Below are 137,198 nucleotides of genomic sequence, written 5' to 3'. Positions count from 1 at the left end.
TGGCTGAAATTTAAGTGTGACCGCTGTGCCCAGACACAAGCACATCTCACACACATGTATTGGTCTTGTCCCCAGCTACAGCGATTCTGGTCACTTGTGTTTGTCACACTGTCAGACGTGCTAGAAATTTCACTATAACCCTGTCCATTGATCGCTATATTCGGCACACCGCCAAACCCCTTACAGTACACGAATCAGAAGTTAGAGATTATTGGCTTTGCAACACTGCTAGCTAGAAGAAGAATATTACTATCTTGGAAGTCGCCAAATCCACCCTCTCACTCAATCTGGCTCAATGATGTGATGTACTTCTTAAGCTTAGAAAAGATCTAATTCTCTCTCAGAGGAACCTCCGAAGGCTTCACTAAGGCATGGAGACCCTTTATAGAATACAATATTTGTACCTCCCTGGATTAGACTGCTCGGTGTGACCCAAATATAGCGGACTGTGGATTTCAGAATTAACAAACAGTGCTTCTCTCACAAGTGTACAATACTCTGACTGTGACCCATGATGTGACCTGTGTTTTTACTTTTATTTTTAATTTGTATTTGTATTTGCTTTTGTCCTTGTTTTCATTGGGGGGATGTACGTTGTTTGTCAGATGTACTGCTTGGCTGTCCCCAATAAGAAAACTATATATTCCCCATAACAAGGAGTGAAAATCACTTAAAGGTTTGAGGCCCTGGCAAGAGACCCTGCATTGGCATGTTAAATTTAGGTCAAAAAGATCATAAGAAAATGAAGAAAATAAATAATAAAACATTTGGGGGCCCCAAAACAAATACCTGCCCAGGGGCCCCCGTCCCTGACCAATCAATCAATCAATCAATCAATCAATCAATCCAATCAATCAATCAATCGCTCAAACTGTCAAGAAAGTATCACCGTTGCACTTCCTGTTGTCATTTGGTGTTGAATCATTGGTTTAGTTTGTATTTAGTTAGTTTCTGCTGCCATGTTTATGTTGCTCTAGCTTTGTCCTCACAAGCTCTGGCACAAAAACACAGAGAACCAGAAATAGTGCCCCTCAGGGCACAGGTCTCTACCAGGGCAGGTCAGGTTGTGGCCTCCTGGTGGCGCTATAATAGGCCAATGTGAAAAGGGTGCCATTTGTTCTTACATGATTTGAGGAATTTTGTTCCAAAATGTGTTTTGCAAAAATCCACCTGTTGGTGGCCAATGTGAAAATGGTGGGATATATTCCTCAGCCTAGTAGAAAAGTCTGTGAAATAATTCACGTTCTGCGTTCATGATTTGAGGCTTTTTGTTCCAAACGGGCCAATCCTGCTTTGAAAGCCAATGTTAGTCAATTAGGATGGAAGCTAGAAGGTACTGGGTTCGATTCCCGCTGGGGATGCTGGGGGCATGTTCCCTCCTCCGGGATTGGCAAAAGGGCCTCTGTGTGGAGTTTGCAGGTTCTCCCTGTGTCCCCTAGGGTAGGTAGTACCCTCACAAAAACATGCAGTAATCCTGGTCTCCAAACTACCTCCCCCTGGCCAGCCGGGGCGCTTGATGGAGGGAAAGAAACTGGTTGGAATAATGTGTTCCTTCCACGCGCTACGTCCGGCCGGTGAAATGCACCCCTGTCAGGTGAAAAGAAGCAGCTTGGACTCCTCATGCATAGAAGGAAGCATGAGGTCAGTCCGCTGCCCCCCTTATAATTTGATTTGACACCAGCTGAAAGCAGCTACTTGCTTGAATAGAAAAGTCCACTCGCAAAGGTGTCAGCTTCAGGTGGCTGTAGATTAGCCCCTGAAAGACCGGGGTCCCCCAGTTCCACTCCTTTTGTCCCCTCAAGAAATCTCTTCGGCAAAATTTGCCGATCACCAAGCTCTCACAAGCTTTTAGATGAGCTATGTTCACCGAATGTTCACCTGCAGAATAGGTACGCTAGGGTTCATGTGGTTAGTGGTTAGAGAGGCCACCTGGGAAACAGAAGACACCAGCTTTGATTCCCAGCCCCTGCTATCTGTCAAAGTGTCCCTGAGCAAGACACTTAGCCCTACTGCTTTGTTTGTTTGTTTGTTTGTTTCTATTTCTTTCTTTCTGTTTTTTTCTTCTTTTTTCTATAATTTTTATCCCACGATTTTGTAACCCATTTTACACCCCTGTGTCAATTATCTAATGTGATCCTGGGCTCTACACACCCTCCGCCAACCTGGGGAGAGCAACGGACTTGAACTCATGCTTCCTTCATGCATGAGTGTCCAAGTCGCTCCTTTACACCTGACAGGGGGAGTTTCCCTGGTTGGACGTAGCCAAGGAACACGTTATTCCAACCAGTTCCTTTCCTCTCCATCAGGCGCCCTGGCTGGCCAGGGGGAGGCAGTTTAGAGACCAGGATTACTGAATGTTTATGTGAGGGTACCTACTCAGGGGACACAGGGAGAACATGCAAACTCCACACAGAAAGGCCCTTTCGCCAACCCCACCTCGGGTATGGGCACTGATGACGTGGAGGAGAGGACACGCTTTATTTTGTTGATTAGCACTCAATCAATCATTTGTGGTTGTCCTCATATAGGAAATACAGTATAGCGGTATGAAATATGAATGGTATCTCTCAAATGTAACAGAGTGAATGCCATGACTTTCCAATAGGTTAAAAACACTCAATTAAAGTGCATATCCTAAAGTACAGTATTGAAATGTATAATTTGTCAGCTGCACACACAAATGTTGATGATCGCCTTCAACAGGTAATGGTGTATATATGGAATCATCAGTATGTATTTGTTATTTTCCACTGGTTTGTTTCTGTTCTTCTGGACATGTCCTCACAAGCTCTGGCAACAATATAGACACAAACAGACAGTAAACAACATAAAATGTAGTTAGTTGAGCCCATGTAATGGTCTATAAAATTTGTCTGGGTCATGAGAGAGAATTATTTTCAAAGTATGTTTATCAGAGAAATGCTTGAAAACACATTGTCACAGTTGTTTGATTTCAAACTTGGGTTGAATGCCACAAATAATTACGTCACGTAATCTGATTGGCTGGTTACTGACTGTCACGTGACTGTTTTTTCAATTTCACCGATAACCCACACCTTCAATCACTTTATATCATTCGCAGCTGATTCCGCAGCTCTGTAGCTGTACTGGGGAAGGGGGGCGCTTGATTGCCGTACAAACCCATGCCGTGCAGGCGTCTCGGCTCATATGACTGTGAATGTGTGGCTCCAGGCAGCCCCGTAAAGACATCAAGCACTATTCTACCGTCACATAGCCTGTGATGTGGCTCGTGATGTGGCTCGCTCTGGTGGCGCAAACTTAGAGTAAAGCGTAGCTACTTTTGTGAATTTAAAAGTTTTATTAGGTTAATATTGCTATATGTTTGTAACCATTTTAGAAAAGGTTGGATTTGGGTGTTCAAATTAGGATAAACACCTTGAGATGTACCATCTTGTTTACTGAATGTATTAGGTTGTCCCAACCTAAATACATCCAGTATCACAATGTAAACTACATGTAGCACGATACAAAAAACAAAAGTGTACAGACCACTAACCAATGAGAACCATCACAGTTTTAGTATGGCAGAAAGTCCATTAATAGATAAAGTCAGATGAGACTGGATCTTCTAGTATAAAGTGTTTAAAAGCACTACGTTCAATACATTGGGTTTAACAATAACAAGGGTTTCGATCCCTGGCCGGGTCACACCAAATACTGTAAAAATGGAACCCAATGCCTCCCTGCTTGACACTCAGCATCAATGGGTTGGATTGGGGGGTCAAATCAACTAATCAAATGATTCCCGAGCGCAGCACAGCACGGCTGCAGCTCACTGCTCCAAGAGATGGGTCAAATGCGGAGAACATATTGTGTGTGACAAATCGGATGACTTTGACTTCTTTGAGTCTGATTAGCACTTTTCTTTTTAAATGCAGTAAATGGTTTGCTGGCAGATTCAATTGGAAATTGTAATTGCTTCCTTAGATTCTGTTTCCTTGTCTGTATTTTCAGCACATGGTTCTGTGAGTTTCCACTGTATGTTTGAGATATGAGCTTCATGTTGTTTTCAGCACTTGTTTTTTGCTGCTGGCCAGGTGCCAGGGCTCCCCAGAAAAAATAGGTTTTGTAATCTCACTGTGACTCACTTGGTTAAATAGAAATGTAATAATAATAATTTAAATGATGAAATCTAGCGGCTAGATTGTATAATTTGGCCCAGCCTACATTATGCATGAATCACCCATTTCACTGTGTAACCAATAGGTTCATATACATAAATACATACATACGTACGTACGTATATGTGTGTGTGTGTGTGTGTGTGTACACTCTCATGGGTCATACACACAGAGAGGGATAGGGAGGCAACAAAATGCATGCGCGCGCACACACACACACACACACACACACACACACACACCTGCAACCATTCATTGAGCTGTGTAGGAGGATGAGTGTTGAGTGTTTACATGCTTGCAACATACACTGAATCAGGAGGCTGTAAACGGCACACGATCTGATGCACAGAGGCTACTAACCAGGGGTGAATACTTCTTATAACTGTCAACTGTACACACTTTCCCCATTTTCCCTTAAATAGTTTTATGTTTTGACACTTGCTTTGACAATGTAGGCCTAAATGAATGTTTCCTCATGTCAATGAATAGCTCCTTTGAATCACTGCATTCAGGTGAAAAGTCCGGTAACCCAATTTTTGCTCAGTAACTTGTGCTATAAATAGTGAACAATAATAAATTACTTTCATAATTGGCCAACAACAATTCCACAATTTTGCCCAATCGCCACCATGTGTCGATCAGTTAACACATATATTTCCCTGTCATGCATCAGCACTGCTTCCTCCAGGAATGAGATGCTGCTCATTGTGTTCCAGCCTTCCAAGCCAGCCTTCAGCCAGGCAATGACATCATTCCCCTTTCACCCACTTCTCTGCCGGCTGCACAGCGAGGTTACTCTCGGTCAAACCGAGTGTATCTCTGGATCCCATAGCCCGTAGAGACGATCCCCTCTGCGATTAGATTTTGACCAGTTCGGTTTTTCAAGATCCTTCGTCGTCATTTATCTTGCGAAAATAGTGCAGTGCAAATCAATATATGTACAATAAGACATAATACAATATAAGCGCAGTCCTAAATGTGACATATATTCATTTAACAAAACAGTTCCCTTCCAGGACATGGGATCTAGACTGCTAAGCAACCAAGAAGCAGTGTTGCCATGACTGCTTATTATAAGCTACTTTGGGCATGTTTCTCTTCAAACTTTTTGTAAATATTGGTAGTTGCTGGTTGCTGTTTTTGTGGCTTGTTCTTTTTTTTATTGTTGGGTTTGAGGTTCTCAAACATAATCATGTCAAGGACCCAAACATTATTATCCCCATATGAAAACATTTGTGCCAGGAACACCCGTATAGATTTGTTGTTGAATTAGTTTAAAAGATATTTCAAGATATTTCTGGCACGTGTCCCCCCCCACTGTAGTGTGTGCATGTGCACATCTTGTTACCGGGGCGGACCGTTTTTTTTCTCTCAAAATCACCGAAATCACTGAATGCTCCTTTAAAACAAGGCTCCAGACTTCCCAAAACAATCTGGTCAGGCTCCAACTTGGCCTCACCCCCCAAACCCACCTCACCCCTGCCCACTTTGACAGGCTGGAATGGCTTAGGGTCGACGACATTGTACAGGATCTTACAATGGGTCTGGTCCACAAGATTCAATACACCACCAAGATACCCATGTGTCCTGTCCAAATACTTCCTTAATGTTAACGAAGTCCAAACCCACAACACCAGAGGGAGTGCAACAAACCATGCGCAACCCAGATTCGGCACAAACAAGGGACTAAATTATTTTCGCTCCTATGCCACCAAAATGTGGAACGCCCTACCCTATGAGTGACTAACCGTCATTAAGACATGCAAATCCCTTGACTCCTTCAAAACCGCTCTCAAAGGGCACCTATGGACAGCTGCAATTCGAAACTGGCCCCCGTAAAATCTGAATTGCCACCCCACCCACCAACCCCTTTTTCCCCTCACTGTATATGTTTCTTTTCCCTTTTTACCTCCTTTATGATGAATTACTGTTCTGTTCTTTGGCTTTTATAGTGTATATTTGTACGTCTCTAATGCTTTGATCATGAATTGAACAAGGTGGACCCTCTTGTAAACAAGTGTAATGCTTTATTGGGTCGTCCACTCATTTAACAGTGTTTGTTTTGAGTTGTGCTGGAATTGTACTGTTAATTCATATTTCAATGAATCAAAGAAATCGCTTCTTTGGGGCTTGTTTTCCTAGACCTGGGTGCTTATTTCTCTCATAGAATCTGCATGGCAACACTTCTGAGAGAGCAGGAAAGAAGAAGGGGATGTCTGTGAAAGAGGAGAGAGACCTCTATGAGAGAGACCCGAATTGTGTGTCGTGAGAGCCGTTCTCCGTTTATGATCCTGTGGTTTTTAGACAGCTCAGTCTGGACTGGTTGCACTGCTTGCTTGTGTATTTGAAACAACACATAATCTTACACACAGGCTGCATTATTATAACCAAATTAACGCAATCATGGGGGTTTATTCAGAGAATCACAGCGCGCGGGCAGGGTTGCACGTTGCAGAGGTAGCTATAGGTCTGCGAGCATGGTCCCCAAAAATACTTAAGTATTTCTTTCACAGGTGTTTTGAGGGGGATAATTTGGCCGGAGGTGCACGACACAGATTTCTGGCATATTTTCTCTTTTGCGGTGCTATTTATAGGCACAGACACCCTCCCCCACCTTTTCGTGAGGTTACTATCGGACAGTCTGCCCCAGTCTCATCCAGGAATTAAGAGGCTGTATTCTATCCACCAAAGCACAGCACTTCTCCCTTTTGTTTCCATAGACACGCCTGCTAACGACACGCAGTCATACAATAATTAACAGCAGACATCACACTTTGATACAGGGGAAACTGATATCACACACCGACACACGTCAGGAATGGGATGCATGCAGCTTATAACACATGTAACGCCAGCGGTCCCCGAGGCTTATTATAACACAGTAGCCCAGTTCACAGCATGCCGCGGTTCAGACGGGGTTACTATCGGTCAAGTAAACTGGGAATGGGATTGTATTGATTTAACCTAACTACCAGTAGTGCTGTCCTCCCCTGTAGGAGTAGGCCTATATATACTGTAGCTTACAGTAATTCACAACTGCTTGCATGGCTATCATTTATCTCTGCCAAATTGTGTATATTCCCCCCTGACAGAATCTCTGTCTCTCACTCATTTAAATTTCAATTCAAAGGGCTTTATTGGTATATGTTTACATTGCCAAAGCAAAAAGTGGAACAATACAATCAAAACAAAATGTATACTGTAGGCCTACAATTGAAATTCAGAATCTCCAAAAATCACGTTCTATGTAACGACACAGTGATTAGTCTTTAGGGTGGCTGTGTTCCATTTGATATCCTCCTATCACTGCAGGTCACGAATACGTCTTTTGTCACTAGTCATATTTTCTGTGGGAAGTATGTGTCTCTGATGTCTTGGTACAGGTACAGTGACAGATATGGTTAGGAATTGTAACTCAGTTTCCACTTCATTCTGTGTGCAGTGGGTGCATAGTCTGTCTTCTCTAGGGAGATATAGGTCTGAGTATGACAACCTTTCTCGATCACAAGACTGTGCTCATTCAGTCTGTGCCTAATTATGATTGTCTTTGTTTTGGCTTGGTCACAGTGCTCAGGTATTCTGCTACAGTGTATTCTCTGTTTAGGGCCAGATGGCATTCTAGTTTACGTAACGAACTGCCTTTGTGTTGCTTCTTTCCAATGTGTCAGATAGCTTTCCCTTTGCTGTTTTATTCCAGAGTTCCAGGGTTCAGCTGACTGAAGGGGCATCTCTCTCTAGAGTTTCACTGTGTGAGTACCTTGTTATGGAGTGGGTCACTTCCTTTTAGGTGGTTGTAGAATTTAAGTTCTGTCTTTTCAATTTTGATTATGAGTGGGTCTCATCCTAATTCTGCCCTGCATGCATCATTTGGTGTTTTCCGCTGGATCCGGTAGGGTCTCGGTTCGGTGTAAAGCCCTAACCACACCAGAGGGTCGCCATGCAACTCCTTGCAACATGCAACTCCTTGCAACCATTATTCCCAATGGCATGTTATGATGTTGCCGCAGGAGTTGCATTGGTGTGATTTGTTTTGCTGCAAGTAGTTGCAAGGAGTTGCAGCGGTGTACACACACACACACACACACACACACACACACACACACACACACACACACAGGCTGTTTCATCCTGCCCATTGTGCACAACAGTAAGGGGTTGCACCACCTCACACTAATTTTAAACTTATAGCGTAGTTATAGATTAAATGGCTCGACTTAAAAGCCAGTTAAGAAAAAAAGAAAGAAAACTATAGGCTAAGTTTGAGCTGAGTGTGAGGTGGTGCAACCCCCCCACAGGTGTGTTGTCGCACCCGCTTAGAGCGTAGGACTACTTAGTTAGTTTAACTCGGGAGTCGGGAGTCAGGCCAGGTGTGACTGATCAAATCAGCCATCCCCCCACCTACACTGTGTGATTTTGGTCTACAACTAGATTCAACCAAGCCCCACCCTGCCTGCTATGTTCGATTGGCTGAATCCAAGAACGAGAAAACAAGGACACCGCCCCTAGAGGGAACGGTGGGGGCATTGTCACGTTCTAATACACCCAAAACCAATTAGAGTGCCTTGCTAGTCATTAGACTCTCGACTCCAACCTCCTGGTATCGAAACCTGCTTCTGCCACTATGTTATTTACTACAACTGTGGACAGTTTTTTTTTGTTTGTTTTTTACGGCGCTGTCTTACTCAAGCGAAGTTGAGCTACGTGAGGCACTGCCAAGCGAGTTAAAATGAGTGCGTCGCCGTGCCAAACGTTGCGAAGTTCGATTGAGCCGACAGCGCCGTTCGAGTTATGTACCGATCGACGTAAATCGTGTTTTGGGGTGAGTGTTTGCCCCAATTCCCCAACTGTCACTCAAAGTGGCTCAAAGTGACTACTGGCCAATCACAGCGGGTCTTTTCCAGGATTTGACAGAAAATGCATTGTTGAACACTATCACGCCCCTACCATGGTCAATTATATGGAAGTATTGTATTGAGTGGGAAACACATTCTTGACAGGCATAAACATTTGTCAGACATATGAATCATATTGCAGAGGGGTTGTTATGTTAATAAGGTAGATGGCTAAGTGTCGAATTCTATTGGATTGTTAGATTAGATTGTGAGAAATCACTTTCAAATAAACTTGAAGGCAGAATTAAACCTATTTCCCCTTTCTAATTTGGTTTGCTTATCTAGTCGTAGGATCCATTGACAGCAGTGAGCAGCTGCCTCCTCTGTGCTGAAATGACACAATTTAACTTTTAAAGTAGCCTAGAGAGAAAAGATACATACATACTATTTATTGGAGCAATGGTGAGGTGAGAGGCAACTGTAACATCTTAAATTGCACCAGTCAGAAACAACCATGGAACTCATTGTGGTGGGTTTGATCCCTCTCTGCCTGCCAAAGGACACACTGTCTGCCAATATAACATATTTTTCTGCCAAGGCTCATTTTTGAGGTTTGAAAGTAATTTGTTTTTCATCTACAGAATTTTACTCATACTGCCTTAACTTTTAATGTCTGAATTTTGTATTTTTCCACTACTGGCACACATTATTCTTAGGCAAAGGAATTACTTTATTATATTTAAAGACAACGTTTCGATCAACAGATCTTCATCTTCGTTCAATGAATCATTAATTGAATCCTAATAAAATACTACTGGGAGCGTAAGAACGGTGTGTGCGAACAGCCGAACATCCTACCTTCTTTCCAAATAACCATGACATGAGGTGTCTACATTTAACCCCTCCTAACTGCAACGGGTCCTATACGGGAATGGCACCTCGACACATTGCTGAGGTCTAGAATAGAACCCAGGACCTTCTGCTACGGCCACCCATTTTTGACTTCTATAGTGTTGCAATCAATTGCGACTCTTAACTGGATTTGGCATTCAGTACAGTTCGGACACACCTCCTCAGAAGGCTCAGATCTGAACCCATTTGATTTGGCGTTAGGAACCCATTGTGACCACAACCTTCTGTTTGAAAGGCATATGCTATAACCACTACACCAGGGTGCCCCCCGATTGTGACTCTTTACTGTTGACTGTTAAAAGTAGAACACAGATAACATGCATACGTAACAGGTTGTATCCAATTGATGTCATTACTCAAAACCTCTCGAACTATTCAATAGGTTTTTAAGTAATGACATAAAAACCAAGTTGTTACAAAAGCCTGTCTCTTAGAGTTTCTTTGTTTTGTATCTGAGTGAACTTATGGAGTGTGAAGTCCTTTCTCCCCACATGAGAGTAAAAATAAACAGGCTTGAGTTGCAAGTGTAGGCCTATTTCCCATGCAAATATGACCTTATATTCCAAAACCCTTACTTTTAAGGAAATGGGAACAAATAACCTGTGTTTCAATTAATCAAATGTAGAGCTCTTGTTAATACTTTTCATTGGTTCAATATTTATAAAACTATATATTTTTGTGTGAGACACATATATGTCAAAGTATGGCATTCATTTTAATAATTTACGGAAAAGCATAAAAGTTTAAATACAATATGGATATGAGGTTTCTGCCCGACCACGTTATGTGACATATGTGTGGCAAGCAGATCATGTTGGAAAGACGTTTGCTGAATGATGCAGAATCACTGTGAACACTTTCCAACGTTCAAAAGTGCCAAGAGGCCTCTTTCTGATGTGCCCTTTATGAGGTGCAGCCACCCGTCGAAGGTGTGGCTGGCCGCTTGTATTCGTGACCTTATTCTTTCGGTCATGACCCACACTTCATGACCATAGGTGAGAGTAGGAACACTTCATGACCATAGGTGAGAGTAGGAACACTTCATGACCATAGGTGAGAGTAGGAACGGAGATTGCTCGGTAGACAGAGAGCTTTGCCTTGACATTATTACTATTGTTACCTTGACACAGCATAATATCAGAAATGATACCAGAACATCTGCGTTTTGTTCAATCACCATGGATGGCGCCTTGATTCCAAGAAAACAGCCTTTTAAAATGGCCCCGAAACAGGAACTGGCCTCCTGTGTTTCCTTCTTCCGATTGGCTATTAGCTAGGCGGGAAATAGCTGTTTTCAATGCACGATAGTTCAGTTGGTGATAGAAGCATGAAATTTGGCACAGATGTCCTTCATATGTCCCTAATCGATAATCAACCTCGGGCCACGCAGAATTCAAAATTTTTCAAGGTGGCCCGCCAGTTTTAAAAATGGCTGCAACTGTAAATAGTACGTTTTGGACTATTAGCTAGGCGGGAATGGGGATGATAGTTCAGTTGGTGATGCAAGCATGAAATTTGGTACAGATGACCTTTATATGACCATAATCGATAATCAACCTCGGGCCACGCAAAATTCCTCCATTTTCCAAGATGGCCGCCAGAAATTGCATAAATGTACATCTGCTCATGGTTAATCCACAGTTGGTGATACAAGCATGAAATTTGGTACAGATGACCTTTATATGACCATAAGTGATAATCAACCTCGGGCCACGCAAAATTCCTCCATTTTCCAAGATGGCCGCCAGTTTGCAATTGGACAGCTAGGCGGGAATAGAGGTGATAGTTCAGTTGGTGATACAAGCATGAAATTTGGTACAGATGACCTTTATATGACCATAAGTGATAATCAACCTCGGGCCACGCAAAATTCCTCCATTTTCCAAGATGGCCGCCAGGTTGCAATTGGACAGCTAGGCGGGAATAGGGGTGATAGTTCAGTTGGTGATACAAGCATGACATTTGGTACAGATTACCTTTATATGACCATAAGTGATAATCAACCTCGGGCCACGCAAAATTCCTCCATTTTCCAAGATGGCCGCCAGTTTGCAATTGGACAGCTAGGCGGGAATAGAGGTGATAGTTCAGTTGGTGATACAAGCATGAAATTTGGTACAGATTACCTTTATATGACCATAAGTGATAATCAACCTCGGGCCACGCAAAATTCCTCCATTTTCCAAGATGGCCGCCAGTTTGCAATTGGACAGCTAGGCGGGAATAGAGGTGATAGTTCAGTTGGTGATACAAGCATGACATTTGGTACAGATTACCTTTATATGACCATAAGTGATAATCAACCTCGGGCCACGCAAAATTCCTCCATTTTCCAAGATGGCCGCCAGTTTGCAATTGGACAGCTAGGCGGGAATAGAGGTGATAGTTCAGTTGGTGATACAAGCATGACATTTGGTACAGATTACCTTTATATGACCATACGTGATAATCAACCTCGGGCCACGCAAAATTCCTCCATTTTACAAGATGGCCGCCAGTTTGCAATTGGACAGCTAGGCGGGAATAGAGGTGATAGTTCAGTTGGTGATACAAGCATGAAATTTGGTACAGATTACCTTTATATGACCATAAGTGATAATCAACCTCGGGCCACGCAAAATTCCTCCATTTTCCAAGATAGCCGCCAGAAATTGCATAAATGTACATCTGCTCATGGTTAATCCACAGTTGGCGTTACAAGCATGAATTTTATTTGCACACACCTCTGTGGTTGCAGTTGCTAGATTGCTAACAAAATATAAAATAAAAAAATAAAAAAATAAAAAAGCACTAAGCTTTATGGGATGCAAGTTTGTGTATGGTGATATAATAATATTAACATATGTCACCCTATTTGAACTTAGGTCATTCAAAAGCTACAAAATCACTTTAAAATGTAAAAAAAAAAATGGGCTGAATATACAGAAACCTCCCCGTGGTGCAGCCTGGGAAACACTGGTTGAATATACATCCAAGAGGACAGAATATGATACTGCCAGTAGGCCAATCTCTGTATACTTATTACTTACCTACCTACCTACTTTAAAAAAAAAATTATGCTTGTATCACAAACTGTGGATTAACCATGAGCAGATGTACATTTATGCAATTTCTCAGCAGCCATATTGAAAAATATGGCGCCATATTGGAACCTAATGTTATTGTTTTATCTCACTTGGTAGAAATACCTCCAGGACATATCTTATACCAAAATTAGGGGAAATTCTAAGTTTTATAGGCCCCGCACATTGGTGTAGTACAAAACGTATATGTCCAATTGCAAACTGGCGGCCATCTTGGAAAATGGAGGAATTTTGCGTGGCCCGAGGTTGATTATCACTTATGGTCATATAAAGGTCATCTGTACCAAATTTCATGCTTCTATCACCAACTGAACTATCACCTCTATTTCCCGCCATATGTCCAATTGCAAACTGGCGGCCATCTTGGAAAATGGAGGAATTTTGCGTGGCCCGAGGTTGATTATCACTTATGGTCATATAAAGGTCATCTGTACCAAATTTCATGCTTCTATCACCAACTGAACTATCACCTCTATTTCCCGCCATATGTCCAATTGCAAACTGGCGGCCATCTTGGAAAATGGAGGAATTTTGCGTGGCCCGAGGTTGATTATCACTTATGGTCATATAAAGGTCATCTGTACCAAATGAATTGCTTCTATCACCAACTGAACTATCACCTTTATTTCCCGCCATATGTCCAATTGCAAACTGGCGGCCATCTTGGAAAATGGAGGAATTTTGCGTGGCCCGAGGTTGATTATCGATTATGGTCATATAAAGGTCATCTGTACCAAATTTCATGCTTGTATCACCAACTGTGGATTAACCATGAGCAGATGTACATTTATGCAATTTCTCAGCAGCCATTTTGAAAAATATGCCGCCATATTGGAACGTAATGTTATTGTTTTATCTCACTTGGTAGAAATACCTCCAGGACATATCTTATAACAAAATTAGGGGAAATTCTAAGTTTTATAGGCCCTGCACATTGGTGTAGTCGAAAATGTATAGGTCAAAATTGCAAACTGGCGGCCATCTTGGAAAATGGAGGAATTTTGCGTGGCCCGAGGTTGATTATCGCTTATGGTCATATAAAGGTCATCTGTACCAAATTCCATGCTTCTATCACCAACTGAACTATCATCTCTATTTCCCGCCTAGCTATATGGCCAATCAAGCGCGTCGACGCAGTGCAAGGCATGTTGGGATACAGGTGCATTTATTTTTTTATTTTTTAAAGCTAGATGTGACTGCGCCGAAGGCGCGTTAACCTCCACTTCATCATAAGCAAGCAAAAAAAGCAAAAAGAAGGTCTATTTCAGTACAAGTGTGTCAAGTGTTTCAAATGTAGTAAAATGCATACATGTAATAACACATACATGCACGTAATGTTACAAAATATAAGATCATTTTCCAAAGACCGTATGATACTGATGGAGAAATTTACTTTACAACCACTCTCAACCTGTCATATTAAACTATTTAGGCATGTCATTATAGATACAATCTAACATCCAATCCGCAAGCTCAGAAAGGGTTGCATCTATTTGAGCTATTTTCATACAACATTGTTGTACGACAAAATATAAACTATAGGCCTAAGTGGTTAACAATAGAGGGGTAATTAGTCCAGTGGCCTCGTCAGCCCCTAATGTGTAAGCTGACCTCATGCTGGGCCAGCCATAACAACTAATTGTTCTCCATACAGTAGAAATATCTGCACCTGACATACTGTACCACATCACACAATAGAGTTGAATGAGAGGCAAACTGTGGAACCGTAAAAATACTGCTATGCAGTGAAATCCTTATTATTCAATTGATTCTGAAGCCAAATGCAGTCAAATGGACCTTTTAAATGGATAGTTCACCCCTAAAAAAAAATTCTATTGATTACTCACCCATATGGAGACTTGAATTTGTGGATATTCTTTTGTTTTTGTCACATTTCTAAGCCAATATTTTGATGACCAGCAGTGGTTCCCTATGGAGACACAAAGAGTCTCCTTTGGTTTGATTTGTACACTCTCTGCCTTAAATTTACACTGTGTACTGTATGTGCTCAGTCTGCTCACGATATTGCATGTTGCAATGTGGTACACCTTTTGGTTTATACAGTCATGTTACTGTATTTGTAAATACAGCCCAATCACTCAAAGCTGTCACATATGCCATGCAACATTTCCACGTTTGCCTACAGGGGCAATGAGCGGAGTAAAATCTTGTACTGAGACATGTATTGGGAGACAACCATGCATGTCTGCTTTTTTATTGAGTGTTCTTCTGTTTTTAATTGTATCCAGCCACATGTTCTTGCACACTCAGACTCTTTAATATGTTTTTTATTGCCTCACACTTTTCTTACCAACCAGATCTCAAAGGGTCTGTCTGGGTTCATGGAACTCTGACCAGTAAACTCTCATCTTCCACTGGATCCCCTCAAGTGCTTTCATTTTTATTTGGCAGGCAAACCAGTGGTTCAGGTATAGCAGTCACATGGGAATTGGAAGGTTCCCTGTTCGATCCCTGGGTTGGTGTTAAAGTGTCCCTGAGCAAGGCACTTAACCTCTAACAGTTACAGGTTAAGTGCCTTGCTCAGGGACTTAGAGTCTAACTGCTCCTGGCGAGCAGGTTGGTGACTTGTATTGCATCGGTTCCTCCACTGTGTGTGTGTGTGTGTGTGTGTGTGTGTGTGTGTGTGTGTGTGTGTGTGTGTGTGTGTGTGTGTGTGTGTGTGTGTGTGTGTGTGTGTGTGTGTGTGTGTGTGTGTGTGTGTGTGTGTGTGTGTGTGTGTGTGTGTGTGTGTGTGTGTGTGTGTGTGTGTGTGTGAATGTAATACACATTGGAGCTTTGGAGTCTTTATCCAAAGCGTGGGTGTGCATTTATTCATGTAAAATTGAATATATGGTAAACTATGCATTTATAAAGTACCTTTACGAGTTTACGGTAAATAAAATGTATGAATGCACAATTGACATACAAATGAGTGTCAGAGGCTGAGCAATGTTGCATCAAGATCGGGGTGTGAGTCATCTGCAGGGTGGGGAGCCCTATCATAGCCCAGTCCTTGATTAATTTGTTGTGACCAGTATTTCCTCCAAATATGTCTAAGACCAAAGAACTGTCAATGGTAGCGCAGCAGTATAATTGGGCACTGTCCTAGATGAGAAGCTTAACTTGGGTGCAAGTAGTTTTAATGTGGACATTATAACAAATATTTCATCACTTTTTGTGTCTGTTTCTTATTCTATGGGTTGTTGGTTTGGCAGTGTTAACTTAAGAGTAGACTCATACATACTCCAGTTGTAGGTGATAAGCTATCACCTCAAAAGGTGATAGCTTATCACCTAAAACTGTGATAATGAGTCGAGGCCATCATACTTGCGGTGATGTTCTTAAAGGAAATGTCCTTAAAGGACCTCACTAATTTTTGTCCTACTCAGTCTATATCATGTAAGTGCTGTGGGCAGTTCAGGAATCCGTCCACCAGTGACATAATCAATGGGGAATCCAAGCTAACGGCAGACTTTCTATTCCTGAAAAGTGAAAAAGTCTGGATGGGTTTTCCTCTGAGACACAGACTAAGTAGTAAATATTTTAGGCATTTTATCATGAACATTAGTGAGGACCAATTATATGAAGATAGATTAAAAAGGGTGAAGTGTCCCTTTAAGCATTGAGCCTCCCTCCCTCTGGTTCAGATGTGCAAACCCAGTGCCTGCAAAACCAAGGAGACTCCCACCCAACTTCTAGATCAATCAGTGAACAAGGTGATAGCCCAGAGTGAAAAGGGATATGTCGGTCAATAAAAACAGAGGGACGTGTCAGGGTGACCGCTCACCCATGATAAGCAATTCACTGTTGCGACTCGCGAGTGACGTAATGTAGTTCGAGTGACGTAATGTAGTTTGAGTGACGTAATGCAGTTTTCTAACTTTCGAAAACTACACCGCGGTGATAATCACCTCAAACTGGAGTATGAATAGACCTTTAAGCTCCTTCCACACTGGGGGCGTTTATTTTGTGTTTATTAATTTGAACTGTGTGTCATTATGATTAAGCTGTAGGCTATGCTTGTTGCATTGTTTATTCATCCTACCATCAGTGTGTGTAATGACCTGTAGTTGAGTCTTGAAAATAGGAACAAACCTGGAAATAATGGTCAAGATTACTGGTGCTACCCTTACCCACATAAATGTCATAGACTAACATTCCATGAAAATAGCTGACATATAAACAACGTTGCGTTGTGAGCTTGTAGATCGGTTATTTTCTGTGAAGATATTTGGTGTAGAAGGGGGGGGGGGGGAACGAGGGGGACCAAGTACAAACACCTGGCAGACCCCAGTCAACAAGTGTTTATTAACCTTCAGTGAAGGTTACTTTCAGCACCTGGTCATCTAAAAGGTCATCTAAAAGGCTCACACCATTATTACAGATGCACATTGTCTTTTGACCCAGCTGTTACTGATTTGTTATCGCATTCCTCTTTCTTTCCCACATGATTCAGTCTGGAACGTACAGTATGGATCTTGTTCTGTGTTTGTGTATGGACTTATTGTATGTAAAGCAAATTGCCCCTTGGAGACATTGCCCTCAACAACCAAGACACTTTAATGTGATTTACTGATAGATTAGGTAGCCTACTATATCAATGTTATTCTAATTCATCCCCCCAAATATCAAATATATTTCACTACTGAATTCAAATATCATAACGTGCAGTCACCGTAGAAGACAGCACCCTCATAGGTCTGTCATTTTTGAAAGCTCATTAATATTCATGTATCCTCCTGAGAGAAAACCCAAACAAATTGACACTGGCTGACATCTAAACATAGCCTGGCTGTGCACATTGCATGCAAAATGAATCGGAATTAGAGCAATTTTAGGACTATGACAGGTCTTGATCTTCGTGATTCATGGAATAACTAATCTGTCTGAATGAGGAGTCTGTTAAGGAGACCCCCCTCTGGGGAAAACTCATTGCTCCCCAGACGGTGCTGCTCCCACACGGGGGGGGGGGGGGGACGTTTCGCAGAATGTGCTGATTAACTGCATGTCCTGCATGGCCAGACCGTGTTAACACCTTGTTAGCCAGGTGCCAGTCAGCAGGGATTCATGAAGGCTGTGGGGTGTATGCCTTATTCTATCCTGAGCCAAGGAAGGATCCCAACTTTTTCTACAGTGCTGATTAATTGAAAATGGTGGACCCTATTGTAAACAAGTGTAAGGCTTTATGGTGTCGTCCACAGTTAACAGTTTTTGTATTTATTGAGTTGTGCTTGAAATGTACTGTAATTCTGCAAACTGTTTATAAATACTTCAATCAATCAATGCTCGCAAAACAAACAGAGTAACATTACATTTGTTACAAAAGCTGATTTAGATTCACCGGCACAGTATAATAATAATGTAGGTACTTTTGTGGCTTGCCAACAATGATTATGGTCCAGCGGTTTTGACCGGACACCCAGACACTCTGATGGACAGACCCTCTTATAAATGGCAAAAATCCACGGCGTAACAATGCATGACAGACATATGAATTGACCAACCGCATGACCTCCTGAGACCAGTCACAGACAGTCCAGTATTCCCACACTTTTCTCTGTCAACGCTCACTCGCTCAGACATGCTGCCTTGTGATAAGGACCCTCTCTCTGCATTGCAACTGATGACGTAAGACAATTGGGCTGAATAACGTGAGACCACTTCCTGCTCCTACAGTAACCACAGATGTTGGGGGGAAGGTCAGGAAGAAAGGATGACACATTAAGAAGAAACTGCTGACTCAGTGGAAGGGAATAGAACAGAGTGGAGGAGCAGAATGTAGGTCAGTAGTTCCCAAAATGTTTAGCTCGAGACCCAAAAGAGAAATGAGATCCAAACTAGTGAAAATAGCAGACCTACATAAGCCCAACAAGCCCACAACGAATCTACCTCTTAAACATTTGTTTTCACATTTATTTATAGAAATGAATATTTTGTTTAATTTTTTTCTTTCTTTTAGCCAGGTGCTTGAAAAGCGCCTGGACTTTTAATAATCTATATATTTTTTTATGTAGGATATTTACTCACAACCCATAAAACTTGGTCTGTGACCCAAACATGTGTCTCGACCTAGTGTTTGAGAACCAGTGATCTAGGTTATGTCTTCTCCTGGCCTGATTATCTAGGTCCCAGATAATCACCACCAGATGGTCATCCACCATGCTCTGGCCCAGACTCTGAGTCAGACAACTGTACCTTTTCATCCAAAAGATAATACAAAACCCAACCAAGAAACAAGCAATATTTGCCTACAAACTTAAACAGCAAAAGCAAAAAGTTGCAATCTTACAGATTTACAAGCTCACAACACATCGCCATGTGACACCTTATGAGCTTGTAGAGTATTTTTGCCACACAAGACAAGTATAAAATAGGGCTTATGTGGATATCAAAAGTCGTTAATATGGTAATAGCGTTAAAACCATTTTAGACAACGTATGACTGGAGTATTTTATTGGTCACAAATATGTTTATAATAAGCTTATAAGAGGACACAAGTCTGTTGTTAGATTACATTGCATGAAAGAGAAGGAGAGGGGTGGGGACAATGAATCCCTGACCCAGATGAGAGCTCATGAGGTCACAAGGGCAATGTATTACTTAAGGCAAGACAAGTTTACTTGTACAGCACATTTCAACAACAACAAGGCTATTCAAAAGGCATTACACCAGTGGTTCTCACACCTTTTTATTTCAAAGACCCCTCAATGAAGCCTAAGGGTCCCTGGCTGAGCCCCACTTGAGAACCACTGTTTTGCACAAAACCTTAACCACATGAATCCTAGCATCTCTTTTCTGGCATGTCACAATAGGTGAACATTCAGCAACAACAGCAGATAAACAAGCACACAACATAATACGAGTTATTAGTAGGGCTGCTCTTTTTCACTAAGATATTTGGTACTAGAGGGGGAAATAAAGAGACATTTGAATACATTAAAATTGTTATTAAAGAGTTAAGATAATAGGAAATAAGATGAAATTATACAGTTAGCAATATGAGTATAAAGTATTACATTGAAGCAGAATGAAGTAGTCAAATGTGTCAATGAATGGCAGGTCTTCAGCTTTGATTTAAAAGCACAGATAGTTCTAGACTCCACATTCTCTATAGTTGGAATTGAATGGAACAGTAAGGAGTTCTGACATTTCTCACAGCTGATATTTCATAACTCACTGTTATTCTTGACTGTATATCAATCCTGTGTTATGTTAGCAATGCCATGGCATCTTAATCATTATATGCATGATATAATACAGAAGGACCCATTTTCAACCTTATCTTCATATAATTGGTCTTCACAATAAGCCTCTCCGACCTACTTACTAAGTTGGCATCACGTCTGTCTAATCACTCTACACTACCAGACCTTGACCTTGAGGTTTGGTCATTTCAAACACATGTTTAACGTTTTAGATTTAATTTAGCAAACAATAGCTTCCATTTCAGCATGCTAACTTTCCAGGGAGATAAAGGCTGTAGTTTCTTTTAGCTTGGAATCACCATCGATGATGTCATTGGTAGCCATGTGTCTGAACTGTCAAAAATTGCGCCATATCTTATAATAAGCATTTCAGTATCGTCTGCAAGATGCCTGCCCCTTTCAGTGGCAACACAGATGCCTCATCCTTCCTCAAATAACCCCATCATGTGATCTTATGATAGCTAAGGATAAACATACTAAGCAGTGAAATAGACAGACAGGCATGTATGTGTGAGCATGTATGTGTGAGTTCATGATCTTCAATTGTTGTCAACATTATTGCATTAGTGACCTAGTGTACTTACAGTACATGGCCATGGAGTATTGGGCTATTGCAGGACAGTAGGCCAGGCCAGCCCAGTTAAGCCCAGTTAGCTTAACTGGGCTGGCCTGGCCTACTGTCCTGCAATAGTTCAATACTAGAGGCATAGAAGGGCTTCTGGGACACACACAAGAAAGGACAAGACAGATTACGCAATGCTTACCGTATGTGGTGTCAAGGATTATACAGGTGTCTATGTGCATTTTTTTCCCTCATGTGAATACACAAAGTCAAATCAGAAAAACATTGACCACATTCCAACTCTTGTCACAGGCATAGGTGTCTCTCTGCCTGTCAGATTGGCTGCACGTCCTTATGGCTGCTTGCCTCTCATTGAAAATGAATGACTATGTGGGTCAGTCGCTTTGTCCAGGGGGCACACTTTTTGTATATTCTTCTTTTCTATATCATGATTCATGTATATGTCTGTCTGTCTGTCTATCTCTATGGATATTTGTGTCTACCTTTTTATTGCACATTCTATATATCCAGCCACTAAATTACTCCATATTATACCATATTCTGCACACTCCGCATTGCTGCTATAAGGTTAAAATCCATATAACAGCAATGGGGAGTGTGTACTGTACCTGTCTTTAGTTTCTACACTGTATTATTGTCATCTTCATTAATGCCTGCGCTGCGTGGTGGACATCTCTCTGTCCATCTGTCCGTCTGTCTGTCCCAACCTTGTGACTGCATGGAATGCCTTGAGGCAATATCATGACAATATCATGACATTTGGCACAAACTTCCACTTGGGCTCAACAAGTATGATTTGAGTCCAATGAAGGACTGATTAGAAGGTGATAAACAGAAGATTGACTGTAGATATGGATATAAACTGTAACGTGTTGAGGCAAAGAACACCGCAATGCCGTATTTCTAGTTATATTTTTCTTTCTTTCTTTTTTATTAATATCCAGTATCATTATTGTTATCTTGTAGTTATGTTGCATTGTTATTGCTAGCACAGTCTGTGGAGAATGCCATACTAACATTCCACTGCTTGTACCTGTATGAGTGAGTGACAGTTTGTTTTGTTTTCATTATGTTGGCTGTTTTTATGTGTTTATTATAAGAGGATCACTTTAAAAATAAGCCTTAGGGCTTTCTACTGTTTTTTTTATCGTCTGAGATTTCTTTGTATAGGCCTACATGTTGTTGCACTATTGTGCTCTTTCTTTGATCATCACATAAAATCAATCAATCAATCAAGCAATCCGACAACTTAGCCCTCCGTGTGTGTGTGTGTGTGTGTGTGTGTGTGTGTGTGTGTGTGTGTGTGTGTGTGTGTGTGTGTGTGTGTGTGTGTGTGTGTGTGTGTGTGTGTGTGTGTGTGTGTGTGTGTGTGTGTGCGTGCGCATAACTTTGCCTAAAATAGGCACATTTTCTCTATATAATTTGTGGGATCAGCCATCATAACAGTGTCGACTAGGGTGAGTGCCGACTATGCGTTAGTTGCATTAACATTTTGAATCGAATTAATTCCATCAATAATTAACTTGGTTAACCCTAATAACCAGTAAGAGGGGGGGGGGGGGGGGGCTTTGACATTGGGAGTCAGATCAACATATGGAATGAATTCTGTACTGGCCATATATGGAGCGTGTCTTTATAGGGTTTGATGAGGTAAAATCATGGAATGTCAGAACAAGTCGGCTCCAGTGACGTAGACTCCATGGGGGCGGCGGGGCTCGAGCCCCCATGAGGAATTAGACTTGAATACATCATTACTCTATGGAATATATATATATTCGCCTCGGTCCGTCCCGTTTGTACCGCGCCAGGTCGCGCCGTGACCGTTCGCGCAATTATCGTCTTTGTATGTAATCGCGCCGCTCTAAGTCTGAACGCACCTTAACACCTCTTTTGTCCTGGCCAGGGGGCAGGGGGGTGGACCGCGTTTCCTGTCCACTTGTACACATGCAGATCAGGCATTCAAATGCTAATCAGATGGCTTGTTTTCACTTGCCAGGTAGGGTATGCATAGTCATGTACTCTGCAATAGGCAATCATGGCATTTAAACATGCTCTTCTGTTTATAATCTAAACACTGACACATTTAAAAAGTGTTGCAAATAAGTGTTAAGAACCTAAACCGCTTGGGTTTAGTGTGAGACGAAAGAAAACAACTTTTTTCGCCCCCATGATGATTATAAAAACATTTCGTCTCTGGTCAGCTCCATATATGGAGATCTAAGTGGGGGCAGTGTCTTGAGTGTACACTAGGGTTTGATGATGAGGTATAGGGCCGGGCCTTAATTTTCGGGCCTGTTGAGAACTCTAGTTTTCGCCGGCGCAGCTGCATTAATAACTTTATGACAGGTCCAGTTTAAATGGACATCAGGTATCAGTCAAAAGGGAGACATCGAAGATGAAGGATGGATGGGGAAGGATCAACATATGGAATGTCAGAACAGGTTAATCCATACATGGAGATCTACGGGTTTAAGGTCAGATGTAGAGTTGCTGGCCAATATTGATGACATCAGGGATCTCCAGGTCCATGGGCTTAATTGCGACAGCAGGTCACATTTACTATGACATCAGCGATCTCCATCCCTGATGATGTCAAGAGATACCTGGGCACCATGCATATATGGGGGCTTTCCCTGCATGTATGAGTGATTTTGAGTGATACACTGACGGACAAAAATGTACGATTTTAATATGTATGTATGTATTGTAACATTTAGCACCCTGAGCCGGAGTCGAACCCTGATCTCCAACTCAGTAGACCAGGCAAGCAACAAGCCTGCACGCCAAGAGAACTAGCTCCCTTGGAGGAGCAAGTTGTATAGCCCTGATGTCCCTTCCATATATGTATGCATCATGTAGGCTATGCATGTACGGTATATATGTGTCTAGCGCCTATACTGTGTCTGTATGTTTGTGATCATATACATAATACATGATGAAAACACAATATACAAAACACATAGGCTAAATAACATGTCATGTTATAACACTATGATATGATATGAATATGATAACATGATGATATGATATGATATGATACATACAGTGAGTGTGTGATGGTCCCCTCTTAATGTATGTTCTGACCGGGCACGTGCTTGCCTTATACGGCAGCAGTAATAAACACAGTCTCCTCCGTGTGACCGATAGTTACCTCCTCCTCTCTCCTCGGCTCTCCTCTCCTCTCTCAGCACTGGTATAAAAGCCTGTGGGGGGGGGGGGACAGTTGTGTGTGAAACAGATACAGTTAACAGCTGAGGGAGAGCTGAGAGGGACACGCAAAAGACGGAGAAAGTGTCATTTTTCTTAAGCTTTCTCCTTGACCAAGGGATTACAAATTTATGAGAGCAGGAAAACAACGCTTAAAGGATAACGGTTGGTGAGTACCGGAGTTGTTTGTTTGTTTATGTTTCTTTGTTGTTACCGTGTCATCACTCGTTTCACAAATGAAAACATGCGTTTTTAACATATATCCATGTAGGCCTATACAGCTTAGCTTGAAATCCATTCACCGAGTGTGTTTTAAGACTATTTCCAATAGCCTAGTCTTGATGTTTTTTGGACAAAGCAACAGCTACCATGAGTTATAGAGCCTAATCTTTCATTTTAATTAACGTCGGTCGTAGCCTATAACTGTTGAACAATCACAGTGCTCAATTGCTGTGACATTGAAGGTGGCGTTAAAGCGTTATTTTTTTTTTTACATTATATCGTTATAAGAAGAAAATAAACGCCAGCGAAGCGGTTTGTCTATTTGACCAAAGCATCTGTGGGTCGTTTTCATTGAAGAGCGGAGCTGCGCTGAAAATGACCGACAGTAACCCCGGTTCATTTGGAACAATAGAGGAGCCGCAGACGAAGTTTAGAAGCATTTTCAATGTGTTTATTTCACTGGCTTTATCAACACCGGGTCGCAGGTGAAGAACGATGCTTGTGTGATGAAAAGGAACGAGTTTGTATGACTGTCAAGTGGTTTTTTCGGGTTTTGTTACGATAATTACGATTCCAACGAGGTTGGTGCATGTTTTGCGCTGCAATGTTTGTTTTAAGTGATTATTTTAGTTTTACGTTGGTGTTGAAGTGACAATCGTTTATATTACTGGTCGATTTCATTCATCGTGGTGCACATTTGCGGAATGATAGGCCTATTGATGGGCTATCAAAGCACCATCCACGATCGAATCAAAGTCAATGTAATCAACAGGATATTATTATTTTTATTTAATAGGCTACTGCTTCATGTCAGAATTGATCAGTTTGGTGTTTCCAGTATAGACAATGGTTGAAAGTCCTCGATGTAAATAAATAAATAAATGTGTAATACTGTGTGGCACGTGAGCGAGGTTTTAGTAAACAAGTACAGGAATTGGTCATATTCATGATCTACCACTAGGGGCGCAGTTGGCTTTGCACCATTTAGGCAGCATATAACTCCTTGGTACCACGGTCAAGGAGTTCTATCCACGGTAATTATATCCACGGTGTCCGAGGGTGTCGGTGCTCGCTTGCAAAAAAGCAAAACAAAAAAGATCTCTGAAGCTCAAGCTACCCAGCTTGTAGGTCAAATGCAGTCGTCGTAGCTGTTGTTATTTATCAAGTGATACATAACAAGTGTATTTAGCCTACATCCAACGGTCCACTTCATGATGTAGGCCTATACCTACTAATTAAATGGAACTTTAAATTGTTGATAATCAAAAGGCTATATACAATCTCAAAAATGCACTGCAACATTGCACCTATGTCAATGAGCTTCCATCTCATTTTGCTGCAGTCAGTGCAGTGTTAATATGCAAATATTATTTGGGTAATGGGCTGAGGCCCACGCAAAAAAGGGTTATTGAAGATTGAATGAAATTATGCTTGTAGTGTTCGAAAACATCGGCCTGTTTCCGCTGTAGTTCTTTGGAAACGATCATTATACTGCACATTTACATAGCATTGAGTGACTCACTACGCTGTTCAAACTGATTGCATCAGAGGACTCGGGAGCAAATGTGATCGTTCCCTTTCTTGACACTCCATGTGTTGACAATGCGTTAATTGCTGGTTGATTTGTTTCTCAAAGTGGGGTCCGGTCCGGGGACCCCAGGGGTTCCTCGGGTAGGGGGTGGGAGTGGGTCCGCTGTCTGAACCCAATCCATTTCATTAGCCTAATTAAAGTTAGGCCTACTTCTAAAACATGAATAAAAGCAGTGTCTACAAGAAATCTGGCCTACACACGTTTTACTTACCCAAGTAATTAAGTATCAATACTGGAATGTAGATAGGCTATACTCTCTTACAAGTTAATGTCTGTAATTCGAAATTGAACTTGTGTTCTATAGAATCTAGACTGTTAGACTCCTTCATGTCAAATCACTTGAGCGAGAGGAGAACCATTATGTCTGTGCCAAAGTGTGGGTGTTAAACTGTTTGGAGGTCCAAGTCCCTGTTTGTGTTTTATTGCGACAGTGAAAACATCCATTATTTATTCATGTTTGTATTTAGAATTGAACCATGCAATATTGCACTCACTGACACTGACTGGTTTATAACATTACACACAGTTGCACTGTGTAGGCTAGGCGTTAAAAAAAGTATCCCGAGATTTGTGTTAAAAATGTAAACATTTTAAACATTTTCCAAGATTTTTCAAAAATAGTGGATGTCGATCTGCTGTTTTGAATAGCCAACATATAAAGAGATAAAGTGGTTAAAATGATTGTGACGCTAGATTAACTACTTTTGCTGGGGATCCTGGAACCCCACGAAGGACTACTTTGAGAACCACTGGTGTAGGAGGCTATGATGAAAAGGATATAAGGAAATGCTTCTCAGGTGGTGGATATTATCTAATTATGTAATCATAACTGAAGTTCCTCATCACATTCCTTAATATTTATTTAGCAGCTATTTCTTGATTTTTTCTTCTTCTAATATGATCTGCAGTTACCAAGGGGGAAACAAATGTGAAGTTTAATAATTTGTCACATTGGGACTCAGTACCGACATATCAGGACACAACATTTAATGTTAAAATGCGTAACTTGCTTATTGCTGGCATCTGCCAGTGCCAAGACAGGTCAACAGTTTACTGAATTTTGAAATTCAGGAGAAACCCTCAATACCCTCATTCAGCCTCATGACACTGAGGGTTTCTCATTCTACTTTGTAATACTGGTACATAGACTGGAAATTGAACAGGATTGCTTTGATGATTAAATCAAATTCACCTTCCAAAGCTCAGAAGTTCAGCTCAGAAGTTAGAGCATGCCGGGAATTGCATCGGTTCGATCTCCAGCTCCTCCTACTTGCGTGCCGAAGTGCCCTTGAGCAAGATTTAACCCTTAATCTGCTCCCGATGAGCATGTTGGTGCTTTGCATGGTTTCCTCTGCTGTATGGGTGAATATGTGAAATACGTTGTAAAGCACTTTGGACAAAGGCACTACATAAATGCAGTCCTACATACACCCAGCGGATGGCTGCTCAGATGGTCATGATGAGCTTTTAGAGGTTAATTGTCTTGCTCAGGGACATTTTGTACACTGTGAAATATATACAGGGGCACTGGTCCATTTATTTGTGAACTTTTACCCTACTTCAGTGGAGTGATAATAGTAATGTTTTAGTTGTGAATTTCGGTCTTAACTTGAGTGATGTGTAAATGACCAGTATGGACCTGACTGAATGTTGTGATCAATATTGCACAGGAGGACTATTGAATGAACAGACACATAGACAGCTGCTTTACTTACTGTCACCTTTCTAAGATTCAACAACAGGACATGTTGCTCAAATATGGACATTGCGTGTTGGCAGAAAAGGCCAATGATAAAGGTCTGCGCCACATGCTTCCAATGCAGTTTTTAGACACCCACTCACACCACTCTCACACACACACACACACACACAACGGACACACCGCTACCATCAGCCCACCCACCCACTTACAGTACATTGGTTAAAATACGGTGGTGTGTGTCTTACATCAAGAGTACTTGACTCGTGACCACTTGTTAGTGATCATTACCATAATAATACCGACTGTGCTTGTGCTCCTGGTTGATCTACTACAGGTATGAAGAGTAACTCTCGTTTGTCTTCTGACATTCATGATTATCAGTCATTTCCTTTTTTAAATTTGTATTGGTTACTGTCCCGTGTGATTCAATAAACCCGGTTTTCTAGTTTGAATCGTGGTGGTGGTGATTTTGCATTTAGTCTGTCGGGTGGAAGCCAAAACTGTCCAAAACTACTTTTCAGGATTGAAATTCATTTTCAAATATAGCAAAAGTAGCAGATCTACAAGCTTGTGGATCTGGTTCTTAGTAACTATATATTTTGTCCTACAGCTGACTTTCTGTATTTGTATCCAGTTGTTGTTGTTTTGGTCATTTTATGGCATTATCCCTTTTGTCAAACAAAATAAGTTAATGTTTGTCTAAAGTCTAAACTTGGAAGTAGCAAAGTTTGAGGGAGTCAGTCAAAAAGTGTGTCACTAACAAACAACTCTCATCTCGTTAGATTAGCTGGAGATTTGCTGACCTTGTTTTGAGTTTCGTTTTTGTGTGTGTTTATTTTTTCTTCCTGCAAGCCAACACCATTTTATATTTAGTTAGTTGATCCCATCTCATCTTTGTGACTTTGTGAGGTCTGTTGTACATTATGAGGTCCATATTTTGGGGAACAAATATAATGATTTAAAAACTATGAATAGGCCTAATCATTTTTCCCCCCTTTTATTTTCAAAAAAACGATCTAGAAGCATAGATCAACTATTTTTGTTATATGTTCTACTACAAAGTATATAGGGGATTCAGTGTCTAATGGTGACTGATCTTTGTTTCACAGTTGGGAGCTGCCGGCAGCAGTCCAGTGAGGTTGCGACATGGCAGTCTCTACTCAGCTGGGCTTACTGCTGTGGAAGAACTTCACCTACCGGCGGAGACAGACTGTAAGTCACAGAAGGGATTATTATTATCATTCAGTATCTCTCATATGTGATGACACTTTACATTTTGGCAGTGAATAATCTCTGCCGTTCAGCGATTGGTGAAGGAATGGAATCAACCAATAAAAGCCAGTAAAGAGATCTAGGCCATCAACACATGCTTTGATCATTGGCTCTCAAAATGGGGCCCAGGGTTCCTTGATGTACGGCTCCATTTGGTTCCATATGTACACTCTCAGTATGGGTGTCCTTGAAATTAAAGACTTTTAGAACCACTGGCTTTGATGATGAATCACATTTACCACTTACAGTGACTACTACTGACTAGCCATGGTAATATCATCAGTCCTTAACACGTGGTAATATCATCAGTCCTTAACACGTGGTAATATCATCAGTCCTTAACACGTGGTAATTTTTTCAATACGCATAGCTTCAACGGGAAGGCAAAGACTTACAATAGAAACAATTCAGGTCAACCATTGAGAGTGGAAACCACACAGAATTCATGTGAGCATTGTGAGCCGGTCAAACATAATGACACATCGATATGTGGGTGGCTAGCTACACTACACTCACTGTCTACAGTGGTTTCTGCTTTTACAGAATCAAGTCACATCAAGCCACACACATAGACACAACACTACTACACCGGATTTGGTTGATGATATAGAATTGTCAATAGCAATGTTGTATATTTAAATATTTCTTAACCACTTGAATCCTATAGTGTCCCTATTCGGGGCCAAACAAAAATAGCAGATCTACAAGCGTATATTAACTGAGGGAAATACTAGCAGATATACAGAATTCGGTTGGACCCGGTCAACAAACTGTATAGGGTTCAAGTTGTTGAGACAAAGACTTATTATTGACTTTTTATACACACACACTGTGTAGATGTGATTGAGGCTAGAACAAATCCAGTCCTATAATTTCCCAGTGGTCTACTCTAGAGTTTACTTTTAAGTCCATACACAAAGTTATCAATTACTGCTTCACTGCTCTCTCTCTTTCTCTCGCTCTCGCTCTCTCTCGCTCTCGCTCTCTCGTACACATGCTCAATTAACCCATATATAACAGACTCAAATGTGGGATTACTGTGTACAAAAGACAACAGCTGAACACCCCACCACATGTGCAAGCTAGTGACCCAGTTCTTCTATGTCAGAAGAGCTCAGCTGGTGGTCTTAGAGGTTTAGATGCCATTTGCAAAAGTTGCATCTGTTTTATATCTTCAGTTTTGAGCAGATCCAACGCAGACATCTTCTCTCTTGTGAAAATATTTCCTGCATCTACACATCCAGTTGGCTGTTGGTTGTTAATTTTTCATTTTGTATTTATTAAAGGCTAACTACTACCTGACTTAAAAATGTATAACATTGATGGCTTATCTGGGAGAAAGATACCCATAAGTAGCATAGCTACTGGACATTATAGCTGTCTACTATCTGTCTACTACTGTAGCTATGTTATGAGATGATCAACAAGGCTTTTTAAATTATTATTTTGGAAACCCAATGGAAGTTCATATGAATCGGAATGTTCACTGAAAATATAAAATCTTCAAGCTCACACACGTGACACAATTGACTTGTTAGCTTTTAGGCCCAAACCACACCAATGATTCCCCATGCAACTCCTTGCAACCAAACGGTTGTGAGTAGTTGCATATAGTTGCGTGTTTGCAGCACCACCACCACACAACAAAGTGTATAATTCAGGCTTTATTGTTGTCAGTTTGAAGCCATCTGATACATGTAGGTGTTTTAAAAGCCAACAGAAAGAAGAAGGAAAAACTGTCCGTCCTTTAAGGACGCCGCTCTGCGCTGTCTCTCATGGCGTTTTTACAGACTGCTGTCTCCCCTTCACACCATCTTCCTCTCATGCCTCTTCTCTTGTGCTTTGTCCTCCTCACAGACCCAGCTACTGATCGAGATCGTCTGGCCTCTGTTCATCTTTTTCATCCTCATCTCCGTACGGATGCACTACCCTCCCTACGAACAGCACGAATGTAAGTCTTACAGATTGTCTTACAGATTTAAGCTTTATTGTAGGCTCTCAGCTCCCTTTATTTTCTTAACAACAGAGTATTGTTGCGCTTTTGTTTTTGTTATTTAATGGAGTGCCTGATTACATTGCTGCAGTAACAACATTGGATGGATCCATAGATGGATGATACTTGGAACAGTAGTGCATGGACTCTACAGTATATTAAGCCTTAATTCAATTAATTAAATTGCTTATAAATCAATTCATTCATATACACATATCTCAGTCTAAAGTAGGGGGCAGGGTTAATAACAGTAAAGACATCTGTTCTTTCTGGAGACAGATGGTATGAAAACATTGTCATCATTAAATGAAGACCCATTAGCGAAAGAACCTTTCATAATTTGATCACGCAAACTAACAAAAAGGAGAAATGTATAGTTTCCTCAAAAGGACCACGTGGGTGCTCCTATTAGTGTCAACGCACTCTTTCACAAAGGACTCTTAAAGTACTCGGTTGTTCTTTATCACGTGTATCCTTGTGTTCTAATCTCGAAAGTACACAGTTCTGTGAATGGCACGGATTTCACACAGAATGGAGGACAAACAGCCATCCGGTGCCTCTTCCTCCTTAGTTACTGGAAGAGAGTGTTTTGTCCTCCGAAGGTCCTGTGAAAGAACAACAAGTACAACGCAGATAGATAAACCTGACCAGTCACCACGACAAGGGCAGCTTATGCTTTTGCCGTAAAGAAAGTGGAAAGCACTATACTAGGCCTGAGTTATATAAAGAAAAAGAAGAAGGAGGAGGGGAAAAAAGCAATTTAATTTGAAAGGTGCTTCAGATACTAGACTGGCTGGGCATAGAATTGTACAGGATATACCAAAATAAATATCCTTGTTTCTATATCTTTCAAACAAAATGTAATGTAATCAAGAAGTTTAAACGGGGTTTGTCCTTTTTTTGTTAAATTAACTTCAAATTCGGCTTTCTGTTTTTACTTACCATTTTAGTAACGTTTACTTCTCTGTGTCTGACTATTATTTATTTCTCAACACCTCATCCCATTTTGTATTTAACCCACAAAATAAAGTTATGACATGAAAAACATGTTTCCAAATAGACCCTTTTAACTCTGAGAGTTATGGGGGTCTTTGAAATGAAAAATAAATAAATAAATAAGAAGTTTGAGTGAATACTACTGTGAATATAATCTATCCTAAAATGCAAGTTCTCTCACTTTAATCAGATGACACATAATACTGTAACACATTCATATAATATCTTGGATGCTATATCAAGGTGTTTGTTCGATGGCGGCTGTCAGTAGTTGGTCACTGGGCTATAGTAGGCTTGCCATATTTCTCTGTGAACCCATCGTTACGTTTACTGGAGGCAGCTGACCAGCTCAGCGGTCAGCTGGCGGATTTGATTATCTCATGTGAGTTCCCCATGGTGGCTTAGGCCCCCTGCTTGCAAACACAAGACCCACGCATGCACAATAACCAAGGTCCAAACTGCCACCATTTTGACTTCACTCATGTCCATTTTGTTGACCACATTAGAGACCAGAAACTGTATCACAAGTTGATGTCAGGCCAACCTCCAGACCACCCATCTCTCCTCTAATCCTTATCACATTCACTTTGATAGTAAACACACTGTAAACAGTAGCAGAGTCATTCGTTGATAAGACAGCTGTAAAGATAAAGTTTTAGGGTCAGCCAAAAGATGAATGGTGTAAATCCACTGGTAATGGACCACATTGGCATGGAATATGGAGCCAGTGTTCATTTATGTAGAATGATGTTCTGTACATTTCTCAGTCATTTAAGTCAGTGGTTCTCAAATTGGCGTCCAGGGACCCTCAGCACCTGTGTACACTCTCAGAGTTACAGGAGTCCTTGATATTAAAACGCTTGAGAACCACTGGTTTAAGTAAATCTTTGAGACATATTCCATGCAGTGCTGTATTCTGAGACACATTAGCTGTAGAGTGACTGTTGCCAAAGACATCTTGACCGTTATTGAGCTCATCTGGGACACTCATTTACAGCCCTCATCATTGTCTACTTGTCAAGGGCCAAGAGTGCAAAAACGAAACTAACCAGCAATCACTGAGACAAAGACAAGATCCAAAGATGAAACTGAAGCATGGTAAAATTGATAACTAGCAGGCTAAAACAGGGAGGCGGCCTTTTTTCCGTCAGCATTCTAGCCGACGGGGCAACGATCCGATCCGCAGCGGGGGGACATCTCGCTGCGATGCGAAAAAGCGATGGTCCGACATGCGCTGCTCCCGTGCTTGCGGTTAGGGTTAGGTTAGGATTGAGGTTTCGGATCAATATGCTGTCGGAAAAAAGACCTGCACCCGCTAAAACAAGACCCGTCACTGGGACTCTTGCTTGGTAATTCTGACCTGTATACTTTCCCCTCTTTCTTTTTCTAGGCCATTTCCCCAACAAGGCCATGCCCTCGGCAGGCACCCTGCCATGGGTACAGGGTATCATCTGCAATGCAAACAACCCCTGCTTCCGTCATCCCACCCCAGGAGAGAGTCCTGGAGTGGTGGGAAACTTCAACGATTCAATGTGAGTGTCCGATATTCCTCCAATACACACTGCACCCAGTTCACCGGTTTGCCCTTTAGTAGAACTGAGTGAATTCATAGAATTCATAGCTTGAAATAAATCACCAAGCAACAGATGTTGTATCAATTTCTCTGATAAATGCATCAAGTATGATATTTGTGAATTTCAGTTGCAGTTTGGAAAGTTGTTTACAGTATATCTGATCCTGTTTCCAGTCATTTCATTAATTAGCTTTTGTCGTTCTCATCAGCGTCTCTCGTCTGTTCATCGATGTGAAGAAGATACTGTTGTACAGTCAGAACGATAAGAGCTTTGAGGGGTTCAAAGGTCTGGTGAGGGCGCTCAGGAAACTGCAGAAGAATGCACCAGGTAAGAACGAAAGTATACACACTACTAATCTTGCAATCTCCTATGGAAAACAACACACATACTGTTGCTTTGTGTTCATGTATACCAGCTCAGCGGCCTCGTAAGCGAGTGTCCGCACTGGAACTGGCACTCAGCATCAAGGATTGGATTGCCAGGTTAAATCCTTGTGACCTACTAGTGTCATGTCCAGAGGGTGTATCTGTACATCAAGCTGCCTCGTGCTGCAGAAACAGGAGATGTGTCCGGGAACCGTTGGTCCCCAAGGCTACTACCTTCCTTAATCTTACTTTGTCTTCTTTACAAGCAATGACAACACCAGAAATGGTGCTCTCAGTATGACATGAAGATTGTTTACTGAACATTCTGACCTGTATTTTATCACATCTGTTCCTATTTGTTTGACCTTTTATACAGTATTGCTTTAAGACATTGTGCAGCACAGCCAGACTGCACCATGGGATGTAATTAATCCTGACAAAGTTTATGGGAGGACGTGGATCTGTGATCGTGCAAATGCAACCATGCCCACCGGCGTGCTCTCCCACACACACACACACACACACACACACACACACACACACACAGCTTTACTATTTTAGGGTCATGTTTAAAGGGTGCTAGCTGGCTCTGCTGAGGCAGGCAGAATTAGATATCTTAATGAATATCGTCTCCTCAAATTGTTTAGGAACCAAAATGGACCCTTATGTGTCTGTAACGAGAGTGTACAACTGGAACGATGTTCCATTTGTACACCCTCAGAGTTAAATTAACACTGACGCTACTACAGTGTAGTGTTGATTGGGTTCCCACAGATTAAAAATAAAGAAAAAAGAAAAAAACATCACATGGGGAATTGTGGCCGGATGCAAATCAAACTGGGGGCCCTTGGTTGAGGAGAATCACAACAAAAGTATTTGCTTGGAGATGGGTGTCTGTGGGCCGGTATGTGTCAATGTGTGGGGGTCCTTGGTGATGGGGGTCTGTGGGCCGGTATGTGTCAATGTGTGGGGGTCTGTGGGCCGATATATGTCAATGTGTGGGGGTCTGTGGGCCGATATATGTCAATGTGTGGGGGTCCTTGGCAGGACAACCACTTTAGCCTTCAGTGTCTGAAGGCTAAACATGGACTGCAGACACGGAGGGAGTGACCTCTGCCTTCCTTATCGCTCACTGCCAGGCAGTCCTGGGCTGATTGCCCTGCATCTCTCTCGCTCTCTCTCCCCCCCCCCCCCCCCCCCCCCCCCCCCCCCATCTTCATACCACCCTAAGCAACAGGATACAGATCTCAACGACCGGGCATTTAAACTAGACTGTTTTTTTTGTGTGTGTGTGCGTGCGTGTGGGGGGGGGTGTACTCTGTGGCTGGAATTTTTCTACTTCCTGTTTACACTATCGGGTCACATACCCAAGCATTATCAGATTACAGATAACTGTACACTGCCAGCTGTGGAATATATATATTGTTAGGATGGTGAACTGTGGTGTGGCAGACTGGCAGTTTACTTCTACTGATCTACATGGAGCAGGAATCAGAGCATCAGGGTGCCCTTCAATGGTTCAGATCGCAGAAAGGTCATCCTTCTACAGTGACAGCGCCTTGATTTCTCACTCTACTCTTTGACTTGACTTAACTCATTTAGGCCTGACATCGAAATTTAAAATATCTCTTCTTAATCCTGACAGTTTTCCGAAATACCATCAGTGGTGCTCAATGTTTCATGTCGAGGACCCCAAAAATGATATGTAATTCGCCACAGACCGCCATCTGAAAATATGTTGTTCCAGGAACTGGAACAACACTCGGTGCGCTACTTTAAAATGTAGATCTACAAGCTCTGTGTGTGTGTGTGTGTGTGTGTGTGTGTGTGTGTGTGTGTGTGTGTAATCAATCCATGGTAGATTCTTTGTAGGCTACTGCAGTCTGATCAATTTGTGATGCAGTTCTGTATCCGTGTTGACATGTGTGAGTTAATTTCTGTGAATTGGACGATTCACTGCTCTAATTAGAACAGATTAACAGATGGGTTTGATCCCTCACCCCCACCTCGACCCTGATTAACAGGCCTTTTTAATTGTTTTGTCTGTAGTTATGCAATGGCGCCTATGAAAGCATGTCATATGATGTTTTGCCTTTGTTTCTTTGGTCTAAGGAGAATATCACCGAAGGACATCAGTAGAGATAATAATATTTATAATCTTAAAATTCACGACCTTGCCCCCACATTCATCCAGAATGTATGACCTCTCCTGTTCGTACCCCTAGGGAGGAACTCGTCATTTTGTTTTTTACGTAAGATGTCCTCCCCTTGTGGCCCTTTCCTCTGTGTTCCTTCCAGCTGTGTGATGTTTGTTAGTAAACTGGGACATTGTTAGACCTCTGTATCTTATCTGCCATCTTTGGTTCGTTCCAGCCTAATCGTGCGGCAGACTGAACAAATAAAAACGAAATGTACGAGTGTGGCAAAGGAAACCAATGTGTATATATGTCCACTTAAGCTTAACAACGCATTTATGCTCTCCCTTGCCATTGAGTGTTTAAAATGTAGTGTTCACTTGCAGTATATATTCTACTTGATTTTAAACCGCACAAGGGAATACACTGGTGGACAGCTGGCAGAAATATGACATAGAAATCCACACTCTTGGCTTGAACAAAGAGCTCATTAGACCGGAGACGCTTCAGAAATAGCCTCTCCCGTCTATAAATGGTGCAGATCAAAGTGAGTGGGGCACCTCGCGTGTCAGTTAATAATTCATACTAGTCCATACCCGGTGATGTGTGCAGTCAAAAGTATTTGCAGCTTGTGGGTTATGCACAATATAGCCTATAGGCTTAGTTAAACTTTAAGAGACCAAGTTTGTTGCGGTCTTGCACGTTAATAATGGCATTGATTGAGGACAGCTGGTGAGACAGACAGTCTGCGGCCACTGGTTGGGACCGTGATATAAGAGTACATCCCATAGCCAGAGGAGCGTAACCATGACAACAGACCCTGTGGCTGTGCATGCGCAGTAATGGCAAAAACTGCGGTCATAGAGCTATAACAGAGTTCCTAAAAAAACGCTAATGAACAGCTTGAATTAGGGCTGAAGTGTAAATCTAGCTTCCTCCCGGTCTGAATCTGAATAATGCTAATGGTCAATTTTGTGTGCGAGTTGAGATCAATTGCACAAGCCAGTGAGGAGATGAATTCGGAAGAGAGAGTGACACTGCCTTCCCTTAATTATAATAGGATATCCGCAGGGTCAGAAGATTTTCTTTGTTGTTTCTTTTAAACAGGATAGGTCCCACTGAGAGAGTCCTGCCGGCGGCCAAGACAGGCGACACGACAGAACAAAACTATATGTTGACACTGAGACAAAACAAAAACAGTCAATACAAGTCAACACCCCAAAGAACAAAGTACAGTACAAGCCACGCATACAACAAATAGTTTAAGCACTAGTCAGTGATTCTGTCTCAAAAGTGACCATTGAAATAACATTGTGTGGCCTATCCTCAGAATGATAATATACTTGGACTTATCAGCACTGTGGATGAGATTTACAGAGCCCACGGTGAGAGATAAGTCTGTCAATGATACAGCAGATAGATCAGTGATTACGTGGCTCATAGTACAGGAGGCCTTATTTGATAGTGAACGGTTTGGGAATGAGAGGGCAGATGGATGCCAATAGATAGAATGAACGTTTATCCAGGGTTGAGAGGGAAGAGAACGTTTAAAATTACATATCATAGCATTGTCAAATTGGAACATTCCATTGGATCTAAATGTAACTATGCAGCTATGCGTTGTATTCTATATGACATTAACCACTGACCAAATTGTGGGTAAATCTGGTTGCTACTGTGTTATAAAATAAATAATATGTGAAAAAGGCTGTGATTATACCATGGCTATGTGACATGTTTTGATCATGACATAATATTCTTATAGTTTTGTTGTTTTTTTAAGCCACAGTTTCTTTATTTCACTCTTTTGTTCTTTTTTTTTTTGCGGGGGGGGTGCCTTTGAATAGTGTCGTTTGTGTCTTCTCTGAAGATGATAGAGAGCACATAATTATGGGGCACATTTATTTTATTTGAGCCTTTCTTGGTGAAATGCTAAATGTCTTGGTGACATTTAGAGTAGACTGGTGGGATCGTTACAAAGACTCCATTTGATGACGTGTGTGTGTGTGTGTGTGTGTGTGTGTGTGTGTGTGTGTGTGTGTGTGTGTGTGTGTGTGTGTGTGTGTGTGTGTGTGTGTGTGTGTGTGTGTGTGTGTGTGTGTGTGTGTGTGTGTGTGTGTGTGTGTGTGTGTTTGCTGAAAGGCACAGGGGGGAGCGCACACTCTGAAGTGGAGGCTTTGAAACCCAACATTTCATGTGACACAGACAAATGCCATTTTTATTTTTTGCCAATTTTAACCCTATCCCATGATACCAGCATACGCACGCACGCACGCACACATGCCATGGCAGTATATAGGGCCCACTAATCGGCAGCTCACACAGTGGTGCTGAGGCTGGTGTGGCTGCTGCTGACTGGGTAAGATTCCGGTTAGACAGGAATAGAATAGCCACGGCTCAGCAGTCATCCTCGCATGTATAGACGCGTATAACGGGCCCTCCCTTTTTAGCCAGCCGGCACGAAGATTGTCAAGACACACAGGAATGAAAGAGCCTGGCCCTGCACGCATGCTGACCTACTCGCACGCACGCAGGCACACAGGCGCACACACGCACGCACACACACACACACACACACACATACACGCACCAACAGACAATGTGCTGCTTCCAGTAAAAGATTGCTGGTGTTGCGATGAGGTGTACCACATACTGTCAAGTTTGTGTCCACCGGAGTGCATGAATAGAATCTTTGTAGTGTGAATGTGAGCATAACTACAGCAGGGTCAGATTAGGCCCTGTGTTCCCTCATCCCTGCAGTCCTGTGTTATGTTCGTATTTACCGAACGTACCGACACAATGAGGTAACATTAGTGTTATTTTCATATGTACAGTACAGTCCTGTGTTATGTTCGTATTTACCGAACGTACCGACACAATGAGGTAACATTAGTGCTCCTCTGTTACTCCAGGTTATCCTGCTTATTCCCAATGGCCCCAGGCTGCAAATGTGTCATGGGAGATGTAGTTTCCTCCCGTGGGGAGGCTGATTAGACCTCATTAACACTCCCTGGTTGTTCCACCGTGGCAACCTGGGGTTGCATAATGTCACACGCGCACACGCACGCACGCACGCACACACACACACACACACACACACACACACACACACACTGGTGGACCAGTATTTGGATCGGTGTGGAACGCACGACAGTAACCCCAACTGAGTGCAAACTGCTGAGTTGAAAAGAGAACATTATGTAGTTGCGTGAGTGCGTGCATGGCGTGCGTGCGTGCGTGTGTGTGTGTGCGTCTGTGTGCGTGCGTGCGTGTGTGTGTGTGTGTGTGTGTGTGTGTTTTGACCACAGCACTGACTCAAACTGGTTTTCAGTGCTGGTTTGACTCCCTCGGAATGTTGAATACAGAAGCAGCACAAACAAGCGGGTGTCAGTCATGAAGTCGTCTTTATCTAATGAAGTCATTGGATTGGGAAGGAATCATAATGGATTGTTTTCTTTGCATTATTTCTCTGTTGTTGGTTTCTATGTAAACAACGCTTTAATTAAATTCATTTGTGGTGAAGTTCATGGCCGGTCTTTGTTGAAACACTGTCATAGCTCTTAAATCTACAATGTGTAACATTTAATTTAATTTAAATAAGTCCCAGGCTTGTAGCTTTATATATGTGCTTCCTGCTGAACTGGGATCAAATCCCAGTCCACCAGACACTCCAGACACTCTTGCCATTCTTGTTGTCCCCTCTCTATTAAGAAATATGTTTAAAATCTCATCTTTACTCAACCCATTCTTCTACATATGTTCTACACAGATTTCCTTGAAGGGGTTGTTTGAGTTTGAATCTTTATTTCGGTCATTTTTACAAAACAGATAAACAAAATAGGTTTAAGCAAATTACATTGCTCAATTTACATTAGTTAGTCAACGCAGTGACTAGTTCTAACCGAAAAGGTATGGGCTGAAGCATAAAGCTTATTTTGCCCACCTTTTTATATAATACAAATAATAATAGTAATAATAATAGTCTGTGATCATTAATCACAGTAGCATAATTTATGAAAAACACAAATGAAAAAAGAGTAATATCATAGAAATATTACTAAAACAGAAAAGGAAAAAGAAATATAACAAAAGTAAACAAGATGTTGATTTACGTTTGTCCTTGTATGAATATAAATATAAATATAATTATAATTATAAATAGATTTCTACATATAAAGTGTCTATGCATGAAAATGTATACATATTTGTTTTTATTTTTTACAAATATATACAGCCATACACCCATTCAACAGTTTTCTCATTTTGTTTGTTCTGCTGCTATATATGTATCAATTATCTTTGCTTTAAATAATTTCTTATATGTTTGTATTGAATTTGACATTTTAAGCTCGTTATCTAATGAGTTCCACAACTTTACTCCTATCACAGTTCCAAATGTCTCAGAGTTATGGGGTCCTTGAATAATAAATAAAAATAAGTTCTGTTCTACATGCCTGCATGTGGTGTTCTGAACATTGGCGTGCCCTGTTTAACGTCGCCTCTCTGTCTGTGTCATGTTACAGGATTCAAGTTGAAGGACTTCTTGAAAGACAACGAAACCTTGTCCCACTTCCTCCACCACAACGCCTCGCTTCCCCATCACGCCATGAGACAGATCGTAGAGGCTGACGTAAATCTGGAAAAGGTAAAGAAATTCTGCGAGTTTCTGATGCATGCATACGTCACAGTGACCAGACGAGAGCAGCGCTGCCCACCCTGTGAGCTGCATGGGGCCCACTGGTGAGTCCTCACAGTGACCAGACTAGAGCAGCGCTGCCCACCCTGTGAGCTGCATGGGGCCCACTGGTGAGTCCTCACAGTGACCAGACTAGAGCAGCGCTGCCCACCCTGTGAGCTGCATGGGGCCCACTGGTGAGTCCTCACAGTGACCAGACTAGAGCAGCGCTGCCCACCCTGTGAGCTGGGTCAAATCCCCATGGCTGGCTTGAGGGGCGGGTTAAGGATGGTGCTATAACAAAATGTGTCCCTTTCCTCACCCCTCTCTCGTTGCTCATGTTGTGTCGTTGTTATTGATGGGGTATTACTATTTCATGCTATGATGGTACATTTGCACGAGAGCAGAATTTGTCCTCTGCGTTTTACCCATCCTAACTATTAGGAACAGTGTTGACCATCCTAACTATTAGGAACAGTGTTTTGCCCATCCTAACTAGGAACAGTTTTGCCCATCTTAACTATTAGGAACAGTGTTTTGCCCATCCTAACTAGGAACAGTTTTGCCCATCTTAACTATTGGGAACAGTGTTTTGCCCATCCTAACTAGGAACAGTTTTGCCCATCCTAACTAATAGGAACAGTGTTTTGCCCATCCTAACTAGGAACAGTTTTGCCCATCCTAACTATTAGGAACAGTGTTTTGCCCATCCTAACTAGGAACAGTTTTGCCCATCCTAACTATTAGGAACAGTGTTTTGCCCATCCTAACTAGGAACAGTTTTGCCCATCCTAACTATTAGGAACAGTGGCAGCCATTGATACAGCACCTGGGAAGCAGTTAGGGGGTCAACCACTTCAACCCTGGATGATTAGTCAAATGGGCCTGAACTGACACTGTACTACTTGGTGTCACCTTTCCTGTCAGATTTCCTTTCTCTTTTCCTTTCTCTGTATTTGGTATATGGCACTCCTTTCCTCTTCCTCCCCCCTCCCCCTCCTCTTCTCATTTGTTTGCGCTGGTCGCTGCTCCTCTGGCGGGCTGTTTTGGTCACATGACTAAACCCTCCCCCTGACGTCTCTCCTCACGTGCAGAGAGTGGGTCTCAGTCTCAGACACCCAACGCACGCGTGTCACAGTAAATGCACACGCGCGCACGGACACACACACACACACGCACACACGCACACGAGGGAGAGAGAGAGCAGTTTATCTGCTTTGATTGAAAATATGAATTTGGCCGTAGTTCCACCAGAGTTTAGATGCGCCTCCAGTCTTTCGATGGAAAAGCTGGGAAAATAAAAGAGCATGAAAAATGTAATTAAATAAACAGAAGAGAAAACATGTCTGGATTACATTTGATCTGCTTGATGTAACCCACTGTAGCCTTGGACATTTTATACCAGTGACGAGATTATGTTAATGCATCATGTGCGGTTGTGCATGTGTGTGTGCGTGTGCGTGTGACTTCATGATGTTTGCTACAGCTTCTGGGTGCCTGCATGTGGAACATCTTGCTTCTGTCCCAGCAGAAGGAACCTCTGTTCGGCTGGTGTTTTGGAACACAAAGAGAGCGGTTGATCTATGAATCGTGCGTGCGTGTGTGTGTGTGTGTGTGTGTCCAAACGCACATGCCTCCAGCATGTGCCTCAGTTCTGTTCTGTGTATCACATAAAATCCTAAAAATAAGAGACAGGCTTCTCTCACAGAATATGTTACTGTGCGGGACCAATAAGGAGGGACATAAAACCATTCAAAATAAGAGATTGTTTTTGATCAAAATAAATGCTTACAAGTGCTCCCGTCACACAGGGGGGAGTTGTAACGGATATGACCGTGGCAAACTCTAGAGGTCAAGGTCTAAGGACATTTCATTCAGGGCGGCCATAGCTGAATGGTAGAGAGGCCACCTGGGAGAAGGCCCTGTTCCCGGCAATGCCTGAAGCTGTCTCTGGGCAAGACACTTAACCCCTAACCTTTTTTGCTGATATATGATATGATATAGTACTTTATTGCCAGTTCACACTGAAATTTGTCTTGCGACCCAGCAGCCAAGTATGCAACACATATACACACTTTATTTTTTATATATGATATGATAGGCCAGTACTTTGCAATTTCTGTAACCTTTACATTTTATATTCAATACTTTGCTGAAGCTGTATTGTCTGTATTGTTGCGTTCAGCGGACTAGTCGATGTCAGACGGGGTGGTTACAGCAGTCGTTCCCAAACCTTTTAGCTCGAGACCCAAAAGAGAGATTATAGGCATTGAAACGAAGAGAAATGTTATCATGATAATTGGTCCGCAACTCAAAGAGGGGTCCTGACCCACTGTTTGGGATACAGTGGCTTACACACACTCTCTCTCTCTCTCTACGCCCCACCCTCTCTCTCTGTCTTTCCCCCCTACAGGTGCTGATCAAAGGCTTTGGGTTCCACCTCAGAGACCTGTGCAACACCACGTCTCTGGAGGAGTTTGTGACCATTGCCGACGGGAACGTGTCTCGTCTCACTCAGGAGATCATCTGCAACTCCACCAGTGAGTGGCTGGACCGGGCCCAGAGCCACTTCCTGTCAAACCTGGACTTCCTCAAACCCATACGGGTGAGTTGTGCTGTCTGTCTGTTTAGTTTTTTTTTTCTTCTTGGAGCTCTCTCTTCTTACATCTGGCAAAAGCTGAAAACAACCACACACATTAACCACTTAAGCTCTATATACAGTACATATACCTTGTAGCTTCTAGTTCTAGCCTTAAGTTTAGTTCCCTGTGTCTCATTATTAACATGATTTATTCATAAATCCTGTGAAGCCAGAGTCAGACAGACTTCTGATCCTCTGGGTAAAAAAAGAAAGAAGAAGAAGAAAGGAAAGACTTCAGGCTCATATATGTTCCCCTGACCTTTTCACTTGTGCGTTGCAAAGTGTGATGAATCTGTTTCACCATCGCAGGAACTGATCTGTCTCCACTGGGACGAGGCGTGATTCCACTTCTCTTCCTGTTTGAGCCAAAAAGTACAACATCACGCTCCACTCCCCCCCGCCCCCCTGCTGTAGTCTGTTGTTTCAACACAGCAGCAGCACGTTGCATGACCACTGGCTAGAAAGACACTCACTTGGCACAGTCAGCAAAAAACTAAAAAAACACACTGTCATCCAAAATCAGTTTAAAATACTGCTGACGATACATTATCGTCGCTGTCGGGAGGAAACATATTATGTTATATTATTATGTTTGAGGGGCCCTAGCCCCTCATATGTCCAGCTTTGAGGGTCTGTGTAAACACAAACATTGAAGACAAAAGTGTGTAAACACAAACCTAGAAGACAGAAGTGAGGACGCAAATTGTGTCACTGCTGTATGGAAAACATCACGTGAATATGTTTGCTGTTGTCCAACATGTGTTGTTTACATGTATAAACATGAATCCATCTCCCGCTAACACTTCTCTGCCTTTCATCGGTTTGCCAAATGATTCGCAGACCAATGGAATGTGTGCTTCTTTTACACAGAGGGGTGACATTCAGACACGGTTTAGAAAAGCTTCATTCTTACACTAGCATGAGCATATTTGTCATATGAGCGAGCGTTACACACACACACACACACACACACACACACACACACACACACACACACACACACACACACACACACACACACACACACACACACACATACATAAATGTGTGCACAAGTTCTTCACAGAGCTGTCATTAGGACCTCTCATTACAGTACCGGGACAATGGGAGGCATTGACACTGATGTTAACATTGTGTGATGGCAGACAAAGGCAGCAGAGTGATCCTCTCCAGCTCTGTGCCGACTGAGACTTTGGACAGAAAAGACCCCCTCATTAATTTCACAAACATTACATGCCGGGGCCTGAAATTAACGTCCCCCCCACGCAGGTCTTCTCGTGTCTCCGCGCGCACAACTTTCTCCTTCTCTTCAGTTCTTCTGTTTCCTCCAGACCACACTGCAGTCTGTTCACCTTTCCCCCCCACCTCCTCCACCGCTCCCGTATATCATGTGACCCAAGTGTGAATCACGATGGAGGATGTTGGCATGGGGTAATGAGAACATTGTGCTCCGTCTTTGTCATCTGGAGGGGACGAGAGAGACAGGGTGTGAGTTAGAGGCAGAGAGAGAGAGAGAGAGATGGAGGGGGGAGAAGGAATATGACAGCATAAGTCATTATCCTTTCACAAATACTTACACATAATAAGTCCTCAGTGTTTGCTAACTAAATGCTATTATGTGCTGCTATTGACAAGTCACACTATCATTAAAAAAAATTATTGGGGGGGGGGTTTATGGGTGAACCGACCAGCGACCTTTTGACTGTTTGCCACTTGGGACTCAGCACAAAACCTCACCGCCTCCTGTCACAACGAATTGCTGCTCTCCATAGATCAACACATGATCGTGAACTATTCCTGTGCTGCCCTTCAGTGACACCTGCACTGTGTTGAGACTCATACATTCCAGCAGCTGTCGGGCAGAAACCTCTTATCTCAACCTCTTATATCAAATTCTTCTAAAGTTTTTGTGTGTTTTCGGGAATGGAATGCTCTGCTTGACCACACTAGCCTTGTAGATCTGCGACTTTTGCTACTTTTTAATTTGAATCCTGAAATGTCACAGTTTTGGACATGTGAGGTTTCCACCCGACATAGACGTTATGATATGTGATAAACAGCAACACATACATCAAACACACATAGCGGGTCAAACCCGTGTTTGACCTGCATGTTGGTCTTTTTAGCTGCCCCTCCACCTTCACCTTTGACCTCACTGCCATTCTTCTTGTTCATTGTTAGCACAGCAATAATAACCCATTCCTTGCTGTGCGTTTGAACCCCTCACTACAAGAAATCTAAACGGCATATTGATTTATAAAATCGATCATGGGCTCAAAAGATTCTGCGAAAAACCAACCCCATTGTGTACTCTGCTGTGCTACTGGACTTGCATCATTAGAAACGTGAATAGAGGCCTAATCGAGGTCAGTGTAGCAGAAAATCTGACAAATCGCAATTCGCATTAGTTGACCAATCAGAATTAATTAATTAACCCATAATAAAATAGTTTGAACTCACTTGTTGGCATTGTCTACCAGTACAGAACAGCATATTCCCATTTAAGACACACATGCACGCTCACGCCGCACATACAGTAATATACCGGTAGTTTAGATTTAAATTAAACGATCCCAGCGAAACACTTAACAAACGTACAGTACATATGCAGTAATGGGATGTGTTGTCTTTTTGTGTGATGTGATTGTTGGTAACAAACAGGATCTCTCTAATGTACCAGTCATCAGGCAATCATACTGTACTGTTTATCTCACTTTCTCGCTACAGAAGGATGTGAAGTCAGACCCCAAAGTCGTTCAAGACGTCTCCGTCGCAACGGACAGCCTTCTGGAAAGCCTGGGGGCACTGGGTGTGGAGGTAGGCACACACACACACACACACACACACACACACACACACGTACAGTACATGGAGATAAATCATGCTAATGATTGCTAAGAAAGTACACTTTTCGCTGGTAATGTTTGTAATGTATTTTATGTTCTATCGATTTGACATTTGTGTCTGTTTACACAAGAGCCTGTACATTTGTATGACCTTTGTTTGACGTGTGCCTTCTGAGAAAAGTCAATCCATGTTAGGGTAATAGGGCCATATGGCCAAGTGACAGCGACTGGCGTGGCTCACATGAGCAAGTGACAGGTGTGATGGATGGTGGTATAGTCGTCAGTGATATAAATTAACTAAGCACATTTATTCAAGTAGCCTACTGTACTCTATATACAATTATGAGGTACTTTTACTTTACTTGAATATGTTTTAGATTTTTACTTTATACTTCTACTGGTGGCAAATGACTGTTACTTCCCACCATTTGCAAATGCTCCTGTCATGGAGTGCAAATGACGATAAGAATTATGAAAGCCTATATTGCTTTCCGCATGGCAGAAATGGAAATTAAAAAATAAAATGTAAAGATATTTTAAAATATATTTTCGTGAACGGAAATGACAGCGTATTTTCTGCCTGGGCTTTTGGGGGGTGTAGTTTCAGACTTAGCATTCTGAGATTGTGTAATAGTTAATTGTCTAGCTATACGAGACACTAAATCACTGTTTCCCAAACAGTGGGTCGGGACCAATATAAGGGTCGTGGACACATTTTTATTGGGTCGCAAATAACTATCCCTTTATGTTTTGTTTACTACATTTAGTTTTGTAGTTCACAAGTTAAATTCATTCAATATCTAAACAATAATTCTAACAATCTCTGAATGTCTGAATGAATGAATTAATGTCACTGACAGCGAATTATCTCATCATTAACTGCACGAATCACTCCCACTTTTCACACAGGCATGGACCATAATCATATGGAGGTCTTAACGGAGCCCTTTTTCCCATTTGACACATTAATGATTAATGAATTTATTAGTGAATTAACCTCGCACCCTCACACACCTCCGTCCCTTAGCGACACCTGCATCACAGGCCACCGTTCTCACCGTTACCCCACTGGCATGCTTCCTCTAGCTAGCGCTGCAACACAACAAATTGTGCCCTATACAATTTGGCGCCGCTGACTGTGTGTGTGCGTGTTGCATCCTTTGGTAGTCTTCTCCTGATAAACTACACGGTTTGCACACATCTCACTATGCACCGCGGCGACAGGTAGCCTGTCCACACATGGGCCGCTACTTTGCATTCATATTCATGTCATATTTACAGTACTACGGCCTTCACAGTGTGTGTGTGTGTGTGTGTGTGTGTGTGTGTGTGTGTGTGCGTGCGTGCGAGAGCGTGAGGGACGCTAAAAAACTGTCAACACTACTACTAAAGAAAGAGGCAGCGATGGCGCCATAAGTCCATATCCATACATTCGGGGACATAACTTGCGCAAAATACTTTTAAACATGAAGGCAGCAGCTTACTGCATTCTCCTAGCTGTTGTGTGCAAAGCTACATTAGCATAGGAAGGAACGGACCCACAACACCAGGGATGCCACATTGACTGAGAGGGAAACAAGCAACCAGGTCTATGAAAATGTTAACAGGCCACATCAGAAAATCCGAAAATAAATCTACAATAAGCAACAATATAGCTGACTGTCAAACATCATTGTCCAATGTTGTTTTAGAGCAGTGGTTCTCAAACATTTTCATGTCATGGACCACTAATATTCTATATATATATAATATATATATAAATGTATATATAATATATATATATTTACTATATATATATTTGCTGTTCATATATTCAGAACGGGTAAGGACTAGTTTTTAAAAAGTAGTGAAAATGCTAGTAGTGAAGATCGTCTATTTTCACTTTGGATCCCAGGGAGACATCTCATGCAATAGAGTAGAATCTACTCTACTACATGAGATGTCTACTCAGTAGATGGTAGTAGACAGACCTGCGATCAGAGCTTCATGGTGCGATATCCATCCAGCGGGGCGCTTGCACACGTGCGCACACATGTGCACGCACGCACGTGAGGTCATATGCACTGCTATTGATTGCCAGTGACTTGAAATAGGGTCACAGCAATCAATGCTCTATAAAGGATGTCATGAAAAAAGGTGGCAGCCTCATGCACTCACGTGTCCGGGAGCGCATGCATGTGCTGCATGCGTGTGCACACACGCACGCACGAGCGCGCTCACACACACACACACACACACACACACACACACACACACACACAAAGATACATACTTATTTTGTCTTATACGACTTACTACAAACATCTTTCTAATGATTTCAAAAACAAATATCATTATGTAAAGGTTTCTAAAGGATTCTATTCTAAAGGAGTGTGTTGAGAAAAGCGTTTACCCTCTCAGAGTTAACTTACGAATGGATACATTATACCATGAGTATTCCACAGTGTAAAGAAGGTGCAGGTTTCAAATGACCGGTGAATATTCTGGCCTGGTCAGACGCTGTTTTGTCCAGGTCAAATAACTTTCATTAGACCACATACTTTACACTACACTGCCCAGTGCCCACTGTATCGCCTTGATTCCCCTGTTTATTATGATAGCGGAGCTGTGGCACGTACGCACGCACGCACGCACGCACTTTGTACATGTGTACTTATTGCTGACAGGAAAGAATGTGGTCAGACACAGACACTCACACATGCATGCAAATGCACACACACACACACACACACACACACGCACACGCACGCACACACACACACACACACACACACACACACACACACACACACACAGAGAGAGACCCTGTCTGACCTAAATGTAACCCAACCTGAGCCAGTGGAATGTAGTGAAAGGAGAGAAGTCAACAGTCAGTGACTTAGCAAACACTAAAGAGGGGTACCACATGCACGCACGCAAACACACACACACACACACACACACATGCACACAGGCTACACATACAGTAACCCTTCACCCCATTACTGTCTGCGCAGCTGCGGCTGTACAGCTTCTGTTCTATCTGCTGAGTTGACAAAACATAAGACGGTCGTCAGCTGTGTGTGTGTGTGTGTGTGTGTGTGTGTGTGTGTGAGAGAGAGAGTTTGTGTTTGTGTTTACTATAGTATACTCCATATACTGTGTTGCCAGAGCACATTAGTGTTCATATTCACTATATTTTTATATATTCTTTGTTTTGAACTGCAGTGACCCAAAGCTTCTAGCTAAAACAAACAACACAATCTGAGAGGAATTTGAACTTGACACCTTAACGCAATTTTCCCTACAGCTGGTATATTTGAAGTGCCACTGCATTTTACCTTTTATCTTCACAGAAATGGCTCACATTTTTAAATGGTCTTTGGATGAGAAGTGCTGAATGTTGATGGAACATACTGTAGGTGTGTGCCTGGCACTGAACTTTAATAACCAAATCATTATCAGTGTTGTTGATAATATGAAATTGAAACTAAACAAAAATCCATTATCTGGAGGAATGACGGTAGATGTTGGCATGGCTGTTTGCTCAGGGTTTCAGCTAGGTTACAACATTTCAGTTCAATTCAAGACAGCTTTATTTTTTATTGTGTAAAATCAAAAAAGTGGTCCCACGACACGAGAGAGAGAGAGAGAGAGAGATGGGGGGGAGAGAACGCGAATCACAATATCATAAGTTTGCTATTAGGCTATAATTTGTTTTGTACTCTAATCAGGATCAGAACTATTTTAATGATATAGGTCTACTCAAAATTGAATGTTGCCCAAGTGGCGCACGGACACCCAGACAGTGATTTGATCCCAAACTCCGGACCATGGGGAGTCCATGGGGACGCGGCTATCAGTATAGAAAGGATATTATGTGTTAAAATCAAGTTGTTAGGTAGTAGTTAGGTATGTAGGTAGTTAGGTAGTTAGCAGTTAGTTAGCCCGCCCAGCAGGCTGGCAGAGAGAAGACAAATGCCCTTTAATAACCTCATCTCCCACCACCTAACAGGCTGTCACATCCCACTTAAATGAATAGAGCCGGATAGGAGTCACCCAGGCAGGAGGGGGAGAAACAATACTCATTAAATCTGGGACCTATTTTAACCAAAATAACATGTTAATCTGTATGTTAATACATTATAACTTGTAGGACTTGCAGGACTCATACTGGTTGACGAGTAGCACTAGCTCAAGCCCAATGTGTCCCCATAGTGTGAGAGAGCCCAGTTGGAAGCCTGATGGGTGTTACTGCTGCATTTAACTTACGGATTGTGTTTGTTTTTGTTTATTTCAGTTAGATAGAAACATTCTGACATAATGTGCCTGCGGATACTGTTGATGACACAACACAAATAAAATATAAGAAAACATGAATAATGAAAAGCATTATTTATGGGAAGTAAAAAAAAAAACATTATCAATGCGTCCCCTCTCTATTAATGTGTCTCTCCCTCAAAAGAAAAGCAAATAACTAAAACGGAAAAGAAAGAAAAAGCATTATAATATGTTGTAGTATTATTATTAGTATTGTCGTACAGCCACAGTGGCTGCAAAGAAAACTTGCTGCTGCACCGCAGGAGAGTGTAGATGAACCCAAGTAACCTCGCTGCCAAGCGCTGATGATAATCGGGGAAGCTGGCTGATGGCTGCAAACGGATGGCCGACAGACCTAAAGAAAGAAAAACAACACTTTGTCAAAGTCATTTGATCACAGCCATGGTTCACGCTGTCACTAACTGCCTGTTGAATGCTAATTAACAGAAATTAACGCGTACAAGTTTGACATTCATACCAAATTATTCCCATTCTTTCAGTGCCAGATTCTGTTTTGACGGACATTTACAAATGAGGAGCACTGAGCCTGACTAGTACACACAGTACAGTAGACACACTGAGCCTGACTAGTACACACAGTAGACACACTGAGCCTGACTAGTACACACAGTAGACACACTGAGCCTGACTAGTACACACAGTACAGTAGACACACTGAGCCTGACTAGTACACACAGTACAGTAGACACACTGAGCCTGACTAGTACACACAGTAGACACACTGAGCCTGACTAGTACACACAGTAGACACACTGAGCCTGACTAGTACACACGGTACAGTAGACACACTGAGCCTGACTAGTACACACAGTACAGTAGACACACTGAGCCTGACTAGTACACACAGTAGACACACTGAGCATGACTAGTACACACCGTAGACACACTGAGCCTGACTAGTACACACAGTAGACACACTGAGCCTGACTAGTACACACAGTACAGTAGACACACTGAGCCTGACTAGTACACACAGTAGACACACTGAGCCTGACTAGTACACACAGTACAGTAGACACACTGAGCCTGACTAGTACGCACAGTACAGTAGACACACTGAGCCTGACTAGTACACACAGTAGACACACTGAGCCTGACTAGTACACACAGTACAGTAGACACACTGAGCCTGACTAGTACACACAGTAGACACACTGAGCCTGACTAGTACACACAGTACAGTAGACACACTGAGCCTGACTAGTACACACAGTAGACACACTGAGCCTGACTAGTACACACAGTAGACACACTGAGCCTGACTAGTACACACAGTGCAGTAGACACACTGAGCCTGACTAGTACCACTAGTCAGGCTCAGTGTGTCTACTGTACTGTGTACCTTACTGGAAGTGCTACATTTGTTGACTAAAACATTAAAAGACTAATATTTTGATATTTAGTTGACTAAGACTAGACTAAGAGTGAGCAAGTTAACATGACTAAATGGGACTAAAACTAAATGGTGTGTTATTCAAAAGACCAAGACTAAACCAGAATTTGCTATCAAAACTGACTGTCAAAATGAGTCTGGCACAGTGCTAACTTGAACTCTAGTAACCCCGACTCCAGCTCTGCTAGGTTACTCTGGGTCGAGTCGCTCTGCCTTCCTGCCTCCTTTCTTTCCTGCTCACTTCTTTTTTCTGTGTGTGTGTGTGTGTGTGTGTGTGTGCGTGCTCATGTGTGTCTCAATGCACTCTTGTAAGTATTGCCTCCAGGGGAAATGACACACATTGTGATTAACACGCAAACACACCCAAACGTGTGTACACCTAAATGCGCATGCACGCGCGTGCGCGCGCGCACACACACACACACACACACACACACACACACAACTCATGTGTGTGAGACACGAGAGCAGAACAGAGAGCAGAACAGAGACTGAGAGACAAACCAAAAAAAGGAAGGAACAGCAGGAGAGCACATCTCGTGTTCTTCGTTTGTGTTCTCACACGCACACACACACACACACACACACACACACACACACACACACACACACACACAGCCGCAGGCGATGGAAATGAGATTAAGGTACACATGCAGTCCGAGAGCATACATAGACAAGTGTGCCTACACGCACATGCACATGCCGGTGTGTGTGTGTGTGTGTGTGTGTGTATAGCATCACTTGCCTTAGCTTAAACACAGTTCATCAAGAACATAACAGACAGTTAAACGTTCACCGTAAAAAGCACAAACATGACAGTCAGTGACTGGGGGAAAGCCGAATTTATGCTCTGCCACGCGACGGTGTAGCGCACATTGAAAATAGCAGACCTACAAGCTCCCATGGCATGGAGTCCACGGTGCCTTGTGAGCTTGCAGATCCGCCATTTTCGACACCATTGTGCGAAGAAGCAGGAGTTAAAACGTTTGGAGTGTGCTGCTGGGTGTCGTTAATGACCGGCAGTAACCTCACTTTGTTCTGTCTCTGCTTTGTTACCACCCTCCACAGTCCACACACACACACACACACACACACCTCTTTCATGTTCTCTCACACATCCAGACCTGCATGCATTTCATATTCATGTACTTCTGCCTTTCTTCCTTTAGTTATTCCTTCCTAGCTTCCTTTATTCCTTCCTTCCTTTCCTTCACTCTTCTTTCTTTCTTTCTTTCTTTCTTTCTTTCTTTATTCTCTGCATATCTTACGTTTGGCTATTCCTTCTCTCATACAGTATATATAATGAAACATGAAGTGGACATGTGTTTGTCCTCCTATGTGTTCTTGTGGGCTCTGTACCATTTTACTAGGTAACACTCTGTAACTTCTAGGAAACCGTAGGAAACCGTAGGAAACCTTTCCCCTGGTGTCTCCTTCTCCTTTACTTACTCTAGGCTCACGTTGCAGCTTAATTTCTACAATATCTCTCCCTCACAGTCTCTCTCTCTCTCTCTCTCTCTCTCTCTCTCACACACACACTCACACTCACAAAGGGACATGGCTTCTGCTCACAACTCCTTAATACCTCATTTGTTTCAGCTTCTAAGACCAAATAAACACCTTCTTTCTTCCATGCTTCCTTTGTTTTTATACTTAATCACTTAGATCCTATGTGCAGTATGTACTTCGACCTGCGGGACACTATACTACAGTATAGGTCCTAGTATTTCTCTCTACATCAGAGAAATACTTGCCCAGACAATCATATCGTCTATGTCGAGTGGAAAGCCTCATATGTTACTTTTCTGTATAGCTCAAATCTAAATGACACAGATGCTTTCCCCAGTTTTAATAGGTTAAGCTAACATGTTAACATTAGCCCTTTGTTCTTGTGTTCTTTTCAAGCTGGCCAGCATGAACAGCTGGATGGACCTGCGCAAGGAGATCCAGTACCTGACGGGCAACGCCACCGTGTCTCCCAACCTCATGTACCAGGCCGTGTCGCGCATCGTGTGCGGGCACCCCGAGGGTGGCGGCCTCAAGATCAAGTCGCTCAACTGGTACGAGGACAACAACTACAAGGCCCTGTTCGGCAACCACGGCAACGACAGCGACAGCGAGACCGTCTCCACTTACGACAACACATCAAGTGAGTCCGCACATCTCATTATTTGCCTTAGAGATACATGGTCAAATGGCTGGTGGTCAAACCAAATGAGGCTCCATTTGGTTAGTGAGTTATATGTGTACACTGGATTTTACTGTATATGTTTATGGCAAGCATGCAGTATGCCAGCAAAGTGTAAGTGAGGCTTTTTGGATTGCACCATTACCCACTTCAACCCTACTCTAGACTTGGTAAACGAGACCTGAGTTGGCTCTCTTCATCAAAAAATTGCAGATCTACAAGCACAATGGGACACGTTGTGGGCTTGTAGATCGGATACTTTTTTGCCAAATAGTTCCACACCAGAATATGGAATGGATGCTAAGATTCAAGTTGGTTGATGGAATACTGTATATATTGTGTTTTTCTCTGCTCCAGCTCCGTACTGCAACAACCTGATGAGGAAGCTGGAGTCCAGTCCCATTTCCAGGATGATCTGGAGGGCCCTGAAGCCCCTGTTGATGGGGAAGATCCTGTACACCCCCGACACCCCCGCCACGCAGAGGATCATCCACGAGGTATGCACGCTCCTCTGTCCTCATGTCTCTTTTATCATATCAGGGCTGTGCTGCGATTCTCCAAATCCACGTCTCACTTTAACTCTCGTTTTGAAGGCCACAATACAAGTCGATTTTCGATTTCATCTTTTTAAATCACTGTTAGAAAAGACAGTTGTACAGGTTTTACTAAAGGTGTTGCAATATGAGCGTGTATTTATTTGGTGTCATGTTATTAATCGTGGGATTAGTTCGAATATATTCTCCAAACACAGAAGGCAAATAAAAAAAGTATCCCGTATGTGTGAATGGGCATTTTATAGATTGATGTGAAATATTTGCAGATGCATTTTCAGACATTTTTTCCGTGCTGGTGTGTTTTTCCTGGTTGGTTTTTGTAGATGTGCTGTAGTGGCTCTTCTTTTAAATGCAGTACTGTGTCTGTACTCTTCTCTTTTAAATGCAGTACTGTGTCTGCACTCTTCTCTTTTAAATGCAGTACTGTGTCTGTACTCTTCTGTTTAAATGCAGTACTGTGTCTGTACTCTTCTGTTTAAATGCAGTACTGTGTCTGCACTCTTCTCTTTTAAATGCAGTACTGTGTCTGCACTCTTCTGTTTAAATGCAGTACTGTGTCTGCACTCTTCTCTTTTAAATGCAGTACTGTGTCTGTACTCTTCTGTTTAAATGCAGTACTGTGTCTGTACTCTTCTGTTTAAATGCAGTACTGTGTCTGTACTCTTCTGTTTAAATGCAGTACTGTGTCTGTACTCTTCTGTTTAAATGCAGTACTGTGTCTGTACTCTTCTCTTTTATATGCAGTACTGTGTCTGCACTCTTCTCTTTTAAATGCAGTACTGTGTCTGCACTCTTCTGTTTAAATGCAGTACTGTGTTTGCACTCTTCCCATCAAACAAGTGCTGCTCAGCCTCCTGATAGCAATTTTGACTTTTGTATGGTCACGATTCTCATGCAATTCAATTTCCGCTCATCGTGATCTATTTTCGTGACAACCCCTACACTATACGAAGCAAGCCTGTGATTTTGAACCTGCGCTTACCTAGCAGCATCCATCAGTGAGGGTTTTAGGGACGCTGTGATCTGCATCTCCTGACTCTGAGCGTGCATTTCATGTAAGGAGACTTGCATCCAACTGGGCAGAGCCTCATTTACAAAATAAAATAAAAAAATAAATCTAAAATGACAGATAATGTCCTGGAACGTGGGTTATTACACTTTCCGGGAAAGCATCTGAGTTAATCGCTGCTCGTCCGTGTGTGCCTCCACTTGTCAGACAGCGGGACATAATTATGTGTGTGTCCAGGTGAACAAGACCTTCCAGGAGCTGGGCGTCCTGAGGGACCTCGGAGGCATGTGGGAGGAGATGAGACCTAAAGTGTGGAGCTTCATGGAGAACAGCGAGGAAGTGGATCTGGTCAGAGTGAGTAGATTTTAATTTTAATTTAAATTTTATTATCTGAATCCTGAAATGTAACAGTTTTGGACATATGAGGTTTCCGCCCGACAGAAGATATCTTGCAATGGAATGATGCTGGTTGTGATATCTGGCAGGCCGTCCTTACAGAACACATGACGGTGACACGATCGTTGTAACATGCCGCCGCATGTCAGACATAATTGTCTGTTGGCACGCAGAAGACCCTGCAGTCGTTGACTCTGGGTAGCTGACGGTGATAAAATGCTCAGTTATGACACATAATGCCTGGTGGCTCAGACCATATTTTTGTTTTCGGGAATGAATGAACTGTATTCCAATGGATCCAATCTAGATATTTTACATCAAGTCACAAGCTTGTAGATTGGCTCTTTTCGCTACTTATTCTGAACATATGACAGAATACAAAAAAAATGTTTCCTGTCTCTACTGCCCAAAAGAAAGATTTCAAAGGCGCACGCATGCACACCCCTCACATGCCCCCAAAAGCCCCCCCTACACACACACACACACACACACACACACACACACACACACAAATGCCATAGGCTGTTGCAGTCTGACTATATGGGCATGTGAAGATAGTAATCTGCGTGTCGTCAACGTGACTAAAGTATAATTTACTTGTCTGATGGGGCATGGAAATGGAGGATAGTTGTTATCCAGGGTTGTACACGCTGGTAGCAGTCAATACTTTGATGTTTTCCTGGAAAGAGTGATGGACTAATGTGGAGGAGAGAGAAGTATTGAGTTACAGCTTGACACTCTGACTTTGTCCGTCAGATCAGTTAATTACTAATCGATCAGTGATACTTTTTTGGGTAGACAGACAGACAGAAGTGATATGGGAAGCAGACGGAATTAATGTTCTAATAGGCTGACAGAAGGTCTTTGAAGCAACCAATAATCCGTCTTGATTTGATTACAGCGACATGTGGAGGACTGACAATCATTTCAATGATAATGCCTGCCCTTTGAAGCCAAATAAGATTTGACCTCATTTATCCCCCCCCCCCCCCCCCCAAGCCACAACAGAGAGGAGGAGAGAGAATAGATGTCTGTGTATGTGTACAGTGTGACCACTCTCAGAGGGCAGTGGGGAACACAAAGTACTCAACCCTAGTGTACTTGGGTCTAAAAGATATTAATCAACAATATATTAATGAAGTAGTAGCTTTTAACTAAAAAAATGTAAAAATAAAATGTAAAAAATAAAATCAAAATTAAAAAGTGCATTTTCTCATCAATGCATTCCTGTATACATTTTGGAGGTATTTTCCAGAAATCTTTAAAATACGGTAATATCACGACGCGTCGCAAGGATAACACTTTTTTGTGTTATCCCTTTAGCCCAAGTGTGTTATACATTTTCATCTATTAAAGTATTTGATCAATCAATCCATCCATCCATCCATCCATCCAATAATCAATCAAAGCAGAACACACTGTGGAAGGTAGGTATCCTCTGGGGCCACACATACTAAAATGTGCAGTCATTGCATTCTAAGGTACTTACAAAAGTAAGTAAGTGGATACAAATGGATAAGAAGGGGCCACCGTCTGTTATGTAACAAAGCTTTCCCCAGAGTTTCCAGTCCTTCCAGGCTTTTTGTCTGCATCAACTCTAGCTTCCCTCTGTGAAGCACATAGACACCACTGCCACCCAGTGGCCAGTGAGCAACTTGGGATAATAACTGTCAGCAAAAGTAATTTTTGTTTTAAATAAAATAAAATAAAAACGTACAAGTTGCTGCCTTTTTGTAATACTTGGAACGTAAATTTTCAAGATTTACATGCATTAGAATATATAAAATAAAAGATCTACAACGTTGTGAGCTTGTAGATCGGCCAATGCTTTGAGGATTTAAATGGTTGGGTTACTACTACTCCTACTGCATTGACTCAAATGATCCGTGGTGTGTTCTCAGACGCTGCTCCAGAACAACGCCAGCGCTGCGTTCCTGCGGGCCCAGCTCAGCGGGACGGACTGGAGTGTGGAGGACATCCAAGGCTTCCTGTCCAAGGCCTCCGAGGACATCCGCGTAGGAGCCTACACCTGGAGAGAGGTGTTCAACGAGACCGACCAGGCCATCATGACCATCTCACGCTTCATGGAGGTGTGTTGCTGTGTGTGTGTGTGTGTGTGTGTGTGTGTGTAGATCAGCTTGTTAAAAATGGCAAAACATTGTAAAATGTCCTCCTCAAGTCATGGTAATTCAAATGTGTGCGTGCCTGTGTGCATGTTTTGAAGCATACAGGATGAACACCACAAGTATTTTCAAATATATATTTCAAATAGTGTAAAAACTAATCCTGAATTGTTGCAAGAAGTGTTGCATTTTCAGAACTGTTCATTGAAAGCTGTAGCCATAGCTCACGCAAAGCGCATAACGGACCCAAACAAATGTAACCCTCAAATAAAATGAAAAACATAATACTTTTCACATGAGCGTCTGCCTCTGTGGAAAAATGTGTAATTATGTTATAACGTCCTTGTTTCCAGGGCAGTCAGACAGACGCGTTACTCCAGATCTTAGACCATTTCCCTTTGTGAAAATCACAGCCATTACTCACTCTGCAATCTGTGCCAGGATGCTACAGTGCCGTCAAGGCTATTAAAAGCCTTGAAATCAAATCTTCAATCGCTTAGCTTCTTGAAATGTGCCTGAAAGGGTTCTGTGTCCGCCGTCTTTGTGCCTGAATGGGGTCAGTGTGTTATAGATGACAACATCCTGACAGAGGTGTCAAAACACTGCTGTAGAGGGAGATTGAAGCTGAACCAACAGAACCTGGGTTTGAGTGGTTAATCAATGTTCAATTTAGCAGTTTGTCTATTCAATGAGCATACTCGCATAAAGGCCAAATGTCCAATGCATGTCGACTTTAAACAAATGAACACCATGCGTTTTGATCCAGGTCATTGACCTTATTGCTTGGTTCTCTTCTTCTGGGCCCCACTATTTATTATAGAGTGTCGCAGTCCCGCCCCCCCCCCAGACGACGCCCAGGAAATAATTCCCAGTGCATTTTTCCCATAGACATTTAAAAAAGTCCTGTACGACCTTATAAGCGTCGTACAAAGCCAACTCGAGTTGAGACAAATCATGACAACAAACATATATATATATAACAAATATTTTGGACCAAACAAATAATTACAAAGAACAAAAAAAGTGTTTTTTTTCTTTCTAATTCTTTGTTTGGCCCAAAACATCGTGTTTATTGTCATGATGTGTCACAACTCGAGTTGGCTTTGTCCGCAGCGTAACGTCTTTAAATAAATACTTTTTGAAAAGTCTATGAGGAAAATGAACAGGGAATTATTTTCTGGGTCGCTCGAGGGGGCGGGACTGCGGCGCTCTATTACACATAAAAGGAGAATTTAAGCTCTTAAGACTTAAGTTCACTGACATTGCAGCTTTGAACCTGACAAGAAGGTCATGACATTCCTCGTGAATACCACCCGTTAACCTACTGATTGAACAGATGTCACAGCGTAAAAACGTAAAGTACTCTCGTGAAACACACTGGAAAGTGGTCCAGTGACTTCACTTCACGTAGGGAGAATGTCATGCATGGAGTATTAGGGATTCCTGGAAAGTGCCTTCCAGCATTCTCTCAACATTTATGGATGCAGCACAAGACAAGACTAATGTCTATTGAAGACGGCTTAGTAGAGGGACTAATGTGTAAACATGAAGAATCGGGGCGAAACGACCGATTTGCTTTGTGGTTTTAAAAGCAAAATCCAACTGCCAGAACGTACACAGACTGGAAAACCTTAAGAGCGCCTGACATGCTCAAGCCCTTTCACAGTAGTGTGTGTAATTAGTTCACAGAAGTTTTCTTTTCCACCCAAAATAAACAAGTACAACTTTTCTTAGGTCACAGAGCGGTTAGGCAATTTGGTCAAAGTTCCTAAATACTTATTTTTTATTCTCTCTCTCTCTCTCTCATTCTCAGTGTGTGAACCTAGACAAATTGGAACCTGTGGCCAATGAGGAGCGACTGGTCAACAAGTCCATGGGTCTCCTCCACAACCAGAAGTTCTGGGCTGGCATCGTGTTTCCTGACATCACCCACAGCGACGGCACCGAGCTGCCTCCCCATGTCAACTACAAGATCCGCATGGACATCGATAACGTGGAGAGGACCAACAAGATTAAGGACGGGTACGGACATCATCATCATACCCGGAAATTATGCGGGAACACCTACTGAGGAAAGATAATAAGGGGGTGGGGGGGCAGAGAGAGAAACAAAACAATGTTTTTTGTGCTTGCGTGTGTGTGTTGTATAGGTACTGGGATCCCGGTCCCAGGGCGGACCCCTTCGAGGACCTGCGTTACATCTGGGGAGGTTTCTCCTACCTGCAGGACGTCATCGAGCAGGGCATCATCAGGGCCGTCACCGGCAGCAAGGAGAAGACGGGGGTCTACATCCAGCAGATGCCATACCCCTGCTACGTGGACGACATGTAAGACCACCACCACTGACCTGAAAGTTTTTGACCGGTGCTTCTCAAAGTGAGGTGTCCAGGGAGGGATCCCAATCTGGGAACCCACTGAGCAATAGTCGGCTATTTGACGTTGTGCTAAAAATGGACTATAATTGGTCTAAAACTGGGGGTTTTTTTGCGGATGGATGATGGACTGTCTATAGATACAAACAAATATTTAAACTTGCCGTCTCTATCTATCTATCTATCTATCTATCTATCTATCTATCTATCTATCTATCTATCTATCTATCTATCTATCTATCTATCCTGTAGTTTCCTGCGTATAATGTCGCGGTCCATGCCTCTGTTCATGACGCTGGCGTGGATGTACTCGGTGGCCATCATCATCAAGGGCGTGGTGTACGAGAAGGAGGCGCGCCTCAAGGAGACCATGAGGATCATGGGGCTGAACAACGGCACGCTGTGGCTCAGCTGGTTCATTAGCAGCCTCATCCCGCTGCTCATCAGCGCCGCCCTGCTGGTCGTCATCCTGAAGGTGGGTGGCGCGCACGCACGTGCCTCAAAATTGTACTTAAAGGGGAATACCACACATTTTCAACATTGAACTATGTCATTAATATACCTTAGACATTAAATAATTAAAAAAAGCCTCTCCACTGCTCTCCTCTTCTCCTCTCTCTCTCAGATGGGTAACCTGCTGCCATACAGTGACCCCGGCGTAGTGTTTCTGTTCCTGAGCTCCTTCGCCGTCGTGACCATCATGCAGTGCTTCCTCATCAGCACGCTGTTCTCACGCGCCAACCTGGCGGCAGCGTGCGGCGGCATCATCTACTTCACCCTCTACCTGCCCTACGTGCTCTGTGTGGCCTGGCAGGACTACATTGGCTTTGGCGCCAAGCTGGTGGTGGTGAGTGCACACCTTTTTAATATTATTTTTAAATGGACGATCTGCTACTGTAAGTACTGTACACGTCGTCTTCTAATCCACCCATGTCAGAAGGATTTTATTCAGGTGTGCAAGAGACTTTTAATGATATTTCCCTTTCACAGACCCGGGTCTGAATAGATACGTTTCTTATATTTTAGAATTCCTGGCCATAGCTGAATGGGTATAATACCCCAAAAGGAGTAGTGTAACTGATCTCGTCCCTCGTCGTATACTCTCTCTCAGAGCCTGCTGTCCCCCGTGGCGTTCGGCTTCGGCTGCGAGTACTTTGCCCTGTTCGAGGAACAGGGCGTGGGCATCCAGTGGTCCAACCTGCTGGCCAGTCCCATGGAGGCTGACAGCTACAACCTGACCACCTCCATCTGCCTCATGTTGTTCGACGCCTTCCTGTACGCCGTCATGACCTGGTACATCGAGGCCGTGTTCCCTGGTATGTCACGGCCATCACAATACCACATGATTGCAATTGAAAGTCTATTGGGCATACTGCCTGTTGTTGTGGTTATTTCATGTCTATGCTGTAATAGCTGTATGCTGTTGGTGGTGATTGGTCAGACGTGTTTACCGATGTTTACTGTTTCTAAAACCAGGTATGTACGGGATTCCCAGAGCCTGGTACTTCCCCTTCACCAAAACCTACTGGTGTGGAGAGGAGTGCAATAAGAACCTCTCATCTTCTGCTGGAAAGCAGGGAAACGCTGATGGTACGACATTACAATTACAATTTAGGCATTTTAGAGTGACATAGAATAAGCAAGGTAATCATATGGTGCCTCAAGAAACTAGGATTCCATGTAAACCAAGAATCTAGCATAAGTCAAATAGCAATATGTGCATTGAAACTATACTATACTATCTAAGATGCATTCTTAACATTGTGGTCAAGAAAACACATGAGAGTGAGTGACCAAGATATGTCTGCATTGTAGCCATATGTTGGTCAATCGCTAGCATCAATCGAGGCAGAAGGTGTAGCAGGAAGGGATACTCTACTGATCGATCCAGGGTTCAACCGCCAAAACACTGGGAAGGAAATAAACTCCATATAGCAAAGCAAGGCCATTACCACTGTTTTATGTACAGTATCTCTTCTTGATGTGTTTAAATTGCGTCGTCGTTCCTAAGATGTTGCCTGTGTTGTTGCGTACATAGCGGTGTGCATCGAAGAGGAGCCGTCCCACATCGAGCCAGGCGTGTACATCAAGAACCTGGTGAAGGTGTACAGCCACGGGAACAAGCTGGCGGTGGATGGACTGAGCCTGGGCTTCTACGAGGGCCAGATCACCTCCTTCTTAGGACACAACGGAGCTGGCAAGACCACCACTATGTAAGATATATACACTGTACAGTTACTGTACCAAGACCACCACTATGTAAGATATATATGTACAGTTACTGTACCAAGACCACCACTATGTAAGATATATACCGGTACACACTGTACAATTACTAATGGTAAAAACAACATTATTATTATTTATTTTTTCCCATAAATGAATGCCTATACTTACATTGTCGTATAGCACAAACGTTGCGATGCGCTCTTGAAATATTGTGATGGTGAAAGTTAAGTGTGTTCGTTTTTCCTTATTGTCTTGCTAATTGGCTATTGCTTCTCTCCTTGTCTCCTGATAGGTCGATCCTGACAGGGCTGTTCCCGCCCACCTCTGGCACGGCGTACATCTTGGGTAAAGACATCCGCACGGAGCTCAGCGCCATCAGACAGAACCTGGGTGTCTGTCCGCAGCACAATGTCCTCTTCAGCATGTACGTGTCCCCAAAGGGTCCCCAGCTCAATTATTGATAGCTACAGTAGGAACCAGAGGTGGGGACTTGGACTCGAGACTCGACTTGGACTCGAGTCCCGATTTTGATGACTTTGGCATTCAAGTCCCAAGCAAGTCCAAGTCTATTTTTGATTTGATCAAGCAAGTCTAAAGACTTGAGACTTGACTTGACTTGAGAGCAAAGACTTGAGACTCGACTTGGACTTGCAACATAGGGACTTTGTCCCACCTCTGGTAGGAACCACATGAATGCTTAGATTGGTGTCCCTTGTGGACCTAATGGCGATCCTTGAAATTGAAAAGGTTGATTCTCAAGCTTTGTAAATGTCAAGGACCCCCAATCTGTAACAGATTACCCAATCTCACGCCAGAATTGTTGACCGTGTCCTCTGTCTTTATAAATCAAGTACGTATATGCACTGACTGACTGATTGTACCATGTCTTGGTGCTCTCCACTACCTCAGGCTGACCGTGGAGGAACACATCTGGTTCTACGCTCGGCTCAAGGGTCTGTCAGAGGAGAAGGTAAAAGCCGAGATGGAACAGATTATCAGCGACATCGGACTGCCTCACAAGAGGAACTGCCGCTCCAACACCCTGTCAGGTGAGCCTTGGCCTTAAAACCAATCCTTCTGCCTCTAGTAGTGTCCCGATTAGATCTGCTGCACGTTAACTATCACTGATTATGGAACCTCCTGTAAGTGGACTTTTTGCATGACATTGTGAGGAATGTAAATGGTGGATAATTTAGTGTAGCGCTGGGCAATTAACCGATATTTAGAACCAATAACCGATTTTATCTGGTTTATGTAGGTTAATTGAATAATCCAGAAGCAGATTTATATATATTTTTCTTCTCTTCTCATTATACAGTATATCAACGAACCGACATAATAATGTATTTATAAATCTTTGCAACACCCTATGCAACAATAACAAACTGGGGACATACATGCACATGATGTGGGAGTGTCTAGATGGTCTAGAGTTTCAGAAGTACTATCTGAGGTAATGGGGACTAGAATTCCCCTCTTGCCTAATATTTTCTTGTTGAATGATGATTCAGCGATTGGGTTGACATTGACAATGCCACGTAGAAGACTCCTGCTCTTAGGGCTGACAGCTGCAAAAAAACTGCTCGTCCTAAGATGGAAACCTCCCCATAAACTTGAGACCTCACAATGGATCCTCTCACTAATGGACATGATCTCTCTGGAGCTCTCTATAGCTCGATCCAATGGGGCACAAGAAAACACACTTGATGTCTTATCCACAGCACTAGAAAAACTTAAAACATGCCAACGTCTCTGATAACTGTTATTTTCTCCTTTTTAATTTGATTTTTCCAATTGTAAAATATCTGTCTCGCCTTATTTATTATTATTATTATGATTATTTATCTTTTGATGTATTATAACCCTGTATCTGTTTCGCTGTTCAACCTGTGGGGTGGGAGGGTGGGGTGGGGGAAAGAAACCCCTTTTCTTTCTTTCTTTTAACAAAAAATCAAATAAAAAACTTTATCACAAAAAAGAAAAATAATTATTTATAAATCTTAACCACTTGGTAGCCTCAAAACCTAAACTGAAAATGTATTTTAAAAAAATAAAAAGGAAATGGTCTGTTTTGTCCTCAGTCTCTGGATGTTTTCCACGTGTTGTGATAAGCTCCATGTACACAGACAGGTGAAGCGTTTGAAAAACGGGGTGACCGTTTGTTGTTGTGTTTTTTAGGAGGCATGCAGAGGAAGCTGTCAGTGGCTTTGGCCTTTGTTGGGGGGTCAAAGGTGGTGATCCTGGACGAACCTACAGCGGGGGTCGACCCGTACTCACGCAGGGGCATCTGGGACCTGCTGCTCAAATACAGACAAGGTAAACACAGCTGGAATAGACAGAATTAATATAGCAATTTTGCAACATGTGGGCCATGAGGAAGTGGGCCCCCAAATAATTGGTAAAACACTGACTTTTTGGATAACATTAACCCATTAAGAATTGAGATTAAGAATCTCTTCTAAATCCGAACAGTTTTCTGAAAACATTTCTAGTCTGTCAGTGGTGCTCACATTTTTCACGTCAAAGACCGCCCAAATTATATGTATTTGGCAATGGACCCTCATCTCAAAATATTTAGTCCAAGAAGGACCCCCAGAAGCAAACGCTAAATGTTTTCTTTGAAGAAAAAGTATATATATTCAAGCACTTGCACAAATGTTCATGATTTTTCAAAACATATGTCTACAATCTACAATTCTTTTACGTTGTTTGGCAAAAATCCCCAAAGTGTGAGAACTACTGAATTTAGAAGGCATTAATTCAATGGGTTTAAATAACAGTAACTCAAATTAAAATGTACTTTGGTTCACTGTCCGTCCTTCGTTCGCCCTCAGGTCGTACCATCATCCTGTCCACGCACCACATGGACGAGGCGGACATCCTGGGCGACCGCATCGCCATCATCTCCCACGGCAAGCTGTGCTGCGTGGGCTCCTCGCTCTTCCTGAAGACCCAGCTGGGCACGGGCTACTACCTCACGCTGGTGAAGAGGGACTACGACCTGTCGCTGCACTCCTGCAGGAACTCCGCCAGCACCGCCTCCTACAGCAAGAAGCTGCCGTCGGGAGAAAAGGTATATACATGAGACAGCTTGAGAAGAAGCACCCCCCCATCCAGTGGTGAAAAAGTACTCAAATGTTTTACTTGGGTATCAATAGTGCAATGTAAATACTCCGTTACGAGTAAAAGTCTAGAATTCAAAAATCAAAATGTATTTAAGTATCAAAAGTACTCATTATGCAGACTGTCCCATTTCAAGTTTTCACCTGTGTATAAAAGCTTCCCAAACCAAGATGTTTTCTGCACGTTTCTCTTATATATATATATATATATATATGTGTAATAAAATCCACATAATCTTTATATGTATTATTATTGTTTATTTTTCAGGATGACAGTGTCTCCGAGAGCAGCGTCAGCTCTGATGCAGGTCTGGGCAGTGAACCGGAAAGTGAGACCACCACCATCGGTAAGACAAAATGTTTAAAGGATTATTATTACACTCAATTATTAAACCTTACAGAAAATATCAACGTAATGAAACACAACAAAGAGACTGTGAGGATTCTGATCATGATGATGTTCTTGGTTCTTTGTTGCAGACGTGTCGCTCATCTCCGGCGTGATCTTCAAGCACGTGCCGGAGGCCCGCCTGGTGGAGGACCTGGGTCACGAGCTCACCTACGTGCTGCCTTACCAGTCGGCCAAAGACGGAGCCTTCGTCGAGCTCTTCCACGAGATGGACGACCGACTCACCGACCTGGGAATATCCAGCTACGGCATCTCTGACACCACCCTGGAGGAGGTCGGCTCACCGTTTACTTACGCTTGTTTTCATCAGATAGGTTTAAATCGTCTTGAATCTAATCTCTGTTCACGTGTCTCTGCAGATTTTCCTGAAAGTTGCTGAGGACAGTGGCGTGGACGCAGCGGAGCTCTCAGGTGAGACTTACTGACGACGCTAAAATATGATAAAGGTCTACCCACATAATTTATGTTCAAATAAGTGACACAAATTATTACAGTAAGGACATCAAACAAATATACCTCCTTCCAACTTGCAGATGGCGTGGTGCCCACAAGGACCCGCCGACGTCGCCATGCGTTTGGGGACCACCAGAGCTGCCTGAAGCCCTTCACCGAGGACGACAACTTGGAAGGTTTCAACGACTCTGAAGGTGACCCAGGTAGATCAGCACAGCATATGCCCAGCGGTGCATGTGTCTTAACGTAGCAAAAAACACGCTTACCACATAGCTGTAAGATTTTAAGATTTGTGCCAGTGTCTCACAGCACGTCGCCCTGCGACGTGTTGTGAGCTTGCAGATCGGCTATTCTCAGCATGAAATTAAATGTGAAATCAGTCATTTTGACAAAAAAAGAAGAAAAAACAGCCAGCGTGTTAATGGAACCGTACTTAGACAACCAACATTGTTTACCCACCTTAATGTTGTCTACTTAATATCTGAACGTCATTAATGTTGACACTGCGTGCTGTGAGCTGACGTCCTGCTGTCTCCATCCGTGCAGAATCCCGTGAGACAGACTGGCTGGGCGGAGCTGACGGTAAAGGTTCCTACCAGGTCAAAGGATGGAGTCTGAAGAGGCAGCAGTTTGTGGCTCTCCTCTGGAAACGGTTCCTCTACGCGCGACGATCCAGGAAGGGCTTCTTTGCTCAGGTACAAACACTTTGTGCTTCTTCTGCAACTTTGTGATCCTGCACCCTCGCAGTACTACCTGATAGTACACCACCTGGTCAGAAACAGCCCTGTTTCTTTAGGGCTTCATTTGTATGAGATGAGTATGATGTGTATGCATGAATGGGTAGTGTTTTATATGTTACACATGACTATTAATAATATCTACATTAGGTGTGTCGAGGAAAATCCATAGAAATCAGATCCATCATCAAAATGTGTGAAAATAGATTAGAAATTGTGACCTTAAAATCTAAAGTCAAATTGCTATTACGAGGGCAGAAGTTTACAACAACAGCTTACAGTAAGTTTCCCCCCTTGCAAGAAGCCACCATGATTAGAATTAAGAATCGAATCGTGACAATATTGAAAAAAAAATTGGAGCATATCATAATGTAGACTATATTTGTTGCTGTCTGTGTGTTCCAGATCGTTCTTCCAGCTGTGTTTGTGTGCATCGCTCTGGTATTCAGTCTGATCGTGCCACCGTTTGGAAAGTACCCCAGTTTAGCCCTGCAGCCTGGCATGTACGAAGAGCAGTTCACCTTCATCAGGTGAGGAACTATTTGTAGACTTTCTGTTTATTCTCTAGGTCACAACAACAGGATGTTAGAAATTAATACAGAAATCAAAGAAATTCTATACCTAAAAAGCTTGAGCTCAAGCTGTGGGTACATCTGCTATTTTCAAGGGCCCTCACGATTCAGAGTTATACAGAACTGTATAACCAGACCATTTAGAACCCACTCAAGGAACCATGAGGGTCCCTAGATGATCTCATTCTGTTATTACTCATCTTTTTTTGTTTGTCACTCAAAGGAAATCTTAACCTTAATTACACACATAGCATTAACGTTAAAATGTTATTCATTATTGTTACACTGTAACTAACAAATGACTCATGATGAAGTGCATTTTGCACTAGATAATAATGTCTGAATGTGTTTTTTTTCTTTCAGTAATGACGCCCCAGAGGACAGTCACATCAACAAGCTACTGGGAGCTCTGACTGATAAACCAGGCTTTGGTTCGCGCTGCATGGATGGAGAGCCCATACCGTGAGTCATCTACTGCCAACAGAAAACTAATCACACAGCACTGTTGTTAACCACTTAAACCCTCTCAGGGGTCCGGGACCCCTAAGGGGTCCTCAGAGTTACTACAGGAGGTCCGCCAAATATTTGTGTGAGGGAGGCCCATTAGCCAAAAATGGGGTCCTCGGGCTGAAAAACGTTGAAGACCCCTGCTCTATAGCCTGGTAAAAGTAGGCATCTTGTTCATCAGCGATTTCTGGCTTATGTGCTGCCAGAATAGGGGTACGCTAGGGTTCAAGTGGTTGAACAAATGACAAATAAAATACATTTATGATTATACACAAATTGGAAATTTACTTTGCCTTGCTTCATTCTTTTGTTACTTTTATTTGAAAACTCTCTTCCCCCCCTCTGTCCCTCCAGTGACGCACCCTGTACAGCGGTAGAAGATGATTGGTCAGTTCCGCCCGTGCATCAGAGCGTACAGGACATGTTTACCAATGGGAACTGGAGCATGGAGAACCCCTCCCCACTGTGTGAGTGCAGCTGTGACGGACGCAAGAAGATGTTACCCGAGTGTCCACCCGGAGCTGGAGGCCTGCCACCCCCTCAGGTATATATGGGCTGGCACACGTACACACACATACGTTTAATATCTTTGCCAGCCATGGGTGGATTCCCTCTTGCTCCTGTTTGGTCTCCAACCCAGGAGCCCCGGGTTCGAATCTCGGGTATTACATTGGTGCTAGTTCACCTTGTCAATAACACACAAAATGCATATATTTGACTGCTTACTCAAGTCCTGTATGCGCTTGTGTGTGTGTGTGTGTGTGTGTGTGTAGATGAATATCACCAAGACAGACACCCTGCAGAACCTGACGGGCAGAAACATCTCTGACTACCTGGTCAAAACGTACGCTCAGATCATCGGGAAGAGGTACATATCGTCTCACTAGCTGTCTCTGGTGTGATGATCACACGTGCATGGTTCAGGTCCAACCCTTTCAGTTGTTAAGAATCAGTCATTGTCACATTTCCGAAGCATCAGTACACATCATCCAATACAGCACATTTCCTGCAGAAGTTTATTACTTGTGCATTAGTCCATGGAAATCGGTAAAGCATATGTGTCTATTTTAGATGTTTGCTTTGGCTCTTCAGAAATAGCAGATATACAAGCTTCGAGCTTGTACATCTTCTATTTTTGAACATCTTTGAAAAAAGTGTGAGAACTACTGATTAGAAGGTATTTGTAGAATCGCCCTCGAGTTTTAATGGGTTACAGTTAATCAAACTAATCAATTTAATTATCAAACATTTGTATATATTTATAACATTGTATTGTTTATTGTATAACATTCACAAATTACATTGAAAACTAATCTACAAGCTCACGTGTCGCATCACAACTTGGAGAATAATCAATGGCTGCACCCTGGTTGCATTTAAAAGGTTAAACCATTTTTTCTTTCCTCGTTTTAAAATGACATTATCGATCCTCTCCCCTCACAGTCTGAAGAACAAGATTTGGGTCAACGAGTTCAGGTACGTTTTGAGTCAACATCTACGAGTAATTTCTTGTTCATTATGCTTGGTATTATTTCCATCTGTACCGCTCCGCTGATATTAAAATGAGGATCCTTCGTGCAGATACGGTGGTTTCTCATTGGGTGCCAGGAGGTCCCAGTTCCTCCCCCATGGCGACGATGTCGATGACGCCATCATTCAGCTGAGGAAACGCTTCCGTCTGGAGAGAGTACGTTACAGACATTTAATTCTGTAGTGTAAACAATAACACAACGTTTAACATCCTGTTTGTAACCGTCACCCTGGGAAACCTCATAAACTATCAGAGAGACAGCTGTCGGTCAGCTAACTCGCTAGCCTACAAAAAAAGCTACTAAAGTTTTAGTATTACTAGTTTATTAGTAGTTTTTTTTAGTAGTTAGTTTAGTAGTTTAAAATTTGCTAGGTGTAAACCAGCTGACAGTATCTAGATTATATGCTGCATATTGCTGTATAATGTTGAGTTAAGTCTCCCTCTTTGCCTTTGTCTCTCTCTCTCTCTCTTTCTTTCTCTGTAGGGAACAGCGGCCGACCGCTTCTTCCGCAGTCTTTCCAGTTTCATCCAGGGATTGGACACTAAGAACAACGTCAAGGTTAGCACGCAGGCACACACATACGCACACACACAACCAACAAAGTGTCCGAATGAGTCTTGTCTTTTTTAGTCACTGTGAACGCGGGTTGCCTCATGTGGCGTTTCCTCTCCCCCTCAGATCTGGTTTAACAACAAGGGCTGGCACAGCATCGGCTCCTTCCTGAACGTCATGAACAACGGCATCCTGAGGGCCAGTCTGCCCGGCGACAAGGACCCAAGCAAGTTTGGCATCACGGCGTTCAACCACCCCCTAAATCTCACCAAGGAGCAGCTGTCTCAGGTGGCACTGTGAGTACGAACCAGGAGATAAGGAGGGCTTCTTCTGGGGTCTTAACACATTCAAACCGGGAAACCTTTTGCATGGCTACATGGCAAAAATAAATATTTGTATATTTGTAATATTGTACATGCATCGTTGCTATACATTTCCTCACATTCCTCCATCTCTCTCTCTCCCCCCAGTATGACCACGTCGGTGGACGTGCTGGTGTCCATCTGTGTGATCTTCGCCATGTCATTCGTCCCGGCCAGCTTCGTGGTCTTCCTCATCCAGGAGCGAGTGAACAAGGCCAAGCACATGCAGTTCATCAGCGGCGTGCAGCCCTTACTCTACTGGGTGGCCACCTTTGTCTGGGACATGGTGAGACTATAGACTGAGCAATCGGGAATTAGACTTTATATCAACACAGCAGAAAGGCATTAGATCAGTCATTTTCAAACTCTTTTTTCCAAAGACGCATGTTTATTAATAACTCTAAGATTGTACAAATGGAACCAAATGGACCCATATTACGGGTCCATTTGGTTAACAGTAGTTAACTATTCATCACAGTGGTTCTAAAACGTTTTAGCTTGGGACACAAAAGAGAAAATGTTTGTCTCCCCGGGACCCCCACTAGTGAAAATATCTTTTAATAGTTTTCTATTTGATTTAACTTAACTTATTTCTTCATGACAATTTTGAAAATTTAATTAAATTTGTTTTTAATTAAATTGAAAATGTTTTGAAATAATAATAATAAAAACAATGTAGTAAACAAAAACATAAAGGAACGCATGTGTCTGCGACCCACAAATGGGACCCGACGCATCTGTTTCACAACACATGACATGTAGATTTAAGTGCTGTATTCTCTCCTCTCCTCAGTGCAACTACATCGTTCCAGCCACCCTGGTCATCATCATCTTCATGTGTTTCCAACAAGAGGCCTACGTCTCCTCAACCAACCTCCCAGTACTAGCTCTGCTGCTTCTGCTCTACGGGTGAGACACACACACGCGCACACACACACACACACACACACACACACACACACACACACACACACACACACACACACACACACACACACACACACACACACACACACACACACACACACGCACACACACACACACACACACACACACACACACACACACACACACACACACACACACACACACACACACACACTGCACGACTTGGAAACTGTGGCGCTGAGGAAAGGACATGAGGCGGAGCTGGCAGAATTTACAAATATCAGCGACAAGTAGAGACAAGATCCCAACTGAGACGCATGGGAGAGGTCATGCAGGTGGAGGTAGTGACCGAGGGAGATGCAGAAAACAGAACCTGATGGGAGATGAAAGGGTGACCCGCTGTAGCGATGGGAATTCGCCGAAAGAAGGAGAAGTGGTCATAAAAGTGCTACTGTACATCCGTTCTATGTATTATTTCTGTATAATTTTATATGTTGTTTTGTGTCTCATCCAGGTGGTCCATCACGCCTCTGATGTATCCAGCTTCATTCTTCTTTAAGATCCCCAGCACAGCCTACGTGGTTCTGACCAGCGTCAACATCCTCATCGGGATCAATGGCAGTGTGTCCACCTTCGTCCTGGAGCTGTTTGGAAGCAACGTAAGCATCATTATCAAACAGTGGTGTAAAGCACTGGTTCCCAGACCCATTTGTGGGTCACAGACCAATTTACAAGCAATTTGCAATACAATTTACAATCCACAAGCTCACAATGTGGCGCAAAGCGACGTGTTGTGTGTTGTAGATCTGTTATTTTCACTAGTTTCAGAATCGTCTTTATTGTCACATCACAGTTTTACAATTAAAAAGGTGGGTGACATTTAGCAGACTTGCAAGTGCAAGATGGGTATAAAAAATGTAGGACAAAAATAAATATAGGAAATAAAACATGCAAATAAGTGACCAAGATATATCTGCATAAAATAGCGATCTATTAGGTGACAAAAAGTTTATTCCACAGTTTGGAATTTAATTGATTGTGGATAATTTTACTCACTCAAATATTTCCGATGGCATCAGTAGCTTTGCTACGAAAATGCTGCTTACGGGTTTTATGTAATGAATTTAAATCAGTGGAATGTTTAGCTGAATCTTCCTGGTTTTGTGTTTGTGTGTTACAGGAAGTCGGAGGTCTCAACGACATCCTGAAGAACGTCTTCCTCATCTTTCCACACTTCTGTCTGGGCAGAGGGTTGATTGACATGGTGAAGAACCAGGCCATGGCCGACGCTCTGGAGAGGTTTGGTAAGAGCAACGTGAATTGATTACACTCTCACGCCCGGAACAGCTGACACAGAAATGTCCTGTAGATCATGCATTTACATCGACGTCCCACTCCCCACATTATGGCTGTAAAACGAGAATTTGTTTTGTGTGCTTCTTTGATCACAGACAGACAGACAGACCTTGATCGATCAATCGATTGATCTATTCTAGGTCTTTGTGTAAAGATGTTTATTTATTTTGTATTATATTTTTTGTGTGTGTTTTAAATGTCTTCATTGTGCTTCTCCAGGTGAGAACCGCTTCCGTTCTCCTCTGGCGTGGGACATGGTGGGGAAGAACCTGTTTGCCATGGCCGTGGAGGGAGTTGTCTTCTTCGCCATCACCGTCCTCATCCAATACCGCTTCTGCATCAAGGCCAGGTAGGCCCTGCCCTCTTACACTTTTCAGTCCATCTTCAAAATGGTTTCATTTACACCCCCCAGTGGCTGCAAATCACTTGTCATCTTGTAATATCTATATACACGCTAGCAGCAAAATACATGTAGGCATAAATATGTCTATATGTGGGTTGATGACTATGGTTAAAGTGAAATGCTAACTGGCTGAATAGTTAGTAGTCACAGTCCCGCCCCGTTTCAGAACGACAAGTGGCCCTGGAAATTATTCCCCATTAATTTTACCCATAGGCTTTTCAAAAAGTATTTATTTAAAGACACAATGTTTTGGGCCGATCAAATAATTAGAAAGAAGAAAATAAAGGCAGGTTACAACACGTTTTGTTTTGTTTTTCTTCTTACTAATTATTTGATCGGCCCAAAACATTGTGTGAGCCTATGAGGAAAATGAATGGGGAATTATTCGAGGGCCACTGGTCGTTCTGAAAGGGGCGGGAGTGCGACGCTTTGTCGTCCCTTTTCTGGAGCTAACATTCGATGAGAATAGTAGACTCGCAACATGAGGCATTGTGAGGTTGAAGGGTATTTTCATGTCATTATAGGCAAAAATCAGTATGGTTTGTATGGTGATGTCGCACTGCAGCAGGTCTTTAAGCCAGACACCATAACAGACATAGTCACAGACACAGTCACAGACCCAGATATACACATACACCAACTCAGACACCGTCATACGACAGTGTAAGGCTTAAATCATGTGTCATGTGTCCCCAGGTCATCCAGCAGTCACCTGAAGCCCATCGGAGAGGAGGATGAGGACGTGGCCAGGGAGAGACAGAGGATCCTCAGCGGAGGAAGCCCGTCCGACATCCTGGAGCTCCGGGAGCTAACCAAGGTCTACAAACGAAAGCAGAAGCCCGCCGTGGACCGCCTGTGTGTGGGAATTCCTCGAGGAGAGGTGAGACACATGCAACACACAGAATGCCGACTGTACTGTATCTCCATTTATTAACATTATTTCAACTAAGTTATTTTGAATGATTGAAACTGTATACAATATAACTGCAGTGGTTGGAGGTGGCCTCCCTACTTCCATTTACTTCCAAACACCTAGTACTACACCTAGTACTACACCTGGTGTGGTGTCAGGTAGGACACCTAGTCCTACACCTAGTACTACACCTGGTGTGGTGTCAGGTAGGACACCTAGTCCTACACCTAGTACTACACCTGGTGTGGTGTCAGGTAGGACACCTAGTACTACACCTAGCAAGATAAGTGCAATAATTACCCCTGTCCAAGCAGGGATTGCCTGTTGAGGAGAGGTAGAAGTTATTTTGGTCTCTCACGTGGGATTATTGGCTTCGAATCCAGGGTAGGGTGTAAGTGTAAAAACTTGGAGCATCGGAGTGAACAGTTTCGGTAACGTGTCATCATTATACTAAAATGAGTATTGACTCGTTCCTTAAAACCTATGTATCATCTGTCTTTTAGTGCTTTGGCTTGCTGGGGGTCAACGGAGCGGGAAAGACCAGCACCTTCAAGATGCTGACTGGAGACAATCTGGTCACCAGTGGAGAAGCTTACCTGAATGGCAAGAGGTAAGTCATCAATAACATAGTCATCAATAACAGTCATGTGATCAACCAAATATTAGAATTAGAAGGACTTGTTAAAACCACTCAAAATCTCTCAATCCACTTTTGCACTTTTTGCACACTAAATTTGAAATCTAAACATTCATTATAAAAAATAATGTGTTAGTGCTATGTTACGGGTTTCCCAAACACTGGGTCAGGACCCATTTGTGGTTCGCAGACACATTTGTATGGGTCCCTTTATTATCTATTCTTACAAGAACCAACACATGGCAAGAAACCCAAAGCCACAACAGCTACGTCACTATTGCAACACCCACAACACCATCTTACACACTACACCCACACACACTCACACGGCAGTGACGTCACACACTTACCTTCGCAGTGTTCGGGACCTATCTCCTCCTATCGCGCCGAACGCCAATACTCACACCACCCGCCAAACACTAGTCATTGCACTGCCACCAAAAATGCCTCCCTTCCACACTCACGCCGGCAATGCATTTGTTTACTACAAACACTATCGCCCCAATCACCCACACCCCGAGGCTTCCCTACACGGAACACTAACCACTGTTGCCTATGCTGTTGCCCCAACAGGCCCAGAAACAAGGCCTTTAACCACGCTACTTACACACACTACAACTCGCTTACAATTCGCAAACCTGGCAACACTGCCCTGTCTTCTAATAGGCCCACACTAGCTCTCAGAATCTGATCTCCCGCAGGAGAAGAGAAAGTGAGAAACAAGGAAGGAGAGGAATTGTCGCCTCACGATTTTGCTTATTCCTTCTAAATCTCTGTATTTAAAATATAGCTCACTCAGCAAATCTTAGTTACATCAACATTGTTCTTTGTCAGTAGTTACAAAGCCTTTGTGATCTATACTGGTAGATCCTGATCTACCTTTTGGGCACCGCTTAACGTCAGATCAGCGGTTTTGTCGGCCAGCGCCAAAAATGCTCCCCGACAGCATAATCGGAGCAAATACCGGGCAGTGTGTACGAGCCATAACGTGTTGACTACACTACACTACACTAATAAGGACACATAATAATAACTAATAACCCATCCGTTACTACATGTGGAGTCAACTCCCGCAATTTCCTTCTTCCCATAGTGCGCGGCAAAGTAACTACATTTTGTTTTTAATTATTATTGTTTCAAAACATTTTCCAAAAACATTGCCAACTTTTTTTTTCATGAATTACAAAGAAAATTATATTCAATTGCATGAAGAAATCAAAGAAAATCGAAGAAATCTAATGTTTAAGAAGTAATGAAGTGGAATGTCTAATATCTAATTTGTCTTTTGGGTCACGGGCAAAATAATGTGGGAAACACTATTCTAGAGAACTTACACTCTCTCTCTCTCTCTCTCTCTCTCTCTCTCTCTCTGTGTGTGTGTGTAGTGTGACTACAGAGATACATGAGGTACATCAGAACATGGGCTACTGTCCCCAGTTCGATGCCATCAATGACCTGCTGACTGGTAGAGAGCATCTGGAGTTCTACGCCATCCTGAGAGGAGTACCTGAGAAAGAAGTCTGTGAGGTCAGTCAAAAGCGCACTCATGCACACACACACACACACACACACACACACAGAAAGAAAAAAGATTGGCTACATTGGTAAAATCACACCCGTGTGATGTGGGGGTGGGGGCAGAAGTTCCAGACCCACAGGGCGGCTCGCCGGCCCGATTCCGGCGAGCCGCCCCACGTCTGAAACCCTCTACTGTACTGTCACTGTATTGTACTGGCACACCCGAAATCACCATATATACAGTTAATATGTTTGTGTGTGTGTTAGGTTGCGCACAGGTGGTGAAAAACAACCACGCTGTTTTCGTGCTCAGACGCACCCACCCAGCCAGCCACCCACACGCATAGCTCCGTAAGAGAGTGGTTGCACCACTCAAAAAAGACAAAGGAGGTGAGAAAACCACATATTTCACCACTAACCTCCTGTTCCTCTCCTCTCCGCTAGGTGGCAGACTGGGGTATACGTAAGCTGGGGCTGGTGAAGTATGTGGACAAGGCAGCAGGCAGCTACAGCGGAGGCAACATGAGGAAACTATCCACAGCCATGGCACTGATAGGAGGACCACCTGTAGTGTTCCTGGTCAGTAACGTTTATTTACATAAGCCATTCTGACTGATCATTAAAACAAACTATGCTCTGAAAATGCACGTGGCCGCCGGCCCACCCATCTGACCACGTAACACGGCAGGCTATGAACGGCCATGCAAGCTTGTAGATTTGCTTTTTCTAAAACGGGTAGTCCCAATACTTCATTCTGATTGGCTGGTTACTGTCACGTGACCGGTGTAAATTTCACCGATAACCCACTCCTTCAATCACTTTGTATCATCCTGCAGCCTTGTAGCTGAACTGGGGAAGGGGAGCACTTGATCGCTTTACAAACACATGCCGTGCGGGCGTCTAAGCACCGCCCGGCTCTTGTGTGGCTCCAGGCAACCCCGTAAATACATCAAGCACTATTCTCCCGTCACATAGGCTACTTGCCGAGCAAAACAAGGAAGTGTTGTGGCTCTGGCTCGCTCACTCTGGTGGCGCAAAGCGTAGCTACTTTTGTGAATTTAGTAGTTTTATTAGGTTAATATTGCTATATGTTTGTAACCGTTTTAGAAAAGCAATAAGCCACTCGAGGCCCCAGCTTACCGGGTATTTTACACTGGCTGGGAGGTTAGAAGACCCTAGCCTACACCCCCTGCCAGTGTAAAATACCCGGTAACCTGAGACCTCTCGTGGCTTATTGCTTAATTACGATCTGCTATTTTGTCCACTGCACATTTCGACTACTCAGGGAGAAACTCTGGACAAAAGAGTCTGCTAAACGTGGCAAATCATAAGAACATAGACAAAGAAAGGGCTATATCTTGTGCAACCCCTTAACCCTCATCCCTAAACTTATTTGCCATTTTTTACTATTTAAAAAAACCTTTTAAAATAGTTCAAATGGCTCATCTACAAGCTCACAATGTGTAGATGTAGATCTAGTTGAACTATTTTAAAATTATTTTCAAAATAGTACAAAATGACATACGTTTAGGGATAATAAGGGATAAGGGTGGCACAATATGGAGCCCTATGACTAAGAATGAGTTAGGACTCACTGTGCAGTCGTGTTGTGCTGAGACGTATCTTCTGTGTCGACAGGACGAGCCGACGACAGGGATGGACCCCAAGGCGCGGCGTGCCCTGTGGAACGCCATTCTCAGCATCATCAAAGAGGGACGATCTGTAGTCCTGACCTCTCACAGGTTAGCACAATCGCTTCTATTTAGTGGAGAAAGAAAGCCTACTAGAGATACTCATGTCTTCACAGGTCATTTTTTGAGTTGTGTGTACCAGGATGTTAACATCTTTGTGTTAATAATATACATGTAACCCACAGTATGGAGGAGTGTGAGGCGTTGTGTACCAGGATGGCCATCATGGTGAACGGCAGGTTCCGCTGTCTGGGTTCTGTCCAGCACCTCAAGAACAGGTGAGAGAGAGAGAGAGAGAGAGAGCACTCCGAACACACTGCCTACTCACGCCATTGTTGCCAACATGACTTGCACATGACATTCCGTTACAGTGAATGAAGAATAACCCAATAATTATAATAACAACAACACACTGAAGTAAAAGGGAGGCGTTTATTAACAACCGCAAAACTAATTTCTCATGTGGCTAAATTAGTTTATACATCTGTTTATAAACTCCAAAACAATACCCCACAAGCACATTGGGAATAAGAAAGAAAACAGTGTCCATCTTTATAGTGTTCTCCTGTCTTGAACCAGGCCAGTTCGCTAACCTCTTCTCTCTCCAAACAGGTTCGGGGACGGCTACACCATCATCCTGCGGGTGGCGGGTCCCGACCCAGACCTGCGGCCGGTCATGGGCTTCATAGAGCGCGAGCTGCCGGGCAGCACGCTGAAGGAGAAACACCGCAACATGCTGCAGTACCAGCTGCCCTCCTCGCTCACCTCCCTGGCCCGCATCTTCTCCCTGCTCTCCTCCAACAAGGAGGCTCTCAGCATAGAGGACTACTCCGTGTCCCAAACCACTCTAGACCAAGTAAGAAGATCCCCCCCCCCCCCCCCCCCCTCATGCTGTTTGTTGTTGTTGTTTAGTAATGGTTTGTAAGTGTACGTAATGAGCCTGTTAGACGTTTGGGGGCTGATGCCGAGTTAAAAAGGGTCTGATATCATTATATTGCCCGTTATCCAATGACGGATCATTGCAAAAAAAACAGCCCATAGTGTTGAATTCTATTAATTTCAGTGTTCGCTCAGTATTGTTGGCATGATGGTTGTCTTGGCCTACTGTAACGTCCATCTAACTGTCGTTCCGTCTTCCCGCAGGTGTTCGTTAACTTCGCCAAGGACCAAAGTGATGAGGACCACCTGAAAGACCTCCACCTGAACAAGAGGGACGCCGTAGTGGTCGATGTTTCTAAACTCAACTCCTTCCTCATGGACAGCAAGGCACGGGAGAGCTCTGTGTGATTCTACAACCAACCACAAGGGGGTAGAGACTAACAACCCCCGCCCAACCCCACCACCACCTCTACCAACACCAATCAGAAACAAGGACCACTTAAGGAGGGACATGTTCTTTTTTTATTTCAATTTTCCTTTAGTCTTTTACAATGATCATTTCTCAGTGGACCTGCGGATAAGCACACAGCCTTCTTGAACAAGATGATGTGGGACTTGTAGGCGTTCAGACAAGACACTGAAATAATGAGAAAAAGAAAAAGAAATCAATGCAAATCAATGCAAAACTACTATGTGAGAGAACTGTTACGCTACTAAGACACGAGGGAGTGGATTGGGCGTGGAGGCAGAAGACTGGTGCTTCTCCTCCACATCACGGACGGGTTGAACGGCGGACCGAACAGACTTGAAGCAGAATCAGACCTTATTCACTCACTGGATGAGGCGGTTTGAATCCAGTCCGTCTTCATGCACGAGCGATCAACGTGCAGCGCTCGCTGGACCGAGCGTTGAGTGAGTCGGCTCACGTGGGGAAAACTGAGTTATCGGCACTCAGCCGGAAAATGTGTATGTGCTATTCTGATGTTAGTCGTTAAAAAGATGCGAAAATGTACCAATCATTCACTGCCAACGGCTACAGGGGGAGGGATTAATGTTTTATATTCAGGGTCAAATCCATCTCTCTTCGTTACCATGTGCAGTTGTTTTAAAATGACAATGATTGATAATTCTACAATTCAACTGATCTCACTCTAAGAAATATATATTTAATGCTAGGCAAACTGTTTCTAATTTGATCAATTTAGCTTCATTTATTTTTCTTTCTTTCTTTTTATACGACTATATGCATCGAATAGGTCAATTTAACCTCAACAGAGTTTTGTGTTGGATTATTTGATATTGATTATGGTAGATAACTTTCTTTCCGTTATTTGCTTGGTTTTTTATGTCTTTTGACATTGTCCAGCACAGTGCCTATATGTGGCAACATCCTGAGTTTCAGGCTAAGGGTTTTGCTGTGTGTACTGTACCATGGGTCGAGAGAGAACTCACAGCACTCCAACAACTCCACAACACCATCGTCCATCGACAACAACAATGTACATAGGCTACCGAGGAATGTATGTGACAGACGGCAACATCGAACAGTCGACCGATGACACCATGCATGAAAGGGCATTCAAAGCAATGGACCGCTTTCACTGAGACCGTGTTGGATCAAATGGCAGGCGACAAAGACCAAGAGGAACAAAAGATGCTTGTCAAGTTGTCAGTGCAGAATAATGCTCCAGTATAGGCGTGCAGAGATGTGATGTAAAGTGAAAAGCAACTGATAGATTCTTGTTTATTGGACTTCGGAAGTACCCTGGAAATATTTATTGCATGCTCACACACACACACACACACACACACACACACACACACACACACACACACACACACACACACACACAATGACAATCCTCACTTCTATTGTGTGTGTCAAAGCATGACTTGTCAGATGGGCTTATTAGGGACCTGAAACGGACTGAAATCATACTCTATTGTTGGATTTTCTGAGCATATAAGCAGTACATGTGGAGTCTAAATCCATGTTGTAAAAGAAAAACATGTGTATTAATGTGACTAATGAGAACGTTCCATTTGGTAAGGCCTAAGATCCCATCTATGGAGAGGAGTTTTTCTTTCTTTTTTTTTATCCAGAACCCTGCGAGCTCTGGTTGGCTAGCATCCACTGTGTATGGGATGTAGAGAATATCCATTCCACGGACAGATTATTTTATTATGCACCTGTGTTACATCACAGACGGAGCCAACACAGATGTGGATATTATGTGCGATAATACTATTGTGATGTTGTCAAAAGAAAAAGAAGAAATATACAGTACTTGTGAAGTGTAAAACACAGCACCGGTGCCAAATGGAGCTGAATGTGTATTTTTGATCGACCAGCATAATTCTGAGGACACAACGATTTGTACTGTCAAAGTTGCGTGCTTTTGTTTTTATTTCAAATGTTTTTTAGCAAACAGTCGGCTACAATTTTCCTCTTTGATTGCCTCTTTTCCCAACATATATATATATATATATATATATATATATAAGAAAACACACGTATGTGTACTATCTGTGCTCCCTTAATTCTGTTTGTCTCATCTTTGTATCTTCAGTGCAGTTGCCAAACATCAGTATCTTTGAAATATGTCTACAAGCCATCACAATGTTGGAGACATATTACACATAAGTGTCCAGACTTTCACAATCATTATCCTCTTCCATTTTGTAAACGAGACACAGCTAGCCAGTGAGACAGGCCGTCTGGATCGTCACACAGTGAGACAAACCACAGGGACCACATCAGTGAGTGCACTTCCGAGTGCTTCTAATCTAACAGACCTGCCATCGTTCAACATTATGAGTCGATGGGGGGTGCTCACCTTTATTGTATTATCTCTTGTGGAGGGTTTCTATTTATTTATGGGTTATACATGCAGTGGGGTGTCAAGGCCTCTGAACTACCATTAATATGAGTACAGTTCTCAGCCTAATCCACATAGACACCCACAGCTGTGTAGAAACCCACTGAGCACTTTATGGCCAGAGTCCTTCACCCAAACACATCCAGGACGGTGCAGGGCTCTGGTTATTGGCACGTCAAAACATTGAGACTATTAAGAAACCTTTTGCACTGGAACACGGCAGACAAGAAAAAGACTATATACCACTTGAAATTCGTTCCAAGGGAAGCTAATTAGAGGCAGTATAGTGGAAAAACAAGGAGGTTTAAAAAGAAAGGTAGAAGTGTAATACCATGATGGTGATTTCCTCTTTTCACGCTAAATATTATTTGTTTACATTTTGAAGTATTAAACAGTGGCTGTTTGAGTCTGTTACTTGTTGTGTACAGTTACTATTATACATGAATAAATAAATTCATACATTTTGAAAATAACTGGTGTCATAGCTGGGTAATCTATTTTCAGGCAAATTGTGTTTATTGTATTTTATTTTACTCAGCCATAACAATTTATTTTCTGTTAACCAACTTGCTGGCTGGCAGGCAGGCAGACAGCTACTCATAGACAGGCAGACAGACAGACAGCTACTCATGGAGAATTGGACAGGCAGGCAATCAGACAGCTACTCATAGACAGGCAGACAGACAGCTACTCATGGAGAATTGGACAGGCAGGCAGACAGCTACTCATGGACAATTGGACAGGCAGGAAGGCAGACAGCTACTCATAGACAGACAGACAGCTACTCATGGACAATTGGACAGGCAGGAAGGCAGACAGCTACTCATAGACAGACAGACAGCTACTCATAGACAATTGGGCAGGCAGGCAGACAGCTACTCATAGACAGACAGACAGCTACTCATGGACAATTGGACAGGCAGGAAGGCAGACAGCTGCTAGATGGCTGCTGGTGCTCATTTGCCTGATTGAACACCTGTTAAAGGCTGATGGTGGTGACACTCAAACAAATATCAAACAAGATGGCGGAATAAACAAACCTATAAAGGCTGATACAGACAGCCACAGACACACACGTCCTTGTGTTTATTAATATAAGCCTTTATAACCAACCAAAGGGTGAAATAATGCACGTGCGTGCGTGCATGAGTGCGTGTGTGTGTGTGTGTGGTGCACACAGCAGTTACATCAACAGTGGATGATCCCAAACACAAATCACTCTGACTAACGGACCAATGACGGACGGACTAGTTGAACAGGTGACCGGATCCAGTGGGCGGGGCTTTGGATTTAAATAGGAGCGGCCATGTTTTTTCCCAGCATGCTGTTTGGTTTGGGATCCACTTCATGCTGTCTGTTCCAAGGTAAGAAGCGTTTGTTTGAGAAACACGGTTTTATCCTTGAGCACTGTTGTTGTTTAGACATTAAGATGATTTATAGGACTGTTTATTGTTTAAACAGAGTATTTATAAGACTGTTGTTTATTGTGACACTAAATGGACAACAATGTCAGCAATGTTTGTCCTTTTTATAGGACTCGTTCTTTGGCCTTGGGCCTCGATCACACAAAAAAACCATTTGTCTTGTCCGTTTAATGGCCGCCCCAATGCATTTCCAATGGGAGGCACATGCTTTGACCAAACATTTGTGTTTGATTTTGGGGGGCAATCAAACACAGGCAGAGCCCAGAACATATGCTTATGTGTGACTGAGGCCTTGGGCCTTGATCGCAACAAAAGCATTGTCTTGTCTGTGAAAATGGCTGATCTACAAGCTCACAATGCATTGTGAATGTGATGTGACACATTGTGAGCTTTTAGATCTGCTATTTTCAAAAGGTTTTTTTCTGTTCAAAATGACCAAGTATGCAGATTGTCCCATTTGAAATGTTTAAGTACATTTTGATGCCAAAACCTTTTAACTTTGACTCAAGTTATATAATGTAGATTTTTAAGTTTAGATTTTTTTTTACCAATATCTTAAAGGGACAATTCACTTTAAAAAACTAACTTTTTGTCATTGTATTATCTACTCGGGTTTATGTGAACACTACAGACAGTTTTTAAGTTAAAATGCTAAAAAGCTAAAATGAATATTAAATACTGAATCAAGCAACTTAAAAGCTGTCTGCAGTGTTCACATAAGCCTGAGTAGACGATAAAGTGAAATATCCTTTTAATATTATATGAATTTTACAATGTATGAAATCTGGATAAAGAGTAATGTTGTTTTTATTTATGTCTTGCAGGTTAATCATGTGACCTTGGTGTCATGTGTGACCTTGGATGGGGTCATCAGGAGATGGCTGGTATTGATAATAGAGTGTCTACTCGGCTGAGCTGAAACGTATAACGGTGTCAACGAACGCTCCCTGAGATTACGAGGCGTACGGTGCTCGGGACGTATTGTGCCATACAACCTACGCGGCTCTATTAATACCGGCTATCTTCAACTGAGCGACGGAAGCCCCCCCATGGTATGTACCTGGATTACATGTGGCTGTAGTAGAAACAAGGGCAGTGTCACCATTACATGTCAAGTTGACCATTCATTGTCATACATATGATTTTACATATGTTTGGGTGAAAAACCTTACTGAGGTTTTTATGTGTTAGTATTTCAATGTGTCCATGATTTCATGGACACTTCCTACCCAGACTACAATTCCCATAATGCTTTGGTGCACTGCTCCTTGTGCATAGGGGAGGGCTGTCTTACTGAGACAACATGTAGTCTAGGGAGGAAGTGAGCCCATTGTCCATGACATCATGGAGCCCATGGACACTTTTGAAATACTACATATCTAAAAGCGACGATTACCCACATAAAAAACCCAGGAAAGTGTTTCTTGTCTCCCAAACATCATTAAAATAAGCTCTGGTTGCAAAAGGGGTGAAGTCGCCGTTTAATGGGTTGAATCATTAAAGCTGCTATAAGCAATATGTCAAATGTAATTACTTTAAAAAAAATTGGTATTCAGACTGCCAGCAATGGGTAAAACAATATTGTCTCTGACACATCTTGGGGCCACAATCTGCATTCAAAGATGTTCCTAGCTTTGTCATTGGTCGATTTGCCTGTCTACTTCCTGATTGGTCAGTCATTTTGACCGGGTTCTTTTTTTTTTCTCTGACCAATGACAAAGCTTCTAGGAATATCTTTGACTGCAGATTGTGGCCCCTAGATGTATCGCAGAGACTAAATCATGTGTGTTTTACTCATTGCTGAATGAAATAAAAATCATTAAAATTGACATTATTGCTTATAGGAGCTTTAATCACAATTTGTGACAATAATAAAGTAAGATATTGGTGACACAGCTTTCAGTGACTGTTATGACTTACAAAATGTCATCCTGTAGGCCGACAACTAAATAGATATATTTTTTTCTTGTCATTTCAGAACGTGAAGCTGACAAGGCGACGTCGGTATTGAAGGTACAGTGCTGTTGCCACTCCTGGGTGCTGTTGGCAGTGAAGGTTAGTAATGAACCTTTTGATTCCTGATGCTTGTGTAAGTGGGCTACATGCTACATGCTACCATACCATAGGTTGTCATTCGCACCGTGTATCGTTTCACGTAATCTGTGTATAATGCCACTCTACATCACATGCCGCAATGTGATTTATGTATTGTTTAACATAATTTACGGGTAAAGCTGTCGCGTCACGTCACATCACATTATGTATGTTCTGTTGTAGTCTTTCTGTGCTGTTTTCTGTGTCGAGTTATTAGAATTTCTATTTCCTTTCTCTTTTAATAAAAAAAAGTATTTTTTTTATTTCTCCTTGCCCATTGCCCTAGTTCTTCACTAGTGGACTGTGTGTACAAAATGTGATTTGGCGTCATGCGACTTATTTCCGGTATCATTATGGTAGCATGTAGCCTGCTTAACACTGTTTACAGCCTTCTATGCTGTAGATCTGTCCAAACTAACAGGAAGAAAATTATGGCAGATTTTCTTCGTTGGTTAGTTTGTTTTGTTTAGTGCTGATATTGAAGGTAAGTGGGCGTAGTTTATTATCTTTTGATGTCGGGCAGAAACCTTGTATCTCCATAGTTCAACCTTTTGTAAATTAATTTCCTTACTTGGTCATGCTACAGTGTCACACACTAAAGTAGCAAATAGCTGATCTACAAGCTCACGATGCAAAGATCATCCATTATTGAATATAACCTATTAGTATCGAACATGCACGGTTTCTACCCCGACCTTTCATCTTCTCTTCTATTCTTTGCTTTAATAAAGTTATTGTTTTTTCTGGTCAGAGTTTTTAATCGCATTTTGCTTTATTTTTCATAAGTCATTTCTTTCTTTCCTATCTATCACTAGTTCTTCACTAGTGTATGTGGTGCGTGTGTCGGGTCGTGTCTCTCATACAGTTTCTAATCATTTGATTGGAGCTGTATCGTTTCACGTCATTTGCGTTGTGTCATTTGCTGGTAAAGCGCCATCACGTCAGTTCACATCAGATATGAACACAGGCCGGTATGTGATGTGCATTTATGTGATATTTTTATGTGATTATTTCACAAATTGCGGATAGCTCGTTGCACGCCATGCACTCTGTTCATTGCTCTTGTGTTCTAATGTCATCCTCAGTGTTGTATGTATGTTGTGTTCTCATGTTCATAGTGTTGCTGTATTGCTGACAAATACTGGGGTCCAAAGAATGCTTCTGCCATTGCATAATTTGCACCTCGTATAATTTGTCAATCCTCCACAAATGGCATAAATTGTAATGTATATTTAAATGTGGGCAATTCTTTTGAAAACATGTAGATTTTAAAATAGAAATGTGGGACAACTGGCTAGAAAGACTGGCCACAAACCTAAGGCCAACTGCTTGGGCGGAGACCAAGAATCTTTTTGTTTTGTTCATGTTCATAAAGCGCTCCAAGTGCTTTAAGTGAGAAGTCCAGCAGCAAACCTCTAGGTCATAAGAGCATTGTTTGTGCTATATTATCATATCCAATTTGTGATTATAAAGCTTCATCTAAGCCCACATCACATATGAACACAGGCCCGGTATGTGATGTGTGTTTATGTCGTATCATTTCACATTGGTGAGTAAGGCTTCATCACGTCATCCCCACATCACATGATGAATTTAGGGTTAGGGCTAGGGTTAGGTATGTGATGTGGATTGATGTGATGTATGTCTTTTATAATGTGCGAGTGAAGCTTCATCGTGTCAGTTCACATCACATTATGTGGCGTGTATTGATGTGATTTATTTATGCTGCCATTTGCAGCTAAAACTTAATTCATGCCGGTCAGTAGGCGAGGCATTGACGATGGGCCTATGACCCAAAGGTTTTCTGCTGCACTTTTCACTTTTAGCACTTTGCAGCTCTTTATGAGCACGGAAAAATAAAATATTTTCTTAGTTTATGTCTGAGGAGTTTTCCTTAGTCTTCTTCTCGATTTCAATTGTAAGACATAATCATGGCTATCATTTATAGTCCATTATGATTCAAATTATTATGAATGTGATTGCTTTTGGACCTGTAAATTACAACAAAACAAACTAAGGCACTGGTGTGGTACTACTGGTTTACCAGAATGGGGTTCAACTCCCTGCGGTGCCCTCAATTTGTTGTCTTTACATGGTTCATTTTCTGCTCATTGTTGCCTTTTCAGAGATGATAACCCCCAGGTTCTTTACTGCGTTTGTACTCTCTACATTTGGGTTACAAGTCTATTTAGGGACAAGCCCGAAGGTACTCTTGGTTTTCTCTTCTCCTTCCACCAAAAATGGCAGTCCACGGTCACACTCGGCAGTCAGTTGAGGGTTGGGGGTCCATATTAGAAGTCCATGGAACTTTTTTTCAAATCCTCGTTTTTCAGTATGCCGTTTTTCATTTTGGAGGATTTGAAAAAATAGACTAATCATTCCAAGATCATGGACTATAGCCCATGGTCTCGGAATGATTTTCGTTCCATAGTGAGGCGGCATAGCTAACCTATCGTTCATTTTATGACGTAAGCGCCAAATTTGGCAGTTTTGACAGATATATTGCTAACGAAACTGGATATTGGGCCATCCCAAATTCTTATTCTGGTGGGTGTGGCAGCCATTTTTCGAAATGGCCGCCAGCGATTTTGTCAAATCTTCCTAAACGTCCCTCTAGCAGCTACAATATTTGCTGTAGAAGACTGAAATGTTGCATGAAGGTCATGTGCTTTCAGACCAATTGGCTAAAAGGGGTGGGGGAGATGCAATGGGAGTGGCCTATCATAAAATGTGCATAACTTCGAAGTAGACATACAAATTTTGTTTTCATTATTACATTTTTTTCAAAAATGATGAAAAACGGCGCGCTATAGTATGCCGTACGATATAGGCTATGGTCCAAAATGATGAGAAACGAGGATAACTTTTTTTCAAAAAACATGGGCTATAACCCATTGTTTTTTTTCTTTTTGTCAAATCATCAAAAATGATGAAAAATGGCGCGCTATAGTATGCCGTACGATATAGGCTATAGCCCAGTGATACTCAACGTCCGGCCCGCGGGCCACATCAGGCCCGCGGGACCATTATGACTGGCCCACCAATGAAAATCTAAAAAAAAAAAAAATCTGGAAAATTAAATAAAAATAAATAAATCTGAATGAAGTTCTTTAATTACATTATTATTAGGCCTGTCAAAGTTAACGCGTTATTAACTAGTTAATTTACAATCCTCTTAACGGCACTATTTTCTTTGGCGCGATTAACGCACTGTGAAGTTTGACAGAATGGTTGAGAATGTGAATGCAGGCAGTCAGTGAGCCCCGCCTCTCTCCCCCCCCCCCCCCCCCCCTCTCTCTCTCTCCCGTCAGCCTGTGCGCACTGAGGGAGTTGAGCTGTGAGCAGAGCAGTGCACTCGTCAGTCGTCACTCGTCAGCTAGGCTGAATTCCTCCTTTGGACTCGTTATTAATTAATTTGCTCCACAATGTGTTAGATCAGAATTGGGCAAAAGCAAAACTCTGGCCGTTTTGGTTGATAAATATAGCAGTCAGTTGTAAAAGCCTGATGCTACACAGACCATGCTAAATGCTTAAGCTAATGTTGACTGTCAACATTAGCTTTAGCATTAGCATGGTCTGTGTAGCAAGCCGACATAGCATGACTGCGTGCGTGCTTGCAGGAGAGAGAGAGAGGCAGGGAAGGGGGCCGCTCGTCTGGAAGTGTGTGTGTGTGTGTGTGTGTGTGTGTGTGTGAGAGAGAGAGAGAGAGAGAGAGAGAGAGACTGTGTGTGTTGAGGCACTGCCTGTCTATGAGTAGCTGTCTGCCTGCCTGCCTGTCCAATTCTCCATGAGTAGCTGTCTGTCTGCCTGGCAGACAGTAAGACAGCTACTCATTGACAGGCAGTGCCTGTCTATGAGTAGCTGTCTGCCTGCCTGCCTGTCCAAGCAGTGCCTGTCTATGAGTAGCTGTCTGCCTGCCTGCCTGTCCAATTCTCCATGAGTAGCTGTCTGTCTGCCTGGCAGACAGTAAGACAGCTACTCATAGACAGGCACTGCCTGTCTATGAGTAGCTGTCTGCCTGCCTGCCTGTCCAATTATCCATGAGTAGCTGTCTGTCTGCCTGGCAGACAGTAAGACAGCTACATTTTGCGAAAATAAAGCAATTGAAAGAAGTTATCAAGTATCATTAATGTCGTAATTTTATCTCCTGGCCCCTTGCCATTTTTGTAATGCGGCCCACCGGTAAATCTACTTGAGTATCCCTGCTATAGCCCAAAATGATGAGAAACGAGGCTAACTTTTTTTTTCAAAAAACATGGGCTATAACCCATCGTTTTTTTCATTTCGTCATTTTTTTCAAATCCTCAAATGATGAAAAATGCCGCGCTACAGTATGCCGTACGATATGGGCTAGAGCCCACAGTCCAAAATGATGAGAAACGAGGCTAACTTTTTTTTTCAAAATTTCAAAAGACATGGGCTATAACCCATCGTTTTTTTCATTTTTTTCAAATCCTCAAATGATGAAAAACGGCGTGCCATAGTATGCCGTACGATATGGGCTATAGCCCACGGTCCAAAATGATGAGAAACGAGGCTAACTTTTTTTTTCAAAATTTCAAAAAACATGGGCTATAACCCATCGTTTTTGTCAAATTGCGGAAATTGCGGAAATTTGGAAAGTTTGAAATTTAGAAAATTTAGAAAATTGTGGAAATGGAAATTGCGGAAATTGCGGATTTTTTTTTCCATTTTTTTCAAAAATGATGAAAAACGGCGCGCTATAGTATGCCGTACGATATGGGCTATAGCCCATGGTCCAAAATGATGAGAAACGAGGATAACTTTTTTTTTCAAAATTTCAAAAAACATGGGCTATAACCCATCGTTTTTGTCATTTCGTAATTTTTTTCAAATCTTCAAAAATGATGAAAAACGGCGCGCTATAGTATGCCGTACGATATGGGCTATAGCCCATGGTCCAAAATGATGAGAAATGAGGCTAACTTTTTTTTTCAAAATTTCAAAAAACATGGGCTATAACCCATCGTTTTTGTCATTTCATCATTTTTTTCAAATCTTCAAAAATGATGAAAAACGGCGCGCTATAGTATGCCGTACGATATGGGCTATAGCCCACAGTCCAAAATGATGAGAAAAGAGGCTAACTTTTTTTTTCAAAATTTCAAAAAACATGGGCTATAAGTTATAAACCATCGTTTTTGTCATTTCGTCATTCTTTTCAAATCCTCAAAAATGATGAAAAACAGCGCGCTATAGTATGCCGTACGATATGGGCTATAGCCCACAGTCCAAAATGATGAGAAACGAGGCTAACTTTTTTTTTCAAAATTTCAAAAAACATGGGCTATAACCCATCGTTTTTGTCATTTCATCATTTTTTTCAAATCTTCAAAAATGATGAAAAACGGCGCGCTATAGTATGCCGTACGATATGGGCTATAGCCCATGGTCCAAAATGATGAGAAACGAGGCTAACTTTTTTTTTCAAAATTTCAAAAAACATGGGCTATAACCCATCGTTTTTGTCATTTCATCATGTTTTTCAAATCTTCAAAAATGATGAAAAACGGCGCGCTATAGTATGCCGTACGATATGGGCTATAGCCCATGGTCCAAAATGATGAGAAACGAGGCTAACTTTTTTTTTTTAAATTTCAAAAAACATGGGCTATAACCCATCGTTTTTGTCATTTTTTTTAAATCTTCAAAAATGATGAAAAACGGCGCGCTATAGTATGCCGTACGATATGGGCTATAGCCCATGGTCCAAAATGATGAGAAACGAGGATAACTTTTTTTTTCAAAATTTCAAAAAACATGGGCTATAACCCATCGTTTTTGTCATTTCGTCATTTTTTTCAAATCTTCAAAAATGATGAAAAACGGCGCGCTATAGTATGCCGTACGATATGGGCTATAGCCCATGGTCCAAAATGATGAGAAACAAGGCTAACTTTTTTTTTCAAAATTTCAAAAAACATGGGCTATAACCCATCGTTTTTGTCATTTCGTAATTTTTGTCAAATCATCAAAAATGATGAAAAACGGCGCGCTATAGTATGCCGTACGATATGGGCTATAGCCCATGGTCCAAAATGATGAGAAACGAGGATAACTTTTTTTTTCAAAATTTCAAAAAACATGGGCTATAACCCATCGTTTTTGTCATTTCGTAATTTTTTTCAAATCTTCAAAAATGATGAAAAACGGCGCGCTATAGTATGCCGTACGATATGGGCTATAGCCCATGGTCCAAAATGATGAGAAACGAGGCTAACTTTTGTTTTCAAAATTTCAAAAAACATGGGCTATAACCCATCGTTTTTGTCATTTCATAATTTTTTTCAAATCTTCAAAAATGATGAAAAACGGCGCGCTATAGTATGCCGTACGATATGGGCTATAGCCCACAGTCCAAAATGATGAGAAACGAGGCTAACTTTTTTTTTCAAAATTTCAAAAAACATGGGCTATAAGTTATAACCCATCGTTTTTGTCATTTCGTCATTCTTTTCAAATCCTCAAAAATGATGAAAAACAGCGCGCTATAGTATGCCGTACGATATGGGCTATAGCCCACAGTCCAAAATGATGAGAAACGAGGCTAACTTTTTTTTTCAAAATTTCAAAAAACATGGGCTATAACCCATCGTTTTCGTAATTTCGTCATTTTTTTCAAATCCTCAAAAATGATGAAAAACGGCGCGCTATAGTATGCCGTACGATATGGGCTATAGCCCATGGTCCAAAATGATGAGAAACGAGGATAACTTTTTTTTTCAAAATTTCAAAAAACATGGGCTATAACCCATCGTTTTTGTCATTTCGTAATTTTTTTCAAATCTTCAAAAATGATGAAAAACGGCGCGCTATAGTATGCCGTACGATATGGGCTATAGCCCATGGTCCAAAATGATGAGAAACGAGGCTAACTTTTTTTTTCAAAATTTCAAAAAACATGGGCTATAACCCATCGTTTTTGTCATTTCATCATTTTTTTCAAATCTTCAAAAATGATGAAAAACGGCGCGCTATAGTATGCCGTACGATATGGGCTATAGCCCATGGTCCAAAATGATGAGAAACGAGGCTAACTTTTTTTTTCAAAATTTCAAAAAACATGGGCTATAACCCATCGTTTTTGTCATTTCATCATTTTTTTCAAATCTTCAAAAATGATGAAAAACGGCGCGCTATAGTATGCCGTACGATATGGGCTATAGCCCATGGTCCAAAATGATGAGAAACGAGGCTAACTTTTTTTTTCAAAATTTCAAAAAACATGGGCTATAACCCATCGTTTTTGTCATTTCATCATGTTTTTCAAATCTTCAAAAATGATGAAAAACGGCGCGCTATAGTATGTCGTACGATATGGGCTATAGCCCATGGTCCAAAATGATGAGAAACGAGGCTAACTTTTTTTTTCAAAATTTCAAAAAACATGGGCTATAACCCATCGTTTTTGTCATTTCGTCATTTTTTTTAAATCTTCAAAAATGATGAAAAACGGCGCGCTATAGTATGCCGTACGATATGGGCTATAGCCCATGGTCCAAAATGATGAGAAACGAGGATAACTTTTTTTTTTTTAATTTCAAAAAACATGGGCTATAACCCATCGTTTTTTTCATTTTTTCATTTTTGTCAAATCATAAAAAATGATGAAAAACGGCGCGCTATAGTATGCCGTACGATATAGGCTATAGCCCATGGTCCAAAATGATGAGAAACGAGGATAACTTTTTTTTTCAAAATTTCAAAAAACATGGGCTATAACCCATCGTTTTTGTCATTTCGTCATTTTTTTCAAATCTTCAAAAATGATGAAAAACGGCGCGCTATAGTATGCCGTACGATATGGGCTATAGCCCATGGTCCAAAATGATGAGAAACAAGGCTAACCTTTTTTTTCAAAATTTCAAAAAACATGGGCTATAACCCATCGTTTTTGTCATTTCGTAATTTTTGTCAAATCATCAAAAATGATGAAAAACGGCGCGCTATAGTATGCCGTACGATATGGGCTATAGCCCATTGTCCAAAATAATGAGAAACGAGGCTAACTTTTTTTTTAATTTAAAAAAACATGGGCTATAACCCATCGTTTTTGTCATTTCATCATTTTTTTCAAATCTTCAAAAATGATGAAAAACGGCGCGCTATAGTATGCCGTACGATATGGGCTATAGCCCATGGTCCAAAATGATGAGAAACGAGGCTAACTTTTTTTTTCAAAATTTCAAAAAACATGGGCTATAACCCATCGTTTTTGTCATTTCATCATTTTTTTCAAATCTTCAAAAATGATGAAAAACGGCGCGCTATAGTATGCCGTACGATATGGGCTATAGCCCATGGTCCAAAATGATGAGAAACGAGGCTAACTTTTTTTTTCAAAATTTCAAAAAACATGGGCTATAACCCATCGTTTTTGTCATTTCGTCATTTTTTTTAAATCTTCAAAAATGATGAAAAACGGCGCGCTATAGTATGCCGTACGATATGGGCTATAGCCCATGGTCCAAAATGATGAGAAACGAGGATAACTTTTTTTTTTTAAATTTCAAAAAACATGGGCTATAACCCATCGTTTTTTTCATTTTTTCATTTTTGTCAAATCATCAAAAATGATGAAAAACGGCGCGCTATAGTATGCCGTACGATATAGGCTATAGCCCATGGTCCAAAATGATGAGAAACGAGGATAACTTTTTTTTTCAAAATTTCAAAAAACATGGGCTATAACCCATCGTTTTTGTCATTTCGTCATTTTTTTCAAAACTTCAAAAATGATGAAAAACGGCGCGCTATAGTATGCCGTACGATATGGGCTATAGCCCATGGTCCAAAATGATGAGAAACAAGGCTAACTTTTTTTTCCAAAATTTCAAAAAACATGGGCTATAACCCATCGTTTTTGTCATTTCGTAATTTTTGTCAAATCATCAAAAATGATGAAAAACGGCGCGCTATAGTATGCCGTACGATATGGGCTATAGCCCATTGTCCAAAATGATGAGAAACGAGGCTAACTTTTTTTTTCAAAATTTCAAAAAACATGGGCTATAACCCATCGTTTTTGTCATTTCATCATTTTTTTCAAATCTTCAAAAATGATGAAAAACGGCGCGCTATAGTATGCCGTACGATATGGGCTATAGCCCATGGTCCAAAATGATGAGAAACGAGGCTAACTTTTTTTTTTTAATTTAAAAAAACATGGGCTATAACCCATCGTTTTTGTCATTTCATCATTTTTTTCAAATCTTCAAAAATGATGAAAAACGGCGCGCTATAGTATGCCGTACGATATGGGCTATAGCCCACAGTCCAAAATGATGAGAAACGAGGCTAACTTTTTTTTTCAAAATTTCAAAAAACATGGGCTATAAGTTATAACCCATCGTTTTTGTCATTTCGTCATTTTTTTCAAATCTTCAAAAATGATGAAAAACGGCGCGCTATAGTATGCCGTACGATATGGGCTATAGCCCATGGTCCAAAATGATGAGAAACAAGGCTAACTTTTTTTTTCAAAATTTCAAAAAACATGGGCTATAACCCATCGTTTTTGTCATTTCGTAATTTTTGTCAAATCATCAAAAATGATGAAAAACGGCGCGCTATAGTATGCCGTACGATATGGGCTATAGCCCATGGTCCAAAATGATGAGAAACGAGGATAACTTTTTTTTTCAAAATTTCAAAAAACATGGGCTATAACCCATCGTTTTTGTCATTTCGTAATTTTTTTCAAATCTTCAAAAATGATGAAAAACGGCGCGCTATAGTATGCCGTACGATATGGGCTATAGCCCATGGTCCAAAATGATGAGAAACGAGGCTAACTTTTGTTTTCAAAATTTCAAAAAACATGGGCTATAACCCATCGTTTTTGTCATTTCATAATTTTTTTCAAATCTTCAAAAATGATGAAAAACGGCGCGCTATAGTATGCCGTACGATATGGGCTATAGCCCACAGTCCAAAATGATGAGAAACGAGGCTAACTTTTTTTTTCAAAATTTCAAAAAACATGGGCTATAAGTTATAACCCATCGTTTTTGTCATTTCGTCATTCTTTTCAAATCCTCAAAAATGATGAAAAACAGCGCGCTATAGTATGCCGTACGATATGGGCTATAGCCCACAGTCCAAAATGATGAGAAACGAGGCTAACTTTTTTTTTCAAAATTTCAAAAAACATGGGCTATAACCCATCGTTTTCGTAATTTCGTCATTTTTTTCAAATCCTCAAAAATGATGAAAAACGGCGCGCTATAGTATGCCGTACGATATGGGCTATAGCCCATGGTCCAAAATGATGAGAAACGAGGATAACTTTTTTTTTCAAAATTTCAAAAAACATGGGCTATAACCCATCGTTTTTGTCATTTCGTAATTTTTTTCAAATCTTCAAAAATGATGAAAAACGGCGCGCTATAGTATGCCGTACGATATGGGCTATAGCCCATGGTCCAAAATGATGAGAAACGAGGCTAACTTTTTTTTTCAAAATTTCAAAAAACATGGGCTATAACCCATCGTTTTTGTCATTTCATCATTTTTTTCAAATCTTCAAAAATGATGAAAAACGGCGCGCTATAGTATGCCGTACGATATGGGCTATAGCCCATGGTCCAAAATGATGAGAAACGAGGCTAACTTTTTTTTTCAAATTTTCAAAAAACATGGGCTATAACCCATCGTTTTTGTCATTTCATCATTTTTTTCAAATCTTCAAAAATGATGAAAAACGGCGCGCTATAGTATGCCGTACGATATGGGCTATAGCCCATGGTCCAAAATGATGAGAAACGAGGCTAACTTTTTTTTTCAAAATTTCAAAAAACATGGGCTATAACCCATCGTTTTTGTCATTTCATCATGTTTTTCAAATCTTCAAAAATGATGAAAAACGGCGCGCTATAGTATGTCGTACGATATGGGCTATAGCCCATGGTCCAAAATGATGAGAAACGAGGCTAACTTTTTTTTTCAAAATTTCAAAAAACATGGGCTATAACCCATCGTTTTTGTCATTTCGTCATTTTTTTTAAATCTTCAAAAATGATGAAAAACGGCGCGCTATAGTATGCCGTACGATATGGGCTATAGCCCATGGTCCAAAATGATGAGAAACGAGGATAACTTTTTTTTTTTTAATTTAAAAAAACATGGGCTATAACCCATCGTTTTTTTCATTTTTTCATTTTTGTCAAATCATAAAAAATGATGAAAAACGGCGCGCTATAGTATGCCGTACGATATAGGCTATAGCCCATGGTCCAAAATGATGAGAAACGAGGATAACTTTTTTTTTCAAAATTTCAAAAAACATGGGCTATAACCCATCGTTTTTGTCATTTCGTCATTTTTTTCAAATCTTCAAAAATGATGAAAAACGGCGCGCTATAGTATGCCGTACGATATGGGCTATAGCCCATGGTCCAAAATGATGAGAAACAAGGCTAACCTTTTTTTTCAAAATTTCAAAAAACATGGGCTATAACCCATCATTTTTGTCATTTCGTAAATTTTTGTCAAATCATCAAAAATGATGAAAAACGGCGCGCTATAGTATGCCGTACGATATGGGCTATAGCCCATTGTCCAAAATAATGAGAAACGAGGCTAACTTTTTTTTTAATTTAAAAAAACATGGGCTATAACCCATCGTTTTTGTCATTTCATCATTTTTTTCAAATCTTCAAAAATGATGAAAAACGGCGCGCTATAGTATGCCGTACGATATGGGCTATAGCCCATGGTCCAAAATGATGAGAAACGAGGCTAACTTTTTTTTTCAAAATTTAAAAAAACATGGGCTATAACCCATCGTTTTTGTCATTTCATCATTTTTTTCAAATCTTCAAAAATGATGAAAAACGGCGCGCTATAGTATGCCGTACGATATGGGCTATAGCCCATGGTCCAAAATGATGAGAAACGAGGCTAACTTTTTTTTTCAAAATTTAAAAAAACATGGGCTATAACCCATCGTTTTTGTCATTTCGTCATTTTTTTTAAATCTTCAAAAATGATGAAAAACGGCGCGCTATAGTATGCCGTACGATATGGGCTATAGCCCATGGTCCAAAATGATGAGAAACGAGGATAACTTTTTTTTTTTAAATTTCAAAAAACATGGGCTATAACCCATCGTTTTTTTCATTTTTTCATTTTTGTCAAATCATCAAAAATGATGAAAAACGGCGCGCTATAGTATGCCGTACGATATAGGCTATAGCCCATGGTCCAAAATGATGAGAAACGAGGATAACTTTTTTTTTCAAAATTTCAAAAAACATGGGCTATAACCCATCGTTTTTGTCATTTCGTCATTTTTTTCAAAACTTCAAAAATGATGAAAAACGGCGCGCTATAGTATGCCGTACGATATGGGCTATAGCCCATGGTCCAAAATGATGAGAAACAAGGCTAACTTTTTTTTCCAAAATTTCAAAAAACATGGGCTATAACCCATCGTTTTTGTCATTTCGTAATTTTTGTCAAATCATCAAAAATGATGAAAAACGGCGCGCTATAGTATGCCGTACGATATGGGCTATAGCCCATTGTCCAAAATGATGAGAAACGAGGCTAACTTTTTTTTTCAAAATTTCAAAAAACATGGGCTATAACCCATCGTTTTTGTCATTTCATCATTTTTTTCAAATCTTCAAAAATGATGAAAAACGGCGCGCTATAGTATGCCGTACGATATGGGCTATAGCCCATGGTCCAAAATGATGAGAAACGAGGCTAACTTTTTTTTTTTTAATTTAAAAAAACATGGGCTATAACCCATCGTTTTTGTCATTTCATCATTTTTTTCAAATCTTCAAAAATGATGAAAAACGGCGCGCTATAGTATGCCGTACGATATGGGCTATAGCCCACAGTCCAAAATGATGAGAAACGAGGCTAACTTTTTTTTTCAAAATTTCAAAAAACATGGGCTATAAGTTATAACCCATCGTTTTTGTCATTTCGTCATTCTTTTCAAATCCTCAAAAATGATGAAAAACAGCGCGCTATAGTATGCCGTACGATATGGGCTATAGCCCACAGTCCAAAATGATGAGAAACGAGGCTAACTTTTTTTTTCAAAATTTCAAAAAACATGGGCTATAACCCATCGTTTTTGTCATTTCATCATTTTTTTCAAATCTTCAAAAATGATGAAAAACGGCGCGCTATAGTATGCCGTACGATATGGGCTATAGCCCATGGTCCAAAATGATGAGAAACGAGGCTAACTTTTTTTTTCAAAATTTCAAAAAACATGGGCTATAACCCATCGTTTTTGTCATTTCATCATGTTTTTCAAATCTTCAAAAATGATGAAAAACGGCGCGCTATAGTATGCCGTACGATATGGGCTATAGCCCATGGTCCAAAATGATGAGAAACGAGGCTAACTTTTTTTTTTTAAATTTCAAAAAACATGGGCTATAACCCATCGTTTTTGTCATTTCGTCATTTTTTTTAAATCTTCAAAAATGATGAAAAACGGCGCGCTATAGTATGCCGTACGATATGGGCTATAGCCCATGGTCCAAAATGATGAGAAACGAGGATAACTTTTTTTTTCAAAATTTCAAAAAACATGGGCTATAACCCATCGTTTTTGTCATTTCGTCATTTTTTTCAAATCTTCAAAAATGATGAAAAACGGCGCGCTATAGTATGCCGTACGATATGGGCTATAGCCCATGGTCCAAAATGATGAGAAACAAGGCTAACTTTTTTTTTCAAAATTTCAAAAAACATGGGCTATAACCCATCGTTTTTGTCATTTCGTAATTTTTGTCAAATCATCAAAAATGATGAAAAACGGCGCGCTATAGTATGCCGTACGATATGGGCTATAGCCCATGGTCCAAAATGATGAGAAACGAGGATAACTTTTTTTTTCAAAATTTCATAAAACATGGGCTATAACCCATCGTTTTTGTCATTTCGTAATTTTTTTCAAATCTTCAAAAATGATGAAAAATGGCGCGCTATAGTATGCCGTACGATATGGGCTATAGCCCATGGTCCAAAATGATGAGAAACGAGGCTAACTTTTGTTTTCAAAATTTCAAAAAACATGGGCTATAACCCATCGTTTTTGTCATTTCATCATTTTTTTCAAATCTTCAAAAATGATGAAAAACGGCGCGCTATAGTATGCCGTACGATATGGGCTATAGCCCACAGTCCAAAATGATGAGAAACGAGGCTAACTTTTTTTTTCAAAATTTCAAAAAACATGGGCTATAACCCATCGTTTTTGTCATTTCGTCATTTTTTTCAAATCTTCAAAAATGATGAAAAACGGCGCGCTATAGTATGCCGTACGATATGGGCTATAGCCCATGGTCCAAAATGATGAGAAACAAGGCTAACTTTTTTTTTCAAAATTTCAAAAAACATGGGCTATAACCCATCGTTTTTGTCATTTCGTAATTTTTGTCAAATCATCAAAAATGATGAAAAACGGCGCGCTATAGTATGCCGTACGATATGGGCTATAGCCCATGGTCCAAAATGATGAGAAACGAGGATAACTTTTTTTTTCAAAATTTCAAAAAACATGGGCTATAACCCATCGTTTTTGTCATTTCGTAATTTTTTTCAAATCTTCAAAAATGATGAAAAATGGCGCGCTATAGTATGCCGTACGATATGGGCTATAGCCCATGGTCCAAAATGATGAGAAACGAGGCTAACTTTTGTTTTCAAAATTTCAAAAAACATGGGCTATAACCCATCGTTTTTGTCATTTCATCATTTTTTTCAAATCTTCAAAAATGATGAAAAACGGCGCGCTATAGTATGCCGTACGATATGGGCTATAGCCCACAGTCCAAAATGATGAGAAACGAGGCTAACTTTTTTTTTCCAAAATTTCAAAAAACATGGGCTATAACCCATCGTTTTCGTAATTTCGTCATTTTTTTCAAATCCTCAAAAATGATGAAAAACGGCGCGCTATAGTATGCCGTACGATATGGGCTATAGCCCATGGTCCAAAATGATGAGAAACGAGGATAACTTTTTTTTTCAAAATTTCAAAAAACATGGGCTATAACCCATCGTTTTTGTCATTTCGTAATTTTTTTCAAATCTTCAAAAATGATGAAAAACGGCGCGCTATAGTATGCCGTACGATATGGGCTATAGCCCATGGTCCAAAATGATGAGAAACGAGGCTAACTTTTTTTTCAAAATTTCAAAAAACATGGGCTATAACCCATCGTTTTTGTCATTTCATCATTTTTTTCAAATCTTCAAAAATGATGAAAAACGGCGCGCTATAGTATGCCGTACGATATGGGCTATAGCCCATGGTCCAAAATGATGAGAAACGAGGCTAACTTTTTTTTTCAAAATTTCAAAAAACATGGGCTATAACCCATCGTTTTTGTCATTTCATCATTTTTTTCAAATCTTCAAAAATGATGAAAAACGGCGCGCTATAGTATGCCGTACGATATGGGCTATAGCCCATGGTCCAAAATGATGAGAAACGAGGCTAACTTTTTTTTTCAAAATTTCAAAAAACATGGGCTATAACCCATCGTTTTTGTCATTTCATCATGTTTTTCAAATCTTCAAAAATGATGAAAAACGGCGCGCTATAGTATGTCGTACGATATGGGCTATAGCCCATGGTCCAAAATGATGAGAAACGAGGCTAACTTTTTTTTTCAAAATTTCAAAAAACATGGGCTATAACCCATCGTTTTTGTCATTTCGTCATTTTTTTTAAATCTTCAAAAATGATGAAAAACGGCGCGCTATAGTATGCCGTACGATATGGGCTATAGCCCATGGTCCAAAATGATGAGAAACGAGGATAACTTTTTTTTTTTAAATTTCAAAAAACATGGGCTATAACCCATCGTTTTTGTCATTTCGTCATTTTTTTCAAATCTTCAAAAATGATGAAAAACGGCGCGCTATAGTATGCCGTACGATATGGGCTATAGCCCATGGTCCAAAATGATGAGAAACAAGGCTAACCTTTTTTTTCAAAATTTCAAAAAACATGGGCTATAACCCATCGTTTTTGTCATTTCGTAATTTTTGTCAAATCATCAAAAATGATGAAAAACGGCGCATTATAGTATGCCGTACGATATGGGCTATAGCCCATTGTCCAAAATGATGAGAAACGAGGCTAACTTTTTTTTTAATTTAAAAAAACATGGGCTATAACCCATCGTTTTTGTCATTTCATCATTTTTTTCAAATCTTCAAAAATGATGAAAAACGGCGCGCTATAGTATGCCGTACGATATGGGCTATAGCCCACAGTCCAAAATGATGAGAAACGAGGCTAACTTTTTTTTTCAAAATTTCAAAAAACATGGGCTATAACCCATCGTTTTTGTCATTTCGTCATTTTTTTCAAATCTTCAAAAATGATGAAAAACGGCGCGCTATAGTATGCCGTACGATATGGGCTATAGCCCATGGTCCAAAATGATGAGAAACGAGGCTAACTTTTTTTTTCAAAATTTCAAAAAACATGGGCTATAACCCATCGTTTTTGTCATTTCATCATGTTTTTCAAATCTTCAAAAATGATGAAAAACGGCGCGCTATAGTATGTCGTACGATATGGGCTATAGCCCATGGTCCAAAATGATGAGAAACGAGGCTAACTTTTTTTTTCAAAATTTCAAAAAACATGGGCTATAACCCATCGTTTTTGTCATTTCGTCATTTTTTTTAAATCTTCAAAAATGATGAAAAACGGCGCGCTATAGTATGCCGTACGATATGGGCTATAGCCCATGGTCCAAAATGATGAGAAACGAGGATAACTTTTTTTTTTTAAATTTCAAAAAACATGGGCTATAACCCATCGTTTTTGTCATTTCGTCATTTTTTTCAAATCTTCAAAAATGATGAAAAACGGCGCGCTATAGTATGCCGTACGATATGGGCTATAGCCCATGGTCCAAAATGATGAGAAACAAGGCTAACCTTTTTTTTCAAAATTTCAAAAAACATGGGCTATAACCCATCGTTTTTGTCATTTCGTAATTTTTGTCAAATCATCAAAAATGATGAAAAACGGCGCATTATAGTATGCCGTACGATATGGGCTATAGCCCATTGTCCAAAATGATGAGAAACGAGGCTAACTTTTTTTTTAATTTAAAAAAACATGGGCTATAACCCATCGTTTTTGTCATTTCATCATTTTTTTCAAATCTTCAAAAATGATGAAAAACGGCGCGCTATAGTATGCCGTACGATATGGGCTATAGCCCACAGTCCAAAATGATGAGAAACGAGGCTAACTTTTTTTTTCAAAATTTCAAAAAACATGGGCTATAACCCATCGTTTTTGTCATTTCGTCATTTTTTTCAAATCTTCAAAAATGATGAAAAACGGCGCGCTATAGTATGCCGTACGATATGGGCTATAGCCCATGGTCCAAAATGATGAGAAACAAGGCTAACTTTTTTTTTCAAAATTTCAAAAAACATGGGCTATAACCCATCGTTTTTGTCATTTCGTAATTTTTGTCAAATCATCAAAAATGATGAAAAACGGCGCGCTATAGTATGCCGTACGATATGGGCTATAGCCCATGGTCCAAAATGATGAGAAACGAGGATAACTTTTTTTTTCAAAATTTCAAAAAACATGGGCTATAACCCATCGTTTTTGTCATTTCGTAATTTTTTTCAAATCTTCAAAAATGATGAAAAATGGCGCGCTATAGTATGCCGTACGATATGGGCTATAGCCCATGGTCCAAAATGATGAGAAACGAGGCTAACTTTTGTTTTCAAAATTTCAAAAAACATGGGCTATAACCCATCGTTTTTGTCATTTCATCATTTTTTTCAAATCTTCAAAAATGATGAAAAACGGCGCGCTATAGTATGCCGTACGATATGGGCTATAGCCCACAGTCCAAAATGATGAGAAACGAGGCTAACTTTTTTTTTCCAAAATTTCAAAAAACATGGGCTATAACCCATCGTTTTCGTAATTTCGTCATTTTTTTCAAATCCTCAAAAATGATGAAAAACGGCGCGCTATAGTATGCCGTACGATATGGGCTATAGCCCATGGTCCAAAATGATGAGAAACGAGGATAACTTTTTTTTTCAAAATTTCAAAAAACATGGGCTATAACCCATCGTTTTTGTCATTTCGTAATTTTTTTCAAATCTTCAAAAATGATGAAAAACGGCGCGCTATAGTATGCCGTACGATATGGGCTATAGCCCATGGTCCAAAATGATGAGAAACGAGGCTAACTTTTTTTTCAAAATTTCAAAAAACATGGGCTATAACCCATCGTTTTTGTCATTTCATCATTTTTTTCAAATCTTCAAAAATGATGAAAAACGGCGCGCTATAGTATGCCGTACGATATGGGCTATAGCCCATGGTCCAAAATGATGAGAAACGAGGCTAACTTTTTTTTTCAAAATTTCAAAAAACATGGGCTATAACCCATCGTTTTTGTCATTTCATCATTTTTTTCAAATCTTCAAAAATGATGAAAAACGGCGCGCTATAGTATGCCGTACGATATGGGCTATAGCCCATGGTCCAAAATGATGAGAAACGAGGCTAACTTTTTTTTTCAAAATTTCAAAAAACATGGGCTATAACCCATCGTTTTTGTCATTTCATCATGTTTTTCAAATCTTCAAAAATGATGAAAAACGGCGCGCTATAGTATGTCGTACGATATGGGCTATAGCCCATGGTCCAAAATGATGAGAAACGAGGCTAACTTTTTTTTTCAAAATTTCAAAAAACATGGGCTATAACCCATCGTTTTTGTCATTTCGTCATTTTTTTTAAATCTTCAAAAATGATGAAAAACGGCGCGCTATAGTATGCCGTACGATATGGGCTATAGCCCATGGTCCAAAATGATGAGAAACGAGGATAACTTTTTTTTTTAAATTTCAAAAAACATGGGCTATAACCCATCGTTTTTTTCATTTTTTCATTTTTGTCAAATCATAAAAAATGATGAAAAACGGCGCGCTATAGTATGCCGTACGATATAGGCTATAGCCCATGGTCCAAAATGATGAGAAACGAGGATAACTTTTTTTTTCAAAATTTCAAAAAACATGGGCTATAACCCATCGTTTTTGTCATTTCGTCATTTTTTTCAAATCTTCAAAAATGATGAAAAACGGCGCGCTATAGTATGCCGTACGATATGGGCTATAGCCCATGGTCCAAAATGATGAGAAACAAGGCTAACCTTTTTTTTCAAAATTTCAAAAAACATGGGCTATAACCCATCGTTTTTGTCATTTCGTAATTTTTGTCAAATCATCAAAAATGATGAAAAACGGCGCATTATAGTATGCCGTACGATATGGGCTATAGCCCATTGTCCAAAATGATGAGAAACGAGGCTAACTTTTTTTTTAATTTAAAAAAACATGGGCTATAACCCATCGTTTTTGTCATTTCATCATTTTTTTCAAATCTTCAAAAATGATGAAAAACGGCGCGCTATAGTATGCCGTACGATATGGGCTATAGCCCACAGTCCAAAATGATGAGAAACGAGGCTAACTTTTTTTTTCAAAATTTCAAAAAACATGGGCTATAACCCATCGTTTTTGTCATTTCGTCATTTTTTTCAAATCTTCAAAAATGATGAAAAACGGCGCGCTATAGTATGCCGTACGATATGGGCTATAGCCCATGGTCCAAAATGATGAGAAACAAGGCTAACTTTTTTTTTCAAAATTTCAAAAAACATGGGCTATAACCCATCGTTTTTGTCATTTCGTAATTTTTGTCAAATCATCAAAAATGATGAAAAACGGCGCGCTATAGTATGCCGTACGATATGGGCTATAGCCCATGGTCCAAAATGATGAGAAACGAGGATAACTTTTTTTTTCAAAATTTCAAAAAACATGGGCTATAACCCATCGTTTTTGTCATTTCGTAATTTTTTTCAAATCTTCAAAAATGATGAAAAATGGCGCGCTATAGTATGCCGTACGATATGGGCTATAGCCCATGGTCCAAAATGATGAGAAACGAGGCTAACTTTTGTTTTCAAAATTTCAAAAAACATGGGCTATAACCCATCGTTTTTGTCATTTCATCATTTTTTTCAAATCTTCAAAAATGATGAAAAACGGCGCGCTATAGTATGCCGTACGATATGGGCTATAGCCCACAGTCCAAAATGATGAGAAACGAGGCTAACTTTTTTTTTCCAAAATTTCAAAAAACATGGGCTATAACCCATCGTTTTCGTAATTTCGTCATTTTTTTCAAATCCTCAAAAATGATGAAAAACGGCGCGCTATAGTATGCCGTACGATATGGGCTATAGCCCATGGTCCAAAATGATGAGAAACGAGGATAACTTTTTTTTTCAAAATTTCAAAAAACATGGGCTATAACCCATCGTTTTTGTCATTTCGTAATTTTTTTCAAATCTTCAAAAATGATGAAAAACGGCGCGCTATAGTATGCCGTACGATATGGGCTATAGCCCATGGTCCAAAATGATGAGAAACGAGGCTAACTTTTTTTTCAAAATTTCAAAAAACATGGGCTATAACCCATCGTTTTTGTCATTTCATCATTTTTTTCAAATCTTCAAAAATGATGAAAAACGGCGCGCTATAGTATGCCGTACGATATGGGCTATAGCCCATGGTCCAAAATGATGAGAAACGAGGCTAACTTTTTTTTTCAAAATTTCAAAAAACATGGGCTATAACCCATCGTTTTTGTCATTTCATCATTTTTTTCAAATCTTCAAAAATGATGAAAAACGGCGCGCTATAGTATGCCGTACGATATGGGCTATAGCCCATGGTCCAAAATGATGAGAAACGAGGCTAACTTTTTTTTTCAAAATTTCAAAAAACATGGGCTATAACCCATCGTTTTTGTCATTTCATCATGTTTTTCAAATCTTCAAAAATGATGAAAAACGGCGCGCTATAGTATGTCGTACGATATGGGCTATAGCCCATGGTCCAAAATGATGAGAAACGAGGCTAACTTTTTTTTTCAAAATTTCAAAAAACATGGGCTATAACCCATCGTTTTTGTCATTTCGTCATTTTTTTTAAATCTTCAAAAATGATGAAAAACGGCGCGCTATAGTATGCCGTACGATATGGGCTATAGCCCATGGTCCAAAATGATGAGAAACGAGGATAACTTTTTTTTTTTTAATTTCAAAAAACATGGGCTATAACCCATCGTTTTTTTCATTTTTTCATTTTTGTCAAATCATAAAAAATGATGAAAAACGGCGCGCTATAGTATGCCGTACGATATAGGCTATAGCCCATGGTCCAAAATGATGAGAAACGAGGATAACTTTTTTTTTCAAAATTTCAAAAAACATGGGCTATAACCCATCGTTTTTGTCATTTCGTCATTTTTTTCAAAACTTCAAAAATGATGAAAAACGGCGCGCTATAGTATGCCGTACGATATGGGCTATAGCCCATGGTCCAAAATGATGAGAAACAAGGCTAACTTTTTTTTCCAAAATTTCAAAAAACATGGGCTATAACCCATCGTTTTTGTCATTTCGTAATTTTTGTCAAATCATCAAAAATGATGAAAAACGGCGCGCTATAGTATGCCGTACGATATGGGCTATAGCCCATTGTCCAAAATGATGAGAAACGAGGCTAACTTTTTTTTTCAAAATTTCAAAAAACATGGGCTATAACCCATCGTTTTTGTCATTTCATCATTTTTTTCAAATCTTCAAAAATGATGAAAAACGGCGCGCTATAGTATGCCGTACGATATGGGCTATAGCCCATGGTCCAAAATGATGAGAAACGAGGCTAACTTTTTTTTTTTTAATTTAAAAAAACATGGGCTATAACCCATCGTTTTTGTCATTTCATCATTTTTTTCAAATCTTCAAAAATGATGAAAAACGGCGCGCTATAGTATGCCGTACGATATGGGCTATAGCCCACAGTCCAAAATGATGAGAAACGAGGCTAACTTTTTTTTTCAAAATTTCAAAAAACATGGGCTATAAGTTATAACCCATCGTTTTTGTCATTTCGTCATTCTTTTCAAATCCTCAAAAATGATGAAAAACAGCGCGCTATAGTATGCCGTACGATATGGGCTATAGCCCACAGTCCAAAATGATGAGAAACGAGGCTAACTTTTTTTTTCAAAATTTCAAAAAACATGGGCTATAACCCATCGTTTTTGTCATTTCATCATTTTTTTCAAATCTTCAAAAATGATGAAAAACGGCGCGCTATAGTATGCCGTACGATATGGGCTATAGCCCATGGTCCAAAATGATGAGAAACGAGGCTAACTTTTTTTTTCAAAATTTCAAAAAACATGGGCTATAACCCATCGTTTTTGTCATTTCATCATGTTTTTCAAATCTTCAAAAATGATGAAAAACGGCGCGCTATAGTATGCCGTACGATATGGGCTATAGCCCATGGTCCAAAATGATGAGAAACGAGGCTAACTTTTTTTTTTTAAATTTCAAAAAACATGGGCTATAACCCATCGTTTTTGTCATTTCGTCATTTTTTTTAAATCTTCAAAAATGATGAAAAACGGCGCGCTATAGTATGCCGTACGATATGGGCTATAGCCCATGGTCCAAAATGATGAGAAACGAGGATAACTTTTTTTTTCAAAATTTCAAAAAACATGGGCTATAACCCATCGTTTTTGTCATTTCGTCATTTTTTTCAAATCTTCAAAAATGATGAAAAACGGCGCGCTATAGTATGCCGTACGATATGGGCTATAGCCCATGGTCCAAAATGATGAGAAACAAGGCTAACTTTTTTTTTCAAAATTTCAAAAAACATGGGCTATAACCCATCGTTTTTGTCATTTCGTAATTTTTGTCAAATCATCAAAAATGATGAAAAACGGCGCGCTATAGTATGCCGTACGATATGGGCTATAGCCCATGGTCCAAAATGATGAGAAACGAGGATAACTTTTTTTTTCAAAATTTCATAAAACATGGGCTATAACCCATCGTTTTTGTCATTTCGTAATTTTTTTCAAATCTTCAAAAATGATGAAAAATGGCGCGCTATAGTATGCCGTACGATATGGGCTATAGCCCATGGTCCAAAATGATGAGAAACGAGGCTAACTTTTGTTTTCAAAATTTCAAAAAACATGGGCTATAACCCATCGTTTTTGTCATTTCATCATTTTTTTCAAATCTTCAAAAATGATGAAAAACGGCGCGCTATAGTATGCCGTACGATATGGGCTATAGCCCACAGTCCAAAATGATGAGAAACGAGGCTAACTTTTTTTTTCAAAATTTCAAAAAACATGGGCTATAACCCATCGTTTTTGTCATTTCGTCATTTTTTTCAAATCTTCAAAAATGATGAAAAACGGCGCGCTATAGTATGCCGTACGATATGGGCTATAGCCCATGGTCCAAAATGATGAGAAACAAGGCTAACTTTTTTTTTCAAAATTTCAAAAAACATGGGCTATAACCCATCGTTTTTGTCATTTCGTAATTTTTGTCAAATCATCAAAAATGATGAAAAACGGCGCGCTATAGTATGCCGTACGATATGGGCTATAGCCCATGGTCCAAAATGATGAGAAACGAGGATAACTTTTTTTTTCAAAATTTCAAAAAACATGGGCTATAACCCATCGTTTTTGTCATTTCGTAATTTTTTTCAAATCTTCAAAAATGATGAAAAATGGCGCGCTATAGTATGCCGTACGATATGGGCTATAGCCCATGGTCCAAAATGATGAGAAACGAGGCTAACTTTTGTTTTCAAAATTTCAAAAAACATGGGCTATAACCCATCGTTTTTGTCATTTCATCATTTTTTTCAAATCTTCAAAAATGATGAAAAACGGCGCGCTATAGTATGCCGTACGATATGGGCTATAGCCCACAGTCCAAAATGATGAGAAACGAGGCTAACTTTTTTTTTCCAAAATTTCAAAAAACATGGGCTATAACCCATCGTTTTCGTAATTTCGTCATTTTTTTCAAATCCTCAAAAATGATGAAAAACGGCGCGCTATAGTATGCCGTACGATATGGGCTATAGCCCATGGTCCAAAATGATGAGAAACGAGGATAACTTTTTTTTTCAAAATTTCAAAAAACATGGGCTATAACCCATCGTTTTTGTCATTTCGTAATTTTTTTCAAATCTTCAAAAATGATGAAAAACGGCGCGCTATAGTATGCCGTACGATATGGGCTATAGCCCATGGTCCAAAATGATGAGAAACGAGGCTAACTTTTTTTTCAAAATTTCAAAAAACATGGGCTATAACCCATCGTTTTTGTCATTTCATCATTTTTTTCAAATCTTCAAAAATGATGAAAAACGGCGCGCTATAGTATGCCGTACGATATGGGCTATAGCCCATGGTCCAAAATGATGAGAAACGAGGCTAACTTTTTTTTTCAAAATTTCAAAAAACATGGGCTATAACCCATCGTTTTTGTCATTTCATCATTTTTTTCAAATCTTCAAAAATGATGAAAAACGGCGCGCTATAGTATGCCGTACGATATGGGCTATAGCCCATGGTCCAAAATGATGAGAAACGAGGCTAACTTTTTTTTTCAAAATTTCAAAAAACATGGGCTATAACCCATCGTTTTTGTCATTTCATCATGTTTTTCAAATCTTCAAAAATGATGAAAAACGGCGCGCTATAGTATGTCGTACGATATGGGCTATAGCCCATGGTCCAAAATGATGAGAAACGAGGCTAACTTTTTTTTTCAAAATTTCAAAAAACATGGGCTATAACCCATCGTTTTTGTCATTTCGTCATTTTTTTTAAATCTTCAAAAATGATGAAAAACGGCGCGCTATAGTATGCCGTACGATATGGGCTATAGCCCATGGTCCAAAATGATGAGAAACGAGGATAACTTTTTTTTTTTAAATTTCAAAAAACATGGGCTATAACCCATCGTTTTTGTCATTTCGTCATTTTTTTCAAATCTTCAAAAATGATGAAAAACGGCGCGCTATAGTATGCCGTACGATATGGGCTATAGCCCATGGTCCAAAATGATGAGAAACAAGGCTAACCTTTTTTTTCAAAATTTCAAAAAACATGGGCTATAACCCATCGTTTTTGTCATTTCGTAATTTTTGTCAAATCATCAAAAATGATGAAAAACGGCGCATTATAGTATGCCGTACGATATGGGCTATAGCCCATTGTCCAAAATGATGAGAAACGAGGCTAACTTTTTTTTTAATTTAAAAAAACATGGGCTATAACCCATCGTTTTTGTCATTTCATCATTTTTTTCAAATCTTCAAAAATGATGAAAAACGGCGCGCTATAGTATGCCGTACGATATGGGCTATAGCCCACAGTCCAAAATGATGAGAAACGAGGCTAACTTTTTTTTTCAAAATTTCAAAAAACATGGGCTATAACCCATCGTTTTTGTCATTTCGTCATTTTTTTCAAATCTTCAAAAATGATGAAAAACGGCGCGCTATAGTATGCCGTACGATATGGGCTATAGCCCATGGTCCAAAATGATGAGAAACGAGGCTAACTTTTTTTTTCAAAATTTCAAAAAACATGGGCTATAACCCATCGTTTTTGTCATTTCATCATGTTTTTCAAATCTTCAAAAATGATGAAAAACGGCGCGCTATAGTATGTCGTACGATATGGGCTATAGCCCATGGTCCAAAATGATGAGAAACGAGGCTAACTTTTTTTTTCAAAATTTCAAAAAACATGGGCTATAACCCATCGTTTTTGTCATTTCGTCATTTTTTTTAAATCTTCAAAAATGATGAAAAACGGCGCGCTATAGTATGCCGTACGATATGGGCTATAGCCCATGGTCCAAAATGATGAGAAACGAGGATAACTTTTTTTTTTTAAATTTCAAAAAACATGGGCTATAACCCATCGTTTTTGTCATTTCGTCATTTTTTTCAAATCTTCAAAAATGATGAAAAACGGCGCGCTATAGTATGCCGTACGATATGGGCTATAGCCCATGGTCCAAAATGATGAGAAACAAGGCTAACCTTTTTTTTCAAAATTTCAAAAAACATGGGCTATAACCCATCGTTTTTGTCATTTCGTAATTTTTGTCAAATCATCAAAAATGATGAAAAACGGCGCATTATAGTATGCCGTACGATATGGGCTATAGCCCATTGTCCAAAATGATGAGAAACGAGGCTAACTTTTTTTTTAATTTAAAAAAACATGGGCTATAACCCATCGTTTTTGTCATTTCATCATTTTTTTCAAATCTTCAAAAATGATGAAAAACGGCGCGCTATAGTATGCCGTACGATATGGGCTATAGCCCACAGTCCAAAATGATGAGAAACGAGGCTAACTTTTTTTTTCAAAATTTCAAAAAACATGGGCTATAACCCATCGTTTTTGTCATTTCGTCATTTTTTTCAAATCTTCAAAAATGATGAAAAACGGCGCGCTATAGTATGCCGTACGATATGGGCTATAGCCCATGGTCCAAAATGATGAGAAACAAGGCTAACTTTTTTTTTCAAAATTTCAAAAAACATGGGCTATAACCCATCGTTTTTGTCATTTCGTAATTTTTGTCAAATCATCAAAAATGATGAAAAACGGCGCGCTATAGTATGCCGTACGATATGGGCTATAGCCCATGGTCCAAAATGATGAGAAACGAGGATAACTTTTTTTTTCAAAATTTCAAAAAACATGGGCTATAACCCATCGTTTTTGTCATTTCGTAATTTTTTTCAAATCTTCAAAAATGATGAAAAATGGCGCGCTATAGTATGCCGTACGATATGGGCTATAGCCCATGGTCCAAAATGATGAGAAACGAGGCTAACTTTTGTTTTCAAAATTTCAAAAAACATGGGCTATAACCCATCGTTTTTGTCATTTCATCATTTTTTTCAAATCTTCAAAAATGATGAAAAACGGCGCGCTATAGTATGCCGTACGATATGGGCTATAGCCCACAGTCCAAAATGATGAGAAACGAGGCTAACTTTTTTTTTCCAAAATTTCAAAAAACATGGGCTATAACCCATCGTTTTCGTAATTTCGTCATTTTTTTCAAATCCTCAAAAATGATGAAAAACGGCGCGCTATAGTATGCCGTACGATATGGGCTATAGCCCATGGTCCAAAATGATGAGAAACGAGGATAACTTTTTTTTTCAAAATTTCAAAAAACATGGGCTATAACCCATCGTTTTTGTCATTTCGTAATTTTTTTCAAATCTTCAAAAATGATGAAAAACGGCGCGCTATAGTATGCCGTACGATATGGGCTATAGCCCATGGTCCAAAATGATGAGAAACGAGGCTAACTTTTTTTTCAAAATTTCAAAAAACATGGGCTATAACCCATCGTTTTTGTCATTTCATCATTTTTTTCAAATCTTCAAAAATGATGAAAAACGGCGCGCTATAGTATGCCGTACGATATGGGCTATAGCCCATGGTCCAAAATGATGAGAAACGAGGCTAACTTTTTTTTTCAAAATTTCAAAAAACATGGGCTATAACCCATCGTTTTTGTCATTTCATCATTTTTTTCAAATCTTCAAAAATGATGAAAAACGGCGCGCTATAGTATGCCGTACGATATGGGCTATAGCCCATGGTCCAAAATGATGAGAAACGAGGCTAACTTTTTTTTTCAAAATTTCAAAAAACATGGGCTATAACCCATCGTTTTTGTCATTTCATCATGTTTTTCAAATCTTCAAAAATGATGAAAAACGGCGCGCTATAGTATGTCGTACGATATGGGCTATAGCCCATGGTCCAAAATGATGAGAAACGAGGCTAACTTTTTTTTTCAAAATTTCAAAAAACATGGGCTATAACCCATCGTTTTTGTCATTTCGTCATTTTTTTTAAATCTTCAAAAATGATGAAAAACGGCGCGCTATAGTATGCCGTACGATATGGGCTATAGCCCATGGTCCAAAATGATGAGAAACGAGGATAACTTTTTTTTTTTAAATTTCAAAAAACATGGGCTATAACCCATCGTTTTTTTCATTTTTTCATTTTTGTCAAATCATAAAAAATGATGAAAAACGGCGCGCTATAGTATGCCGTACGATATAGGCTATAGCCCATGGTCCAAAATGATGAGAAACGAGGATAACTTTTTTTTTCAAAATTTCAAAAAACATGGGCTATAACCCATCGTTTTTGTCATTTCGTCATTTTTTTCAAATCTTCAAAAATGATGAAAAACGGCGCGCTATAGTATGCCGTACGATATGGGCTATAGCCCATGGTCCAAAATGATGAGAAACAAGGCTAACCTTTTTTTTCAAAATTTCAAAAAACATGGGCTATAACCCATCGTTTTTGTCATTTCGTAATTTTTGTCAAATCATCAAAAATGATGAAAAACGGCGCATTATAGTATGCCGTACGATATGGGCTATAGCCCATTGTCCAAAATGATGAGAAACGAGGCTAACTTTTTTTTTAATTTAAAAAAACATGGGCTATAACCCATCGTTTTTGTCATTTCATCATTTTTTTCAAATCTTCAAAAATGATGAAAAACGGCGCGCTATAGTATGCCGTACGATATGGGCTATAGCCCACAGTCCAAAATGATGAGAAACGAGGCTAACTTTTTTTTTCAAAATTTCAAAAAACATGGGCTATAACCCATCGTTTTTGTCATTTCGTCATTTTTTTCAAATCTTCAAAAATGATGAAAAACGGCGCGCTATAGTATGCCGTACGATATGGGCTATAGCCCATGGTCCAAAATGATGAGAAACAAGGCTAACTTTTTTTTTCAAAATTTCAAAAAACATGGGCTATAACCCATCGTTTTTGTCATTTCGTAATTTTTGTCAAATCATCAAAAATGATGAAAAACGGCGCGCTATAGTATGCCGTACGATATGGGCTATAGCCCATGGTCCAAAATGATGAGAAACGAGGATAACTTTTTTTTTCAAAATTTCAAAAAACATGGGCTATAACCCATCGTTTTTGTCATTTCGTAATTTTTTTCAAATCTTCAAAAATGATGAAAAATGGCGCGCTATAGTATGCCGTACGATATGGGCTATAGCCCATGGTCCAAAATGATGAGAAACGAGGCTAACTTTTGTTTTCAAAATTTCAAAAAACATGGGCTATAACCCATCGTTTTTGTCATTTCATCATTTTTTTCAAATCTTCAAAAATGATGAAAAACGGCGCGCTATAGTATGCCGTACGATATGGGCTATAGCCCACAGTCCAAAATGATGAGAAACGAGGCTAACTTTTTTTTTCCAAAATTTCAAAAAACATGGGCTATAACCCATCGTTTTCGTAATTTCGTCATTTTTTTCAAATCCTCAAAAATGATGAAAAACGGCGCGCTATAGTATGCCGTACGATATGGGCTATAGCCCATGGTCCAAAATGATGAGAAACGAGGATAACTTTTTTTTTCAAAATTTCAAAAAACATGGGCTATAACCCATCGTTTTTGTCATTTCGTAATTTTTTTCAAATCTTCAAAAATGATGAAAAACGGCGCGCTATAGTATGCCGTACGATATGGGCTATAGCCCATGGTCCAAAATGATGAGAAACGAGGCTAACTTTTTTTTCAAAATTTCAAAAAACATGGGCTATAACCCATCGTTTTTGTCATTTCATCATTTTTTTCAAATCTTCAAAAATGATGAAAAACGGCGCGCTATAGTATGCCGTACGATATGGGCTATAGCCCATGGTCCAAAATGATGAGAAACGAGGCTAACTTTTTTTTTCAAAATTTCAAAAAACATGGGCTATAACCCATCGTTTTTGTCATTTCATCATTTTTTTCAAATCTTCAAAAATGATGAAAAACGGCGCGCTATAGTATGCCGTACGATATGGGCTATAGCCCATGGTCCAAAATGATGAGAAACGAGGCTAACTTTTTTTTTCAAAATTTCAAAAAACATGGGCTATAACCCATCGTTTTTGTCATTTCATCATGTTTTTCAAATCTTCAAAAATGATGAAAAACGGCGCGCTATAGTATGTCGTACGATATGGGCTATAGCCCATGGTCCAAAATGATGAGAAACGAGGCTAACTTTTTTTTTCAAAATTTCAAAAAACATGGGCTATAACCCATCGTTTTTGTCATTTCGTCATTTTTTTTAAATCTTCAAAAATGATGAAAAACGGCGCGCTATAGTATGCCGTACGATATGGGCTATAGCCCATGGTCCAAAATGATGAGAAACGAGGATAACTTTTTTTTTTTTAATTTCAAAAAACATGGGCTATAACCCATCGTTTTTTTCATTTTTTCATTTTTGTCAAATCATAAAAAATGATGAAAAACGGCGCGCTATAGTATGCCGTACGATATAGGCTATAGCCCATGGTCCAAAATGATGAGAAACGAGGATAACTTTTTTTTTCAAAATTTCAAAAAACATGGGCTATAACCCATCGTTTTTGTCATTTCGTCATTTTTTTCAAATCTTCAAAAATGATGAAAAACGGCGCGCTATAGTATGCCGTACGATATGGGCTATAGCCCATGGTCCAAAATGATGAGAAACAAGGCTAACCTTTTTTTTCAAAATTTCAAAAAACATGGGCTATAACCCATCGTTTTTGTCATTTCGTAATTTTTGTCAAATCATCAAAAATGATGAAAAACGGCGCATTATAGTATGCCGTACGATATGGGCTATAGCCCATTGTCCAAAATGATGAGAAACGAGGCTAACTTTTTTTTTAATTTAAAAAAACATGGGCTATAACCCATCGTTTTTGTCATTTCATCATTTTTTTCAAATCTTCAAAAATGATGAAAAACGGCGCGCTATAGTATGCCGTACGATATGGGCTATAGCCCATGGTCCAAAATGATGAGAAACGAGGCTAACTTTTTTTTTCAAAATTTCAAAAAACATGGGCTATAACCCATCGTTTTTGTCATTTCATCATTTTTTTCAAATCTTCAAAAATGATGAAAAACGGCGCGCTATAGTATGCCGTACGATATGGGCTATAGCCCATGGTCCAAAATGATGAGAAACGAGGCTAACTTTTTTTTTCAAAATTTCAAAAAACATGGGCTATAACCCATCGTTTTTGTCATTTCGTCATTTTTTTTAAATCTTCAAAAATGATGAAAAACGGCGCGCTATAGTATGCCGTACGATATGGGCTATAGCCCATGGTCCAAAATGATGAGAAACGAGGATAACTTTTTTTTTTTAAATTTCAAAAAACATGGGCTATAACCCATCGTTTTTTTCATTTTTTCATTTTTGTCAAATCATCAAAAATGATGAAAAACGGCGCGCTATAGTATGCCGTACGATATAGGCTATAGCCCATGGTCCAAAATGATGAGAAACGAGGATAACTTTTTTTTTCAAAATTTCAAAAAACATGGGCAATAACCCATCGTTTTTGTCATTTCGTCATTTTTTTCAAAACTTCAAAAATGATGAAAAACGGCGCGCTATAGTATGCCGTACGATATGGGCTATAGCCCATGGTCCAAAATGATGAGAAACAAGGCTAACTTTTTTTTCCAAAATTTCAAAAAACATGGGCTATAACCCATCGTTTTTGTCATTTCGTAATTTTTGTCAAATCATCAAAAATGATGAAAAACGGCGCGCTATAGTATGCCGTACGATATGGGCTATAGCCCATTGTCCAAAATGATGAGAAACGAGGCTAACTTTTTTTTTCAAAATTTCAAAAAACATGGGCTATAACCCATCGTTTTTGTCATTTCGTCATTTTTTTTAAATCTTCAAAAATGATGAAAAACGGCGCGCTATAGTATGCCGTACGATATGGGCTATAGCCCATGGTCCAAAATGATGAGAAACGAGGATAACTTTTTTTTTTTTAATTTCAAAAAACATGGGCTATAACCCATCGTTTTTTTCATTTTTTCATTTTTGTCAAATCATCAAAAATGATGAAAAACGGCGCATTATAGTATGCCGTACGATATAGGCTATAGCCCATGGTCCAAAATGATGAGAAACGAGGATAACTTTTTTTTTCAAAATTTCAAAAAACATGGGCTATAACCCATCGTTTTTGTCATTTCGTCATTTTTTTCAAATCTTCAAAAATGATGAAAAACGGCGCGCTATAGTATGCCGTACGATATGGGCTATAGCCCATGGTCCAAAATGATGAGAAACAAGGCTAACCTTTTTTTTCAAAATTTCAAAAAACATGGGCTATAACCCATCGTTTTTGTCATTTCGTAATTTTTGTCAAATCATCAAAAATGATGAAAAACGGCGCATTATAGTATGCCGTACGATATGGGCTATAGCCCATTGTCCAAAATGATGAGAAACGAGGCTAACTTTTTTTTTAATTTAAAAAAACATGGGCTATAACCCATCGTTTTTGTCATTTCATCATTTTTTTCAAATCTTCAAAAATGATGAAAAACGGCGCGCTATAGTATGCCGTACGATATGGGCTATAGCCCATGGTCCAAAATGATGAGAAACGAGGCTAACTTTTTTTTTCAAAATTTCAAAAAACATGGGCTATAACCCATCGTTTTTGTCATTTCATCATTTTTTTCAAATCTTCAAAAATGATGAAAAACGGCGCGCTATAGTATGCCGTACGATATGGGCTATAGCCCATGGTCCAAAATGATGAGAAACGAGGCTAACTTTTTTTTTCAAAATTTCAAAAAACATGGGCTATAACCCATCGTTTTTGTCATTTCATCATTTTTTTCAAATCTTCAAAAATGATGAAAAACGGCGCGCTATAGTATGCCGTACGATATGGGCTATAGCCCATGGTCCAAAATGATGAGAAACGAGGCTAACTTTTTTTTTCAAAATTTCAAAAAACATGGGCTATAACCCATCGTTTTTGTCATTTCGTCATTTTTTTTAAATCTTCAAAAATGATGAAAAACGGCGCGCTATAGTATGCCGTACGATATGGGCTATAGCCCATGGTCCAAAATGATGAGAAACGAGGATAACTTTTTTTTTTTTAATTTCAAAAAACATGGGCTATAACCCATCGTTTTTTTCATTTTTTCATTTTTGTCAAATCATCAAAAATGATGAAAAACGGCGCGCTATAGTATGCCGTACGATATAGGCTATAGCCCATGGTCCAAAATGATGAGAAACGAGGATAACTTTTTTTTTCAAAATTTCAAAAAACATGGGCTATAACCCATCGTTTTTGTCATTTCGTCATTTTTTTCAAAACTTCAAAAATGATGAAAAACGGCGCGCTATAGTATGCCGTACGATATGGGCTATAGCCCATGGTCCAAAATGATGAGAAACAAGGCTAACTTTTTTTTCCAAAATTTCAAAAAACATGGGCTATAACCCATCGTTTTTGTCATTTCGTAATTTTTGTCAAATCATCAAAAATGATGAAAAACGGGGCGCTATAGTATGCCGTACGATATGGGCTATAGCCCATTGTCCAAAATGATGAGAAACGAGGCTAACTTTTTTTTTCAAAATTTCAAAAAACATGGGCTATAACCCATCGTTTTTGTCATTTCGTCATTTTTTTTAAATCTTCAAAAATGATGAAAAACGGCGCGCTATAGTATGCCGTACGATATGGGCTATAGCCCATGGTCCAAAATGATGAGAAACAAGGCTAACTTTTTTTTTCAAAATTTCAAAAAACATGGGCTATAACCCATCGTTTTTGTCATTTCGTAATTTTTGTCAAATCATCAAAAATGATGAAAAACGGCGCGCTATAGTATGCCGTACGATATGGGCTATAGCCCATGGTCCAAAATGATGAGAAACGAGGATAACTTTTTTTTTCAAAATTTCAAAAAACATGGGCTATAACCCATCGTTTTTGTCATTTCGTAATTTTTTTCAAATCTTCAAAAATGATGAAAAATGGCGCGCTATAGTATGCCGTACGATATGGGCTATAGCCCATGGTCCAAAATGATGAGAAACGAGGCTAACTTTTGTTTTCAAAATTTCAAAAAACATGGGCTATAACCCATCGTTTTTGTCATTTCATCATTTTTTTCAAATCTTCAAAAATGATGAAAAACGGCGCGCTATAGTATGCCGTACGATATGGGCTATAGCCCACAGTCCAAAATGATGAGAAACGAGGCTAACTTTTTTTTTCCAAAATTTCAAAAAACATGGGCTATAACCCATCGTTTTCGTAATTTCGTCATTTTTTTCAAATCCTCAAAAATGATGAAAAACGGCGCGCTATAGTATGCCGTACGATATGGGCTATAGCCCATGGTCCAAAATGATGAGAAACGAGGATAACTTTTTTTTTCAAAATTTCAAAAAACATGGGCTATAACCCATCGTTTTTGTCATTTCGTAATTTTTTTCAAATCTTCAAAAATGATGAAAAACGGCGCGCTATAGTATGCCGTACGATATGGGCTATAGCCCATGGTCCAAAATGATGAGAAACGAGGCTAACTTTTTTTTCAAAATTTCAAAAAACATGGGCTATAACCCATCGTTTTTGTCATTTCATCATTTTTTTCAAATCTTCAAAAATGATGAAAAACGGCGCGCTATAGTATGCCGTACGATATGGGCTATAGCCCATGGTCCAAAATGATGAGAAACGAGGCTAACTTTTTTTTTCAAAATTTCAAAAAACATGGGCTATAACCCATCGTTTTTGTCATTTCATCATTTTTTTCAAATCTTCAAAAATGATGAAAAACGGCGCGCTATAGTATGCCGTACGATATGGGCTATAGCCCATGGTCCAAAATGATGAGAAACGAGGCTAACTTTTTTTTTCAAAATTTCAAAAAACATGGGCTATAACCCATCGTTTTTGTCATTTCATCATGTTTTTCAAATCTTCAAAAATGATGAAAAACGGCGCGCTATAGTATGTCGTACGATATGGGCTATAGCCCATGGTCCAAAATGATGAGAAACGAGGCTAACTTTTTTTTTCAAAATTTCAAAAAACATGGGCTATAACCCATCGTTTTTGTCATTTCGTCATTTTTTTTAAATCTTCAAAAATGATGAAAAACGGCGCGCTATAGTATGCCGTACGATATGGGCTATAGCCCATGGTCCAAAATGATGAGAAACGAGGATAACTTTTTTTTTTTAAATTTCAAAAAACATGGGCTATAACCCATCGTTTTTTTCATTTTTTCATTTTTGTCAAATCATAAAAAATGATGAAAAACGGCGCGCTATAGTATGCCGTACGATATAGGCTATAGCCCATGGTCCAAAATGATGAGAAACGAGGATAACTTTTTTTTTCAAAATTTCAAAAAACATGGGCTATAACCCATCGTTTTTGTCATTTCGTCATTTTTTTCAAATCTTCAAAAATGATGAAAAACGGCGCGCTATAGTATGCCGTACGATATGGGCTATAGCCCATGGTCCAAAATGATGAGAAACAAGGCTAACCTTTTTTTTCAAAATTTCAAAAAACATGGGCTATAACCCATCGTTTTTGTCATTTCGTAATTTTTGTCAAATCATCAAAAATGATGAAAAACGGCGCATTATAGTATGCCGTACGATATGGGCTATAGCCCATTGTCCAAAATGATGAGAAACGAGGCTAACTTTTTTTTTAATTTAAAAAAACATGGGCTATAACCCATCGTTTTTGTCATTTCATCATTTTTTTCAAATCTTCAAAAATGATGAAAAACGGCGCGCTATAGTATGCCGTACGATATGGGCTATAGCCCACAGTCCAAAATGATGAGAAACGAGGCTAACTTTTTTTTTCAAAATTTCAAAAAACATGGGCTATAACCCATCGTTTTTGTCATTTCGTCATTTTTTTCAAATCTTCAAAAATGATGAAAAACGGCGCGCTATAGTATGCCGTACGATATGGGCTATAGCCCATGGTCCAAAATGATGAGAAACAAGGCTAACTTTTTTTTTCAAAATTTCAAAAAACATGGGCTATAACCCATCGTTTTTGTCATTTCGTAATTTTTGTCAAATCATCAAAAATGATGAAAAACGGCGCGCTATAGTATGCCGTACGATATGGGCTATAGCCCATGGTCCAAAATGATGAGAAACGAGGATAACTTTTTTTTTCAAAATTTCAAAAAACATGGGCTATAACCCATCGTTTTTGTCATTTCGTAATTTTTTTCAAATCTTCAAAAATGATGAAAAATGGCGCGCTATAGTATGCCGTACGATATGGGCTATAGCCCATGGTCCAAAATGATGAGAAACGAGGCTAACTTTTGTTTTCAAAATTTCAAAAAACATGGGCTATAACCCATCGTTTTTGTCATTTCATCATTTTTTTCAAATCTTCAAAAATGATGAAAAACGGCGCGCTATAGTATGCCGTACGATATGGGCTATAGCCCATGGTCCAAAATGATGAGAAACGAGGATAACTTTTTTTTTTTAAATTTCAAAAAACATGGGCTATAACCCATCGTTTTTTTCATTTTTTCATTTTTGTCAAATCATAAAAAATGATGAAAAACGGCGCGCTATAGTATGCCGTACGATATAGGCTATAGCCCATGGTCCAAAATGATGAGAAACGAGGATAACTTTTTTTTTCAAAATTTCAAAAAACATGGGCTATAACCCATCGTTTTTGTCATTTCGTCATTTTTTTCAAATCTTCAAAAATGATGAAAAACGGCGCGCTATAGTATGCCGTACGATATGGGCTATAGCCCATGGTCCAAAATGATGAGAAACAAGGCTAACCTTTTTTTTCAAAATTTCAAAAAACATGGGCTATAACCCATCGTTTTTGTCATTTCGTAATTTTTGTCAAATCATCAAAAATGATGAAAAACGGCGCATTATAGTATGCCGTACGATATGGGCTATAGCCCATTGTCCAAAATGATGAGAAACGAGGCTAACTTTTTTTTTAATTTAAAAAAACATGGGCTATAACCCATCGTTTTTGTCATTTCATCATTTTTTTCAAATCTTCAAAAATGATGAAAAACGGCGCGCTATAGTATGCCGTACGATATGGGCTATAGCCCATGGTCCAAAATGATGAGAAACGAGGCTAACTTTTTTTTTCAAAATTTCAAAAAACATGGGCTATAACCCATCGTTTTTGTCATTTCATCATTTTTTTCAAATCTTCAAAAATGATGAAAAACGGCGCGCTATAGTATGCCGTACGATATGGGCTATAGCCCATGGTCCAAAATGATGAGAAACGAGGCTAACTTTTTTTTTCAAAATTTCAAAAAACATGGGCTATAACCCATCGTTTTTGTCATTTCGTCATTTTTTTTAAATCTTCAAAAATGATGAAAAACGGCGCGCTATAGTATGCCGTACGATATGGGCTATAGCCCATGGTCCAAAATGATGAGAAACGAGGATAACTTTTTTTTTTTAAATTTCAAAAAACATGGGCTATAACCCATCGTTTTTTTCATTTTTTCATTTTTGTCAAATCATCAAAAATGATGAAAAACGGCGCGCTATAGTATGCCGTACGATATAGGCTATAGCCCATGGTCCAAAATGATGAGAAACGAGGATAACTTTTTTTTTCAAAATTTCAAAAAACATGGGCTATAACCCATCGTTTTTGTCATTTCGTCATTTTTTTCAAAACTTCAAAAATGATGAAAAACGGCGCGCTATAGTATGCCGTACGATATGGGCTATAGCCCATGGTCCAAAATGATGAGAAACAAGGCTAACTTTTTTTTCCAAAATTTCAAAAAACATGGGCTATAACCCATCGTTTTTGTCATTTCGTAATTTTTGTCAAATCATCAAAAATGATGAAAAACGGCGCGCTATAGTATGCCGTACGATATGGGCTATAGCCCATTGTCCAAAATGATGAGAAACGAGGCTAACTTTTTTTTTCAAAATTTCAAAAAACATGGGCTATAACCCATCGTTTTTGTCATTTCGTCATTTTTTTTAAATCTTCAAAAATGATGAAAAACGGCGCGCTATAGTATGCCGTACGATATGGGCTATAGCCCATGGTCCAAAATGATGAGAAACGAGGATAACTTTTTTTTTTTTAATTTCAAAAAACATGGGCTATAACCCATCGTTTTTTTCATTTTTTCATTTTTGTCAAATCATAAAAAATGATGAAAAACGGCGCGCTATAGTATGCCGTACGATATAGGCTATAGCCCATGGTCCAAAATGATGAGAAACGAGGATAACTTTTTTTTTCAAAATTTCAAAAAACATGGGCTATAACCCATCGTTTTTGTCATTTCGTCATTTTTTTCAAATCTTCAAAAATGATGAAAAACGGCGCGCTATAGTATGCCGTACGATATGGGCTATAGCCCATGGTCCAAAATGATGAGAAACAAGGCTAACCTTTTTTTTCAAAATTTCAAAAAACATGGGCTATAACCCATCGTTTTTGTCATTTCGTAATTTTTGTCAAATCATCAAAAATGATGAAAAACGGCGCATTATAGTATGCCGTACGATATGGGCTATAGCCCATTGTCCAAAATGATGAGAAACGAGGCTAACTTTTTTTTTAATTTAAAAAAACATGGGCTATAACCCATCGTTTTTGTCATTTCATCATTTTTTTCAAATCTTCAAAAATGATGAAAAACGGCGCGCTATAGTATGCCGTACGATATGGGCTATAGCCCATGGTCCAAAATGATGAGAAACGAGGCTAACTTTTTTTTTCAAAATTTCAAAAAACATGGGCTATAACCCATCGTTTTTGTCATTTCATCATTTTTTTCAAATCTTCAAAAATGATGAAAAACGGCGCGCTATAGTATGCCGTACGATATGGGCTATAGCCCATGGTCCAAAATGATGAGAAACGAGGCTAACTTTTTTTTTCAAAATTTCAAAAAACATGGGCTATAACCCATCGTTTTTGTCATTTCATCATTTTTTTCAAATCTTCAAAAATGATGAAAAACGGCGCGCTATAGTATGCCGTACGATATGGGCTATAGCCCATGGTCCAAAATGATGAGAAACGAGGCTAACTTTTTTTTTCAAAATTTCAAAAAACATGGGCTATAACCCATCGTTTTTGTCATTTCGTCATTTTTTTTAAATCTTCAAAAATGATGAAAAACGGCGCGCTATAGTATGCCGTACGATATGGGCTATAGCCCATGGTCCAAAATGATGAGAAACGAGGATAACTTTTTTTTTTTAAATTTCAAAAAACATGGGCTATAACCCATCGTTTTTTTCATTTTTTCATTTTTGTCAAATCATCAAAAATGATGAAAAACGGCGCGCTATAGTATGCCGTACGATATAGGCTATAGCCCATGGTCCAAAATGATGAGAAACGAGGATAACTTTTTTTTTCAAAATTTCAAAAAACATGGGCTATAACCCATCGTTTTTGTCATTTCGTCATTTTTTTCAAAACTTCAAAAATGATGAAAAACGGCGCGCTATAGTATGCCGTACGATATGGGCTATAGCCCATGGTCCAAAATGATGAGAAACAAGGCTAACTTTTTTTTCCAAAATTTCAAAAAACATGGGCTATAACCCATCGTTTTTGTCATTTCGTAATTTTTGTCAAATCATCAAAAATGATGAAAAACGGGGCGCTATAGTATGCCGTACGATATGGGCTATAGCCCATTGTCCAAAATGATGAGAAACGAGGCTAACTTTTTTTTTCAAAATTTCAAAAAACATGGGCTATAACCCATCGTTTTTGTCATTTCGTCATTTTTTTTAAATCTTCAAAAATGATGAAAAACGGCGCGCTATAGTATGCCGTACGATATGGGCTATAGCCCATGGTCCAAAATGATGAGAAACGAGGATAACTTTTTTTTTTTAAATTTCAAAAAACATGGGCTATAACCCATCGTTTTTTTCATTTTTTCATTTTTGTCAAATCATAAAAAATGATGAAAAACGGCGCGCTATAGTATGCCGTACGATATAGGCTATAGCCCATGGTCCAAAATGATGAGAAACGAGGATAACTTTTTTTTTCAAAATTTCAAAAAACATGGGCTATAACCCATCGTTTTTGTCATTTCGTCATTTTTTTCAAATCTTCAAAAATGATGAAAAACGGCGCGCTATAGTATGCCGTACGATATGGGCTATAGCCCATGGTCCAAAATGATGAGAAACAAGGCTAACCTTTTTTTTCAAAATTTCAAAAAACATGGGCTATAACCCATCGTTTTTGTCATTTCGTAATTTTTGTCAAATCATCAAAAATGATGAAAAACGGCGCATTATAGTATGCCGTACGATATGGGCTATAGCCCATTGTCCAAAATGATGAGAAACGAGGCTAACTTTTTTTTTAATTTAAAAAAACATGGGCTATAACCCATCGTTTTTGTCATTTCATCATTTTTTTCAAATCTTCAAAAATGATGAAAAACGGCGCGCTATAGTATGCCGTACGATATGGGCTATAGCCCATGGTCCAAAATGATGAGAAACGAGGCTAACTTTTTTTTTCAAAATTTCAAAAAACATGGGCTATAACCCATCGTTTTTGTCATTTCATAATTTTTTTCAAATCTTCAAAAATGATGAAAAACGGCGCGCTATAGTATGCCGTACGATATGGGCTATAGCCCATGGTCCAAAATGATGAGAAACGAGGCTAACTTTTTTTTTCAAAATTTCAAAAAACATGGGCTATAACCCATCGTTTTTGTCATTTCGTCATTTTTTTTAAATCTTCAAAAATGATGAAAAACGGCGCGCTATAGTATGCCGTACGATATGGGCTATAGCCCATGGTCCAAAATGATGAGAAACGAGGATAACTTTTTTTTTTTAAATTTCAAAAAACATGGGCTATAACCCATCGTTTTTTTCATTTTTTCATTTTTGTCAAATCATCAAAAATGATGAAAAACGGCGCGCTATAGTATGCCGTACGATATAGGCTATAGCCCATGGTCCAAAATGATGAGAAACGAGGATAACTTTTTTTTTCAAAATTTCAAAAAACATGGGCTATAACCCATCGTTTTTGTCATTTCGTCATTTTTTTCAAAACTTCAAAAATGATGAAAAACGGCGCGCTATAGTATGCCGTACGATATGGGCTATAGCCCATGGTCCAAAATGATGAGAAACAAGGCTAACTTTTTTTTCCAAAATTTCAAAAAACATGGGCTATAACCCATCGTTTTTGTCATTTCGTAATTTTTGTCAAATCATCAAAAATTATGAAAAACGGCGCGCTATAGTATGCCGTACGATATGGGCTATAGCCCATTGTCCAAAATGATGAGAAACGAGGCTAACTTTTTTTTTCAAAATTTCAAAAAACATGGGCTATAACCCATCGTTTTTGTCATTTCATCATTTTTTTCAAATCTTCAAAAATGATGAAAAACGGCGCGCTATAGTATGCCGTACGATATGGGCTATAGCCCATGGTCCAAAATGATGAGAAACGAGGCTAACTTTTTTTTTTTTTAATTAAAAAAACATGGGCTATAACCCATCGTTTTTGTCATTTCGTCATTTTTTCAAATCTTCAAAAATGATGAAAAACGGCGCGCTATAGTATGCCGTACGATATGGGCTATAGCCCATGGTCCAAAATGATGAGAAACGAGGCTAACTTTTTTTTTCAAAATTTCAAAAAACATGGGCTATAACCCATCGTTTTTGTCATTTCATCATTTTTTCAAATCTTCAAAAATGATGAAAAACGGCGCGCTATAGTATGCCGTACGATATGGGCTATAGCCCATGGTCCAAAATGATGAGAAACGAGGCTAACTTTTTTTTTCAAAATTTCAAAAAACATGGGCTATAACCCATCGTTTTTGTCATTTCATCATTTTTTCAAATCTTCAAAAATGATGAAAAACGGCGCGCTATAGTATGCCGTACGATATGGGCTATAGCCCATGGTCCAAAATGATGAGAAACGAGGATAACTTTTTTTTTTTTTAATTCAAAAAACATGGGCTATAACCCATCGTTTTTTTCATTTTTTCATTTTTGTCAAATCATCAAAAATGATGAAAAACGGCGCGCTATAGTATGCCGTACGATATAGGCTATAGCCCATGGTCCAAAATGATGAGAAACGAGGATAACTTTTTTTTTCAAAATTTCAAAAAACATGGGCTATAACCCATCGTTTTTGTCATTTCGTCATTTTTTTCAAATCTTCAAAAATGATGAAAAACGGTGCGCTATAGTATGCCGGACGATATGGGCTATAGCCCATGGTCCAAAATGATGAGAAACGAGGCTAACTTTTTTTTTCAAAATTTCAAAAAACATGGGCTATAACCCATCGTTTTTGTCATTTCGTAATTTTTGTCAAATCATCAAAAATGATGAAAAACGGCGCGCTATAGTATGCCGTACGATATGGGCTATAGCCCATGGTCCAAAATGATGAGAAACGAGGCTAACTTTTTTTTTTTTAATTTAAAAAAACATGGGCTATTACCCATCGTTTTTGTCATTTCGTCATTTTTTTCAAATCTTCAAAAATGATGAAAAACGGCGCGCTATAGTATGCCGTACGATATGGGCTATAGCCCATGGTCCAAAATGATGAGAAACGAGGCTAACTTTTTTTTTCAAAATTTCAAAAAACATGGGCTATAACCCATCGTTTTTGTCATGTCGTAATTTTTGTAAAATCATCAAAAATGATGAAAAACGGCGCGCTATAGTATGCCGTACGATATGGGCTGTAGCCCATTGTCCAAAATGATGAGAAACGAGGCTAACTTTTTTTTTCAAAATTTCAAAAAACATGGGCTATAACCCATCGTTTTTGTCATTTCATCATTTTTTTCAAATCTTCAAAAATGATGAAAAACGGCGCGCTATAGTATGCCGTACGATATGGGCTATAGCCCATGGTCCAAAATGATGAGAAACGAGGCTAACTTTTTTTTTCAAAATTTCAAAAAACATGGGCTATAACCCATCGTTTTTGTCATTTCATCATTTTTTTCAAATCTTCAAAAATGATGAAAAACGGCGCGCTATAGTATGCCGTACGATATGGGCTATAGCCCATGGTCCAAAATGATGAGAAACGAGGCTAACTTATTTTTTCAAAATTTCAAAAAACATGGGCTATAACCCATCGTTTTTGTCATTTCGTCATTTTTTTTAAATCTTCAAAAATGATGAAAAACGGCGCGCTATAGTAAGCCGTACGATATAAGCTATAGCCCATGGTCCAAAATGATGAGAAACGAGGCTAACTTTTTTTTTCAAAATTTCAAAAAACATGGCCTATAACCCATCGTTTTTGTCATTTCGTCATTTTTTTCAAATCTTCAAAAATGATGAAAAACGGCGCGCTATAGTATGCCGGACGATATGGGCTATAGCCCATGGTCCAAAATGATGAGAAACGAGGCTAACTTTTTTATTTTTTATTTAAAAAAACATGGGCTATAACCCATCGTTTTTGTCATTTCGTCATTTTTTTCAAATCTTCAAAAATGATGAAAAACGGCGCGCTATAGTATGCCGTACGATATGGGCTATAGCCCATTGTCCAAAATGATGAGAAACGAGGCTAACTTTTTTTTTTTTAATTTCAAAAAACATGGGCTATAACCCATCGTTTTTGTCATTTCGTCATTTTTTTCAAATCTTCAAAAATGATGAAAAACGGCGCGCTATAGTATGCCGTACGATATGGGCTATAGCCCATGGTCCAAAATGATGAGAAACGAGGCTAACTTTTTTTTTTTTAATTTAAAAAAACATGGGCTATAACCCATCGTTTTTGTCATTTCGTCATTTTTTCAAATCTTCAAAAATGATGAAAAACGGCGCGCTATAGTATGCCGTACGATATGGGCTATAGCCCATGGTCCAAAATGATGAGAAACGAGGCTAACTTTTTTTTTCAAAATTTCAAAAAACATGGGCTATAACCCATCGTTTTTGTCATTTCATCATTTTTTTCAAATCTTCAAAAATTATGAAAAACGGCGCGCTATAGTATGCCGTACGATATGGGCTATAGCCCATGGTCCAAAATGATGAGAAACGAGGCTAACTTTTTTTTTCAAAATTTCAAAAAACATGGGCTATAACCCATCGTTTTTGTCATTTCGTAATTTTTGTCAAATCATCAAAAATGATGAAAAACGGCGCGCTATAGTATGCCGTACGATATGGGCTATAGCCCATTGTCCAAAATGATGAGAAACGAGGCTAACTTTTTTTTTCAAAATTTCAAAAAACATGGGCTATAACCCATCGTTTTTGTCATTTCATCATTTTTTTCAAATCTTCAAAAATGATGAAAAACGGCGCGCTATAGTATGCCATACGATATGGGCTATAGCCCATGGTCCAAAATGATGAGAAACGAGGCTAACTTTTTTTTTCAAAATTTCAAAAAACATGGGCTATAACCCATCGTTTTTGTCATTTCGTAATTTTTGTCAAATCATCAAAAATGATGAAAAACGGCGCGCTATAGTATGCCGTACGATATGGGCTATAGCCCATTGTCCAAAATGATGAGAAACGAGGCTAAAGCTCCGTTCACATTGAAGAAGCTGCTTTAAAAAGCAGAAGCAGAACTCAGAAAGACGCAGCTTTTTTTTGAGAAAGTGGGCGTGTACAAGGTACCTGTCACTCAAGCTGCCTGGACTGGCTGTCTGGCTTTGAGACGAGAGACGGGCAGTTTGAGCAGATGCGCATTTGAAAGTCTAAAATGTAAAATAGCGACTGTAGAGGAGACATACTTATATATTTAGTTACATCATAACCTATGTATGGATGAATAAATAATATAATCTTGGTAAACTTGTTTGTAAATAACCGAACGGACGGGATCTCAATCCTCCGTCTTCAGTGCTCATGTCTCCCCCCCCCACTCCGCTCTCGTCTCCCCCATGCCACGAGCGAAACCCTCCGGGCATTGTTTTAAATGGCGGCTCTGTATGTAATGTTAATGTTGATTTAGAAAGAGCATACCGTAGAAATACAATTGTATGTATCCAGCACGTCGTAAAAGCAATTAAAACAGCTTATGTTTACGTGCGATTTCCGGACATTCAGTCCCAAGTCTCCCGTGGAAGGGAGCTCCTATCTCGGCGCTGTCTGAAATGATTCCCTCAAATAAATATATGCGATTGGTTTATCGATTCAGAACGCAGCAAACCAATCACAAAACATGGGCAACATATTGCATAAATAGAGGGGGTACATACAACTGATATAAAGGCTATTAATTATTTTTTAAAGGTATGATTCACGGTGCCCACGTTTCAACAATCAACATACAATGCAGCGACACACACACACACACACACACACACACACACACACGAAAGTGGACCGACTTCTGGACCCTGTGGCCCGGCCCGCGGAGGACCCCCTAAGTTGAGACTGGGTGTCGAGGAGCGTACACCAGTGGTCAACGCCCTGTGCTCAGGGCGAGGTCCCGCGACAAGGGCAATTAATTTTAGTGCGAGGAAACGTCCCGCAAATCGTCTCCGAGCACAGCTCTCCTCGGCGTTCCAGTACTGGGGACTACTGTACTGTGTACTGTGTGTGTGTGTGTGTGTGCACTGTTTAGTCCACAATCAGCGTCAGCGACGGATAGCGTTCCGGAGAGTTCAGTTCAGTAGTCCATCCATAGCTTCGATGAGAACCGGAGGGGGGGGGGTGAATGCACGATGACTTGTCCCCAGAAACGTGACACTCGCGACGGCACACGGAACACAACCTGTTTTCACCGCTTCGACAACTTGTTTCTCATATAAACTTTAATTTCTATCACAAAATATGCTATGGTCTTGCCAAATATCCATTCATATTTCATATACAGCCCATATTCAAAAAGTTTATTTTTTAATGCGGACAATTGGGTCGGACAGCTTTCCAGAGGGTTTTCGGTTTTGTAAAATGAGCTCAACTCCGCCTCCTCAAACCACGCTGTGCTCTGATTGGCTACACGCAGATTTTTAAAGCTCCAGCTTTTAAAAGCTGCTTTAAAGTTAAGGTCCGGTGAGAAAAAAAAAAAGCAAAAACAAAAAAAAGCTATTCTTCCAGCTTTTAAACGCAGAAGCTGTTCAGCATAGAGATAACATGGGACGAAGAAGCAGAAGCTAGCTTCTGCTTCTTCGGTCTGAATGGGGCTTAACTGTTTTTTTCAAAATTTCAAAAAACATGGGCTATAACCCATCGTTTTTGTCATTTCATCATTTTTTTCAAATCTTCAAAAATGATGAAAAACGGCGCGCTATAGTATGCCGTACGACATGGGCTATAGCCCATGGTCCAAAATGATGAGAAACGAGGCTAACTTTTTTTTTCAAAATTTCAAAAAACATGGGCTATAACCCATCGTTTTTGTCATTTCGTCATTTTTTTTAAATCTTCAAAAATGATGCAAAAACGGCGCGCTATAGTATGCCGTACGATATGGGCTATAGCCCATGGTCCAAAATGATGAGAAACGAGGATAACTTTTTTTTTTTTAAATTAAAAAATCATGGGCTATAACCCATCGTTTTTTTCATTTTTTCATTTTTGTCAAATCATCAAAAATGATGAAAAACGGCGCGCTATAGTATGCCGTACGATATAGGCTATAGCCCATGGTCCAAAATGATGAGAAACGAGGATAACTTTTTTTTTCAAAATTTCAAAAAACATGGCCTATAACCCATCGTTTTTGTCATTTCGTCATTTTTTTCAAATCTTCAAAAATGATGAAAAACGGCGCGCTATAGTATGCCGGACGATATGGGCTATAGCCCATGGTCCAAAATGATGAGAAACGAGGCTAACTTTTTTTTTTTTTTTTTTTTTAAACATGGGCTATAACCTATCGTTTTTGTCATTTCGTCATTTTTTTCAAATCTTCAAAAATGATGAAAAACGGCGCGCTATAGTATGCCGTACGATATGGGCTATAGCCCATTGTCCAAAATGATGAGAAACGAGGCTAACTTTTTTTTTCAAAATTTCAAAAAACATGGGCTATAACCCATCGTTTTTGTCATTTCGTAATTTTTGTCAAATCATCAAAAATGATGAAAAACGGCGCGCTATAGTATGCCGTACGATATGGGCTATAGCCCATGGTCCAAAATGATGAGAAACGAGGCTAACTTTTTTTTTTTTAATTTAAAAAAACATGGGCTATAACCCATCGTTTTTGTCATTTCGTCATTTTTTTCAAATCTTCAAAAATGATGAAAAACGGCGCGCTATAGTATGCCGTACGATATGGGCTATAGCCCATGGTCCAAAATGATGAGAAACGAGGCTAACCTTTTTTTTTTTTTTTTTTTTAAACATGGGCTATAACCCATCGTTTTTGTCATTTCGTCATTTTTTCAAATCTTCAAAAATGATGAAAAACGGCGCGCTATAGTATGCCGTACGATATGGGCTATAGCCCATGGTCCAAAATGATGAGAAACGAGGCTAACTCTTTTTTTCAAAATTTCAAAAAACATGGGCTATAACCCATCGTTTTTGTCATTTCATCATTTTTTTCAAATCTTCAAAAATGATGAAAAACGGCGCGCTATAGTATGCCGTACGATATGGGCTATAGGCCATGGTCCAAAATGATGAGAAACGAGGCTAACTTTTTTTTCCAAAATTTCAAAAAACATGGGCTATAACCCATCGTTTTTGTCATTTCATCATTTTTTTCAAATCTTCAAAAATGATGAAAAACGGCGCGCTATAGTATGCCGTACGATATGGGCTATAGCCCATGGTCCAAAATGATGAGAAACGAGGCTAATTTTTTTTTCAAAATTTCAAAAAACATGGGCTATAACCCATCGTTTTTGTCATTTCGTCATTTTTTTCAAATCTTCAAAAATGATGAAAAACGGCGCGCTATAGTATGCCGTACGATATGGGCTATAGCCCATGGTCCAAAATGATGAGAAACGAGGCTAACTTTTTTTTTCAAAATTTCAAAAAACATGGGCTATAACCCATCGTTTTTGTCATTTCGTAATTTTTGTCAAATCATCAAAAATGATGAAAAACGGCGCGCTATAGTATGCCGTACGATATGGGCTATAGCCCATTGTCCAAAATGATGAGAAACGAGGCTAACTTTTTTTTCAAAATTTCAAAAAACATGGGCTATAACCCATCGTTTTTGTCATTTCATCATTTTTTTCAAATCTTCAAAAATGATGAAAAACGGCGCGCTATAGTATGCCGTACGATATGGGCTATAGCCCATGGTCCAAAATGATGAGAAACGAGGCTAACTTTTTTTTTTTTAATTTAAAAAAACATGGGCTATAGCCTATAACCCATCGTTTTTGTCATTTCATCATTTTTTTCAAATCTTCAAAAATGATGAAAAACGGCGCGCTATAGTATGCCGTACGATATGGGCTATAGCCCATGGTCCAAAATGATGAGAAACGAGGCTAACTTTTTTTTTCAAAATTTCAAAAAACATGGGCTATAACCCATCGTTTTTGTCATTTCATCATTTTTTTCAAATCTTCAAAAATGATGAAAAACGGCGTGCTATAGTATGCCGTACGATATGGGCTATAGCCCATGGTCCAAAATGATGAGAAACGAGGCTAACTTTTTTTTTCAAAATTTCAAAAAACATGGGCTATAACCCATCGTTTTTGTCATTTCGTCATTTTTTTTAAATCTTCAAAAATGATGAAAAACGGCGCGCTATAGTATGCCGTACGATATGGGCTATAGCCCATGGTCCAAAATGATGAGAAACGAGGCTAACTTTTTTTTTTTTTTTTTCAAAATACATGGGCTATAACCCATCGTTTTTGTCATTTCGTCATTTTTTTCAAATCTTCAAAAATGATGAAAAACGGCGCGCTATAGTATGCCGTACGATATGGGCTATAGCCCATGGTCCAAAATGATGAGAAACGAGGCTAACTTTTTTTTTCAAAATTTCAAAAAACATGGGCTATAACCCATCGTTTTTGTCATTTCGTAATTTTTGTCAAATCATCAAAAATGATGAAAAACGGCGCGCTATAGTATGCCGTACGATATGGGCTATAGCCCATTGTCCAAAATGATGAGAAACGAGGCTAACTTTTTTTTCAAAATTTCAAAAAACATGGGCTATAACCCATCGTTTTTGTCATTTCATCATTTTTTTCAAATCTTCAAAAATGATGAAAAACGGCGCGCTATAGTATGCCGTACGATATGGGCTATAGCCCATGGTCCAAAATGATGAGAAACGAGGCTAACTTTTTTTTTTTTAATTTAAAAAAACATGGGCTATAACCCATCGTTTTTGTCATTTCATCATTTTTTTCAAATCTTCAAAAATGATGAAAAACGGCGCGCTATAGTATGCCGTACGATATGGGCTATAGCCCATGGTCCAAAATGATGAGAAACGAGGCTAACTTTTTTTTTCAAAATTTCAAAAAACATGGGCTATAACCCATCGTTTTTGTCATTTCATCATTTTTTTCAAATCTTCAAAAATGATGAAGAACGGCGCGCTATAGTATGCCGTACGATATGGGCTATAGCCCATGGTCCAAAATGATGAGAAACGAGGCTAACTTTTTTTTTCAAAATTTCAAAAAACATGGGCTATAACCCATCGTTTTTGTCATTTCGTCATTTTTTTTAAATCTTCAAAAATGATGAAAAACGGCGCGCTATAGTATGCCGTACGATATGGGCTATAGCCCATGGTCCAAAATGATGAGAAACGAGGATAACTTTTTTTTTTTAAATTTCAAAAAACATGGGCTATAACCCATCGTTTTTTTCATTTTTTCATTTTTGTCAAATCATCAAAAATGATGAATAACGGCGCGCTATAGTATGCCGTACGATATAGGCTATAGCCCATGGTCCAAAATGATGAGAAACGAGGATAACTTTTTTTTTCAAAATTTCAAAAAACATGGGCTATAACCCATCGTTTTTGTCATTTCATCATTTTTTTCAAATCTTCAAAAATGATGAAAAACGGCGCGCTATAGTATGCCGTACGATATGGGCTATAGCCCATGGTCCAAAATGATGAGAAACGAGGCTAACTTTTTTTTTTTTAATTTAAAAAAACATGGGCTATAACCCATCGTTTTTGTCATTTCGTCATTTTTTCAAATCTTCAAAAATGATGAAAAACGGCGCGCTATAGTATGCCGTACGATATGGGCTATAGCCCATGGTCCAAAATGATGAGAAACGAGGCTAACTTTTTTTTTCAAAATTTCAAAAAACATGGGCTATAACCCATCGTTTTTGTCATTTCATCATTTTTTCAAATCTTCAAAAATGATGAAAAACGGCGCGCTATAGTATGCCGTACGATATGGGCTATAGCCCATGGTCCAAAATGATGAGAAACGAGGCTAACTTTTTTTTTCAAAATTTCAAAAAACATGGGCTATAACCCATCGTTTTTGTCATTTCATCATTTTTTCAAATCTTCAAAAATGATGAAAAACGGCGCGCTATAGTATGCCGTACGATATGGGCTATAGCCCATGGTCCAAAATGATGAGAAACGAGGATAACTTTTTTTTTTTTTTAATTCAAAAAACATGGGCTATAACCCATCGTTTTTTTCATTTTTTCATTTTTGTCAAATCATCAAAAATGATGAAAAACGGCGCGCTATAGTATGCCGTACGATATAGGCTATAGCCCATGGTCCAAAATGATGAGAAACGAGGATAACTTTTTTTTTCAAAATTTCAAAAAACATGGGCTATAACCCATCGTTTTTGTCATTTCGTCATTTTTTTCAAATCTTCAAAAATGATGAAAAACGGTGCGCTATAGTATGCCGGACGATATGGGCTATAGCCCATGGTCCAAAATGATGAGAAACGAGGCTAACTTTTTTTTTCAAAATTTCAAAAAACATGGGCTATAACCCATCGTTTTTGTCATTTCGTAATTTTTGTCAAATCATCAAAAATGATGAAAAACGGCACGCTATAGTATGCCGTACGATATGGGCTATAGCCCATGGTCCAAAATGATGAGAAACGAGGCTAACTTTTTTTTTTTTAATTTAAAAAAACATGGGCTATTACCCATCGTTTTTGTCATTTCGTCATTTTTTTCAAATCTTCAAAAATGATGAAAAACGGCGCGCTATAGTATGCCGTACGATATGGGCTATAGCCCATGGTCCAAAATGGTGAGAAACGAGGCTAACTTTTTTTTTCTAAATTTCAAAAAACATGGGCTATAACCCATCGTTTTTGTCATGTCGTAATTTTTGTCAAATCATCAAAAATGATGAAAAACGGCGCGCTATAGTATGCCGTACGATATGGGCTATAGCCCATGGTCCAAAATGATGAGAAACGAGGATAACTTTTTTTTTTTAAATTTCAAAAAACATGGGCTATAACCCATCGTTTTTTTCATTTTTTCATTTTTGTCAAATCATCAAAAATGATGAATAACGGCGCGCTATAGTATGCCGTACGATATAGGCTATAGCCCATGGTCCAAAATGATGAGAAACGAGGATAACTTTTTTTTTCAAAATTTCAAAAAACATGGGCTATAACCCATCGTTTTTGTCATTTCATCATTTTTTTCAAATCTTCAAAAATGATGAAAAACGGCGCGCTATAGTATGCCGTACGATATGGGCTATAGCCCATGGTCCAAAATGATGAGAAACGAGGCTAACTTTTTTTTTTTTAATTTAAAAAAACATGGGCTATAACCCATCGTTTTTGTCATTTCGTCATTTTTTCAAATCTTCAAAAATGATGAAAAACGGCGCGCTATAGTATGCCGTACGATATGGGCTA

General features: G+C 40.1%; 1 protein-coding gene across 2 annotated transcripts; it reads left to right on the top strand.

The window, feature by feature from the left end:
• The first annotated feature begins 23,996 nt into the window (after nucleotides 1-23,996).
• LOC308312694 (phospholipid-transporting ATPase ABCA1-like) lies at nucleotides 23,997-82,381 on the top strand. Of its 2 annotated transcripts, none has more exons than XM_080759379.1 (49): nucleotides 23,997-24,133; nucleotides 28,589-28,691; nucleotides 30,609-30,702; nucleotides 33,131-33,272; nucleotides 33,523-33,641; nucleotides 40,338-40,459; nucleotides 42,903-43,094; nucleotides 45,858-45,947; nucleotides 53,595-53,838; nucleotides 54,235-54,374; nucleotides 55,678-55,794; nucleotides 57,738-57,926; nucleotides 59,773-59,981; nucleotides 60,110-60,286; nucleotides 60,584-60,806; nucleotides 60,957-61,178; nucleotides 61,443-61,647; nucleotides 61,808-61,921; nucleotides 62,370-62,544; nucleotides 62,853-62,984; nucleotides 63,470-63,609; nucleotides 64,739-64,876; nucleotides 65,395-65,633; nucleotides 65,951-66,029; nucleotides 66,163-66,365; nucleotides 66,451-66,502; nucleotides 66,625-66,738; nucleotides 67,091-67,239; nucleotides 67,687-67,811; nucleotides 68,217-68,315; nucleotides 68,715-68,904; nucleotides 69,134-69,228; nucleotides 69,804-69,836; nucleotides 69,942-70,047; nucleotides 70,376-70,450; nucleotides 70,571-70,740; nucleotides 70,915-71,092; nucleotides 71,600-71,715; nucleotides 72,209-72,353; nucleotides 72,875-72,998; nucleotides 73,270-73,399; nucleotides 74,150-74,333; nucleotides 74,870-74,976; nucleotides 76,389-76,530; nucleotides 76,966-77,100; nucleotides 78,160-78,263; nucleotides 78,398-78,490; nucleotides 78,825-79,068; nucleotides 79,356-82,381. In XM_080759379.1, exons 2-49 carry the CDS (start codon nucleotides 28,626-28,628, stop codon nucleotides 79,497-79,499), a joined length of 6,825 nt encoding a protein of 2,274 aa, XP_080615505.1. In that variant the 5' UTR covers nucleotides 23,997-24,133; nucleotides 28,589-28,625; the 3' UTR covers nucleotides 79,500-82,381. The 2 variants fall into 2 exon arrangements, with proteins under 2 accessions (XP_080615505.1, XP_080615504.1); XM_080759378.1 differs by having other exon boundaries at nucleotides 66,625-66,747.
• The last annotated feature ends 54,817 nt before the right edge of the window (nucleotides 82,382-137,198 follow it).

This window comes from Protomyctophum bolini (assembly GCF_963924005.1).
Source record: "Protomyctophum bolini genome assembly, chromosome: 3".
In the NCBI taxonomy this organism is placed as follows: Eukaryota; Metazoa; Chordata; class Actinopteri; order Myctophiformes; family Myctophidae; genus Protomyctophum; species Protomyctophum bolini.
The sequence above is the reverse complement of the archived record's forward strand: the minus strand, read 5'-3'. Positions and strand labels throughout refer to the sequence as shown.

Excerpts from the sequence above, each read along its gene's own strand:
- LOC308312694 (XM_080759378.1), top strand. The coding sequence starts at position 28,626 with ATGGCAGTCTCTACTCAGCTGGGCTTACTGCTGTGGAAGAACTTCACC. Across the intron at positions 40,460-42,902 it reads CTGACGTAAATCTGGAAAAG|GTGCTGATCAAAGGCTTTGG; the intron begins GTAAAGAAATTC and ends TCCCCCCTACAG. Across the intron at positions 66,503-66,624 it reads GGACGCAGCGGAGCTCTCAG|ATGGCGTGGTGCCCACAAGG; the intron begins GTGAGACTTACT and ends TCCAACTTGCAG.